At 42.1% G+C, this 144179-nt stretch overlaps 2 protein-coding genes across 5 annotated transcripts; one reads left to right on the plus strand and one right to left on the minus strand.

The window, feature by feature from the left end:
* Positions 1-27063: 27063 nt before the first annotated feature.
* Positions 27064-77332, minus strand: PDHX (pyruvate dehydrogenase complex component X). The gene is made up of 11 exons (XM_080930854.1): positions 77145-77332; positions 63499-63579; positions 51025-51125; positions 45884-46086; positions 44778-44876; positions 38922-39096; positions 37270-37417; positions 34614-34672; positions 32480-32638; positions 28455-28519; positions 27064-27724 (listed from the first exon to the last, which is right to left on the minus strand). Exons 1-11 carry the CDS (start codon positions 77302-77304, stop codon positions 27466-27468), a joined length of 1509 nt encoding a protein of 502 aa, XP_080786980.1. The 5' UTR covers positions 77305-77332; the 3' UTR covers positions 27064-27465.
* A 200-nt stretch (positions 77333-77532) lies between these two features.
* APIP (APAF1 interacting protein) lies at positions 77533-94133 on the plus strand. Of its 4 annotated transcripts, none has more exons than XM_080931372.1 (7): positions 77533-77670; positions 84506-84606; positions 88757-88805; positions 90210-90327; positions 91047-91182; positions 93413-93580; positions 93963-94133. In XM_080931372.1, exons 1-7 carry the CDS (start codon positions 77617-77619, stop codon positions 94060-94062), a joined length of 726 nt encoding a protein of 241 aa, XP_080787498.1. In that variant the 5' UTR covers positions 77533-77616; the 3' UTR covers positions 94063-94133. The 4 variants fall into 4 exon arrangements, with proteins under 4 accessions (XP_080787498.1, XP_080787499.1, XP_080787501.1 ...); XM_080931373.1 differs by having other exon boundaries at positions 93413-93541; XM_080931375.1 differs by lacking the exon at positions 77533-77670 and adding an exon at positions 83074-83194 and having other exon boundaries at positions 90207-90327.
* Positions 94134-144179: the final 50046 nt, after the last annotated feature.

Genomic DNA, 144179 nt, shown 5'->3' on the forward strand with positions numbered 1-144179 from the left:
AACTGCCACTGTAACTAGGTCCCAGGGCCACTTTCTTAGAGGCTGCTAAGCTGTTGTGATAACTCATAGCAATGTTAGACTCTATGTCAGTCTCTTCTATATTTCCATAGCAGAGATAACAACTTGACTACATACTGAAGGTCCACAGAACACAGGATTTCAGCTGTCCTTGGTAATCATTTGGATAGATCTAAACAACCAAGACAGTTATAAAGAAAAACCCAGTGAGTCACAGCTCACGGGAGATAGCTCAGGAACTCAACTTATCACTCACTCCTAGCCTGACATCTGCTGAGATTCATCTTGGGAGTTGAAATCTATCTAACCTTTTACAAGAACTACAGGAGTCTGCTATAGAAGGAAACCACTGAGCCCATCGGCCCTGAGCTCACATAAAGACATCTCTGTCTGGCATAAGAAGTCTAAGCAGAAAGATAACATTTTCACTAGAAACAAAAAAGTCTTCTCTTTACCACAAACACTTTCTCTGTAATTTTCCTCAGGATGAGACCCTTGTTAATTAGGTCCTTTACATGCTTTTCCAACAGAAAACTAAAGGTTTGTTCTAGAGAGTCCTGGGTCTGGTGAGTTCAGGAAGAGTGTGTGGGCTTGTGAATCTCAGCTCCAAGTCTGCCCAACTTTTAATTAGTAAGATGCAAATCCCAGTAAAAGATCCTGTCTTTAAAAGACACAAGGAGGAGGGAGAAAAAGGAGGAAAAGGAGAAGAAGGAAGAAGAGGAGGAGAAGGGGGGAGACTGCTCCTTAGCTTGACTTTGACATGCACAGATAATTTTAAGTATCTTTTTTAAAACAAGGATTAAAAATAATAACTCATATGAAGACCTTCCTTGGCATTAGAGCTCAAGCAGAACCTTCTCCCCAAGAAGACAGTACTAGGTTTTCTACCAGACACAGAAAACACCCTTCTAAGTGCTAACACAGTTGGAACTGTTGGAACTCAGCAGATGTCTTATCTCAGGCAAACCACTAAAACCCCCGAAGGACTATGTGTTTTTCTCTTGATAGGTGCTTACTTTGCAAGACTCTGCTTGTGCTACTTATAGAGGAAAACCCAGGAATCACACCCCAAGAAATGGAGCCAATTTGACTTTTCCTTAGAGAGCCAGGACAAAACAAGATTTTGAGCAGTTAGAAAGGTCAAGGTCCCAAGGTGTACAAAGCTACCTTTGAATTCATAAACATATCTCAAAGCTAAGTCCCTTCCTTTTCGTTTGTTGCGTTGTTGAAGCAGGGTCTCATTATATAGCTTTGGCTGACCTGGAAAACACACTGTAGACCAAGCTAACCTTTCAACAGAGAGCCCATCTGCCTCCTAAGTGCTGGTACTAACATGCACCACCGTTTTCTGGCCTTGATTCATTCTTTAAAACAAGTTTCTATCCAGAGTTCATTGATGGAGGAGAGTCATGGAGGAGGTGATACTGTTTTTAGGAAAAGTCTGTTACAGCATTTAAATTGTGACTATTAGTTTAATGATGCTTTCCATGAATTTGTTTGCTAAGTAAAAATAGATAAGATTGCTTAGCTGGACAGTGGTGATGCTTTAATCCCAGAACTTGAGAGGCAGAGGCAGGTCAATCTTTGAATTCAAGGCTAGCCTGGTCTACAGAGTGAGTTCCAGGACAGCCAGGGCAATACAGAGAAATTCTGCTTCAGAACAAAAAACCAAAATAGGTAAACAAGCAAACAAACAAAACCCCCTTTTTATTTAGATTACCCTTTCTGGTCCTGCAAACAGCAAAGGAGAAAGTGCTTGTGGCCACAGTCAGAGGTCCAGGATGCTTGTTTCTCCACGTGGTACATGATCTGATATGGAAAAGTGATAATAGAGCATACCTTATCCCAACATCTGCAGGGGCATTTGGATAAAACTTCTAGTTTTACCTGGTGAATTGATGTTCTGTGCTGAAATGTGAAACAATTCAAGGGGCTTATATTTTTCATCATCTTAATTTGGCAAAATTTTAAAAGACTAATAAGTATTAGCCAAAATAAACTCGTTTTTTTTCCACCCAAGTTGTTTTTGGTCACAACATAGGAAATAACTAACGTGGGCATGGTGGAACATAAGTAAGAGAAGACGGTGAATACTGTGGGCAGAGAGGCTTACACAGGGAATGAGGGAGGATTCGAGCCATGGAAGGAGAGATCAGAGTAACCAGGACAAAGGCTGACTAAGAAGTCTACTGGCTTCAAGAGGGTTAGATGGCATTGTTCCTAGAAGCAGTGGGTTAACCACAGTTGCTAGTCTCAGAAGATGCCTTCACAGGAGGGGGAGGGGTCTTCCCACGTTGCAGGCTCTTATCAGTCTTCTTGGTTGGCCCCTGGAGTAGAACCTATAGTACGCCTTGGTTATAAGACATAGAAAAAGCAGGTTTAAGATGAGATCCCCACTGACTAGCGTTTAAACCACAGTAGGTCACTGAGTGGCTGGCTGGAGAAGAAAAAACATTATCTTAGGCATTGTTGGTCTTCTCCAGTTATGAACCCAAGAAACCAACATGCCAGGCAAGATATGCCACCCACCTTTGTGACTTGTGCTTTGTGACTTTGTGACCTTTATGCTTGGTGTTACCAATATCCTCTGATTGAATCTGAGCCTGCTCTATATACTTGGAGGGAAGACTACCAGGTACTGTAAGTCTGGTCAATGACTCCAGGTCTGGGGAGGTTTAGCACAGGTGAGAACTTATTGTTGTTGCTTAATTAAGCTGGCATAGTCCCACACTGCCTTCTAATATCTATGCTTACACCCATAGACTAAAGCTGCCCCCTGCCTTAATCAGAGATGCCCCTCCTTATAGTGGTGAATGCAGAGACTCGTGGGTGCCCTAGGTGCTAAGAGTAAATGAGAGCTGTGAGTGCAGACCTCAACAAGACATGTCTACCATCCCCGATAAGGTTCGGAGAACATGGCTAAAGAATCTACATACCTGCACATATGCACATGAGTGGATATGTGCATATATGCATACATGCATATGTGCAAATATACATGCATGCATACATAATCTATACATCTATGTGCATACACACACATAATATATAATACATATATAGACAGATTAAACACATGTAAAAAAGTGGAAAATGAAGTACAACGTGAAAAGTTACCTTTAAGAGAACTTAAAAATTGTGAATGCCCCATTCTCATTTACTTAGTTATGTACTTTTCTAAAAAGTGGGATTCCATGAGTATGAATGGTGTTAGACTCTTAAGAATGAATAGTGTGTTAACTGCTCTTTCCGCTGACACTTGTCCTGGAGATTCAAGTGTGGTAGTAGCTGCTTTAACTTGGTACAAGGGGAGTAATGCCTCATTAAAAGTTTGTCTGAGTCTCTTCTGTTAAGACTTGTTCATAGACACAAGTTCACCACATCCAGCAGTTCCTGCTGCTTAGCCAGTGTACCTGTATCTGAAAGCTCCAGGTTCAGTAAAAGACTCTGTCTCAATAATAATGATTATGATGATGATGTTGATGATGATGTTGTGGATGATGATGTGGAGAGCAACAGAGGAAAAAGACACCCAACATCAATTCTGGCTTCTTCACTCGAGTGCAGACATGCACACACACACATACACTGCATGCTAAACAATAGCAGCAAACAGCTAGGTCAACGTGGGTGGTATCTGAACGGCTTTGGGTCTGTGAAGTGCAGTGACGGTGTGTAGTTTATGGACACATATTTTGCTGGAGAAATAAGCATAAATTATAAAATGATTTTTTTCTTCTTGAGTGTATTAGTGGCTAATTCATTAAGCAGAAAGAGTCCCACTGGGGAGAACGCTGGGGGCAAATACACACAGCAGGACACAGAGAGCCACTGACTAAGTTATTTCTCGTGTTCCCCTCTCCTCTGAAGTTAATTAGACAGCACCCCTTTCTCCTCCTTATCTCTCTGTTGAGGTCATATCAACTATTATCTGCCCTCTAGTTTATTTAAAAACCACCTGGATAATTCATTACATGAAGAAGCTTATCTTTCCTCTATGTCCCATTACTCAAGAATAATTAGCCATGAAATATTTCAAATCCACAGAATGATAGGGAAGTAAACAAAAGCACCCAGCTCTAACAAAGGTTAGCGCTCTTCCAGAGTTGCTTAATATATTTTTAATAAAGCTCTCAGCCACCTCAGGCACATTTACCAGAATACTTGGTCTTCTGTGCATATTCTTGTGTGTGTGTGTTAGGTATTTCCCTGAAGTTGGTACTTTATCAGTCACTAATGGTCTTTACTGTTCCAGTATGCTTCTCTCCACAGGGCAGGGCATGAAGCCAAGGGCTTTACAGTTGCAACATGGCTTTGAGCAACACAGACCCAAGCTCCAGTTCCTGCTTTCAAGCTGATAAAATACAGACAAGGGTTCGTGTCTATTTTCTCATTTGTAAGAATATGAAGGGATTTATAAGGATATGCAAAGCCTTAGACAGTGTAGAGGGCATGGGGAGTGGTCATTAGCAGCATGTGTGCTTGTTGTGTAAGCTGAACATTCCTCAGAAAGATTAATAATAATAATAATAATAATAATAATAATAATAATAATAATAATAATTTAAACTTGCAGGTGACTTTTCTCCATGCTTTTGATTTCCAAATGGATGGGATTTTATACTCTTTTATTGTTATTGGTGGCTGTTGTTGTGGTAGTGATGGTAGTTGTTTTTGGAGGATGTTTTTCTTGTTGTTGGTGGGGGTGGTGGTATGGTTATTGTTGGTAGTTGTTGGTCGTTGTTGTTGTTATTGTTGATAATGATTGTGGTGGTAGGTGATTGGTTTTGGTGGTGGTGGTTGGTGGTGATTGGTGGTGTGTGTGGTGGTGGTGTGGTGGTCATTGTTGGTTATTTGTATATCTGGGGGTGGGGTATGTGATGTGTGTGTGTGTGGTGTGTGTTCATATGTTTAGTTACTGTGTACTCACCAGTAGAGACTAGAGGCCAATTTGGACTGTTGTTACTGAGGGGTTGTGTTTTTGAGACTGTGTCTCTTATTGGCCTGGATCTCACTCATTATGCTAGACTGGGCTCTGCATGCCTCTGCCTCCCTAATCCCAATATTGCAAGTACATTCCACCATGTTCAGCTTATTTATGTTGGCTCTAGGGATCAAGTTTTAATGTTTACAAAGAAAACACTTATCAAGTGAGGTATCTCTTGGCCCCAAAGCACTCAGGTTTATGATGACTCTAGTGAAGTCATCAGGTAAGGAAAGGGCTGGCCATAAGCACAGAGAGAAGCCTCCAGGAACACAGGCATTGGCATTATTTGGCTGTCTTTATTTCTGTATCTTCTCTCCTTCCTAACTTTAGGCTCATCTTTTATTCAACATTAAAGCATATTTCTTTTGAATCAGCATACTTTTTAGGTTCAGTAGCTCTCAACAATAGTTATACTTCAAATATCATATGTGGTATTTACAAATGTGTGCACATGCACATAGAGAATACGCACATATGCACACACACACACACACACACACACACACACACACACATACATACGCCCAGCACACACACATACAGAGGGAGAGACAGACAGGCAGAGGGAGAGAGAGAGGGAAGGAGGGAGGGAGGGAGAGAGAGGGGGGAGGGAGAGGGAAAGGGAGGGAGCCCACTGCCTCATTCATCCAAGGCAATCCAGATCTCTGGGACTGATGGGGTAGGAGGTGAATGGTGGGAAGGGATATCTAATGTTTTACTAAGGCAGGTTTATAAACCTCTGGTTGAGAACCACATTGGATGAACTACTTGTGGGATATTAAGATTTATATTTGGGAATTAAGTGGGACATTTTCTGTTTAAATGGAGTAACATTGTAGGTGGCATGATGCTAGTCTAAGTCTTCTGCTGAAAATTACATCTTCCATAGGAATGAAGCGGACCATGGTCCAGCCAAATGCTGTTTAAATCAAAACACATGTCCACAGCTGGGACGAGAGCTTTAGGACCACCTAGCTGGATTCCATTGCAATGAGTCTGTATGACACCATGCCAACATGATTGTAAACAATTTCCCTAAAGCAGTTAGATCAAGGGGAGTAAAAACCCCAACCAACCAAACAACAACATAAATTTTCATGTGCACACACCACAAAGCCTTATGAATAAACACCACTAGATATTAGAAACTGAAACCAGAAGACACTGACATGAAGCCCCCAATTTCCTTGACCAATGATGCCTAAGTTTTCTTTCCCTTCCCTCGTTTTTAATTCCAGGGAGTGATATTTTATCTCTGGTACCAAAGCAGGCACATGTTTACTGACTGATCTCATGAGCCACATGCATCTGCAGACAGAGACATTTTTAAATCACACTTCTCTTTTGTTTATTGTGGTTTCCATGGCAAGAGGAAAATAAAGGGAAACTGTGTTTAACAGCAAAGACAATAAAAGAAGTCACAGATCTCAAGCAGGCAACAGTGGAGTGTAAGCCAGCTTTCCTCATGTGGATAATGCTGTAGCTTACACCAGCCAGATGGTTAATGCTGTCTTTGGGGAAGCATAAATGTAACTCATGATCAGAAGTCACCCTTAGAACAGACTGGGGAGAAGCTTGGACTTTGTTTTAGGATTCTGTTGCTAAGACTTTCATTCAATGGACCTCAAGAAACCATAGGAGCCAACAGGGATTTTAGGAACACTAATTTAAAACCATTGGGTTCTAGCCCAGGTCATAAGCCTGGGTGATTTCTTTCATCAGACCAGTTTAAGTGACCAAAAGATTACACCCAAGTTCCTTGGGCTGGAGTCACAGGTCATACCCTACAATAACCTGGATAGTGAGGTTGTTTCATGTCTATCTATAGCAGACAATTTCAAAGCTGGGTCTTTCCCACTCTGAGAAATCTGGGACACCATCTTTCATTACTGAGATAGCAGTGTAGTTCCCCAGTCTTTATTTTGTCACCTTGCATTCAAGTGTCTTGACCCATGTCAGTCACAGCCTTTTGATGTCTCTCTTTATAAAGGCACTGAGTACCAAGTGATACACCATCTGACACAGGGTGGTGGTCTCCTGGATCCACCTCCTAGTTCACCCTCCTCACAAGGCCCTAGAGACCAGGGAGTGGAAGAAACAGCAAGAGCAGTGGTTTCTAGTAATTATTTTTTAAGGGAGGGAATTCCCTCAGCGGACTTACCTAACACTAAAATGGTCTCTGCATTAGACTTGCTCCACGTTCTTCACGTTGGTACTTTTCACACGACTTTTTATAGCAGTGACTTCCTCTCTGTCTAACGCATCAAGGGAAAACCCCGGATTCTTTAACTCACCCACATCTCTGGATGCTTTCTTAGGTGACTAATGCTTAAAGCCACATCCTAATTCGAAGGAAAGGGGCAGACAGAACAACTGGAAGAGAACACCATTTAATTCCCAGACTCTCTAGGCTCAGTGATATTAAAAAAAAAACCTTTAAAATCTTATAACTTCTAATCCCTGAGAACCAAGAAGCAGAAGACATTGTCAAGGGAAAGAGGAGACTCCTTTTAAAAAGAAATTGTGTGCATATGTATGTGTTCTTGTGTCTGTGCCTGTGTGTGTGTGTGTGTGTGTGTGTGTGTGTGTCAGAGATACCACGTAGGCACTGCTTTTCTCTTTTCACTATGTGGGTTCAGAGATCACAAGCACCACTATCCACTGAGCCACCTGGACAGCCCAGAAGAGACCCCTGATGGAGCACACTAAAAGAGAAAAGATACCTTTTGGGGACAGGGAGTGTCCCTGGCCTGGGAGATGTTTCACCAGTAAGGTCAACCAGCTCTCCTCTGCCCAAACTTGGCCCTGTGGATGGGTTTTATCCTAAGGGTGGTTTTGAATTCTGTCTTTCCTGTCCTGACGCTTCATACAGCAACACTTCGCACCCCCACCAGACTTTTTGTAGAGATCGAGTTAATTTGAGGAGGTCAAAGGGAGTTCAGAAGGAGGGGAGGGAAGAGGGGAGGAATAGGAGGAAGCAAATAGAGACCATGAGGCTTAACTTTGTCTAGCAGGGTGGATGGTGGGGACTGTGTGCAGATGACATGGAGACATGGCTGAAAATTTCTGCCTGACTGGTAAAACTAGTGTCACTGTCGTACTGACCTACTGAATCTGCAACCTGTGGTGGAACTTTTTCTTTTCTTGTCTTTTCTTTTCTTCCCTCCCTCCCTCCCTTCTTCCTTCCTTCCTTTGTTCCTTTCTCCTTCCTTCATTCCTTTGTCCTTCTTTCCTTCCTTCCTTTTTCTTCCTTCCTTCTTCCTCCTTCCTTTCTCCTTCCTTCCTTTATCTTTCCTTCATTCCTCCTTCCTTCTTCCTTCTTAATGTTTACAAGATCCCATCTTAGTTCTTAATTTTTTAATCTATATATGTGTGAGCATATGTGTGTGGCTTTGTGTGTATGTGTATACACGTGAGTATGAGGGTGTCTCTGCAGCCAGGCGAGCAGAAGATCACGTTAAATTCCTTGGAGCTAGTGTTTATGTGTGGTTGTGAACCACCAAGAGAGTGTAAACTGGGCTCTTCTGATACTCTTAACTCTTAACTAAACCGTCTCTCCAATCCGCCAAAATAATGTCTTCTTCTTTTTCTTTTTTTATGGCAGGGTATCTAGTTCAGCCAGGCTGGCCTTGAACTTGCAAGAATGACCTTGAACACTGATTCTTCTAAGGGAACCTCCCAGTGTTGGGATTACAAATATGCATCACCATGCCCAAATTTTGCTAAGGATGTAACAAACCTCTACAAACCGACCAGCATCCTCAGTTTCAGATCTTTCACTGTTTTGTTCCCAGATCTGCTCCTTCTAAGAAGCCTCTTTGGGGTCACTATCCAGGTACCGGCCGTTTATTATCTAAAATTTTACCTCCTGAACTTCTTATTTACTTCAGTATTCCTGAGCTTACAATTTGGCAATACAATGTTGCTGTTGTTTTTGAGACACTTTCCCTCTTTGGATTGGGTTGGATTTGAACTCATGATCTTTGTGCTTCAGCCTTCTGAATGCTTGCAGGATGAGCCTCTATGAATGATTAAAGACTTTCAATGTATACTCATTGATAAAGCATAAACAAGCTCAAGTAACTTAGGAAGTAGAGAACCTTGTATATAAAAACATTCCCTTTGGGGCCCATCAATCACACCTCTGAAACATGGCCTCAGATGGTAAGTTGCCTATATGAGATAGTTTCCCTTCATTCTTACCAGCCAGAAGGCTTGGTGGGAAGACCTCTTTTCCATGTACTTTTGCTGTCTGTAAAAACGAGCTGCTGGCCAGCTGACCCATCATGTCTCTTCTAGCTGTATCTCCAGGCTCTGCACCTAACTGTAGGCTTGACAGTCTGAGAACACGGCTGCCAAAGGGCTTAAAGAACGAGACTATTTACCACTTAAGTATTTAACGCACTGACCCATTCAATGTCCTCAACAACTCAATGAAGTAGATACTTCTATTACTTTAGATGAGGAAAAAGGCAGACTCAGTAATGACCTGTCATATGTTGTTGGGGCTGGCCGATGTGAATCTATCCACCAAGAACACAGATAATTAGTAAATCCCAGGATTAAGCTCTTGACATTCACATGCTTAGAAGGGAGGACAGCGGTGTGAGAATCAGTTTATAAACCAGAGAATATTACCTGCAGAGAACCAAGACCAGGGCTACGGTTTCCCTCTCTCCTCTTAGCAGATCCCCTCCCATTATCCGGGGCACAACAGAACCATAGAGAAATGCTAATGCTGGGCAGAAATACTACAGACTGCACCGGCTTGGGTTCAAAGATAACAGGATCAGCTTGGGATGTTTTGTCACCTCCTGGCCTGTTTGTGTTTTGAGGTGCTCTGAGGTGGGAATATACTAGGCTAGGAGGAGCAGGTGACCCATTAGAAACTGGGAGAAAAGACTGGTCTCCGGGGGGATTCTCAAAACAGCTGTGTTCTGACCTTCAACTTGAGTATCCTAGAAGCAAGGACCTTTCAACTGAGTCTGAATCGCAGCAGAGCAGGATCTTGGTAGAGGAAGAACAACATCCCTGCTCATTGTAAAACCAGGTCCATTAAGAATCTGCAAGCCAGGGGGCCTAGAGAAGTATCTCAGCTATCAGGAGCACCAGTCCTGAGGTCGTTTTCCAGCAACCACGTGGTGGCTCACAACTGTGTATCATCAGTTCTGACGCCCTCTTCCGGCATGGAGATAGCGCACTCAGACACATAAAACAAACAAATAAATCTTAAAAAACGAATCTGCAGAGCAAACATGACTCTATTTGGAAAGTAACATGCCAGGCATTTGGAAAGGGCAGTGATGGGAACTTACAATGCTGTCTGACTCTGAGTTTATTGTGCTGGGGACCACATCCTGGATGGGACTTCTTGCCCACTCTTCCATTGCCATTGAGGAGTTTTATAAAAATAACAATACCCAGGATCATTTAGCTTTGTGCCCTCTGGCATTTCCATCATTAATCCTTTGGTATCAGGGTGGAGCTGCTAGGCACAACACCACATAACTCTAGTTGTGGTTGCTCTTGCACAACCTAGCAGACCGAAATGTCTACACCACCTTTGGGGGAAAACCAGAAAGGCAGTATTGCTTAATCCAGCTCAGTCTGCTGGTGGCCATTGGCATGTACTGTTGCTAACTCAGAAGGAATTCCAGATATGAACATTTTCCTTGGTTTTATCAGTGTAAATACTATTATATTTACAGAATTACTGTGCTTCCTGAGCTAAAAATCCCTGCACAAGAAACTGTGTATTCTTCGATACTCTGCCACTGATTTCTTATTTTTTACCGAATGTTACAAGGCGTCCCTCCTAACATCTAAGATGACAAATTCTAGATTCTTTTCTCAGATAATTTCTTCTTCACCTTATTTGTGCCTGAACCTGATGCATTCCCAAGGCATGGTCTCTTAGAAGGTAGGGCTCCCTCCGTGTGAGTTTGACAACAGTGTCACCTCCGAGCACTGCCTGTCTTGCCCTTTGTCACAGCTTTGGCCACAGCTGGGTCACTCCTGGTCAGATACCCAGAACTCAGCCTTTTCTTGTCTATCTTCTCTGTCATGGACCAGTGGGTACTCTTAACGCTCTGCTTTCCTTTGGAGTGAAGTTTAAAGACAATGCTCATCCCAGTTCTTGGCCATTAATTTTAATCCTGAGTAATGTCAGAGATTTCACTTAAATCCCAGTTGAGTAGCTACCACATTCTAGACCTTTCACAGGGCGCCAGAGCTGCTGAATGAAGAACCATGATACACTCTCAGGAAGCTCACAACGTGGCACACAAGAGAGCTGGTGAGGGTGGGAAAATGGCTCAGTTGGTAAAGTGCTTGCCATGCAAGCATGAGGACCTGGCTCTGGATCCCAGAACCCATATAAAAGCCAGACATGGCAACACATATCTGCAATCATGATGCTATGGGAGCTACAGACAGGTGGGTCTCTGACTTATGAGCCAGTCAACCTATCAGTGAGATCCTGTCAAAATAAAATTTTAAACAGGTGGCCTAAAAAATGACAAGCAATTAAGAAAGGCATTGGATATTAACTTCTGACTCCACATCTACATATGTGCACCTGTATACATATGTGTACACATGAACATGTACACTCACATATGTACCACACACAAACACACATACACACACACAGGTTATGCTTAAATATAGCAGAAGTGCACTAAAAAAGATAAATATGGAGTTAGTTATATAGGCAGAGGAGTGTTTGGTCCCACTAGAAAATACAACCCAAAGCCAAAAGGGGTTATAATTGGCCAGAAACTAAAGGTAGAAGTCCCAGGGCTCGGACACAGATGCAAATAGTGGATGGGTTGATGTGAGTGCAGAACAGGAACATAATTAATGGAAGAGTCAAAGCCAGGTCATGAAGGATTTTACTCTTTGGTCATAGAAACTTGAAGTTTGTCTTAACGCAGAAAGGAGCTAGCCAAAGGAAGAAACACCATAGTGTTCCAGCATAGTGTGTTGGTTAATATTTTCAACTTGACACAAACTACAGCCATATAGGAAGAGGGAAACTCCATCACTGTCTTATGGACATACGTATAGGGCATTGATTAATGACTGATGTGATATGTGGGAGGACCCAGCTACTGGGCAGGTGGTACCATTTCTAAACAGATGGGGTCCTGGATGAGAGAAAAAAAACAGGCTGAACAGGACATGAGGAATAGGCCAGTGGGCAGTTCTCCTCCCTGGTTTCAGCTTTAGCTCCTGCCTTGAGTTCCTGTCCTGACTTTTCTTCATGATGGACTGTAAATGTAGAGGTGAAATAAGATTGTTTTTTCCTCCCACAAGTTGCTTTTGGTCATGGTGTTTAGCACAACAGAAAGAGAACAAACAAAAACTAGAATGCTTGGTCTTGTGACTGGAAAGGACAAAACACCCTGTCAAGTTGACTAAAGGATGATTGGGAGTCCCTGTTAGCACCATCTTACATTACTTCTTGACTTCAATGACAGCCGCCCAGCATAGGGAGAGTCTGAGCACATTGGTCGAAACTTGATGACAATTCATAGTTACCTGACATCCACAGGAGACAGAGCACCGACCTCCAGGTTCTCAAAGAGCTATGCTTACTTGGTATGGTGGTGCATACCTGTTGTATTAATCAGTGTTCTCTAGAGTGGCAGAACTTATAGATAGTCTCTGTATAGTGAGGGGATTTGTTATGATGACTTACAGTCTCCAATCCAACTCCCTAACAATGGTCAGCTGTGAATGGGAAGTCTAAGGATCTCATAGTTGCTCAGTCCCTCAAGGCTAGTAGATTCCAACAGATGTGCTGGCAAGTAAATGCAAGCAGGTGAAGAAGAGTGATCTTCCTTCTTCCAAGGTCCTCAGGTAGGTCTCCAGTAGAAGGTGTGGCCCAGATTAAAGGTGTGTACCACCACACCTAGATTTGGGACTTGTTTTGTCTCAGGCTGACCTTGAACTCAGAGATGTCCTTGCCTTAGTCTCCTGGGATTCATAGCCACTAGGCCTCAAATTCTCCACGCCAAGATCCAGGTCAGAAACTTGCAGCTCCCAGACTCAAGATCTGGATCACAGGTGAGCCTTCCAATTCTAGATTTACAGTTCATTCCAGTTAAAGTCAAGATGCCAGCCAGGAATAGCCATTACACCTGTAACCCAGTACCTGGGAGGAGGAGGCAGAAGACTCAGAAGATCCAGATAATCTTGTCTACACCATGAGTCTGAAGCCAGACTGGGCTCTATGAGTCCCTGTCATAAGGAAAAACAAGAGCTGTGCTAGTTCTGTCCTGTCATCCACAGGAAGTCAAAGCACAGTATCCACCCAGGACAAGGCCATCTGTACAAGGACATGGAATGAGGGACCCAGATAATGGAGAACACTGTCACTGATACTTGTAGATGTTACATACAATATATGGACAGATCACATACAGGACACTAGGGAAGATAAGGGAGACATGGTACAAAAGATCACCATAGCCAAGGGCTCTCTGCTCCATGACAACATCCAGCATGTTGCACAGATCTTTTGTTACATCACTTCTAAATTGAAGACGGTGAAGTAAAAAGATTCAACTGTGAAGTTCAGACCTAAGTGCCAACGTTATAAAGCAATCGCTAGCTTTTCCTTCTCACATCTCTCTGTCCAAGAGTTTCCAGCCATAGCAAGTCTGACATTTCCCCCCTCAGATCCTGTAGTCACCACCCATAACTCCAAGCCATGCTCTGAGCACACCCTATTGTGATTTGTAGCTAGGCCAGCTCTCAGAGGCACCTGAGTACTTCATTCTTCTCACCGGCCATGTGGCAATCACCCAGACAGGCAGCTGGACTCCCAGTGGTCCCCAAATACTTGTTTTATATGTTTCTCTAACAGTCTCCTTATTTTTTATGAGAAATGCTAATTAATAGTTAACATTCATATAAATAATAAATGTCAAATTAATTTACAATAATAGGATTTAGAGGTGTGTGGTCCTTTCATCAGATTTCACAGCAAGATGACCTCCCTGCTTCTCAGTAACCAAGAGTCTTCCACCTTACATATGTCCTTCACAGTGGACTTTTCAGGGATTTAAAAGAAATTTAAGGCTTTCATTTATGCTAAGTGACTTCAAGATCATTAATGACTTCACTAGCCAGGATGTGTCACGGGGACTACAAAAGCAATTTCAAAACTACTTGTTCACACTGCCCAGGTCACCCTCAGGGTGAGACTTTGTTTCTGTCTTGTTACTGTTTGGCAGTTACTTTTCTCCCCTTTTGTGTGTGTGTGTGTGTGTGTGTGTGTCAGGGGAGTAGGTGCACTTGTGGGCAGAGGTCAACATTGGCTGGTTTCCTGTATGGCTCCCCACCTTACTTTTTGAGATAGTGTTTCACTGAACTTGAAGCTCAATTCAGTTCCTCTGAGTGGCCAGGGAGCCCTCAGAACCCGCCTAGTTCCATTCCCCAGTTCTGGATCTCAGGTGTGTGTAAGATACGCCCAGCTTTTTTACCTGTGTATTGGAGAGAGAAACTCAAGTCTGCATTCTATAGACTGAGTAATTTCCATGGCTCATGCTCTCATATAGCCCGGTTCCTTACATGGAGCCAATTTCTACTTTCTAATTAGGAGGCAGGCTCAGGATTCTGTGTTATGAATACATGTTTAATGTAGTACATGCATTGCTGAAAACATCCAAGACTATTTAATTTTTGGACAGGGTCTATGTAACTATATAACCCTAGCTGTCACTGAACTTTCTACACAGACCAGACTTGTCTTAAACTAACAGAGATCCACCTGCCTCTGCCTCGAAAATGCTAGGATCGAAGGTATGTGCTATCAAGCCAGCCTATGCAAGAGAATGTTGTAAGCAACACTGAAAACTATCTAAAGGGTTGCCTCTAAGTAACTTTCTCCAAATATTTTCATAATGAAAATACTCTCTTGAGAGAAACAAAAGCAGACATTCTTATTTCCTATCTCCTGACTCTCGACAGCTGTGTACTCATTTTAAACAACTATGGAAGCCGTCATTCTCTTTTTGTTTCTTGAATGAGATCCACACCAACGCAAGCACCAGTCTTGCTTTGCTCTTGAGCATTATTAATCAGTGACATAAAAATGTGGGCTGCTAAAATAACAGACTTTCCCCATGAGTCACTAACCATCCGAAGGCCTCAGGGGTTCTAGCTAAGCACCCCGTAGCCCTTTCTCACTTACTTCTGCTTCCGTGGTGGCTTCTGACCTAACTTCTCATTAGGAACTGAAATTGGATTGATCTTTACTTCCCTGGGATAATAGCGATGCTAGCAAACACACCCTGTGCCAACTGTAACAGAACATGCAGCCGAGTCACAGGGCCTGCTACACAGATCCCTTCCCAGGGCAATCTCTCCACTCTCTAACCCATGATATCCCAAAGGATCCAATATGTGCAAACAACAAGACCAGAAGAAGAGTCTGTTATTAACAGGGCTCCTCCCTCAACTCCTCTAAGTGCACTATGGTGAGTAGGCCTGGCTGGAAGAACTCCGTTCCTAAGTATGGTTGCCCAGCACGACTCTGCAGAATTTGGCTTTTATTTTAAAAGGTACTTCTATGTGTCTCCTGAGCCTTACCCAGGAGGTGAGGCCCCAATCCCTTATGTTAAAGAGACCAGCATAGAAGCAAACATCTTGCAGTTTCTTCCCTAGCCCTATTAGGAGCCACTGAGAGATGGGTAAAGGTTAGCACCACGGGGAAGCTGGTTGTTAAATGACATTTTTAGTAAAAGTTGAATGATATGAATTTAGAACTCAGCAAATCATACAAAAATAAACACTCAAAGCTCACATTTTAATCATTTACCATTGCCTCTGTCCTCCAGCAGTTTTACAACTACTGGATCTTTACTTGTGTGCTAATACTAATTTATTTCCCTGTTTCTACATTCAGTGATGTTGGGAGCTTAAAGGCAAACATCTGTACTGTGGAAATGAGCCAATGGAGGGAGCGTATCATGGGTTGACATGTTGCCTTTACACTTGAGAAATGGTGGGCAACTGAAAGCTGTAGTTTACCCTGGAAGATGGCAGCCACCGCCACTCTGCCGTAAACAGCCCGGCATTTGTGAAAACTGTCTTCACCATTGAACTCAGAAGGGTGTGCCCTTCATCAATCAGGAGAATTCTATCATTATTCCTTGCTCCATGAGGAGAACACCAACAGATGTTCCTTCCGAGAGTCACAGTCACTCAGCAGAGGCAACCCTGGTTGGGCTGAGTTCTGAACATGAGTTGTGTAAAGTCAGGGAAACGTTCTGTGAGGCTGACCTATGTAAAATGTATGATAAAAAGAGCTGCTTGCTCTGCTATTTGTAAACTGCATTGTCAGCATCTTTCTTCCCTAGAATACTGCTTGCTACACACTTGTCACCACTAAGCCAAGAAGAGAAACAAGTCTCTGGCTGCCTGGGCTGCTTCTATCCTTTAGACCTTCACCTCAACTCCCCATTGAGAAAACCACAAAACAATGGCATCAAAAGGAAATGTTTTCCTTAGGACTTAAACAGACAATATAACCTGCTAATCTAGTCCTTCCTTGCTAAGGCTGTCTGTCAAGCAAGTATGACTTTGGCTTGATTTGACCACACTCTCCATATATATATATATATACAAAAACCAAACCAAACCAAACAAAACAAATGGATTGTTAATCCTCAGGGCTGGTAGCCCTGGTGTCTCAATGAATATCTTCCCCTGCATGAGTCAGCATTTGTGAGGGGAACCAATCCCTGGCCTGGGGTCCTGGGCTCACACAGAGAAGAAAGCTAGCTGGGCATCTACCATTGCTTCTTGACCAAAGATGCAAAGTGAACAAACAGGTCATACCCCTGCTGCTATGACTTCCCCACCACCACCCCTAAAGCCATGAACAGAACTAACCCTTCCAGTCCTAGGATGCCTTTGCTGTCAGAAAACTGATGCTGGCTGCAGGAGGCCTGTGGAGTGGAGGAATCCACAAAGGAGTCTGAATATCCCAGTCAAATCTTCTACTTGTTTATGGTTCAGGAAACTGGACTCTGTATCTTTTGATATTTTTAATTTGTATGGATATGTTCATATGTCTGTGGAAGCATGTTAACATGAGTGTGGGTGACCTTTGAGGCCAGGACAGAGAGCATCAGATTCACTGGGGCTGGAGACATGGGTGGTTGTGAGCTGCCCAGTGTGGGTGGTTGGAAGTGAACTCAGGTCTTCCGAAAGAGCAGAGTGCACTCTTAATTACTGAGCCATCTCTCCAGTCCCTATGATTATTTTAAAATCCTTATTGCTTGTGATTTGAAATTATTTTAAAGGGTAAAATAAAATACAATCACTAAAGAAGAATGGAGACTTCAAAATCCTGTTAATTAATGGTCTTGTTCGATAACTTCACATGAATGCCAATAACCAACAATAACTAGAGAGTTTCCTGCAGGGGAGGAAGAAGGCAAGCAAGCGCTCACTTTATAATAGCTTAGTGCTGCCGCTAATCAGCTACGGAGTGTCCGCATCACTCTGTGTCCTCGTCCACACGCCTACTCAACTGCTTCTAGTATAGTCAGTGACGGAAAAATTGTTCGCTCAATAATTTTGATGAGCATTATCCATTTTATTCATCTTTTTCTTACTTTCTCCTTTGTGATCTGGTCCCTCCTGCTCCTCCTCCTTTTCCTGCTCTCCCTCCTCCTCTTCCTTCTCCTCTGGCAGGAGCTGAAGAGAAATCTCAGTGGGTAATCGCTTACTGTGCAAGCAGAGGACCTGCCTTCAGATCACACACTCAGGTAAAGTCCGGGTGCAGTGTGCAGGCAGGGCTCTTACTCCAGCACTGGTTGGGGTCTTGTGGGGAGTTACAGTCCCCCTTAGCATTCACTGGCCACACAGTGCAGCTAAAACAGCTAGAGTTCCAGGGTCAGCGAGTGACCCTGTCTCTAAAGTACTGTGGAGAACAAGGGAATCCTTTGAGGTCTGCCTCTGGCCTTTGCATGTGCATGTCTGAGGGCCCCACCCCCACATCTGCAAGAGAGCTTGCTAATGTCTGAGCATTAAGGTAGAAACCCCTGATTAAAAAGTCATTCTCTGGCTAAAGAAAGTAAAAGCAAACATTTTCATTTATTAAAATAGAAAAAAAAAAGCTGCTAGAGATAAAAAAGGAGTCTGCTGTCGGATTTTTAAAATAATAGTTACAAAAAAGACCTTTCTGTCCTCCTGGGAAGACATTAATTGATATTACCACTTTAAATATCCATAAATCAAATCACTAGTAAAGAGAAACCAGTCTCAGAGATTCTAAAATACACAGTATGAATCCACCTTAGCAAATAGTGTTTTAATGTGTGTGTGTGTGTGTGTGTGTGTGTGTGTGTGTGTGTGTGTGTGTGTGTGTATTTTAACTCTGGGCAGAACTGCCCAAACAGAAGTTCCCCATTCCTTAGAAAAGGAATGACTATTGAAGGTCACCTGATAAACTGAGGTCCTGGGGTGGGGTTGTCACAAACTGCCAGGAGTGAGCCTTGTGTTTATATTTGTACGTTTGCAAAACAATTTGAGGAAATGGAGATATATTTCTATCTCTGAAGGTCTGATATTTGTATAGAAAGTATGTATACCTTCAACAGTGGCATTTACTGCATATTGTTATTTATTTTCTAACAGTTCTATGCTTTAAAGAGGAAACTGTTATGAGGGTCTAGGACCAGGCTTTGAGCTCGAGCCCTGCTGTTGTAATCTGTGTCACGCTGAACAAGTTACTTCCCTTCTGTGGTGTGTTGGTGATGGGTGACACCTATGTTATAGGCTGCGGTGAGGACTTAGGAGTCAATAGTGTATGCACAGTGTTTGCAGCAATGCTATGAGCTCAGCACGTTAGAACTAAACTGCTGTATTTTAAAACTAGCACTTGGGGCTGGGGAGATGGCTCAGAGGTTAAGAGCACTGGCTGATCTTCCAGAGCTCCTGAGTTCAATCCTCAGCAATGACATGGTGGCTCACGACCATCTATAATGAGATCTGGTGCCCTCTTCTGGGCTGCAGGCATATATGCAGGTAGAACACTGTAAACATAATAAATAAATGAATGTTTTAAAAAAAAAAGCACAGGCACAGGACAGAGGGAAGAGATCTGATTCTACTTAAGGAAACTAAGCAAATAGAAAGCTGAAAGAATTATATAGGACTACATGCTTGGAAGATAAAAACTCCTGCAATTCCCCCAAATGGTACTTTAAAACGTAAACACCACTGGGTTTTCTACATTTAAGACACCCTCCCCCTAAATACTGAGTTTCTGCTTTTCCCAGCTCATAGGCTCGTGAATCACCAGCCCACAGTAACAATGACTTATTCTATCTCTGGAAAAAGGAGGTGGGGTGCTAAATGTACAATGTTTAAAAAGATTGCAGCTTGCTTTCAGCAGCATATCCATAAAATTTAAAACCTGTTCTCAGACTTCTGAAGTTGTAGCAAACCATAAAAGCCTGGAATGCATCATGATATTTAGATTATTATTTAATAAAACAAAGTACATTCTTATTACTTTAGTCATGTCACAAGGAAACACCCATGAATAATATGCTAACTTCATGATGAAAGTGCAGTCATCTTGTAACATGTAACTATATTAACCTGAGAACGTGCATAAGCTTGGCCTCCACGGGGTAAAAGTTCACTGTGACACAACCCCAGTGTGACATTTGAGGAATGTAACATGTAGCATTAAGGAGAGTGAAGTCTAAAACTAAAACTTGAAAGCCTATGGCTCAGTGGCAGAGCCAATCAGCACTAAGCCTAAAGATGGTGTTTCATCCCCAGGACCCACATGGTGGTAGGAGAGGACTGACTCCTCAGGGGTGTCCTCTGACCTCCATACAAGTGTCATGGCTTGCATGTGCCCCATCTCCTGAATGAATAGATAAATGCTTTAAAAAAAAAACCTTAATTTTTACTTGTCTAGACAGATTTATTTAGAGACGAAAATTCAGTAATTACGACTGCTTGAAAAGAAATGTAGGCTGGAGTGTTACTGTAACCCCAGAACTAGGGAGAAGGAAGACAGGCTGGGCTACTTAGTGAGTCAGTCTCAAAAACAAACACCCCTAAAACAAGCAAAACAAAACCCCCAAACCAAATAGACAGAAACATAAAAGCAAAAAAAAAAAAAAAAAAATTACAAAAGGAAATATCTATCTATCTATCTATCTACCTACCTACCTACCTACCTACCTACCTACCTACCTACCTACCTACCTATCTATCTATCTATCTATCTATCTATCTATCTATCTATCTATCAGTCTATCTATCATCTACCTACCTACCTACCTAACCTACCAACCTACCTACCTACCTACCTACCTACCTACCTACCTACCTACCTACCTACCTACCTACCTACCTATCTATCTATCTATCTATCTATCTATCTATCTATCTATCTATCTATCTATCTATCTATATCCCTAAACAATTTAGGGGTTGAAGAAGAGGCAGGAACATGAAGAAAGTAAAAGCACATTTCAACTAGACCAAGAAGGAGGAATGCTTTAGGTTTCTGACCTGGCCAAGAACATTTTAACACTTTTATTGTATTTGATATGGCATAAAATTTTTTCCCCTTGGAATTTAAGTTATTGAACAGGTACTAATATAAGGTCTTGGAAAGCAAACTGGTATATTTGGTTACTAAAATTAGAGAAACAAGAAAAGTAGGGAAGGGCTGAGGATTTCTGTAACCAGTAATTAAATAACCTGCCTCAAATGTCACCTTCCCTATAAAACCTCCTTCTCAGTTGCACAGTGCTCTGATTACAGACCTGCCAAAGTGTCTCCATAAATGACGCTTACTGTTTAGGCTGACTGCAGGCAAGGCTTTAGCCAGGCACACAGATATTTACAGATGCAAATGAAGAACGTCTTTTAACATTCACATTTTACTCATCATTTGACAAATGTCAGGTCAGACCATACTGAAACAAATGGCATTTATTTATGTCCCCAATAGTAGGCTGCCTGTTGCTATAAAATACTCTGACCAAAGTGATTAAAGGAAGGAAAGTGTTACTTGGCCCACGATCTCAGGTTATATCCAGCATGGCAGGGATGACACATCAGAAGGGGCTCGGAAAGTCTGCTCAGATGATGTTTTAGTCAGAGTTCTATTGCTAAAAAGAGACACCATGACCAAGGCAAGTCTTATGAGAGAAAGCATTTAACTGGGGGCTTGCTTACTGTTTTAGAAATTTAGTCGATTGTCATCAATGGTGGGACACTGGAGTCATGGAGCAATAGCTGAATGCTACATCCTGATCTATAGGTGAAGAGAATATGATGTTGAACCTGGTGTGGATTTTACGGAACCTTAAAACCCATCCCCAGTGGCACACTTGTTCCAACAAGGCTACATTTCCTAATCCTAATTCTGTCAAAGAGTTCCACTCCCTGGGGCCATTCATCTTCAAACCACCACAGGCAAGAGCACAGTTCGAGGAACTAATGCATGATGGTGGTCAGTTTGCTCCTTTTCACTCGGTTTAGGACCTAGCTCACGAAAGGTTGGGTTTAGAGTGGGGTCTTCCCACAGTGAACCACCTACAAAAACCCCTCAAAGGCATACCCAAATCTGGACAACTCCTCCCTGAGACTCCCCAGATAATTCTAGATGGTTTCAAGTTTGCAAAACTAACAATGACATCTATGTGCTAGGTCCCCAACCATTTTACCACTATGTCTAACTCCAAATCAATGACGTTTCACTTCTCCGCATCAACAACCATCACTCAGCCTTAAATGTACCCTGAATTCTGCCTGCTTTACAGTTCTCAGGTGTGTTATCTGTTGTTTCTTCTTTACAATAAACATGAGGCTAAGCTTCAGTGGAACACAGAAGGATCCGTGACTCATTGGTGGAGACAGTGATGCTGGTTCTGCAAAGCCCTGAAAGGCAGCCCTTGCTTGGCCTGATGATCACCCACTCATGCTCTGCCCATTAAACACACGTGCTCCAGGCCTCCAGCCCTCACTTCTGTCCGGGAGGATTGCTTATTTGGTGGCCATCCATACATCTGGTCTGGTTAAACCAATGAACTTGTCATCTGCTATCAGTCCTAAGATTAGAGGGCAACATAGTTATTCATGTAGAAGACAGGAGAGATTGAAACTGAGGTAACTGGATATGGACCAAATTCAAAACTAAAATGTTCTTTATTATATTTATGTTTTAATTACTTTTCCTGATGGAGACAAACCAGGATGGTACATACTGTAGAACCCAGATTGGTTCAAGTCTTGCCACCTCTTCCCAAGTGCTGAGTGCTATTATGCCTGGATTAGTTTTTTTTTTTTTTTTTTTTTTTTTTTTGTTACTCTCATCTTATTGCCCAGGTTGGTCTCTAATACGTGCATGCCGGTGATCTTCCTGCATCTGGACCCTCTGTAGCTGGGACCATCGGCTCATCTATATTGAATTTTTATCCCTACAAGCACTAAGCCCCATGGTTCTCAAACTGTGGGTCACAAATCCTTTGGGGATCACATTTCAGATGTCCCCCATATCAGGTATTTACAACAGTAGCAAGACTATAGTTAGTAAATAGCAATGAAGTAACTTTGTGGCAGGGGTCACCACAATGTAAGGACGTGTATTAAAGGGTCACAGCAACAGGAAAGTCGAGAACCACAACCTTAAATGTTTTAAGCTTCAGCTTTTCTAAGGTTTTCATTGGGAGTTATATATAAGTCATGGTACTTAATTATAGTACCTCACAGATGTATTTTGAATGGAAACAAAACAAAAACCCCTCAGTACCTCCTGTGCATCCAGGATGCAGAAAGAACCACAGAGAGAGTATGAGCTACGAGTGGTAATACAGGCAGTGCATAAAGGGACATTGTTGAAGAACTTCAGTAGGACCAGCTCAGCCAAAGTCGAACCCAGAATGCCATGTGTAACGTTTGAGCTTTGTACCACGTGGGCAGAGGCTCAATCCCAGATGAACTTAGATCAGTTCATGTGATCTGAGTCTGCTGTTATCTAAGACTGAGGAGGACTGCTTACAGAGCAGAATACACCTGCCACACAGAACTGAAGGGTGACGTAAGATCAGCAGTTGCCGCACAGAGGAGCGTTCCCATCCTCCATAGATATGGATTATTAAAGCACAGGATAAGCTTAGTGCCAAAAACCTAATCATTTTAAGCTAGGCTGGCCCTTGGCATAAAATACTCCTCCCCCGATGAACAAGCATGCAGACTTAAATGCATTCTTAGAAAAGGACGTTCCCACAGAGCAGAAGCTATGGCACTGGGCTGGGTGATCATCTACCAAGCTCCATCACAATGATTCCTGGTAAGTAGCATTTTCTGCCAAGTGGATTGAAGAGCCATGGATAGAAAGTTTAAGTGGGGCCATGTGGTGGTGGTGAACACCTTTAATCCCAACACTAGGGAGGCAGAGGCAAGAAGAACGGGAGTTGGATAGCCAGGGCTACATATAGTGAGGCTCTATAAAAAGTTTAATTATAACATAACATACAAATAAAAACTTAACCTTATGTTCATAGTTTACGCTTTATAAAGGCTTTACTAATATGTAGCATTTGGGCCACAACAGCCGAATCTTTAAAGATCTATTTGTCTGTGACAGGAGTGACTGAATCTCATAAAGAAAAATTTAAATACACTTAGACGTGAAAATCCGGACTGTCCTAATGAAACCCACATTCCCCTTAAATATGTGCCCCCTGTGGTGTAGTTTAAATCAAGGAGCACTGACAACACTCGCTTTCTCAGGAAGAAAAAGGTGGCTCAGACTTCTCGGAAAGCCGGGGAAGTGACTTTAAAAATGTGAAAATAAACTATATGATCAAAGAAACAAACTAACCGCAACTTCCCAAGGTTCGTCTGCACAGGACTTTAGGGAATTTCAATTAAGGGTGCCCAAGAAATGGCTCAGTGGTTGGCGATGGCCCAGTGGTTGGCGATGGCTCAGTGGTTAGCTGCTCCGGCAAAGGCCCCGAGTTCAGTTCTCACTCACATGGCAGCTCGCATGCCCACAACTCCAGTTCCAGGTGATCCGAGGGCCTCTGCTGGTCTCTGGGCACCAAACACGTATATCGAAAGTACTTTTAACTAAAGAGACTCCTCATTGTTCTATAACTTAGTATATAAACCACTTTGTTCCAACTGCCTCTTCCAAAACCAATGCAGGTACCAGAAAAGCAACCGATGCAGAACTATTCAAATGACTTTATTAGATGATTGCTCTATTTCATTTACAAGTTTAAACGTGTCCTGAAACCAGACTACTTGCTGTATTACGTATAAGCACCCCACTCCTTTTCATGTGGCAATGGTGAGCCTCCAGAAACTGTCCTGGAAGGGGAATTACACGTATCTTGTGGTGCTGTCAGAAAAGCGCACGCCTACTTTGCATTCACAATACAGCAGACTCTGTGCACACACTTCCCTGACCTTCTTCATTAAAAACCGGAGGTAATATCGATCCAGACTCAGTCATGCTTCGGATAGCACAAACCTTGCCTCTGGTTCCTCCTGCCCGGCATCCTCTGTTGTAACCAACCCACCTTGCATCAGGGCCAGATTCATTTTAAAGTCATTCTGTATTCTTACTCCCCTAAAAATCCAGCATTTCCCATTCACAGCATTGTTTAAAGTGTAATTTTAAATCTGCACCAAACAGTTCATTCATTTCTTCACTTTGCAAAGGGAGCCCAGGCCCCTCATGATGCAAGCTGTCATGAGAAGAGAATTTCTGTGAGAGCTGAGCTCGAAAGCCGGACAATTTATCTGTATGACGATAGATGAGCTCACACACCACCTTTCAGAGAAAGTAGAGAAACGAGGCTTATTTTCCAGAGCTTACGTTTTGCTTAAACAATTATTGATAAAGGTAGGCTCAAAGTGAGGAAAAAAAGGTAAAAACAAGAAAAAAGCCCTGAAGTTCCACTTGATTTTATGTGAACATTCTTAACAGTATTTATAAGTTACTAGGCAATGTTTCACTCTAGTCTGGCCAGTAGCAGCCGGTCGATTTTAATGCAACACAAGACAGTGGACAATGGACAGCTACTGAGTAGAAACTGCAGTTAAGGAGAACAGCTTGTTTTGACTAGCAGAGGTAAATGCTCATTAATACTATGATGACTAATGGCTAAACATTAACTAAAATGAATGTTGCTTTTCCCTCATAATTCACGGTTATGGGGAAAAAAAAGTGGTAAGATGGAAACCTTTTTTAATCCTCTCTGTATATCTGCCTGTTATAAACAGCTGTGAGGTGAAGGAAAGGCTGGCTGGTGCACACATAGCTCAGACCGTGTACCCACAACCCCTTCAAATCCAGGTCAGTCTTTGATCTCATGCTGTAATGGGACTATTTCCATATACGGCAATTTGCTTACATGAATCTAATTGCCAGAGATAATAGAGAAATTATTTTTGATCAAACAGAAATTGCCCATGAACTGAAATGGCTTCAGAAGAGACAGTGCTTCAGTCCAAGCTGGAGACGGATCAACCTCCTTCGTATCTACAGGCAATGGAGGCACTGCTGCGTGCAAGGGAAGTTATTTATGGCTGCCTCCTGTTCAAGTCCCCAGGTGAGAGGGTTCAGTGGGCAAAAACACTTGTCATGCAAACTTACAACCTGAGTCTGGATCCCCAGAATCCACGTGCAAGACAGACACCATAACCCTACCTGTTCTTACAGGGAGATGGGAGACAGAGACAAGAGAGCTAGCCTGGTGTACACAAACAAGGTGGAAAGCAAGAATCCATACAACCCAAAGCTGTTTTTCTGCATTACACACGTGGGAACATGTACACACACACACACACACACACACACACACTCACACAATATTAAAAACATTTTATCCAAACTGACCTTGAAAATAGTGCAATTATAAAAGCTATTTTGAAAATGGTACTTGGTAATAATTTTAAGTTAATCTGACAAAAGTTTGAAGAGTCCATTTAAAAATGGCTTGTTAAAACTGAATAACTGAATTAAATATTTTCTTAACAAGAGATACACTGGGGCACTAATTATTTTTGAAGGCTCCTTTGTTAGGGTTATAGTTCATCATGTCACACTCAATACAACTTGTACTACGGAGTCCTCCTCCTGGTGATTTATATCAACTGACACTAAGGAGAAACTTCCTGCGACTGGTGAATTAACTAACATTCATTATCATCCATTTAAATATCGTTATCAGCCAGAGCTGCCAACAGAGAGAAACAGTTCTAAAATTACTGATAATGAGGGATGATTTGGTTCAACCGATGGACTACGCGAAGACTATTTCCCATCTGTTCTCCTTCCTAGGTTTACCCTCTTATGAAACAGAGTCCCTTGAACTCATGGGAATCCTCCTGTCTTAGTCTCCCAAGTACTAAGATTACAGGTGTGAGCCACCGTGGTGAGCTTCTTTGCCACTCTTCAATTTTGCACGTCATATCAAAGGAGACTACAACTCTTTTATTTCCTCATATTTGATTGTACAAGACAAACATGATTACAATGTTTTTAGCAAACAACACTGTATTTAAAACAATACAAACTTACAATGTTTGGTAAGAGAAAACAATTTATTTCAATATATTCCAACTCAGCATGAGAGTGAAGTGCTCGGTGCCGAGGCTGAGATCAACTGCAGTGTTTTAAGTAAAACGCTCTGCCGGCCTCCTCGGTGAGACAGGGCCTCACTGTGCAGCCCAGCTAGCCTGGAAGCGGGCTTCCTTTCTCGGTCTCTCAAGTGCCGAGGTTACAGGTACAAACCCAGCTGCTCCCCCAACTTTATAAGGTCAGATCTCTGAACAAACAACTCTTTTGTTTTTCTTCCTCTGTCTTCATTTCTATTGTATTCTTTAGAGCGTCACAGTGTCATAAAAGTGAAAATTAAGACTGGAAATGTATATATAGCTAAGATACCTGGCTTTATATACACAAAAGATTAATAATGTTGTCACAACCCCTAAGAAAATGTACTTATGTACTAATCCAGAATAAGCTAACTGTACATATTAAATTGTTCAAGTATATCAAGAGCATTGCTTATATATATATATAAAAAGGAGAGGCGCCAATATAGACAGACATCTCTTTGAAGCCCAGTTAAAACTTCAATACGATTAAGGGACAGTTCTATATATTTTTTTTAATTTTACAATATCATACATTCACAATTATTCCAAAAGTTCAAATGAATCGAACATAGAATGTGATTTATATCAGTTTAATGCCTTCTGTACAGCACCAGAGGTTAAAAGTGGATCTGACTAACCAAATGTTCTTTATTAGTCACAGTTTGTCATCACGCATTCTACAGTAAACATACAGGGGAGAGGAAGACATCTCAGGCCAAAAGCTTTCACCTTAAATAAATATGCACTTCACCTACTCCACACTGCACTCCCAGCCGAGCCCTGGTCTCTCAAGGCTAGGCAAGTCGCATGGGATTCTCTAGGTTTGCTTTGAAAGTTTCAAGAAACCTGGTAGCTAGTTCATCATCAACTACTCGGCTGTCACTTGACATTGTGACAGTTATAAGCTGGTGTTGCTGCAGTTGGGGGCTTCCCTCTTCATCCTCAGTGAGCTTCAGCACTGGACGGAATCTCCCAACTGCCAAGATACAGGCCTGAGGCGGGTTAATCACTGCCGTGAACTCATCGATGCCAAACATCCCCAAGTTGGAAATACTAGAGGGGAGAAAACACTGCTGAAGGTGGCATGGTCCAAATTAGGTATGTGCACTTATTGCTGAGCTTTATGCCATGCTACTCAAAGGCCAAAGAACTTGTCTCTCACCACACATATAAATATTATCACTATTATCCAACAGTGCATATTCAACCGGAGGTCCTTATCAGTGACAGAGAAGGAAATGGAAGGTGTGACTAGTGAAGACAGGGAATGCAGCTGTTAGGGTTTACACAGAAACTCGTGAGGAAAGCTCAAGTTCTACACAAAAACTAACTGAATTTATGTTGCCAAGTAAAGGTCAAGATCAACCACACACCAAAAATAGGCCCCAGAAGACTATGGCAAGCATGTGCACGGTGCATTGTAATATTGTAACTGTAACACCTACGGGGAGTAGCAGACATGGCTATGTTAACGGAGAGATTACTTAGCATAATAATATAATACTACTAATAATCACAAGAAAGGAAATGGCTGAGGTTAATAAACCTACCTTGTTTTAAAGTAAGTAAATAAAAGCTTAAGAATGAGGATGCCATTTTAGGATCGCTCATTTCAAATCCAATAGGCTACTGTAGCTGTGAGAGAAAGGCCTAGCTACTAAGGACAATACTTTCTCGTGTCCTGCTATCGGAAAAGGCCCATGATACTGAGACTACATTTTAAAAATGTCTTCAACAAATACACGAGAATGATGCTACTGATAATTAAGAATTTAAATCGTACCTGAAAGATCCCCCTTGGTACTCCTCAGGTAACAATTTTCCATCTCTTGCTTTCTTTGACAGAACCTGAGGAAAAGACAGAGCAGAGTAGAGCAACGCAACACATCCTGTCAGTTAACTGTGTCGCTGGAAATACTGTACAGGGCAGACCGTCCTCTGGAGCTCAGGGCAAGTGCTAGATATTGAAACGTTCATCTAACTAGCAACAGGAGCTCGAGAAGTTATAGCACCACAAGGTTCCCTGAAGAGCGTTGGGGCTCTTGGTTTGCTGTGCAGGGCTCCACGCTTTCTACACAACACTGTGTGCACTCCTACAGGGCTCAAAGGAGGCACTCTTGTCAGTCCAGTAGGTCTTGAAAAATTAGACATATTGCATATGTCTCATTAATTATAAGGATAAGCCTGCCTCTGCCTTTTAATAAAAAAATAAGAATAGCTCAAGACCTAGGGTTTGCTATTATATATAAATATAATTACATATATGGCAAAATTAATTACATATAATATATAATTTATATAGTAACTCTCTATAAAACACATATAAATGATGTAATACAATATTCCACAGATTTGATTTTTGGCTATAATTTGCCTTTAACCCAACACTGATGTCTTTGGGCTCGCTGAGGGTCAAGTAGTGACTTAGCCAGGGGTCCACAGATGTTACCAGGAGGTTCTACTAAAAATACAAATTCTCTGAGCAGTTAGTGAATTCCAAGCATTCCTAGAACTGGTCCATGTCGATGAACACGGTAGTTAACATCAGATAGAACACAGAACACAGAAATGAACTACTTATTACTCTGAGAGGGAGGCAGCAAGGGATATCCTGAGAACAGAGGGCAGAGGTCACGAAGATAACGAAGGCCTGTGAAGTGGTGCTGGAACTGAGCACGGCTCCAGGAGAAGCTGTGCACTGCCAGCATGAATCCTGGGCCAACCTGGCAAAGATCCAGGCCCCACTCCAAAAATATGTTTCCCCTCTGGCCAGCCAGAGCACTGTCTCCTTACAGCTTGCTCACGATGCCTGAAGCCTTGATCTCACATTCCTTCAAGGCCTTTACAGCATCTTCGGTGGATGACTGGTAACTCAGAGCTCTGTTCTTAACTTTGTCTCAGTCACCTTAATCGACAGATCTTAACCTACAGATCTGTCTCCCAGCAGAGCAGCATAGCTCCTAGAGCTCCCGTTTTTCTTCCCTGCTAAGCAAGTCACTGCCACATGTTACTTCCTCAGCTATCCTCTACCCACTCAGTCCTGAAATAGGGAATATGGGGTTTTGTTTGTTTTAGAGAACATCACGGATTTGGAGGAGTAACAGCCTCACTACCAAACAACTCAGTGGAAAGTGTAATGCTAGGCTGTTGGGGGCACAGGCTCTACTCTGGAACCCAGCTGACAGGATTGAACAGGAGATCCACCACTTAACAGCACAGAAGCTTACACAAATTACTGAAGTGTTTTCCTTACCAGCTTATCAATTACATGAAATTATTATTTTGTTCCTGATAGGCTATCTTTAAAGAGTACTGAAGAGACCTAACATTTATGATCGGCTTACAGGAAAAGTTGACACACAGGGCTAGCACGGTGGTGGTGAACATACTATTAGTCCCAACACTTGGGAGGCAGCAGTAGGTAGATCTCGGTGAGCTTGAGGTCAGCCTGGTGTACAAATCAAGTTCTAAGACAGCCAGGACGACACAGACAGATCTCCTTCCAACAAACAGACAGACAGACAGACAGACAGCTATTGCATAGGTTGCCTGCTGGTGGTCATTGCAGCCACTGTTGTTACCGTTAGCCATATAGACGCCTTTCAAATTCTTTAACTAGCTCACAAAACATTCATTTAAGAGATAGACATATTAGTCTATATAATCACAAAATGATTTTACTTCCAGACTTAAAATCACTCTAATCCTTTTCTGTTCAAACACTGTCCAAAGCATTATACTTTTGAATAAGACACAGTATAAAATCTCCATGTATATAAACAATAACAAAATGGCAACTGTATAGGAACCTTCCTCTCACATGGGGACATGACGTGCTTCCCTTTCCTAGGGTAGGAAGCCAAGTTCAACAAGAAAACATAGAGGAGGACACTTACTACCAAAAGAGAGCAGCTGAAGCACAGTCACCAGTGAGATTAAACAAAGCACCCAGTTCATGCCCCGCACCCCAAAGACTCAGCGGCATGCTGGTCTGGGCTAGGGCAGCAGAACCCTTAGCTAGTGCTCAACAAACCGGAAAGGTGCTGGGAGGCTGAGGGGACCTGCTTCCTCATTTCTTAAACCAAGGTTCTTTCAAATGCAAGGACCAGAGAATGCTAACTTCGCTATTTAATGACGTGGTATTACAGTAGTAGAAATTGCTCAGAGTCATTGAAACCGGTAATATTAAAATCTAATGCACACCAAGACTGGAAAATCCCTGCTCAGATCAGTAACTTCCACCTAACATTTAAAAAATGTTTAACACAGTCTCCTTTTACCTTCACAACACTGGAGTACATGTTTCTCAATGGTGCTAAAAATCCTTGGCACACAAAATTCATGAACCTATAGTGCCACTTTGTGGTATTTTAGCTACCCTGTGGTGAACCCTAGGCTGGCAATATTAAGTGGAAAATTCTACACATGAATAGTAAGTTTCAAAGTACATGCTCTTCTGAGGAGCATGACGAAAGCATGCACTGCCTTCTGCCACGCACACTACCAACCTGGAAGACACGGACCAGCCCCTCCACCGACCAGCTCTCCTGGCATCACCACAGAGCTCATGCTCATCCCAGTCATACTGCACTTGAATGTTTCCAATGGCGAGGAAAATGATGCTGGCTGCTCTACTTCATTGTTATGTTAAACTTATAATGTGCCTCATTCATAAAGTGAGTTCTGCACAGGTCCATATGTACATAGAAAAACACATACAGAGTGTTTTCCAATATCTATGAGGGTTCTTTGGAATGTATCCCTTGTGGGCCAAAAGAAATGACTTATGTTATATCCCAGAAAACCAGACTACTGACTTTGACTTTTTAACTGACCTAATTAGTACAACCTTTCAATTAAGAAAACCTGTTGTATTTTAATCATTAAAGATATTAAAGTTTCAACACAAACACTTTAGTGTGAAACTGCTGCCAAAATAATGGCCTTGGGAATTACAGTGGCTGTCAATGTTGATTGGCATGCACCCCCACTTTGTAACATGGCTATGTGCTGGTGACCAAAAAAAAAAAAAAAAAAAAAAAGCCTTCATATCAGAACTTCAAAAATTGCTTTTAAGAGATTCAGGGATCCCTTGGGAATGCCAATTACTTTCAATGGTCTTAATTTACAACTTTAAAAATCTACCTGAAATAAAATCACGCTGACTAATCTTATGTCAGCTTGACACACACTAGAGTTATAAGAAAGGAAGGACCCTGAATTGAGAAAAATGCCTCCATAAGTCCAGCTGTAAGGCATTTTCCTAATCAGTTAATGATGTAGGAAGGCCCAGCTCATTGTGGGTGGTGCCACCCCTGGGCTGGTGTCATAAGTTCTATTAGAAAGCAGGCTGAACAAGTCATGGGAAGCAAGCTGTAAGCAGCACCCCTCCATGGCCTTTTCCATCATCTTCTGCCTCACAGATCCTTCCCTGTTTGAACTGAACAGTGCTGCATAGAAGTGTAACCCACATAAGTCCTTTCCTCCCCAGCTTGCTTTGTGGTCATGGTGACTGATCACAAAAAATAGAAACCCTAACTAAGACTAAATTTTGGACTTTGAAAATTGAGCTTTTGCCCAGAACATAAATGAAGCTGACCTCTAATTTACATACATGTTAATTTTAGAATTTTAAATATTAAATATTCTTATAGGTGCCTCGATAAAAACTGAAAACCTTAAGTACCTGGGATCTGGGATCACCCCTCTTCCGCACAGAAATTACACACACACACATATGCACACAGTCTCTCTGCAGGTGCAAAGATGAACAGTCAACAGTTTGAAAGCAGTCTTCTGGGCACATACCTTTACAGAGTCAGCGATCTCCTGTATGCCCTTAGCAGCAGCATCTTTTATGATTGGTGTAATTAAACCTTTATCTGTTGCCACAGCCACTGAAATGTCAACAGAGGGCAGCTGCTTTGGGCCTTCTCCATCCCAGGTGGCATTAACCCCAGGCATTTGCTGTAAGTAGAAAAGTACATTCTATGAAGGAAGCAGCTTGAGACTGTAGTCAGAGAGATGTGGCCTACATCACTCTTCCTGTGAGTATAGCTGGACATAAGGAAATACAGAAAGCTTTGGATTGGGAAAAGTGAACATTGATTATTGTCCATGTTTGGGAAGAACAAACACTTTAGCAGTATGCACACCTAAGAAAACCCTGATGATATACACGTTCTGAACTACATGACCAATATGAACTTGAAGGGGACAGTGCAGCAGAAAACAGTGGTGACATTTAACTACTTTCCTTTGGGATGAAAACTCAACTTTTTAGCACAACTCTAAAATACATATTAGCAAGCCCTCAGTAAATGAGCCTTCTATTTAAAACCAATTTACCAAGCATCACAAACAGGAGACAGACATTACACACACAGGTACCAATTTAACATGGGGAGAGAACTACCCTGAAGAAGGAAAAGAACATACAAAATGGCTAAATGCCTGGACGGTGTGTATTGCTGTTGCCAAGTATCACAGGACAAAGCTGGGGCTGAACACAGAAACCAAAGCTAGTTTCTCTTCTCAGAAGTTCTGTGCTTACCAATAGCCTGACTCTGCTCTGCCTGTCTCATGTCCCTTCTGCACTCTGAAGGTGAAGTTTTCACTCGATCTAGATTCTTGTTTTATTCCTTTACCTCATAATCAGCCAATTATTCTTACAATTTCTCTGTAATTGTTCATTCACAACAATACTACAATGTGAAAACAGTAAAAACAAGGTTCCGATCCCTCAAAAGACCCTAAGTTCTTCAGATCGTACAAAACAGAAAGAACAAGGGGCTGGGGGGGGGGGGCAGGCTGAGCACACTGCTCCTCTAGAGGACCAATGCTTGATTCCCGGCATCTGGATCAGGTGTCTCGAAGCTGCCTATAACTCCAGCTCTAAGGGATCTGAAGCCCTCCTCTGGAGTCCATGAACACATACACGTATACAAGCCCATATATGAAACACAGACACAAACACACCAAAAATGAAATCTTAACTAAAAAACAAGAACAGGTAAGTCACCCAACAGGTAAGACTATTTTGGAATGACATTTAAGTAATGAATACATAAGGAAGGCCCATCGGAAAGTTAGATTCAAAACAATACTCAAACTCGAACCCTTTTAAAGAATTATTAAAATGAATTCTACACTCAAGTTTTCTAGCCAAACAGACCTAAGAAAAGGAGAAACATGTACGTAACTGGGGAAAACAAACTGGCAATGACACAAGCAAGGAGGTGCTCAGAGCATCTCAGGCAACATCAACAAGGACAACCACAGCAGCCAGAGGCTCCTGGGTACATGGAAACTGCATGACTCGAGCAACTTTCTGGGAAATACACGCTTTAATAATGAAGAGCAGACTGCAGTCAGGAACAGCAATATCTACAAAGGGAAAGGAGAAAGCACTAAGATCTCATCAAAATCAACTAGCTTTGGTTATTTTCAATAGGAATTGTTAAAGTAGAGAACCAGAATTCATTTTGACCAGGCCTCAGGTAACTGAAGTAGCAGCAAAGGTGATGCAGGCTTCTGTTGACCATCCCCCATCCCCAGTGCTGTGGACCATCCCCCATCCCCAGTGCTGTGGACCATCCCCCATCCCCAGTGCTGTGGACCATCCCCCATCCCCAGTGCTGTGGACCATCCCCCATCCCCAGTGCTGTGGACCATCCCCCATCCCCAGTGCTGTGGACCATCCCCCATCCCCAGTGCTGTGGACCATCCCCCATGCTGGCTCTTCTGAGTACAAGGGATCAATCAGTATGAACTGGATCAATGCTTGTTATTCTGCTACAATTACTTTGGGAACTCTTGATTCTCAGTTTCCTTACCTATAAAGCAACTAAGCAAAATAACAGGATATTTTAGTAATAAAATCATACACATCTTAAGCCAAGAGACATTTAAAAGCCACAATTACTTTGGTTTGGCCACTTACTTTAAGAGTAACAGCCGCTGCTCTGATGATAAAGTCATTTACTGAGACTTTAATGTCATCTGAAAGAAGAATGAGTATATTAAAACCAGTATTTATAATACTTTAACACTGACCCTTGTGATATCAAACTTGCAGATTATGAACAAGTCTGGCACACAGTGATGAAAAACACCAGTCTGTTTGCTTTGTAAAGCAGGTTTCCTTTCGGAGCAGAACGTGAACTGCATGAAAGCCTACACTCAGGGATAGGGAGAGGACGCAGCTTACTGCAGGGTGGAGAACAGCCTCTGGGTAACCCAGGCTTACCTTGCTCAGGCCTTGCATTCAACTTTCAGGATTCTTGCCATCACTAAGTTCACTTCTAAGCCCTGATTAGCATTGTGTGAAGGCGCTCAGCAATCACACACATGAACTGAAGAGCACAGTACAACTACAACTAAATAGAAGTCCCAACTACCACAGCTCTGCAGGGCGAACAATCTCTGCATTTGTGTACCGGTCAGTCTTCTTCATTTTCAAATGTCTTTGTTCTGTGCACATTTTATAATACACTGATAATGTCAGAAGAGTAGAGCATGTAAGTATACTAAACAGATGATTGTATTTGTAAAGGATGCTTAAACTTCCCCTTTATCTAACAGAGTGTATGACAAAAAGAATTTAAGACAAACATAATGACCTTTAAGTGTTAAACAGGGTCACCAAGTGGGAGCTGCCTGAGTCCATCACCCTCACCTAGAATTCTGTCTTCTTCCGACTGCAGCTCTTGGAGGCCCCCTGCACTTCATCGCTTTCTTCCCCTTCAACACTGACACTCGCTGGCTTTCCTGGTTGCCCAGACTCACCCAGACTCACCCAGTTTCCTTCTCTTCTCTGTCTACTCATTTATTCTTGGCCCCTCCTCTCCATATTCCTGTGCCCCAGATGGGAACTTTGATTGGTGGTTCTGATGTAATTTAGAAGATGGTTACCATACTCCTAAAATTTCTAATCTTACACATTCAGAGCTTCAGGACTGTACACCCAGTTTCACCTAAGATGTTCCTACCTCCAAAGCAAGACCTCTCAAATCCAATGTATGCAAAGGTGACTTCATCTCAAGTACTTTTGAAAAATTCCTTACTATGAGAAATTTCAAGTCCTGATAATAGTAATTAACACATAATTAAGAAAGTGAATACGGTAATGTACACCTATAATCCTAGCACTGGAGAGCAGGGATAGGATGATCATGAATCTCTGTGGGCTATACAGAGAGAACTTACCGGAACATCCAACCAACCAACCAACCAACCAAAGAACCAACCAAACCCCAAGTATCAATTAAAATCCCAGACACAGTTTCCCTCTTAAACTCTATCAACATTAAAAAGAACCCTATTCTGAAGACTGGAAACATGAAGAAACCCAAGAAAAGAGTGCAAGGGCAGGGGGTATTTCTTATGCACTTACATATAATTACACATAACCCAGACCTGCCTGGGATGCAATCCTCTGTCCCAGCCTCCTGAGTCCACTAACTCAGCAAATGTAAAGAATCTTAACGAAATGTTAATAAATTCAAACAATACATGAAAGAGCTTTGTATGAAGAATATCAGGCTGATTCAACAACTGACATCCAGGCAATAAAATTTGTCATCTTAACCAAAAGAGAAAGAGTATCTCAAAGGATGAAAAAAAAAAAAAAAAAAAAAAAAAAAACCAAAACAAAAAAAAAAAAAAACTCCAAAACAACTTTTTAACAAAAATTCAGCAACTGCTCATGTTTAAAATTCTCAGAATCAGAGAATGGGATTTCCTCAACCTGAAAGAGATCTATAGAAAACTGACTATAAATTCTACAAACCAAATGCTTCTCCCCACTCAAAATCCAGAACACATATCTACACCTCTGGCATTTATAGTCAGTGCAATATGGCAAGAAACAACAACAACAACAAAAAGCACACACACACAAAAAGAGGTTAAAATAAAAACTTAATGCTAACAAATCCATACCTCTCTGAAACTTTATTTTGAAATGTATTTGGAGAGTCAATTTAATTAAATAATCTGAAAGTGTGTTTTGAATACACAATTTAAAAGTGTGTAAAGAAGAGTGCTGTCTAAGACATACTTATAATCCACGTACTCTTTAATCAGTTAAGAGTTTTGTTAAGAACTTTGCTTGTCCTGCTAGTACTATCAAAAGGTATTGAAGATAAGCATTTAGCTTGAGCAAGTCATTCATCTGTTCTTAACAAAACCAACCGACCAACCAACCAACCAACCAACTAACCAACCAACCAACCAACCAACCAACCAGAAAACCCAAGCTAAGGGAGACAAAAAATATAAAGCTTACTTTTACGTAGGACAACAACCCCCAGGCAGTATGTGACCCCATAAGACTATGGGTAGGCCCCATGTGTAGCAGAGAGGGGTGAACGTGGACTGTGATGAGGGCGAGAAGGTGTGTGAGGTGGTTAACTCAATGTTATGTACACAACTGATTTCATGTAGAAAAACCCACTCTCTCCCTGTGCTAGAACAAGCCAGAGTAGAGCAAGGTCAGGTTAGAGAATCAGATTAAAGGCTATACAGCATTTTACAAAGAAGTTCATGATCATCGGACTAGCAAGCTTTCTGCAGTAAGTGAATTCAACTTTACTGACCTTTGACCAGATCCCGTCTAACCTTTAAAACTGCTCCAAGGTCACAGTCAGCAGTAGCATAGGCATGAGGCACAGTACTTTTCGATTCAGTTAACCTCTTAGCAATGACTTTTCGAATATTGCTGGCAGGAATTTCAGTGAATGTGCCCTGCAGGAAAAAAAGGCAATTTGTCTGTTAAAACATAAAACAAATGAAAAAATAAATAAATAAAAACCATTACCCATCTGAAATCCAGTCTAAGAGACCTAGTCATTATATAAAAGATTAATTTTAAAAAAATCACTATTAAAATTCTTTATGCAAAAGAAGAATATAAGAAATCAAAAAATCGAAGTACTTGGCTTGAGTTTATACAGCTAAAGAAAAAATAGCAAAATTTAAACTTCAGTTCTGAATGAGACATTTCGTATTAGCATGTTTAGGTAACTAAAAGGAAACTAGCCTGCCATCACTGTATACAGACATACTGTGTGTACCCACAGATATCACAGGCATGTTGAGTGGGAGGAACACATTATTATGTACATATGTACAATGCACATATGCTCATGTACAGGTGTGTTGATTATGAAAACACAGAAATAATTACCTATCTATCCAGTCACATAGCCTGTACGCAGTTTTTGTTGCAAATGCTGACCACAGGCAAGTCTTATAAAGACCTCCTAGTGTAGAAAAAGGCAAAATACTACACAAGGGACAATCAATGACCATGCATTTCTGTGATTTAAAAATAATCATGAGTATCTTATTTCCTAGGAATTCAAAGTAAACTATAAATGAGGTAAGAAAAATCTCCATGTAATTGTAATATAAATTTCTGTGAAGACACAGGCATCCGATTACGGTTAACCCTGCTCTCGTCTTCTATTCCTGGATGGAACTGCACTCACCTGAGGAGAATAAAAATGTATAATTCATTTCCTTTACAAATGATGTTTGAAGGACTCTGTTAGCAAAATGCTCTGATTGTATGGAACACATCTCTCTATACTCTGTGAGCACCTAAAAGGTTTATCTGCCTCCTACTTTGATCAATCCTCTACAGCCTACTTTAAGGAAGACTAGACACACCAACTTTTTATGTAGACAATATACTATCAATGTTCCTAAGAAAGGATGCCTGTGAAGCTCTTAGTCCTCAGTCCTTTCCAAGCATGATAATGAGCAATCTTCTCTGCTAATGGAAGCAGTGTGTCTTTATTTTCCTTATTTTAGAGACGCACAGGGAAGAAAAATGGGTTAAACAGAAGAACAACAAAATAGCTGTAACATGCTGTCTCTGAAGAAGAAACTGTACCGTGTATGGTAAATTCTAAATAACTCTTAATTCTCTTTAACAAAAATCAAATACACCCATAAAAAGGAGTTACGGTTTATTCTTATATCCAAGGGAAAGTGCCATGACTACAGCATTTATACATGTGGTAAAACGAAGCCAAATCACCATCATACTTGGAAGAGAGTGCCATACAGTTTTATTTGTGCTATGAAATCTACAAGAAAACCAATTGGGGTACTCTCTGTATTTACAGCTTTAAGCTCTTGTTAAAATGGATTTAATGAAAAGTACTTATAAAGCACACAGTACTTGTTTTTATTTCCTCTCTCACATATCTAGACCACAACAGTCTTACTGAGGAAACCTTACCGCTGCGTTAGGTTGCCCAGGGATGGACACTGGTGGAATCATTGGCCGAGGGTAAGACGGCCCCGCTGTGGCCTGAGGAGGCGCAGCTGCTGACAGAGTGGGTGGCGGAGCTGGGGCTGGTCTGAATTCAGTAATCTTGCCCATCTGTTTCAGCTCGACTAACTTGAGTGCATCTCTGGAAATGAAAGGAAACGGGATAACCATGAAGCAACAAGGAATACAAAGAGCCTTAGAAAATGATGCTGAGGTGCAAGGAAGGGAAACTCTACAGCAAATACTGCAAAACCTAAGCAAGTCTTTCCCTACACGGTCTTCTGATTCTTACTAGGTATCCGATGGCTACTCGTAGATTTTCAAAACCCAATTAATAATTTAAATTTCTTTTTTTCTTTTTTTTTTTACATTTTTACAACTTTATTTTAAAAAAAGAGATACATATACAGATTATTAAAAGCATTTCAGCATAAATATATATGAATATTTCTCACAGTACTTGATTTTTTTAAAGGTTTGATAATATGCATTGAAATCTTACTATTTACAATGATCATGAAGCAAATGTAAAACAAAACGTAACATGGAAATAGTCAAAGTTTTTGGTATGTAAAGATTAAACATAATGATTTTTAACCACCAAAAATTGCCACAAGGCTATCTTCTTAGCTCTTGAGTTATTAATGGTTTAAGGTCTAGGTATACCCCACTCCGAGAGGGTGCTATACACTTATTATTATTTTTTTGTTCTAAGATGGACTGAGGCTTCCACTTTTTGCCCCCCCCCCCCCCCGAGCTTCATATAGTCTGTGAGTTGTTTTCTTGGGTATTCAGAGCTTTCTGAGGCTAGTTTCCAATTATCAGTGACTGTGTCTGTTCTTTTGTGACTGGGTTACCTCACTCAGGATGAGATTGTCTAGATACATCCATTTTCCTAGGAATTTAATGAAGTCATTGTTTCTAATAGCTGAGTAGTACTCCATTATGTAAATAATAATTTGAATTTCTAATAATTAGAACCTATTGGGCATATTTGAGGTGACAATTTTCTCTAGGGGGTAAAAAACTTCTTAGTATCTTATGGCAACATGAGAAACAGAATTCTATGGTATGTCTAATCTATTTGATTCATATAACATCTCAGTATTGAGTAAAGACAGCAATTTTTATTAAAAAGTAAACTTGTCTTTTATTGAGAGACGAGTGTCACTAGCTACATAAACGATGTAGTAATTGAAACATTTTACTGTGTGCTCATGAAGGAATTCTCACATGGCATTCAGAGAGCGCCAAGTTCATAATCTCCATGGCTTTCATTGGAATATTTCCCAAATTATTATCACTTAGAATGAAAAGTAAGCTTACATACCTGTCTTTTGTTCTACTTTGTAAAACAAAGGTGCATTTGTTTATAAAGGGATATAACTAAGACTGTAAGAATGCCAAGTTCTCACTTCAGTTTGGTAGGTTACAGTTAGCTATCGACTTTACCAAGCCTAGGAAGGGAGTCTGGGAAGGGAGGCTGGATTAAAGTACTGTAGGGATGGATGGGCATGTTTATAGGCGATTGTCTTGACTGCTAACTGACATAGGAGGGCCAGGCCACTGTGGTGGCACCTTCCCTGTGCAGGTGTTTCTGAACATGTGCTCTTGGAATATTTTAGAGAGCAAACCGAAGGAACAATAGAAATGCTGTAACATTCCAGATTCCCAGTACTGAAGAGCGGGGAAGGAGGAGCCTACCAAGTGTCATGTGTGCGAATACCTTGTATCATCCAGGTGGAAGAGGTGTTACTATTGCTAATTTAGACACACATGGACTCAAAAAAGTTAAGCTCAGTATCTAAGTCAGTCTGTCTCAAGCACCATTCCACTCCAGGTGCTAAGGAAAACATTATACACAACCCTTCCCACCGAGCTTTATTCTACCGGAGTCACCCTCCACTCACACAAACTAGAGCAATGGGATTGCAGCTCTAAAATGGAATAAAGCAAAGTAATGAGCTAGAAAGCAATGCGTGAGAGACAGAAGAGCTGGGGGAGGCCTGGGCAGGCGGACATTACACAGAGTGGTGTGGAGGGGCAGGCAGCTGAGTACACTGGGACACACTGCGTTCAGAGTTACCGACAAAGTCTGTTTCCTACCTTTCTAATAGCCATGGACATGCTACGCAAATCAAGTAAAGTGCAAGCAATGTTTCCTAAGAATTAATCCACGATGAGCAGAGAGCTGGGACTGGACCAGGAATTGGGACGTGACTCATCTACAGCTACTGGCAGGACCTGCTGACAGGGCCCTTCACTCACCACACAAAACTCACTGGACAATAGCTGGAGGCAGGATTGTTTCTCAAAGGGTGGGCCACAGCCTGGAGATAGTGACAGAGTGGCTGAGGGAGTAAAGGGGACACATGTCCCAGGGAGTGATCTGTGGACTTTTAACCAGCTTACTTCTACTTGAAAATCCATCTTTACCCATAATATTTATAACCCAAACCTAAATTATGACTTTTTATCTATGTGTCAAGGTCAATGGCAGCTGACACATTGCTGGAGACTTATGTTATGAGCCAAAAGGCCAGCTAGAAAATGTTAGCACCGATATAAAGTAAGACCTGCTGACTCTGAATGGCGCCTCCACAAAAGGCAAGTAAGTTACAGCCCAACATTATATAGTCCCTTCCCTTTTTATATGAAGTGATTAGAAACTTATTTAGCAAAGTTTATTATCAGCAAATATCAAATACATTCCTTACAGAGATTCTCGCTTACTCAATCAGATCAAAACACACAGAGATAATAAAAAGCTGATGGCTGGCATCTATCTGTACTCATTGATCTACAAGCGAGGGCGCTGACAGTAAACAGTCTCAGCCACACCTCCCTGTCTGCATGACTGCTTTGTCAAACAAGATGCGATTTGGTTTTATGCCTGAAATAAATAAAATTACTGGGCAAACCAGAGCTTGGTGAGGAAAAAAAGTGAAGAGGAGCCATTATTCATAAAAAACCAAGAAGAAAATAATTCTAACCATTGATTTGGAATAAACTTTTATTATTGATTTTATAATTATATAGCCCACGAAGTGCAAATGTTATTAAGTGTTGCTTAATAACAGCCAACAATTTAGCTATAATGCAGAAATAAATTTAATGATTCCTGCCCACCAAATAATTAGATTAAACTGGAAGCACTGCTGGGCATTAAGAACTCTAAAACATGGAGAAAAACAAACGAACCATGTACTGGTACGAAAGCAGAGGGTGCTTGGGAAATTAGCTCAAACAGAACCTGCCCATGCCTCAGAAGGTAGCTCACTCTAGTGCTCACCAACAAATTCTAAAGATTAGACAACTACCTAACACACCAAATTCTGATGCTGTGGTCAACAAAAACATTAAGTGCAACTCTGATTTAATAATTAGACAGTGAAGACATTAAGGCTGACAGGAAAGACTCCTACTGTGCTAATGTGACCGTGGCCTGGCACCAGTCACTCAGGCAGGCTAGCCCGTGCCTGTGCTTCCTCTGGAGCACTCACTACCTTTGTTTTAACATGGAATCTGAGCACCAGCTCTGAGCCTGTGGTCTTCTCCAGAGAGGCAATGGCTCGGGATGCTGATCTTTGATCAGAACGGCTGTCACAGCACCCACCTGCATTCTGAGTTGACAAAAGCAGAAAGAAGATGGCACTCATCATTTCCAAAGCATGTTGCTAAGGCATTCTGGGAGAAGCTTAAGCCAAAGACTCGGGCTCTACAACTCTTTTATAAGAGGGCACTTCTGTAGAAGCCACTGGGGCAATTCTTCTTTCCAAACTTCACTTTAATGTTAAACTTAGCATACAAAAGCAAAGCTTCTTAATACTACATGTATTAAGGACCACTTTTTCTCATGAAGTCTTCTGGAACAGTTGATACTTAAAAGAACAAAGTTGACTTCCTTATGGTAGAGAAGACAATAAAGGCCAGGAAGAGAACTGGGAAATGGTGGGAGAAAGAAGGTGAGAACATCATGAATGTAACGTGTAATACTGTTTCCTTAAGGTATCAAGAGGATAACTATATTATTGTAATTTTAAACAAGTTCTTAAAATATTTGTGCATGCATTAAAATAGTGGCACATGCATTTAGCAGGCAGGAGAAACGCTGCAACACATTCAAAGCCAGGGTAGTCTATGCAGTGACACCCTAACGGGGGGGGGGGGGGGGGGTTGCGGGGTGGTGGTGGAAGCATCCATCGGTGACAGCCCGTGTCAGTCTTTGCTGTCCTACCATTACTACCACTGAGATGCTTTCCAAAAGGGCACCTTGTAACTACATTCAGAACCTTCCTTAGACCCTACATTCCTTGACCTGTGACCCAACATCCTAACATAGAATTCAAGTCTTCTAAATGATGCACTCCTGCTGATGTCAATGACAGTAATTGCTACATGACCTACACAAACTGCCTCCTTCATCTTCATCCCAGACAGCTTTGCAGTGTGGCAGAAAGCTTCAGACATCAGTCATTCTGCTATGGCAAACGCTTCCTCAAACTCCTTATTTGACTTTTTTCTGGAGCCAACATTTTCTTTACCCAGACACACACTCTAGATGCCTCTTGCATGATTTTCAACCACGTTAAGGGCAGCGTGCATTTCCTCCTACCTGCATTCCTTTATGAGCCTTTCCTCAACTGACCCCCATACCTCAGTGGCCTTTATCTATTGCGACTGATACTGAATGAACCTGCCAAGCTGATCCTTCTCAGTTATAGCTAAAATTATTTTGCATTTCTTCAAATATTCAGTGGTTAATGAATCGAACATTCTGTTATCCTAACCCTCACATAACAGACAAGGCAAATCCATCTTATTATGAAGATAGTTGTTTTGTTCCATTTTTGCAGAGTTCTACTAAGGCACAGACTGGTCGGTGATTAAAAAGATATAAACCAGAGGAAAAAAGACCAACTTCCCAGGCCAGAACCAACACTTTATATCTATTCATGCTACCTAAATTCCTAAATGTACCAGACACCGCCGTCATTCTAACCAGTGCTGGAGTCACGCATGTGGTCACAGGCCCATTTGATTGGTCTTTGTTGTACCTTATTTAGGCTAAGTTCCACTAGAGAAAGGCCTATCTGTTTTAACACTATTGAGTGACAATTTTAAACAACTGCAAAGATGCATCAATTTCTTGACTAGAAAGACTTGCCTACATAAAGACGTCAGATCAGTTCTTACTGCGCTAACTCCATACATCTCATAAATGAGCATGTTCTTTGCCACATGCAGACCATAGAACTGAGTAGTGTTTAAAAAAAGCATATTCCAATACAGCTACTTTGTTGAAACAATAAACAAGGGAAATCTGCAATGCCTATCCGATTTTAAAGCGTATTGTAAAAACATTTATAATTAAAATGGTATCAACTCACAGGCAGATCAAAGAAAGAGAAAAGGAAATCCCTAAGAGAATTAACTGCAAATGGAGACTCCTCTGGATGAAGTAAGCAAAGTCTGAAGAGCTAAGAATTAATTATTCTTAGTGCATCTCCATACCTGGGAAACTGACGCTACTGGTGATGGCTTTATACACGTTCAAGTCTGTTTCTCTGCCTGGTGCTCTGCTTTTCTGCATTATCACCATTTCTAAGGATATGGCGTAGTCACTAAATTAAACTTAATTCTTAATAATGGTGCAATTATTCAGAAAACCCTTGCATAGAATATACCTGACACTAACAAAAGCAATTAAAACCACAAAAGAACAGTGTGCCTTGTTTTAAATCTCTACACAGAATAAGCTGTTTAAAAATCCTTTCAAGAAAAGGTAAGTGAGGGGACTGAAGCTTACACAGGCACACGTACTCTTTAGTGAAGATCCCTCGAGGGCCTGTGGCTGTGCCCTGGCTGGCGTCCAGTGAATGTTTTTCTAGAATGTTTCGGGCAGCTGGACTTAAGCGGAACCTAAGAATAAAAACATGAAAACGAATGAAACTAATTAACACACTGATTCAAATAGATCTACATGCCAACAGTTTTGCTGATAATCAGAAAAATGAATTCTTAGCACTGAAGTTAAAATGAGTCTCAAGGATAGTCACGGTCACAGACACTAATCTGTGTCAATTTATTTTATCCTCAAAACACGTTTACAAAGCAGTAACTAGTTACCCATTGTAAACAACCTTTAATAAGAGCAAATGTTCAGAACACAGGTAAGATGGCTTCTGACTGTCAGCGTAAGTCAGAGAAAATACAGGGAGTCCCTCACGGAAATGAGAAACGCTCTGCCCTTCAGGGACTAAAAGATCACTATGACCACCCAGATTACACTGTGGACTCTGGACAAATGATCACAGCATGCTTTGTGAGCGGTAGTATCAGGGCTGGGCATGAGCACTGCGCCTGATCTCCAGTACCTACATAGAAGGCAGGCACAGAGGGACCTATCTGCAGCACTGGCACTGGTGAGCTGGGGACAATGTTCACAAGTGCCTGGACTATCCCAAGGCAGCTAGAAGAAATTTACCCATGCCAGAATGTCAAATACTGAACTGTTTGAATAGCAACATATGCTAAAATAAAATTTCCATTTTGTATCAATTATACTCTGGACAGCTGAATGTATTTTAGTAATCTGAATTCTGTGAATGGAAACACAAAAATTAAAGCTTGGTCTCATGAACATCATTCTGCAATTTTAGAACCTCATTGCAGTTCAACATAGATACAGATGATTTTATCTTATACTGGGCAAACAAGGCTTTTAGAAGGCCAAACAAAACAGGCATTCACTAACTTCATCAAATGAAGAAGGATGTAAAATAACCATCTTATGTTTCAGTGTCCTAAGAGAAAAGTGCAAGATGCTTTGAACATGACACTTGTTTCAAACTCCTAAAATAATCATAACCTTTTCTACACAATAATCAAGTTAGATTGGACACACATGTTTACATAAACACACTCACCGTGGTGTCCCTCCTGTGTGTTCCTTCTTGGCAGGACAAGGAATCTGTGGCTGTGGAGAGGGCTGAGGAGGCGCTGGTGGCTTTGAAACTGGAGGTGGAGGACTGGCATCTTTGGGGATCTCCACCTGTTTCCAATCTTCCCCTTCCTCAACCATCAAACCAATGAGTGAGCCCAGTTTTATATTTTTAGCACCTTCTTCAACCTGTAATTTAAAAAGACAAAGGCCGGGATAGAAAAGCCCAGGATCACATCAAGTTGCACAGACGACCTCGCTAAGGTACACTGAAGACAGAGGGTCCCACCTTCTGCCCTGTCATTCCTCTAGCTCTCTCAAGTACTAATGTTGCCTCTGGAAATGAGCAAGACCCAGAGTTTTCTGGAAGCTTTCAAAACCAGAGTTTCCCTTACTTCTTCTCTGATGTCAATTACTTCCTATCCATGTAGGCATATGCCAACTACCCGTCCTCACTGGTTTCTACATGGTTTCAGAATTCTAACAGCTCCTGAGGGATTAATTCACCCAAATTAACTCATCCTATCTACTAATAACTTTTAAGTAAATAATGCTAATTAATTTTAAGTAAAATTTTCTTAGTAAATTTAGTCTATGGGGGGAAAAAATGTCCCATAATGCAGATAGAACTGGTAAATGGTTCTGGCTAAGTTTAAGGATAGTTTATGTCGTTCCCTATTAAGTTTTCCTGGAATATCTGCCTAAAAACCCCAGGAACTATCTCTGGAGCTTTTTATAAGTACATCAGAGATACAGTGGTTTCCAAGCTAAAGAGATACTGTTTTCAGATGGTATCTATCAACTACAAATCTAAACAAGATAAAGATTTTTTTTTTTTAAAACCACTCTAGAAATCAGTGTGGAGGTTCCTCAGAAAATTTGACATTGTACTACCCGAGGACCCAGCTATACCACTCCTGAGCATATACTCAAAAGATGTTCCAACATATAACAAGGACACATGCTCCACTATGTTCATAGCAGCCTTATTTATAATAGCCAGAAGCTGGAAAGAACCCAGATGTCCTTCAACAGAGAAGTGGATACAGAAAGTGTGGTGCATTTACACAAGGAATACTGCTCAGCTATTAAAAACACAGTGACTTCATAAAATTTTTAGGCAAATAAATGGAACTAGAAAATACCATTCTGAGTGAGGTAACCCAATCACAAAAAACATATGGTATGCACTCACTGATAAGTAGGTATTAGCCCTAAAGCTTGGAATACCCAAGATACAATTCACAGACCACATGAAGCTCAAGAAGAAGGAAGACCAAAGTGCAGATGCTTCAGTCCTTCTTAGAAGGGGGAACAAAAATATTCACAGGAGGAAATACAGAGACAAAGTTTGAATCAGAGACAGAAGCAAAGGCCATCCAGAGACTGCCCCACCTGGAGATCCAGTCCACATACGGCCACCAAACCCAAGCACTATTGTATGCCAATAAGTGCATGCTGACAGGTGCCAGATATGGATGCCTCCTCAGAGGGTTTGACAAAGTCACACAGATACAGCTGAGGATGCTTGCAGTTAACCATTGGACTGAACATGAGGACCCCAATGAATGAGCTAGAGAAAGTACTGAAGGAGCTAAAAGGGTTTGCAACCTCATGGGAAGAACAACATTATCAAGCAACCAGACCCTCCACAACTCCAGGGATAAAACATCAACCACTGAACACACATGCTGAGGCCCATGGCTCCAGTTGCATATGCAGCAGAGGGTATCATTGTCTGGCATCAATGAGAGGAGAGGCCTTTGGTCCAGAGTGAAGGCACATTTTCCCAGGGTAGGAGAATGTCAAGGTGCTGAGGTGGAGAGGATGATTGGGAGAGGGAGCACCTTCATGGAAACAAGTGGAGGGAGAAGGGGGATGGGAACAGGGATGGGGAATAACGTTTGAAATGTAAATACAGAGAATATCCAATAAAATGATTTTTAAAAGGGTCTTCTGAAAACAGTAAGTTTTGAGCAAATCTTTAGATGACAATATATAGTTTTGGTAGTGGGAGACAATGCTGTTTCTTTATGATTCTCTCTTCCTCTCAACTACTAACGTTCATTACAGATTGGTTTAATGAATAATATGACAGGCTGCAAAATGTTCACTAATGCAGCAATTACCATGAAAAGCTTTTTGTGGAATGGTATGACAGTTTAAAGTAACTCTAATTTTGCTGTTTATTAGTATGTACACTATCCTGAAATTTAAAATAAATGTAAAAATCTATGGGTTAGGAAGCTTTGCAAGCTTAGTTATTACCAATGGAAACTAGACCCAAAGACTAGAATGGCAAAGGACAGATGATACACCAGGCTACAACCTGACTTACAACACAAGTTAAAGAAGGCAATGGTCATTACAATTCTACTTAAAGTCATTAAAATCTTCAAGTGAATTATGTCTTTTCTAGGCATGCTAGTTTGGTGCAGACATTTACTTCTATGTAATTAGCAAATAGTCAAAGCTGGTGCAAACGCATTAACAGAGGCATAAATAATCTGCAAAATCACACTTAGGAACCTATCAGACCTTTTCTACATCCCCTCTCCCAGCTGTCGCTCTACCGAGACCAGGAGTCAGAAACCGTAAGCATCCAAGATGTTCCCACACAATCAAACCCTCTGTGGCTCTTATGCTAATGTGTTAAACTAGGAGTGAAGCCTTCTGTACTCTGTGCTCTACTCAGTGTGGTTCAGGTGAACTGTTTTCTCTCCCACATGTGTAGCTCCCGAGTTTCAACACTCTGTTACTACAGTAACACCTGGCTATGTGAGCACAGTACTGATGAGTTTGCACATCTGTTTCTTTGCCTGCCAAGAGAAAACAGCAACAGTCGCTGGCAAAGATTTGTTAGGAGGGATAAAGAAGTTCCCGGTATAAGGGATTTTGAACAGTACCTGTCCCTTAACATATACAGTAAAAATAGAATTTCTGTGTTTGCCTTCAAGTTACTAAATGAAAACAAATATACTCAACAGGGATCAATATTAGACTACAGTACATTTGGTTAGGATTGGAAATTCATGACAGGATCAGCACATCCTCAGGAATATAATGGGACAAACGGCCTCAAAAGTCATCATTACTGTGCTCGCGAAGCCAGCTGGACCAGCGACAGTCACAGAGATATGCCATGACACTAGAATATCAGTATCCAGATGATCAAGTGCTTTCTTAATTGCTTTACTATCCACAGGAGTTTGTTTTATGCCAGGGTTTCATACAGCCCTCCTAGTCTGGCATCGACCATGCTACTATGTAGGCAACATTGCTTACAAAGAGTAAACACAGGAACTTCCCAGTGACCACAGAATTACATCACCAAGAGTGAACAAGGTACATATAATTTGTGAATTATAAATGTGAATTCCAACTACACATTAATGCCTTAGTCATGATAGATACAGAATGCAGTTTTATAGAATCCGCTTCTTTAATAAGCACAACTAACTGCCTGACTCTGAAAATAACTCGGTCATCCATCTTCCTAGCAGATCATTATATTATATTTAGAAATATAAGGATTACCCCACAATGAGAAGCAAAGGCATAGCTACTGCTCAGACAGAGAGAGATGGAAGGGGAGGAGACTAGAAATACCACTAGGAGCCACCTTCCTGGCTTCTGCCCCATTCTGCCTGGTAGAACTGCACGCCTACCAGCCAGAACACACTGCTTATTATTCCAATTACTCACAAAATATTAGGATACTACTAAGAAGTAATTCTCACAAAGGCCTACTTTACATAGTCTTTCCTCTGGTGGGGAAATAACCGTCGCTAAAGCAACCATCAACGATGTCCATTTCCCACCTCCTCAGAATTTGGGAACAGAAGGATAGACACTACTGACCCACTAGAATGGCTAGCAATTTGAAATGCATTTCTGAGCAGTTAAGTGGAAAATGCTATTATCATGGAAGACACGCACAGCCAAGCAATCCAGAGCTGCAGTCAAGGACAGGCTGCCAAAAGCACACACAGAAAAATGTCGTTGAGATTGTGGCATATGGTAATTCAAGCAACCTTTTTCTTTTGCAAAATCCCGTACAAATTATTAAGCAAACTACTTTTGGAATAGATTTTTCCAGCTATAAAGACCCTTCAATTCACATTTTGCTCAAGTACATTAACTATATGTTCACTGGTGTGTTTTAAGGGGGCTGCTGATAAAATACATTGCAAGAAGTGGATGTTGGAAATATTAGAGTGTTGAAAATAAAACACCAGGGGCTAAGAAAACAAAACATCCAACAAGATCATTTCATAGTAGGAAACAAAGGACAGAAAGAAGGTCTACATGGAACTAGAGTATAAAATCCTAAAGTTCCACCATGTGTGTCCACATCTAGCCAGAGTATAATGTCCTAAAGAGCTGCATATGACAACAGAATAGACAAAGGGCTGAGGGCAGTTATACTGAGCTTCACCTAGAGACTCAAACACCCATCCACAAAGGATGGCCATCAGAGGGACAGCTTGCTGGTGCAACTCAAGTGGTAAAGGGCAAAATGGATACGCACTGCCCAGTCACAATCAGACAACCATGACGAATGGTGGGGCTAATGTCACCAAGGGCTGAATGACCAGCAGCACGGATGGGCACAGTAGCACTACAGAGTCCTAGAGTGACATTTGTGCATTTCCTTACTTAGTCTTCCCCACTACGACGTGACTTAAATCATCTCCAAATCGAAGGGAAAGACACCAACAGAATGAGTTTGCTACTTGTTCCACGCCATGTCGAGCTGGCGGCACTTCCCATCCACTTACTACCCACCTGGCAGGGATGCAGGGCCCACAGTCTCGGCAGCCACACCAACACCATACTGTCTGCTCCAGGGACAGACTGCTGGTGGGCTCCACAGTGAACCATGGCCCGCCAACAGCTTTAAACTGGTCATATTATTTGCTCTGTATAAATGGTCTAGAATTTTATCCTAAAACCGTCAAACACAAGACCAATGGGGGAAAATCTATGGGAAAAAGGCAATTACTAATTTTTGGCATGAAAATATTGTTACGATGTGAACTGAAATGTAATATACTGTAGATAACAAGACACACAGGAGAGACTTTACTCGAGGGGTTTACATAAAGAAAGACACCCACGTCTTACCACTATCTTGGCTAAGATGCCGTCGTCATTTGCATCTAAGGTGACCACGGCCTTGTCCGTCTCAATTTCACACAACGAGTCTCCAGCGCTCACAGCTTCACCTATAAAACAGTGAGGTTGGTTGATTGGTCTGTTTTAAAATTGCATTTTATTTCTATTTACTTAGTGGTGTGTGCGTGCGTGCGTGCGTGCGTGTGTGTGTGTGTGTGTGTGTGTGTGTGCAATCAATACATGGCTCATGTGTGGAAGTCAGAAGACAATTCATGAGAGTTGGTTTTCTTGTTCAACCATTTGGGTCCCACGAATCAAATTCAAGCCATGGAGCTTGGAGGCAAGTAATAAGCTTTCTTACTAGCCCTGTTTTATTCTTTTAAGTATGAAAATTAGTATGAACATATGTATAGCATGAATAAATAAGAAAGCATTCTATGTTGTGAAAATACAATTAGTACTCAATGTGTGTTTGCACATGTATGTGGACAGTTTTCCAAAAGCTATACAATGGGTATATTTACTATAATAAAAATTATTACACAGAGATAGACAACATTTTAACAATGAATTCACACTCATAAAGATAATAACAACAAAGGTTTTTATTTTCTGGGATAAAGGTTCCTTGTCTATTTTTATTTTTGAAATGAAATTTCATATAGTTCATGCTAGGATTGGGTAGACAAGCCTAATCCTTCCTAATCCTTCTGTCTCTCAGCCCCAACCCCACCCCCACCTTTAAAGGACAATTTGACTATTCCATTAAATGAGAAACCATATCACTTACAATACTTTTCTGTTGACTGTTTAGAAGAAATCCAGAAACCCTGCTAGCACTATACAGCACAGAATGAACATAGTATAAACAGGAAATAAAACACATCTCTGAAGCCAACTAAGACCATTTCTATGCCAACAACAACAACAACAACAACAACAACAAAAAAAAAAAATACAAAACTCAAAATGTGTCCAGGAGCAGCACCGCAAATGTGCAAGTTTCTTGGCCTAGAGGCCAAGGGGAAGATGTGGAGCTGACAGAATGACCAGTCCAGGCTTCAGGACCTAAGGATAAGACAGGAGAGGACTAAAACATCTCAGGAACATGAGCTGTGGCAAATGACCCTTGAGGACAAAAGATGGCCATAGCCCAGGGTGCGGGGGATGGGCAGGAGGGAAGACATGGAAACAACATCCACACCACTGTCCACTCAAAGGAAACCACCAAACAAGGTTCTCAAACACAAAGAAAGCCAACATTGTGACAACAAAATACGATCAGTAATTAGAACAGAAACTAAATTTTGGAAAAACTACTATGGCAAATCTTTTCAACTCAGTATTTTGAGGTAAAATAGCTATTACAAATTCAAGACATTTCTTTTTTAAATTACAGAAATGAAAAAATAAAGTATTAGGAAGAAAAGAAAACAATAGAAAGTTGTGGGGAGAAAAACTCAAGGTCCCAAAATAAAGTATCAATGAAACACAGCAAGAGTTAATGGATGAGGCACTAGTAGCACTGGGAGGGCAAACAGGAAAGTCAAAGAAAGAAAAAGCAGGCAATTGAGAGCCTGAGGCGCCTCTCCTCAGGCAGTTCAGAAGTGGTGGCTGGAGGGACCAGCAGAGTCAGTGGTGCAGACCACTGGTGAGAAGTTCCCAGGACTAGAGTCAGGGTGAAGAATTCTGAATGGTTGTACGGACTAAAATGGGTACATAAGGGAGTCTTGTGGCTTTGAGGGAGGCTCTGACTTTTATCTAGATGCAGGTAACAAGGGGATGTGTATGCATGAACATTATTAATTAACTTTTCTTTGATGAAAACTGAGCAGGGAACAGGAGTATTAGACAGTATAAACATGAATCCACATTTGATGACCAGAGAGACTGTACACTATCAACAATAGAAAATGCCCTTTAGAAAGTTATAAGGAAAAAGCAGATTACCTCAGTAGTAGAATGACAGAGTCAGAGCACACCAAGAGCTGCAGGAGTCAGAGGACAGTGAAGTAACATAATACGGAAGAAAAACATTGTCTGGAACATTAAACACAGCCAAACAACAATTAAGAATGAAATGTCAAGTATTTAAAGTACAAAACTGCACTGGGGAAAATTTCCTAAACAGAACACCAATGGCTTATGCTCTAAGATTAAGAATCAACAAATGGGACCTCATAAAATTACAAAGCTTCTGTAAGGCAAGGGACACTGTCATTAGGACAAAATGGCAACCAACAGATTGGAAAAAGATCTTTACCAATCCTACATTGGATAGAGGGCTAATATCCAATATATACAAAGAACTCAAAAAGTTAGACTCCAGAGAATCAAATAACCCTATGAAAAATGGGGTACAGAGCTAAACAAAGAATTCTCAACTGAGGAATACTGAATGGCTGAGAAGCACCTAAGGAAATGCTCGACATCCCTAGTCATCAGGCAAATGCAAATCAAAACAACCCTGAGATTTGATTAAAATCAAAACAACCCTGAGATTCCATCTCACACCAGTAGAATGGTTAAGATCAAAAGCTTAGGTGACAGCAGATGCTGGTGAGGATGTGGAGAAAGAGGAACACTCCTCCACTGTTGGTGGGATTGCAAGCTGGTACAACTATTGGGATTCTGTAAACCTATGCTCTGCCCCAGTTACCTGACACTATAAAGGGGTCTGCTTGTCCCCTCCTCTCTCTCTTGGCCCCTGGCCCTCCTGCTCTCAAGGTCTCTTACCCTTGCTCTCCCCCTTGCCCCTCCTTTCCCCATTCCCTCCCCCTCTCTCCACATGCTCATGGCTGAACTCTACTCCACTTCTCTTCTCTTCTCCTCCCCTCCCTTCCCCTCCCCTCCTCTCCCCTCCTCCCCCCCCCCCTCTCTCTGCCCCTACCACCCTCTTAACTCCTTTCCCCATGACCTGAATAAACTCTATTCTGTACTATACCACTGTGTGGCTGGTCCCTCATGGGGAAGGGATTCCCAACATAGGTCCCCCAAAGGCATCCCCTTGCCCCCAAACCTAGCCACACCTCCATGGAGCATATTCCCCCACTTTCTTCATCTTTTTCCTAACATTAGTACCAAAACCTGGGACATCTCTTTTCTTTCAACAACTCTGGAAATCAGTCTGAAAGTTCCTCAGAAAACTGAACATTATACTACCTGATGACGAAGCTATAGCACTCCTGAGGATATACTCAAAAGATGTTCTCACATCTAACAAGGACACATGCTCCACTATGTTCATAGCAGCCTTATTTATAATAGCCAGGAGCTGGAAAGAACACAGATGTTCTTCAACAGAGGAATGGATACAAACAATGTGGTACATTTACACAATGGAGTATTCAATAATACTTAGCTATTAAAAAAATGACTTCATGAAAATTTTAGGCAAATGATGGAACTAGAAAATACCATTCTGAGTGAGGTAACCCAATCACAAAAAACATATGGTATGCACTCACTGATAAGTGGATATTAGCCCCAAAGCTTGGATTACCCTAGATACAATTCACAGACCACATGAAGCTCAAGAAGAAGGAAGAATAAAGTGTGGATGTTTCAGTCCTTCTTAGAAAGGGAACAAAAACATTCACAGGAGGAAATATGGAGACAAAGTTTGAATCAGAGACTGAAGCAAAGGTCATTTCTGGATGCCTTTGGTGGCCTTCAAGGTGGTGGACCACACCACCTTGAAGATCGAGCCCATACACAGCCACCAAACCCAAACAATATTGCTGATGTCAAAGAGTGCATGCTCTCAGGAACCTGATATATCTGTCTCCTGAGAGGCTCTGCCGGAGAATGACAAATACAGAGGCAGATGCTCACAGCCAACCACTGAACTGAGAACAGGGTCTCTAATGGAGAAGTTAGGGAAAGGATTGAGGAGCTGAAGGGGTTGCAACCTCATAAAAACAACATTGCCAACCAACCAGAGCTCCCAAGGACTAAACCACTATCCCAAAGAGTACAAATGGACCAACCCATGGCTCCAGCTGCATATATATCAGAAGATGGCCTTGTTGGGCATCAGTGGGTAGAGAAACTCTTGTTCCTTCTAAGACTCAATGCCCCAGTTTAGGTGAATGTCAGGGTGGGGAGGTGGGAGGGATTGGATGGGTAAGGGTGAGCCCTCATAGAAGCAGGGGGAGGGAAGATGGGACAGCAGGGGTTATGGAGGGGAAACCAGGAAAGGGGATAACATCTGAAATGTAAATAAAATATATTCAATAAAAAAAATTAAAGTACAAAAATCTGTAGGGAAATTTACTAATAGTGATTATTTTAAAGAGCTCTTACAAAATGCAGTTTAAGACAAACAAGACACAAATAGAAGGGATGGACACACGGACAAGTCAGCACTGAAGGTACTAACACATACCACCCATTTACAATGTAACACCTAAGAATTAAAAAGTGAAATGAACTCTGAAAAAATAACAGAATAAATAACAAGAAGGTTTAGTGAGGGCTAACTGTACTTACAACTTTCGTACAGTAAGAAGAAAAACAGAATTAATACTAAACCCAAATGACAAAATCTAGAGCTTTCTTTCTTTCCTTCCTTTCCTTCCTTCCTTCCTTCCTTCCTTCCTTTCTTTCTTTCTTTCTTTCATGTATATGAGTACACTGTGGCTGTCTTTAGACACCAAAAGAAGGCATCAGATCTTATTACAGATGGTTGTGAGTCACCATGTGGTTGCTGGGATTTGAACTCAGGACCTTGGGAAAAGCAATTGGTGCTCTTAACCACTGAGCAATCTCTGCAACCCCAAATTTAGGGATTTAAAAATACAAATAAAATCTATAAAATTCAAAACTCAGAAAAAAACAGAAAACAACAAAACAATTGTCTAAAAGAAAGTGAGAATATAAGAAATAAGAAGAATAAAAGCAGAAATGTCTAAAAAATTATAGAAATCAGCTTAGGGTATGAGCAATCACAGTACAGATGACTAGATTAAAACCATCTATTACCAAATTACCAAAATGAACATAAAACTAAAGTCTTTGCAAATGTACCTTATAAGAGAGAGACCAAAAACAAAGCTGAATAAAAAATGCAAAAGTAGAAAAATATGAGATATATAAACATACCTACTCATATACTGTTCCCAGCTGTATGCAGCAGAGCTATTAACTGGCCGATACAGTAAGAGACTACCAAAGAAAAACCTCACATTAACAAATATGCCATGAAAGTTCAATGCATGGAAAGCTCTCTGTATACCTGAATGAACAACCAGGTGATTTTACCTCAGTTAGAGCTCAGGACTACCAATATTAATATTTCAATGGAGTAAATTTAGCTGTTAGACAGTATTTACCAAACACCTAAAAGGTACCTACCTCCTTTTGGCCTACAGATATTTACTGACAACTGTGCTGTGCCCCAAGGATGCAGGAGTGGGAAACAAGAGCAGGCTTGTTTGAATTTCTGATTCAAGAAACTCCCTTGAGTAGAAGGTCAGCAAGGTAAAAAGTCAGCATGCTCTGGGAATATTCAGGAGGTCCTCTAACTGGTCTCAGAAGGGAAGAGAAGCTTCCTAGGACAAGAGGACAGCTCCCCCAGCCACATGAGTGGGACAATGCGCCAGGCAAGAAGGAGCTCAGCCAAAGCCCTGGGACCACTGCTTTAGGGAAGTGGCAAACAGAACAAGGGAGCCAGCTCTGCAGGACGAAGAGACCACTGTGTCTGCAGGAGAGCTGTGGCTCCAGCCTGCCTCTCTTGTGTATCTTTCAGCACAGCTGCTTCAGGAGAGGCAGCACTATTTCCTGCAGAACCCCTCCCCAACGTTTCTGTTGAGGACTGACAAGCACGTTCACTGTAAATGGGAAACACTGATGTCCCCACATAGGAACTCTCAGTAAGGATGGAATTACAGCTCAGCTCAGCTTTCAAGAGACTGGACATGTGGATACAGCCTAGAGTTTTCAAAGCACCTTCCCTAATTTTATGGTGTTTTTATTCAATTCTTAGACTAAAATAAAATATAATACCGAACAAAGCTGCTATTCTGCCTCATTCAAGAGCTAGAGCTAGCGTATGTGCTATGAGCTTCCTCTTCCCTCACCAGGACTGAATGGAGAACTCTAACTAGAAGACATAGCTTCCCTCTGTCAGCTCACTTCCAGGGTGGAGCCCAGGGGACAGACGTGGTGAATCTTACAGCAGGATTCCCTGCACTCTGACCATCTTAGCTTCTAACACACAGCACACATGCACTCACAGCATTGTCTGACATGGCTGTAATTACAAAGCCTCGGGCTTTCAGGAACCCTTAAAGCTAATGAAGATTGCACTGTCACAGGAAATCAAATCATTACCTAGTCTTTCCTTGCAATTTCTACCTTCTTACATGTTTTAAGTTCTAAAATAATTGTTTAAAATCAGTGACTATATATCAATAAAGACTTTACTATCAAAACAGTGTATTAAAAGTTACGTGTCAGAATATAAATTTGTTTTCAGCACAAAATCAATTAACCAAGGCTCACCGTGTTAGATCATAGTGACAACAATCTCTGAAGGGTTCGTGAGTTACCAAGAAACTAGAATTAAAAGTGGTCTCAATTACTTCTAATATATTACTAAATACCACCTCCTGCACCCAAAGCTGGGTTAATACAGAATTTAAAGGCAAACTGAAGGGAAATAAGCTCCAGAAGATTAAAATGTATCGTCTGCTGTTCATGAACCAAGTGCGCTGCTGGAAAGCAGAGCAGGTGGCTGAACCGCTTGCTTCCTGACTCCGGGCCACTGTCCAGTGCCCCTGAGCACCTCCCCACACTGCTGATGAGCTGCAGCGCTCACAGCTACCAGCCTGGACTTCGCAAAGTGTGATGGAACTTAATCTTTTCAAGTCATTATTTAGGGTGTCAATATCCTGCTATAATGGATAGGGAACCGGCCAAGGCTCTAAGTCATGAGGAGAAAAAGCTGGAATAGACTCCCAGGGATCCTTACGTGGAACTATGTCAGCCACTGATAATAATTGTAAAAGATGTCAGAAGCCATGCAGAGCCAGTCCTCAAAGTGCTTCAGTAAAACACTGGCTCTGGTTTCTATGACTCCCAGAGTTCTAGAAAGCTCTGTAGCTGTGTCTGTGACTATGTCGTCTTGTGTCTTCTCCTCTGGTCCTACTGGATATGTCCATTTTATTCTCCTCAGTCCCAACTTCTCTTTCTAACCTCCCACCGCTTTACGCAGCAGGAAAAGTCGTGTTCTGCAGTTCACAAATCTGTGCTGTGTGTTTGGGGGGGGGGGAGACTAGCTGTGGTTCTGCATCCTCTGCTTCCTTCCTCTCAGGGTGTCTGGAGGCTGCTGCACACCAGGGGGCTGAAAGGAAGAAGGGGGATGTGTGTGTGTGTGTGTGTAGGTGTGGATAGGGCTACAGTTCTTCTACACAAAGATCTTCTCCCACCATCTTCAATAAAGCAGCTTTGAGATGGTCTTCTCTTGTGCACATACCTTCACTCAGGGTGGGCTTGTACGCATACACTTTATTCCGGTGAACCAGAGGCATATAGACTTTGGAGAGTAGGAAAGAGTTTTCTGGCTGGAGTTTAAAGTTCATGAATGCCTCATTTGTATGAAGAGATATTCCAGGAATCTCAGGTACTTGCCTCGAGGATCCTTATCAGGAAAAGAGGAAGTTTGCAGTCTGCCAAGGACTACTCAGCCTTCCCCAGATAGAGGGTGTGGAGAGTCAGGATCAGACAAGGTCAGAGAAGGAAAGGCCCTGCTGGTAAAGGGAGTCCTCCATTTTGAGCTGAGCGCAGATGAACTATCCTGTCCATGGTAGACTTTAACCTTTATAAGCAGAGTTTCCCTCCACAAATTCATTCATGTCTTCTCCTCACCCAAACTTCAACGTTATTTTTAATTTTATGGGCAACACTTTTCATGACTAGAACTTCCATTTGACCCTTTTCTCTGTCTGGTGTTTTTACAATATGTCTATGTTAACATTTTTAATTCCTTCTCTTATATGTTTAATAAGCTCAAATTCACCTATTTTTGAGTTTAGTAATTCTAACCAATGGTAGATCCTGGAGGTCTACTTGCTGCTAGCTATGCTTACTGAATTTCACTTCCAGACAACTGCTTCTGAACATATCATTAAGTCTGGGACTGAGTGCTCAGCAAACCGGACTTGATCTTGTTTGGAATCCTGCATGGGTTATAGGTTGTGCCCCAACAGGATGGCATCAAAGGTATTAAGAGTGGAGTACCCTTTGCCTCAGCCAGGGACTTCTCAGTCACAAAGTCCCAAGTACTGTAAACCTGAAGCCCATGAGACAAGTTTCAAGGGAATGAGCAAGCTTACCCCACAGAGATCTCCAGACCAACAATAATTCTGTTGTCACACAGTACCGAGCTCTACTCATACTGATAGCTCACACCCTATCAACAGCCCACACCTGTGCCCAGACTCCACTTCCTGTAACAGGCTGAGCATCCGGCCTTCAATTCCTAATGCTTCTCAAAATGGACCAGACCCAAACCTGAAGCTAACCATGGTTTCCTTTTCCCACCTCTCGACCAGCTCACATCTCTGCCTTTCTCTGCAGTCCCAGGCCCAGGAGGGCACATGCCTTCACTCTCAGCTCACAGCTTGGGCTGTGGAATTAATCTCATGGGTTAAGTCCATTTATTCTACAGGGTCTTTCCAGGGTCTCTGTCCCATTCCACACTTATGGATCTACCCAAGTGCTCACTAATTAACTACTTACAGAGGCTGCCCAAACTTCTTATAACCAGGGAAGAAAACACACTAACACATACCCCACAAAGCAAAAGAGCTAAGCAATGTTTCCAGTCAAATGAAACGTTCAAGACCCATCAGCCATAACACCAGCCCAATCCATATGACCCAACTTCTGTGAGGCTTCTTCTTGCATTTCCTAATACTCAGATTCCTTCAAAGAAAGGCCGCCCTGTCCTAAACCACCACCAAGCTCATTTACCCAGGGTTCTCAACTAAATGCCTGCCAGCTCTCTTCCTGCTCTCCACACTTGTCACCATTAGTGGAAGTGACACTACAAATAGCTCGACCCCCTGGAGCCAGAATATAACTCCATGAGACTTAGAACCCTTGCCCACGCCCTAAACACTGCATATACTATTTGGTGAACACCCGATCGCACCATGTAATAGCAGTGTTTACTTTAAAGACACCTGTGCTCAGTGCATCAATCACATGGGGGCACCCTCCAAGTCCTGGCCAGAGCTAGTCCTGGGATCTACCCCCTGTCCTTTTTAAACACTTGCTTGACCAGCCAAGACAAACACCAGGGAGCATGCACTTGCTGGCCTACAATTTCTCCGTGTATCTAATGATTCTGAATATAGAATCTGTCCTCTTTCCTTCCAAGTTAAACACTCTGGAGCATGAATAAAGAGGATGAAAGTATGATTAGAGTGTGTAATAAGGAATGGGCCAGTGGACAGTATCTGGAGGGGTTACTCTTACAGTGACCAAAAGATGAAAAAAAAAAAAAAACATAAAGCAGATCCCAAAGACAGAGAGCCTTTCCACCTTCCTTTACACCAATGTTACTGCTTTTCCTTCTCTGACACGGAACCACAACACATTTACCTCTTTGGCCTGGATATTCAATAATGTTTTTCCTGAACACCATACTAGACACTTGGGTGAAATGGCTGCTATATGCAGTAGACAGGCACAACTTTACAGACAGATGTATATCAAGTATTCCTAGTAACTTAGTAACACCGACAATCAAATTCATCTAGTGGCTTGAAAAAACTAAAGAATGGTTTCTCACTTTAGAGTTTACTGCAAAGGTACCGAGTACAACTTCTAAAGTATATATATCATTACATTACCAATTTACACACATACAGAGGTGGCAAGGAAGGCCCAGCATCAAGACTCACAGCCAGTCTCATTGCATCCATACCTATCCTTAACCTCAGAGCTCCCACCAGTGTCATTTCAAACACAATCACAGCTCCTGGAGAGAACTACAGCATCACCAAACTTCTATTTAAAAAAAAAAAAAAAACTCCCTTCAGAGCATTAACATTCTAGCCACTTTTAAAACTTCTGTTTGCTTGGATCATGGTCAATATAAAGTCTACACCCAAGCTTTAGTCTCTCAAGTCTGTTATGGTCTGTGTGCCACTCTCAAAACCATGTGTTCATGAAGTTGGCCTGCAGCGTTCCCTAGTGTGTGGCTTGTTGATGACTCCTCATGGCTTCACGAAACAGGTTCCACTTCTTGCTAATATCTGGGAACATGGCAGGTACACTGGCTGGTTTTGTGTCAACTTGACGCAAGCTGGAATTATCACAGAGAAAGACTCCAGTGTGGATGCTTTACAGTGGACTGGTCTTTGTTCTACACATTTCCAGGACAGACCCTGACAGTTATTGTCATGGGGTCTTTAGCCATTCATCTGTTTTGTCTGATGCACACCAAAGTCCAGGTTACCCAGATCCATCCACCTCAACTACTCCTTTGATGTATTCTGTAAAATACTTGTATGAGCCTGACATTCACACCACCAACATAACCTCAGAATGGGATCACTCACCCTAACAGTTCAGGACTGGGTTGGAGCTCCTTCAGCTATGATCTATTAGGCATTATAGGCAAATTTATTGACATTTAAAATAGCCTTACCAGCAATCAGACACATGTTCACCTGTTTCAATTTGACTCAACATTAGGGCACTTTCACATTTTAGTTTTATTTTAAGATCATGCAAAACATGTAGTTTTCCTATATCAAAGAGAAAAATAAATTTATATCCAGAGACATCTACCTTTTGGGCCTGTCTCCCCATCCTATTCTCTGCATTACAACCACTAACTGACGTTTTTAAGCTTGTCTCCTATCCCTTTCTGGGTGCTGAGTCCATGTCCTCTGCCACTGTTTCCACCTTCAGTCCCTGGCTGCCGAAGCCTGGGCACGGCCTTTCTTGTGTATGATGACACACTACCCTTGACGTTACCCTGCTATTTTTCAGTGAACATCTCTCCACATTAACAGGAGATACTGCTCACTTCTTTATACTTATAGATGTTTTACAAGTTAACCAATAGCGCTCCACTCACTGTGACCTGCATCTGGGCTGCCCCCATTGTCTACTAAACAGGCAATAAATAGCCTTATATGTTGATGTGCTTTGTCTTATTTTTACCAGTGTAACAGAGACAAGTCCTTGGGAATAGAGCTACTGAGCTGAACAGTAAATATATATGTAATGTTTCAGACATTAGAGATTCCTGGCATTTGACTACTTTGCACTCTTGAGTAATTTAGAGTGCTCACTCCACAATGGTCAGCTGGCCACGTCCACATTTCTGTACATGATATTGAAACATGATATTTAAGTAGCACCTGTTTGCTAATTTATTTATCAGTATGTAGATCAAGTGTCTTTTCCCTCTATGTTTAAGTGCCATTCTGAATCTTTTTTCTGTAACCCACCTGTTCATATATTGACTTTTTTTTAGGAGTAATCCTTTGTGGTACAAGCTGCTTTTTTCCAGTTTGTCACTAGATTCTTTTTATTTGGTTTACCATGTTTTCTTTATACAAATTTACTACTATCATTATTACTGTGTTTTGTGTGTATGTGTATCACATGTACATATGCACATGTACTGCTTGTGTGTCTGGTGCCCCTGGTGGCCAGAAGAAAGTGCTGGATTCCAGAAAAGGAGTTACTGACAGTTGTGAGCTACCATTTGGGTTCTTGGACTCAAACCTGGATCTTCCGGAAGAACGACCAGTGCTCTTACCTGCTGGGCATTTGCTCAAGCCCTACAAAGACTGTTTTCATCAAATGTAACACTTACTGCCTTCTGGATTATAGACTCTGAGAGGAGGGAAATTCAGCACACACCACACTGTCAGCTGTACAGGAATCTATAGTATTTGTGGCAGATGTTTCTATCTGTACATGGTATCTGACTTATTGATAACTTAGTCTTGGTACAACACAAACGATGAATCTAATACTGTGCGTTTTCACACCGAGAGCATCCATGCGTGTTTACTGCTCCATTTGTCTAAGCTCCACCAGTCTGTGTTTTAAAGCACTGACCACAGCTTTAACTAGCAAACCACAGTCCTCCACAGTTGCTGTTGTTTCTCTTTCAAGAGTTTCCCTTATATTCTATCTTATTTATTTGTCCTTTCTATTGAAAACACTTCGCTATGTCCAGGAAGACATGCAGACACATACGAGCACAATAAGGCTACAGGCTGGAGGGAAGCCTTGAGGAGTTCTCCATTATGTGACAGTGGAAAGACATGGTTTATCCCAGAAAACTCTGACGAACCAATACATAAAGTGTTCATTTACACAAATCTACACCAACTAGCAAAGAAACACATCTGCTTCCTTTCTATCACAAATTATGTAAAATACATGATGCACCAGAACAAAAGGATCAAATCACCAAGCAGGGAAGACATCAGGAACACAGCTGCTCACCTTCCTTTTTCAGCCATTTCACAATGTTCCCTTGTTCCATCGTAGGGGACAGCGATGGCATTAGGATCTTAATAGGATCCGCTGAAATTAAAAACAGAAAAGATTAACCAAACATGCATACAAAAACACTACAAACCGACACTCGCATACCAACACAAATATCACACACACAAGTGTTACACACAGCGACTCTATACATACATTCATACTACATACACTCATGTTCTAACACACACATACAATGTCCCTCACAGTCTATTGAGACAGCAACACCAAAGTGTATTGCAGATTGGAAATGAAGTGACTATGGAAAATAAAGCATTAAGCTAATACTTGGATATTTAGATACTTTCAGACCCCCTTTCTTGGCTAAAAAACACAAAACAAAATCAGGACAGGGTTCTATTGTCCTACAGCAAAATAATCAGGATCAGATACAAAACCTTAACGTCTAATCCTGTGGAACAAGCAGGAACCTTGGCCTTGTCAAGGGTGACTGGGCAGGAAACCCTAGGAGCTAAGCAGAACCCCAAAAGGTGCTGCAAAAACATCCCCGTGACCTATGAGGCCTCTCAGCAAAGCACAAGAAGAAATCACTTTCTCCTTAGGTATCTAAAGGAGACACTACATAGTCGATTCTCCAGCATCCTTCCCAAGAGTCTTTACTGTTAGGACCTCATTGCAAGTGCACGAGTCTTATATAAAAGTTATTCTGGCAGAATACCAGAACAACCATTTCCAGAAGTGTTCCATAGAAGGTCTTTTGTCCTAATGAACACTCAAAGGACTGCGGCACAGGCTGCATACATCCCAAACATGAAGAGGGTAGATTACACTTTCCTTTTCTTTGTTCATGTTACAGGGTTAAAAGAAAGAGGATTTAGTATGAATGTTTAAGGAAGTTGGATACTTCCTTTTGGAAACCAATTGATCTTACTGTAGATTCAACTGGAAAATGTCCACAGCTTCATGGTAAAGGCATTTTCAGTTCTTTCACATATACAATAGTCAGAGGAAAACGTCTGCCTGCTCTTCACTTCTCTCTGAAAGACCAGAAATAGCACTATGCCATGTCCTCAATTTTTTAAAAATAATTTTTTTGTTAATGGAAAGTGTGTGTCTTCTCAGGTCTTCTATGATCTGGGTGCTAATCAATTTCCTTCCAAAGGCAGGTCCACAGGTCCATTTCTTTCCGTTCCAATCACTGAGGCTCTGTGGGCTTGAGGCAGCAATTCACACACAACCTCCCACCCCAAACCAAAAGGCCCAAAGTCTAATAAATCAGGGCTGGACTGGGAAGCCCAGCCCCAGATAGCCGTGGATACTAAGGCATCCCTATTCCAACCAAGATATCAGTGTTTAGATTCTACCTACTTATTCGATCTCTATTCACATGACTTTAGTTGGTATCAGTCTTAAAAAGCTAGAAAAGTAGAGTGACCACTCGTAATGGCCCAACCATGAAAGTCTAAACTACGTGTCCTATTAGCATTCACATTTTTATCAAAAGACTGAGTTCATACCTCCTGCCTAACTCAAGGCTAACCTCTACTAAGCTATGGTACTTTATGTCTCCAACTCTTAATGCCCACTGAATGTAACTCACCATTTAACCACTGGTTATTGATAGCCTAGGGATCAACCACAGCAAACCAGACATATCAGCTCCACATGAGCATTACTGATCAGTCTACCAAAATACCTAATACACCTTTACCTTGGACAGAACTGCAGCATTAAGAAAGCACTTTTACAAATGATGCGTGTTTCAAATGTCCTAGAGAACAGCTAACCTCAAGCCATCTCAAGAGAACAGATGTACACATGTGCTGGAGAGCTAGCTTAGTTTTTGAGAGCACTTGCTGTTCTTCTAGAAGACCTGGGTTCGAGTGCCAGAACCCACAGGATATCTTATAACAATATGTAACTCTAGCTCCAGGATATTTGCCTCTTCTGGCCTCTGTGGTCCAAGCATAAATGTGGCACACAGACATACACGCAGTTAGAACTTCCATCCATACAAAATAAACAATTTTAATTTCAAAAATGGGGGGGGGGATACATTCAGTGGGCCTCCTGACTAGGTTATTAGCACAGAGACTGGAGAACACAGGCGTCCAGCTCTTGTCTACCGTGGTACGCACTATCGCCAACAACTCCACCTAATTCCAAACTGAACTCCACAACTATAGAGCAGCCCTAAAAGTCCTTTTCTTAGTCAAACATATCTTTGTGCACTAAAATTAGGATTCTAGATATGTAGAAACTATGCAACCACCTCAATACACAGAGACAAATGTGCTCAAGTCTGGCATTATGGGAAAAAATGTGTCCTGATCATACATAAATTAATCTGCCAAATAGGATTCCACTTGAGAGAGGTAAAATAAAAGGAAACTGTGCTCCCACAATCAGATCTCGATTTGTGACAAATATGAAATCAGTTCTCTCCAAAGAGACTGTCCTGTGTTTTTACATTTGGTTCAGATGCCATCGTCCAGCTCATATTTTTAATCTCCTACGATAATCTCTCCCCCAAGAGACCTTCACATTTCCATTACTCCTGACACTAAGGACTATATTGTGAAATGTCTGCATTTATTAGACATTATTTTCCAAAGTACAACATTGAGAACTCCAAAATTTTTATTTTAAATGTAAAACAAATCATAACCGCTCTTCACAGTCACCCTGTACGGGTGAATTAGGATTGCTTCCCTGAATGATGACAATAAAATGTAAAAGCTCTGCAGTAGATCGCTATCTTTACTCTCCATGAAGGTGACAAAACCCAAAGGAAGACATGTTGCCACTATTCAGTACTGTCTCTTGACTGACTGTGCTGCCCTATTATAGTAAGATGTGCCCTGTGTCCTGATCACTCCACGGGCTTCCTGCTAGAAATGCCATTTCAAACCATGAGCATCAACTTATTAACGAGACATGCTTTGTCCTGATAGATCCTGAGGATGGGAACATTATACACTTCTTTCCCAAAATCTTTTTTCCCTGAAAGTATACTCTCATAAACTAGGCTTTAGGTATCAGGCCTACACACAGCTACTGTCTTTTGTGGCTGAAAACAGGATGCGCTTCTTCAGCTCCCTGGAATGGGATTAGGCTGCACCTCTGCTGCTCCCCTGCTTTAGACAGTCTTTACAGACAGCCCCCTCCACGCCAGGAGCAGTACATTCCACACTCCTGTCCCAGCCAGAAGGCTGACATGGGCACTAATAACTTCCTAAGTGTGAGTGAGAGCAGAGAAATGCTCATCTGGTTATACAAGCTGACATAAAATAATACTTCTACAAACATATTTCGCTAGAATTTAGCCTTTTGCAGTGGTTTACTGCTTGTTTGCTTTCATAAAGCAGATTTATTTCAAACTGATTGGCAAGTGGACCAATACATAGCAATTACAAAACGTTAAAAATATTAAGATGACTACAGTGCTGTGTTTTAGTTTATTTTGAAACATTAACTTCTAAGAGTAAATATCTCACAAATCATTACAACTATTTTACTGTCTGTCTCATAAGATCAATGCAATAAATGACTTTGGAATGCCGCTGCTTGGTATACAGTATGAGCTGTATGATCAACTTATCACCAAATTCACGGAATTTCTAAAGTTCTGTCATTTTTCCTACAGCAAAATTTTGATTTTCATTTAAAGTGTGGCACAATAATCGGATTCCAATGTATTTTCTCTAATGTATATTTTTATCCTGGCAACAAAACTCTTATTTCAGCAAAATCAATTGCATTGCAGATTTAAGTTCATAGCATATACAGGCATTCTAAAAGGTCACTGGATTAAAAGAAAAATTAATACAAACAAACTCTTACAATACAAATGCAGAACAAATTGCTTCATGGCATTAGTGTGACTTAGATCTAAGCTCATTAATTAAGGGACATACAGAACAGCCAAGTGGCACAATCTAGCCCACTTGCTGGACTGTAACCTAAGCACAGAAAAACCATGGAATGAATAGGCAAGGACGAAAGCAAATTCAGCTCCGAAGCAGGAACTCACTGGTAAGACACATCTTTGAAATCGCTATCCAAATAAAGCAATCCTGCCACCTGCAGGCTGAATGGAATACAGCAGAACAAAGGGCAGGTGACTCCAACCAAGCACCAGGCCACCGTGCACAAAAGCCATCAATCTCAGTGTCTCTTTATAAGGAGCCTGCTTGCTGGCTCTCTTTGCTCCGTGCGGTTTTGCTGTGGTGCTAGAATTACTGAGTGATCCCGCAGGCTAACAAACATTCCAAAGACAACACAGGATGCCCAGTTGCTACTTACTGTTCTCACATAAGCAAAGAGCAAAACAACACACCTAAATTGACAACTATTCAATTCTAGTAAGTTTTAGAATAAATTTATGGAATTTCACTTCCTGTCTCCAAACTTATCTAACACTGAGGGGAAAACGTCCTCGATTTTTCATTTTTAAAACAATGGCACACAACTTTGGTGGTAGAAAAGTAACAGTTGCCAAAAAAAAAAAAAAAAAAAAAAAAAAGACTAAAAAGACCCTACAAAACTGTATTTGTAAGTCAGGGAAGAGTGGTGTGCACAGAGGGGAGATGGGTGTCTAGGTGTCTCAGCCCAGTGCTAGGTAACAACCAACCCCACCCCACTCAACAGAATACCAGACTATTCTCTAGAGGAAACTCAGAATTTAGGTTCAACCTACTTGTCTTGGGACACACAAAAATGAAAACTGAAGTGAACTGACACATTCGTCATGTGACTGATACCACATCTGTGGAGTAAAGACACTGAGCAGGACAGCAATTCCTGCAGGAAATGATAAACAAGGGTAACAAGCTTTAAAATGCGGGATGGGTCATAATCCTCTGAGGCACACAGTATAGAATAAGCAGTGTCTATGAAATAACAAGTATACAAAATAAATACACCAAGTCCTGAGAGACAAGAAATCTAGTGACCAGAAATTGTCCCAGACAATGTCTAAACACAGAGGAGTGGCTAATGCCAGTAGGAAGCTGAAAGTTAACTCTTGGCTTTTAAGGAAGATGACTGGGGAAGTGTAAGACATGGGAGAGATCTACTAAAGGGTTATAAACCTCTGTGGCTATTTGGCCATATACTGTGTGTGCATATTACTGTACTAAATAAAATATTTCCTTATTTAAAAAAGACACATTAGTGAAATATTTAACTTTTAAAAGCATCAGGACTGGAGAGTAGCGCTACACTACCTGGTCAAACCTCAACTCCGTAAGTCGCTTTATTATTAGCCTGTATTGTAGCTTCCTCTTCTGTACAACCATGATGCACATTTTTATAAGGAAACAAGGTAATGCATACAAAGTCATTAGGATGGGCTCTGGAGAGGATTGACAGGCAGCATGTCTTGATAGGCACTTAGAAGATGAATTCCAGGGTATCCACACAGTTGCCTAAGTGTACCAAAATACTCTGTAGTATCTAGAACATCACGGTTCCTTCCTGGAGGACTGAGAGATGGAGTCACAGGTGCCTTTCACCTTTCCAGCCTAAACTTTCCCCCTCTGTAGCCAGTTATTACACTCAGCTAAGCGACATTAACTCCTGTATCTGCTCTATTTCATCTCTAAGCTGTGCCTCTCAGTAAAATCACTGACAAATGTTTTACCGTCAATCATACCAGAGCTAAAAGCCAATTTTGGAGTTTGACAAATGCCTGTGAAGTGCTCTGTTTCACCAGCTTATGCCTAGGCAAAACCAGAGTTGCGACCTCAAAGGGATTATGTATATTTTAGATGGAAATTTTTCCAGAATATTCCAAGAGAATACTTTAAAAATCTGTACTCCAGTAAGCTGGAAATCCTTAAAGAAATAAATAAATTTCTGGACTCAGTCAAACCACCAAAAAGCCAAATGAGGAGATTGGAATAATAATAATTATTATTATTAATTAACAATAATAATAATTATAATAAAGTAAGGTAGGGCCAGATGAATTCACAGAAGAATTCTACCAACCACCCAAAGATCTGTAGGCAGTTCTTCTTAACTCTAAACTCCTGTAAAGTCAGGTCGTCCTAATATCAAGCCTGGTAAAGACACAGCAACAAAAAGAAAACTCTATATCTTTATCCCCGATAGAAAGAGATTCAAAAATGTTTGATAAAATAATTACAAACAGAGAGCGGACATGCATTACTAAAGACGATTTGTATAAGCACGCTGGCTTTATCCCTGAAATGCTGGGATGTTTCAATATATTCAAGTCAATGAATGTAATAAATCACATAAATGGACTTAATAGACACAGACAACTCCTTTGACAAAACCTAACGCGCCTCATAATAAAATTAAGAGAATTTAAGACTAGAGGAAATATACCTCAATGTAATAAAAGCTATATAAGAGAAACCCATAGCCAACATCATCATAAACAGAAAAAAGTTTGAAGCAATTCTACTTAAGTCAGGAGTGAGACGGAGATGTCACTCACCCACTTCTTTTAAATAATATACTTGAAGTGGTGGCTGGAGCAATAAGGCAAAGGAAGGAAATGGAAAGAACAGAAATAGGGAAGAAGGTATCAAACCATCCCTATCTGCACAGGACGTGAAAGTACCCACTAGAGATCCCCAAACTTCTACCAGGAAACTTCTAGAAATGATAAATCCAGCAATGTGGCAGGATACTGAATCAGCTCGCACATACAGAAAAAGACCATTGACATATTCCCATTCACAATGGCCTCAAGGAAAATAAAAACAAACCTAGCAAAGTAAAGAAAGAGAGATAAAGATACTTGAAAATAGAAAGACAACCCACTCATGGAATTGGCAGAATTAATACTGTGAAAATGACCATTTTACCACAAGCTATTTACAGATTCAATACAATACCAATCAAATCTCCATCTCATTTCTCACAGAAATAGAAAAACTATTCTAAAATTCATATTGCACCACAAAAGGCCCCAGATAGACAAAAATAATCCTGAACAAAAAGAACAATGCTAGAGGGATTACCATTTCCAGATCTTAATATATATTTCAGAGTCACAGTAATAAAAATGATATACCAGCATAAAAAAAAAATACATAGCCCAATGTTGAAGACCCACACATGAAGACATGTAGCTCTAGACACTTAATATCTGTCAAAGGTGCCAAAAAACATTAGCTAGAAAAAAGCATCTTCAACAAATGGTGCTAGGAAAACCAGATATCCATATGAAATTAAACTCATATCTAACATTTCGGACAAAAACTAACCCCAAATGGATCAAGGCACTAACTGTAAAACCTGAAACACTCAAACTGTGAAAGCAGACATAGGCAGTGCCCTGCGTGATACAGGTGTAGGAAGGGGCTTCCCGATAGGAGTCCACTCGCCCAGGATTTAAGGCCAACAATTGCAAAAAACTAAAAGGGCGAAGAAACAGTCACCAAGTGAAGAGGAGACCCAAAGGACAGAAAAGAATCTTTGCTATTTCTATGACAGAGGATTAGTGTTTTCAAAGAAGTCAGATGTGCTTATTTTAACATAAACATCAAATTTTGACCAACTATCGGACAGGCATCTTCAGTTCAAGGTTGGCCTGGGCTGCAGAGCAAAACCTCGTCTACCTTACTGTTCTACAGATACAATCATCATGAGCTGAGCTACATGTGACTTCCCAAGTGTAGAGTATAGACATTGTACTTTACTCTTTAGCATGGAAACTTTTAGACATGTGCCACACAGTGGTTACTAGTTAAAATATTGAGATGGAAGAAACAAAGTGTAACAGCTGAGGGGAAGAGGTCAGTGATGTGGGGCTGTCTCCATGTCTTCTCCACACTATACTGAGTGGGTTCTATCAACTGGCTTCCCTGCACATGGCCTTCAGTTGAGCTCAACCTATGGGTAGTACAGTCAGGACACTGAAGGGGAGAAGGGTGAAGCCAGGGGTAGTTTGTCCTCAGCTCCCTTTTTCAGGTGTCACTAGGGGGTGGCTACATCCTTTACTGTAAGACACCGGCATCTCAGAGATCTTCCCAGCTGGCTCCCTTTAGGGCAATGCTGTGACTCTTTAATAGAGTTCCTTATGTTGTGGCAACCCCCAACCATAAAATATTGTAATTGTTACTTCATAATTTTAATTTTGCTAGTTATGAATCATAATGTAAAATCCGTGTTTTCTGGTGGTCTCTGGCGACCCCTGTGAAAGGTTCAAACCGTGAAGGGGTTTCAACCCACAGGTTGACACCATTGCTCTAGGTAGTGGGGATGGCACCATTTTCTAAAATGGCACCCTAAATTCACAAAAATGTCACTTACTAAGTTCTCCTCCAATTACCTGTTAGAATCTACTGTTCCCATTTGTGTTCTCTCAACTATATGAAAAGACTTGGGAAAAAGGTATTTAAATGATCAGGAAAGTTCTTCCGCTTAAGGAAAGTCTAAGCAAAAGAAAGCAGAGGCAAAATGTTTATGTTTAGGGACAGGCGGTCTCATGATCCTAAATGCATGAGTGACCTTAACCCACACCTGATCCGAGTCCAGACTTCCAATTACTGACTATACTGTGGTCACTTATGTATAGATCACTTAGCCATTTATTAATAATTGAAATTTCTATATTAAAATACATCTTTCTTGTTCTCAGATTTATTTGGTAGGTTTGCAAAGCAGTACAAATGCTCTACAGAAAACAGTCTAGGTGATCCTGAAAACAGGGTGGACGGTATTTATCGGTAGACTGTGGATGGGATCCAAGTCCCGTTGAAATACAAAACTTTTCATTTTCTTTTTCTGAAAAAGATCTTGTATGTGTGTGGGGGGGGTAGCTTTGTGTTATGCAGTTACAGAAAATTGGGGAGCATATACTGTAAACATTGCCTACCCCAAGGTCATTAACACAGCTCATGTCCTTTAGACAATCTGTTGAGACCCCAGCACCATCTCTGGGTAGGAGGAACTGAACCCAGGGCCCTGTGTTGAGAGAGAATTTCACTTCAGGCTGGCCTCAAACTCCCTGTCCTTCATCCTCCTGCCTCCACCTCCAGTGTATTTACTGTTTCATATATTTTGGTAAAGTAGCCCATGCACATTTTAAAGAAGGCTGCTAGGAAGGGTTACACAGTTTCCAATAGTAGAATCTACGTCCTCACACTGAATACTCTGAAGGCTTTATGAGAGCTTCCACTGGCTGGGATGGGCTGGTTAGCATTAAATCACGAAAAGTAAAATTTTAAATGGATCCCAATTTATGCTGCTATCTTGCAACAGGGGCAAAAAAGAAATCACCATTTTAATTCCAGGTGTGTGATATGGGGCTGTCTGAAGCAGCAGCAGCTGACTACAATTTGCCTCGTGTTCTAGCAGAAGTGTGATTTTGACAGCTGCAGATAGTTTCTGCAATTTCGAGACATTTGGAATTCTGGAGACTTTTCAGAGGATTTTGCTCAGAGATCTCTTTCCTTTCCTCTCTCCTCTTTTTTTTTTTTCTCTTATTTAGTGTTAGGAGTTGAAAGTGTGGAAAGGGATGGAGAAGGGTGGAAGGAAAAAGAACCCATCAAGTAAAAACCAGTAATGATAGCAAGACATAAACATTGCCAAACTAGGCTCAGCAATTCTGCTACTGCTCCTGTAGTCCAAAGTTGCATTTTTCCAAACACATGTTAAATCATGTTACCTCAGGACTGTTACCAAAGTACTATTACACAATGTAGTTTTTATGTCTCACTCCCAATACAAGGAAAAGGCCCAAGTGTTCAGGTAGGATAAACACAGTGACCAAAATATCAGTGTGCTAGCTGCTGAATATGACAGGCAGCTTTGGTGTCAGGCACACAGGTTGAAGCCGATTATCGCTGGAGCATATACCATGGACAGAGAGGAGGTAGTTCATGTTAATTATTGGGAAGACATCAGTGGAAGGGAAGCTCTCAATGGATATTATTACTTCTGAACCCACTTCCCAACTGTTTTTGCTATCCAAGGCTCATTTTAAAAATGTATTTTGTATTAAATTTTTGACAGTTTTATATACGCACAAAACATTTTCAATATATTCACCTCCTACTCTTCCCTCTTAACTCCTCTGTAATCCACCCTTCAATCTCCACTCCTAACTTCAGGTACTTTTCACCCATGGAGTCCAATTTGTGCTGCCTATATACAACTAGGTATGGGACTATCCACTGGATTAAGGTCAACCTACCATGAATTAAAGCCTAAAGGATTCTTCTCACCTAACAGCCATCAACTGACAATAGTAACTGAGTGACCCCCCACTCCCACACCAGAATACTGATGGCCTGACCTTGTATAGATTCTAAATAGACAACTTTGGGGCTATGGCTTCAGGAGTGCAGTGGTCCCCTTGGGCCCAGAGAACATGGTTTTAACCCAATCCTTTCTATTCATAATCATTTGCATACATTCCCACCAAGGCTCATTTGTATGTTTTAATGAACAAGAAAAAAATCTCAAAAGTTAGTGACTTTTTAATCAAAGTAAATTCAATTATTACTGAGTCAGTAACTGGTTCATGAATCAGTTCTGCCCAATACAACACAAAGGGTACAGTAGTAACCAAGTATTCTAGCTTGGGTTTGGGTTTGACTTCCTCTTTTAAAGAAGACATTGGTGCTACACCTCATTGGGGCACTACACTTCTGGTTTCATCTAATTCTAACCTTCCCAGAGACTACCCCAAATACCAATATCAAGTAGATTTGGTGTTCAATTTCCAACATGTAAGTTTTTGGCAACATACTCAAATTCTAGCAGTGCACATGAAAAGACTGAGTAGAGGTGAGTGACAAACACAAGCAACGTTTCACCTTGGTGCCTGGGGTAATGAGTAATACCTTAGTAAAGCCCAAGTCTCTGGCTGATGAGAGGCTCAGCAGGTAAAGGAGCTTTCAGCCAAGAATGCTGGCCTGAGTTCAGACGCTGGAACCCAATGAGGAGAGAACAGAATCCTACAAGCTGTCCTCTGACCTCCAACACATGCTGTGGCATTCCTACCCCTACCCAAATAAAAGGATAAATATATTTAAAATGTAATCCAAATCCTATCTTTTCTAAAAGCATAACAACAGAGAAACTCCAATGCTGTGTCATTCTGTAACTTCTGGAGTCCCGGCTGTGCCTTCATCCTGAAGGACTGACTTCTTTCTCTACATACTCCCTGCTGCAATCATGAACTTACTTTCTAGGGCTCACTGCATATACCACTGAAACCCCATCTTCATTGTTTATCTCTTAATTCAGGATTCAATGTACAGAACTAAATGTGACTGTATGACTTAGTGGGCCATGTGACAGAATTCTGAGAATGTGTTCTGTCAGGAGCTCACACTGTAAGTTGGCTATCACATGCCCACTACCTGATAGACATTTGTTCCTTTACGAAATCAGGCAAGAGACAAGTAACACTGCTTTCTCAATAAACAGTTCAGTTGAAAGACTGAAAGAAGAGACTTGTTAAACCTAAGTACACAGAGCATTGAGCAGTTCACTTACAATACAACTGAAAGGCTTTCATTTTTCTGAATTTTTGTAGTTTTACACAAATAAACAGCAGTAATACTTAAGTTTTAAATCATTAGAAGTCAACAAAAAGTTCTAAGAAGTGCAAAGCACAAAGCCCATGCCATAGCTGATGAAGACAGCCAACAAATTCCCTTTAGGGAAAACAAAACAAGAGTACTTCCAAATTCACAGATTTTAAAATTCTACATAAGTATGAGAAGGAGAAATGAGTTCACTAAATGCGCCAAATTCATTCAGTCTCTGATTATCCAAAAAGCAACTTAGTTTTATTATATTAAAGTATAATTTCTACCCATCCCATGACGAAACTCCTTATTATACATAAAGATGAAAAAAAAAAATCCTGTAAGGTCATGTTTTCTAAAATAGTTAACGTGTATTCAAGTAGTAGCTTAACAAAAGCCTATTGGTAAAAGTTGGTAGAAAACTTTGGGCTCCACATGTAGCCTAATGTCTCTACTGGAGGTCTCTGTCATAATGTCCAAACCCTACAAATATGTTATAGAACAAGAAAGAGTTAAGATGAGTGTGGATTAAGGTTATTATCAACATCTTTTTTTTTTTTTTTTTTTTTTTTGAAATGGGGAGAGAAGTTGTGGGGGTTGAAGGGAGAGCAAGAGCGGGAAAGCAAAGTGCAAGAACACAAGAGAGAAAAGACATTATGGATATCTTCAGATGGGGAAAAAATCCATTGTAGGAGGAAGTGGTGAGAGTTACAAAAGTGGCCAACATTAGATTCGCTGTTAAGGAGCTGCAGGGTAGATAGGAACTAAGAGCCCACGGATTTGGGGTGGGGGGAGCAAAAACAAACAAAACAAGGAAACAGATTGCCTACTAGAACCTCCAAAGAAGACAAGCCAGGCTAGACACCTTCACTTTAGCCTAGTAAGACTCATTTCATACTTCTGACCCCAAAAGCTATAAGACAATGAGTTTGTACTTTAAGTGGACAGTGGGTAGTGATGATAAAACTACTCAGCTTGCCTTAGGATTCAGTACCATCTTCCTTACAGATGATGTTTAGAGACGAGGTGTTCACGGTATATATCTGGAGGCAGACGAGAACTACCCATGCGGATTTTTAAAAGGCAGAAGCACCTGACTCTAAGAAAAATCTTGGAAACTACCCATTTTTTAATGTCTAAGCACATAAGCTCTTTTCTTTCTGTACAGAGTTTAGCACATTCAGACCCTCAAAAAGATCTCACAAGAAAGGATAGGACCCCTCACAGGTATTTTCCCCAATCCTAAGCTTTCACATTCCATGATGTTTTATAGCAGGGAGTCTCAAAAGTGTGGTCCATCAAGCTCACAAGAGTGTAAGGTACAGATTCCTGAGTCAGAGTCTCTGCTAAGTTTAGGAAAGTTCAGTCTTAGCAAATGAGGATGCAGATGAGGCAGAAAAAAATATTATACACTATATTGTTAAAGACAATATCCAGGGAGTATTTATTAAACACTACTCCAAAAACGACCTAGGTAAATTGTCTCTATTAGCTACTCTTTAGAAATCTCAGCACACCCATTTTTCTGTTTTTGTTTTGTGTTTTTGGCCTCAGACAGCTCACAAAGTGTGTGCTAGGCCTATTGTACCAGATGGGGGTAAAAATGATCACTTAAATGTCTAATGGTTTATAAAACTGTCTTCTCTGTTCCCATTCTCACCTCCAGCCCATTTTCATACATGAAAGAAAGAATAATGCCAGGCCTGGTTTCCCAATAAGGACAGGTTTTTTGAATAAATATGGGTTAATAGCGGCTTTGAGATGAATGGTAAAATTAAAGGAATTTGACATGTGATTGATAAAGGTCTAAAATAGGGGGATTTAAAACAGACCCTCTCTAGGTGACATCGAAATTACTCAAATTCTAAAGCAAGGTCACAGAGAAGCCATGCAGCCCTGGAGGCAGGCCAAGGACGGAGGCAAGCTCTTCCAAGTCTGAAGACTGTCCTTAGCCGCAAGCCATAGGCTAAGTCAGCAGGCCCGTTTCTGGGGAAGGTTGAAAGGAACGGGGAAATTCCGCACCTACCCTCACAAACGCGGGTCTCCAATCAAGAAAGCTCCAGACCCAGGCCCATTGCTCCGCTAAAGGGAGAAGTTGAGCAACCGTAAACCACTCACCCTGCAATAGCTGAGTACCGTGAAACCACCTCCAACTCGCTCCATGGCAGACAGGCCACGCAGCAGCACCCTTAGCCAGTCCCAGGCTTCGACCGCTGCCAAAGCCCAGAAGGTAACGGAGCAGCGGCAGGTTACAGCGAAGCCTCCAGGAGGCCGCCATCTTCCCGGCCTTCTCCGGGAAAGCTTGAAACTCCACTTGATCAGCGGCCTCAAGACCCGCCCAGGCCCCGCCTTACATGGTGCACGCTCCTCACCTGACTGGAAGACTAGGCCTTCTAGCACCGCCTCCAACCCTCATGGGCACGCCCACGAGCCGGTCTGCGCCGCCGCAGGTTCTCCCAATGGCCGCTCAGACCCCGCCTCTCACTCTTGCTCCGCCCCCAGGCTGCCCGCTCTGACGCCTAATAGTATTTTTGAGGGCCGCTCAGACGTGAAACGTGCGCCGGGTAGATAACCGAGCAGAGTTAGAACCATGTCTGGCTGTCAAACTCAAGGAGACTGTTGCTCGCGGCCGTGTGGTGCGCAGGTAAGGACAGCGGTCTATGGCACGTGGGTTGGGGTCATGGGTCGAGGGGTGGGCTTCGGCCAGGAGCTCTAGGCGGTTGATCCCTAACCCATCTGCCCCAGTCAGAGGTCCCTCTCCACCCTAATAGGGCTGCTCAGCCGGAACTGTCAGGCACCGCAAAGACAGTTTTGGGCAGTTGTCATTGTCTGCCTTACTTGACATTAAGAGGAGGGAGATCATGGAAGTGATTCTTCTTTAAGGAAAATGGGCCCTCGGGGTACATGGGTTTTTCTTGCAGTTAAACATGCCTAATGGAATACTTTCTAGTTCTAAAAAACTGATGAACTAGAGAATTAGAAGAATAAACAGTTTCAATACTAACTGATAAGCCCTGAGGAAGTCCACAAAGTTAGCCCCCTTTACTAGCCTTTCTTTGAGCTGAAGGTCTCAATTAAGAATAAAACACTGAAAATTTTTAGTGCAGAGCATCTGTGAACCATTATTGTCTTTGAATAAGTGACTTTTCCCACATTCATAAAGAAAACCTTGAAATTAGGCAAGACTAAGAGGGAAATCTTTCATATGGGACACAGGACCCCGGTGGCCATCCCTATATATGGAGAAGGAAGAAAGAAAAAGCAATGCATCAGAATCAAAAGGCATTGACAGCAGAAATGTTTGTCACCCCTTATTAGTAAATCTCGGTGAAGGTCATCATAGAAATACAGATTTTTTTTTCATACTAAGTATTGTGTCAGATCAGCAAAATAACCCGTGACCCAACAGCTGTGATTGAATTTACCGAGACAGAAAATGGCCACACACAGAAAACAAACAGCTGAAGGTGTCTTTAAATTCAGTAGGTAGTTTCATCCAAAGCTTTTGAATACCTAGCCACCATGTACCCATTACCATTAACACCCTGCACCCCACCAAAAGCCTAACTATAATAGACCCGGCTGATCATGGACTGGAACCTATGAAACTGTGAGCCAACATAAACTTTGTCTTGTGTTGGTCATCTCAGGTATTTTGTTATAGTGTCTGGGAAATGACCACTGCGACATGCAATAGGAAATTGTTTTCACTGGACAATATTTCCGTCTGTTTCCTTATCTAGGACTTGCTGCCGTAGCAACATTACTGAAAGAGTCTTTAGAATTTTATATCTCCAAATTTCACTTTCTTCTAAATGAAGCAAGTGAAACCCACTTTGCTCTAGCTTCCAAATACAATTCTTTGCTACTTAGAGGGGCAGCAAGACAGCTCAGTAGGGAAAAGTGCTTACCCGCCAAGCCTGGTAACCTGTGTTCTGTCCCCAAAGACAAAACCAACCTCTACAAGCTGTCCTCTGACCGACCACACAAGTGTCATGCCCACATACATACAAACACACACTCACACACAAACACATAACTGAATAATAGTGTTTAACATGCTACTTAAAGTAATTAAGGCTCACTTAATTTACAGACACCCTTGGCTTGATATGACCCTCGGCCAGAACTCTGCTGTCTCCTTTCTGTGCGTCTGTCTGCTAAAGAGCTGAATGCTATTCAGGACTTTTCTACCACTGTGCTCCTCAACCTATTTCATTCTGCTCAGTTCACCCTCAGAGGGGACAGAGAGTTCCAAAGTCAAAAATACAGCCTGCTTCTCTGCCTTCACCCACAGAACCTAATCTTTCAGCAGTCCTGCTTTCTGACTTTTCCTTTCCACCTGCACAGCACATTGTCACTACCCTTCATGAGTTCAAGCACCCTTCCCAGTCCACAGCTTCTACTTCTGTGACGCCCCAGCCATTTTACAACTGTGGAGTTCTTTACTAGCTCAAGCTTCTCAGAGTGGATCGGATCGTACTGCTATTTCTTTCTTCAGGGTCTAACAAAACTGACAGTCTGTTGAGTGAATAAGTGGAGTATGTGATAAATTCCAGGAGGCGGCTGCAAAGAGCTAATGCTGTCACATAGAATTGGAGGGGGCGTGGTCACAACTTGGTGGAATAAAAGCTGACCAGCAGAATTTGAGAGAATTACAGTAGCTGGAGATCCAGCAACAACAGTGTAAACAAAACTGTCTTCTTGCCTGGAAGAAAGACATAACTTAGTTACCTAGTGGTGTACAGCAAACCATCCTAAATCTGACTGTGCCCCATAGATGCTCAGAGTCAGGTATCTAGGAGCAGCTGAGCTGAGTTCCGGCTCAGGGTCTCATGAGGTATCACTCAGGCTGCTGCCAGAGCAATAGTCACCTCAAGGACAGACTGCACAAAGAGTCTCCTCACCCACGTGACTTCTCAGGCCATGACGGCCTTCTGCATGGGCTGGCTCAGAAAAGAACAAGCGATCCCAGAGAGAAATTTCCGAGATCCAACACTGAAACTGCACACCTTGTGGCCTCATCTGAGAAGTGCCACAGGCGCCACTTCTGCTGGAGACTGCTGGCACACGGTCACCCCCAGCACCATCAGGATGCAGGAGCCCCGAGAACCTGCTTGTCGTTGATTTGATAGAGTTTGACTAGATTTATATAAGCCAGTAGTGGGTGGGAAAAAACGCTTGAAAAGTTAAGTTAGGACACAAAGGAGATGAAGGAAGTAGTATTTGGACATTTGTTTGTTTGAGGATCCGAGCTCAGTGATCAAAGTACTGTGTTAGTTTAGGGCTCGTGGTAGAATAGAGGATGAACTGGAAAAAAAAAATACAAGTAAGAACATCAAGCAGGAAAGCAAAATGTCTACCTCAAGATGTCAGTCCTGGGAACACGTAAAGGAATTACAAAAAGAGAAGAATGAAAACGTAAATGCCCCCCATTAATTGCATGGAAGTCGAGAGATCACTGTTTATATGAATTATTTTCATTACCATTTTTTATGTTTAAAATCCATTCTTCAATGAAGACAGATGGAATTAGTGTCATTACTTGGCAACCACAGGTCATTCCCTGAAATTAATAAAACTACCCGTGGGCCTGTGAGCTGAGTCGGTGGGCAGAGCCATTGTTGCATAATCCTGTTGACCTGAGTTCATCCTCTGGAGCCCACTAGAAGTGGAATGAGAAAACCAACTCCACAAAGTGGTCCTTTGACCTCCGCATCTGTGCCCTTGCCCCTGGTAATAAAAGAAAGAAAACTGGTGTTGAAATTCAGAAGTCTAGGAGTCACTGATCCAGATAAGAACACCAACCCCCAGAAAGTATCCCTGACCTGCCAGCGGGGACAAAGCTGAGGACAGGCTCTGCTCTGACCTCCTGTCAGTGTTTGAATGATGGGAAGAAGCCACCAGGGTGGTGAAAACCCTGTCATGAAGCTGCGCATGCCGGACCTTCTCCCTTCCTGGATCCAGTGTCAGGGAACGTTGTGAAAGACTGGAGCAAACACCTTGAGGGACCATCTTAGGGTCGTCCGTAGGCCGGTCCACGGCTATGCAAATCGTGGGATAGTCACAGCACCGGAGAGTTGGGACTGCTACAGAGTCTACTTAGCATGACCCTTTGGATGTTGTCCAATTCGGCTTTATTTGAAAATCCACAGTTCCTAATTATTCATGCCCAAGTGTGTTGGATTCTGTTTTGAAAAAAATCTAACACACCTTTACTGCTCCTCGAATTAACAGCTAAATTAAATGCCTACAATACTTTCTCCTTTGGGGCCAGTATTGAGGATCAAATGTGGACTCTTGCTTATGCTAATAAACACACGCTTTGCCGCTGAATGTCATCCGTTGCATGAGAGTTTGTTTTAGGTTCTTGTCAGAGTCCTCCCAGAGGAAGGCCCGGGTCCTGGTACATGCTGGTGTCTTAAGGTGAAAGGAGAGAGAGCAATGGGAATGAGAGCCACTGTCAGGCATTTCTGTGACAAAAAGGGGAAATGTCTTCAAAGTAGAATGAGAGCTGTTTGCACTTTGACAGGTGTAATGTATCGTGGATGTCGTCACTGATTCTGTTTCTGCCTCACCATAGCTTCTTTCCTGTTCACTGTGGCGAGCCTTTAGCTTCCTGTCATATGGTGGCATGCTCACTGAGAGCCAACTCTAACAGCTGAAAGGAGCCATCGGCATCCAGGGCTGCCGTGGGCAATAAGCCTTCCCTTCTCGCCAGCCCTGATGGTAACATTTCCATGTTCACACTCTTGGGCTGCACAGGCTAAATGACTGCCCCCGAAAATCAGCCGAGTGTCCCCCCAGGGCTCCATTACTTCCCTGGAATGGTATCATGCTGATCTGAATGACTTGGGGACCATAGCTGCCCTGCCCTGTTATTGTTACACTGTAGCAGGAAGCTGGCTAATTGCTCTAATATCTCGATCCTGGGGAAAGACAAAAGGAAAGGGGGATCTATAATAATAGACCATTTTCTGTAATGTTTGCAATTTGTTGCGCAAATTTGGTCTTAAGGACTGGAACACTGCAGGAGCCTTCCCATTAGCTGTATTTAATATGTAATTAAAATATCATTTATGTTTCCCCTGAAAGGAAATAGCAAATTATATGGGGCATAGAATTTTTTTGGCTAGATTCCTTGAGAAAAGTTAAGAAATCCATTTTATTATTAACTTTAAGTAATTTGTGTTCAAGAACTTTAACTCTTTAACGTGGAAGGAGGTTAGTATTATGCCACATGGTGTTCTGTGGAGTTCTTTTACTGTAGAAACTTTGAAATTTTATTTCTAAATGTCTGTATATGTGTGCAGCATTGTGTGATATGTGCACATGAGTGTAGGTGACCAAGGGCTCCCCAGCAGAGATGTTGGGTCCTCTGGAGCTGAAGTAACGTTGATCGTCAACTGTCAGACTCAGGGGCTAGGAGCTGAACTCTAGCCTTCTGCAAGACAGAACAGACCTTAAGTTCTGAACCATCCCTTCAGCTCAACTTTTATTTTATAGTGTGTGTGTCTGTGTTTCTGTGCATATATGTGCATGTGTGTGTTTTTGTGTGTGTTTGTGTGTGTGTATGTGTGTGAGCCTGTGAGTGTGTGTTGGTAGTTAGATGTGCACACGCAGGTGCCTAAGAAGACCAGAGGCTTCAGTACACTGAGGAGCTAGAGCTACAGATAGAAGTGAACCACTTGCTGTGAGCGCTGGGGGCTGAACTCTGGTTCTCCCAAGAACAGTACATGCTGAGCCATCCCTTCAGCTTTGTGCTGTGTGTTTTATCTTCATTTCATCTCATTTTGTTCCTCAAAGTGTTCTCGTTGAATGGTTCTTAGTTTCTGCTGCTGTGATAAGGCACTGAGCGGAAGCACCACGGGGAGGAAAGGGTTAATTTCAGCTCACAACCTGTAGTCCCTTGTCCAGAGAAGTCAGGGCAGGAGTACAAGGCAAGAACCCAGAGGCAGGATCTGGAGTAGAGACTGTGGAGGTGAGCTGCTTACTGCTTTGCTCCTGCCAGCCCAGGTCAGCACCTCCCAAAGTGAGCTGGGCCCACATCAATCATCAGTCAAGAAAATGCACCGCAGGCCTGTCCGTGGGCCACAGATGGGGACAGTTTCTCGATTGAGATACCCTCTTCCAGGATGACTCTCCCCTGTGGCAAGTTGATATAAAAAGTAAGCAGCATACTCAGCAGCATGTAAACTGAATTAGATATGATGTAATTTGGACTTCTTTGCTAACTCCCAAACCTGTGTTGATCTTTACAAAATGTCTGACTTTCTCTCGTGCTCTGAATTTTATATTTTGAAGGCTACTTCATCAAACTATTATTCATACCACTAAATCCACATGCATACACACACAGACACACACATATTCAAACACTGTGAGGGAAGGAGAGAGAGAGAGGATGGAGGGAAGGAGGGAGGATCCAGATAAGGGTTTTTCTCTGGACTCTTCATATCTCCCTCTAGCCAGGCCATGGCCAATAGTCAGTCATTTGCTGTGCTTTTCTCCATAGCAAGTGTTTCTTGTTTGCTTTTCCTTGAGACTGCAGCCCTCGGAGTCCTTCAGGGATTTTGTGTGGTGCAGGTCTGGAGGTTATTCCAGAGTTCTCATGCTTGTCCAGCTATCAGCACAAAGCTCGGAGACCCCGGAATTTTTTGCAGGTGCTTGAAGTGCGCCCTGCTCCCACGACGCCCCACTCGTCTTTCCCTGAGGATGCCTGTGAAGTTGTACTTTCCACTTCAGCAATCTCTTTTGGAATATTTGTACACACGACCTACTAGGCAGCTATTGTTTGCTTTCTAGCCGAGGCTCCGTACGTACTGCCAACGAGGAGCTCGTTGCTTTTCTCTCCTTGTTTTCTTTAGTTTAAACTATTAAGAGAAAAGCAGGGGAGAACAAGCAACATCGTTTACCCAAAGAGGTGGTTATTGGAGTTAGACATATAAATAAGTTTGATGTTCCTCCTGGCCGTTATTCACATGCTCCCTTAAAATGCCTACATAGAAAAGGATCGTGGCTGCTTTTCAATGGGATTTGTTTATTGATTGTTATTTGCTTGATCTTAATGGCCTTAGTAATTATCATAATTGACTATGAAGATATTTAAGTCACTGTGGAGGACAGAACATTTTTAAGATAAAATTGAGACTGCCCCAACACAGACTATTGGACATATCAATAGCGAAGTCTCATATACGGTGTTATAGCAGGGTGTCTTGTGTGAGGCACTTAGCTGTGGAGCCGGAAGTGTGTTCTTTTCACTGCTGGGTTCCATTGCCTTTCTTTTGCACTGTCCTAGAGCCCTGACATTTCCCCGCCTTGTTCTTACAGCCCGCCGCATAGAGGTAGACCCCTATACTGACCTATCCCAGGTGGCCAAATAATTAAGTAAACCCATTTTCTAATATTAGGGAAATACCAGCTGGAAGACACAACTTAAAAAGAGTCTATTTAAAAGTCTTTGTTTTCTGTTTAAGGACAAGGAACATCCCAGATTCCTGATCCCTGAGCTTTGCAAACAGTTTTACCATCTGGGCTGGGTCACTGGCACTGGAGGAGGGATCAGCTTGAAGCACGGGTAAGTGTCCAGACCCAGCGGACAGCCAGTTTAATTGGCACTGATGCTGTACACTTTCTAAATGACCCATGGATATTTGCGTAACCCAGGGGATCCAAGGACCAGAAGCAATAAACACAATAAATTCTCAGCTGTTAGCTGGGATAATTTGGTCCTCTCTCTTTGGAACACCACAGGTAAGTAACAGTCCACCACAGTAGTTAAAGATTTATTTCAAATTTTCAGAGAAATATTTAAAAGTCACCTAAATAGAAATCTTTGATCATTAGGTTCTAATTAATTTTTTTTTTAAATCCTTGTTTACTGAAGTTCAGAAACAGACCATAGCTGTTTCTGAGCAGAGATGTTATGGATAATGGGCTCCTCACATGTGTTACCTATTCCCTTGAGGCGCTGGGTTTAAAACAGAAAGAAGGAGTGGATTTCTGTCGCTCAGTGAATTCAGTGTCTTGTCAAGCAGATGAGACTCAGCACTGGCAGTGACTCGGGGTCCTGTGGCTTTCTGAAATGGGATTGATGTTTTCCTCCTCAAATGTAGGCGTTACAGGAGGCTGGGTTTTATTTATATTCTAATTCACCGTTTTTTTTCTTTAGCAGAATTGAATCATTGTATATGTACATGATATGTATGTGTATACATGTGCATATATGTATGTGTGTGCATCCCTCAAGGGGTCTGCATTTTATAGTAGGAAATGGGTTGTAAAATAAAATCAAACCATCTTAAACAAAAGGAATGTTATTTCTTCGAACAAAATAATGGCTTTGTGATTTCATCTGCTTCAAATACAGTGTCGTTCATGAAATATTAATTCAACAGTGGGAAATAGCAAAGGTGACTTAGTCAACAGCGTGTACATTTGTGGGCATGAGAATTCTCTCAGTACAGATAAATCGTGTTCCCTGATGGCCTGCACATCCATGTGCGCCCCCGTGCCCCCGTGCCCCCGTGCCCCATACACCCAGCTGCTAAGGTGTCACTTCAGCTTTATGTGACAGTTCAGATTGTTTTGCCTAGACCTTCAAGTTTTCTTATTCACAGTATACCTGAAACTATCAATAATTTGTTCCTATTTAGGAAGCCAAGGGCCTGTAATTTAATTTCCCTGCCGTATGATTTATTTTGAAATACTGCCTTTAGTTAACTACTGTTTATTTGCATGTGTAGAAAACCAGCTTTGTACATAATAGATCTCCTACCAAACTGAGCTAAAATACTAATCTCTGGCTTTTCAATATCTATATATCTATATCTATAGATATAGATACAGATATAAATATATACAGCAAAATTAAAATGAGTAGAATGCAAACTCGAGAGGTTTTTTTTTTTTTTTAAGCAAAAAAATTGTACAGGACTTCTTTCTAGAAGAACTTTACTGTTATACAAACTGATTATGTGTGGCCAACATAAACCATTTATTGGCACATCTCTTAATATGTAATGGCTTTTATAGCACTGCAATCAATTTATAGGGAAGTTGCATCACTTGCAGGGCTTTTTGTTATTTTTAGTAGGCAAGGAGCTCCCCCTAGGGGCCACAAGTGGGAAGAGCCAGAATGTTAAGGCTTTGTTTGGCTTGAAGTTTGTGCTCTACAGACTGAACTGGCTATTTTATTAAGGCCTTGAATATTATACCTAATATTTAAATGACTTTATTCACCCCTACTACTCAGCCTCATGCTTCTGGTGATGGTTTTGTCTTCTGTGTCCAACTCTTGGTGCAAATAAAGTCGAAAAGGCAGGTAAATATAGTAGTTATGTACTAGAATCATACACACAATAAAGTCTTTGGGAATATAGAAATACTGACAGGTTTCAAGACTTGGCTGATAATACCACTCCAGCTTACAAGAATAGCACACGGGTGTACGGGTGAGTGTGCACATGCGTGTGTGTGACAGGGTTGAAACTGAGCACAGGCGTCATCAGAGTGAGTCCAGGACACTCGGCAGCCATTGTCTTTTGACTTGGTCTCTAACATTTAGATTTAGCATTTCCTGCTTTCATCAATATGTGGCAGTCACACTAAGCATGTTGCGTGTTGTTAGAATCACATTTGATTAACACACATTATAGATAAGCTACCTAGACGCAATATTTCAGTGATCTTTAGTGATATTTAGTTTGTAAATAAAAACAGACACACCCGAACACAGATGTAATGTGAACTCTTGTTTTTGGTTGGTTGGTTGGCTTGAGTTTGTTGGTTTTTGTTGTTGTTGTTGTTGTTTTTTCCCCTTGTTTAGAATGAAAGAGCAGGGAGAATATAGAGAAGTAAACTCCAGAATTCCTTCTCTGGAACTTTAAATTTTGTTTTATTTGTGGCTTATAAAACCAAGTATATGTTACCCGTTACCTCCTAAAGTAAATGCTGTCATTTTTATTTTTTTCTGTATTTCTCTCAACGGTGTTGGTATTGACATGTCAAAAATGTAGTTTCTCCTAGAGTTACTCAGAGTTGATCAAAGTCTAAATGAATTCTCATTCACAAAGACAACAATACAGACTTAGCACAGCTAGAATGTCTCTCTGTCCACAGAGCTGGTGAGCTAATCTCTAGGGCTGTGAGTGTGGTCCCTGCCCTTGCTCAAGGCTCAGGAGGGAGGGAGGGAGGGAGTGGGGGAGGGAGGGAGGGAGGGAGGGAGGGAGGGAGGAGGGAAGGGGGAGGGAGGGAGTGGGGGAGGAAGGGAGGGAGGAGGGAGGGGGAGGGGGAGGGAGGGAGGGAGGGGGGAGGGAGGGGGGAAGGAGGGGGGAAGGGGGGGAGGGCTGCTGCACTGCAGCCTCCAGCAGCAGAGATTGAGCTTCAGGAATGTATTGTGCGCATGAGCTCCCGGACTCTGCTCACCTGTCAGGCCTTCATTGTTTAGACGGTAACTTACTGAGAAACTCTCACTTCACCACTTGCCTGTCAGCCCCAAGTCTGTATTGTGCAGCAGTCACTATCGCAGCTTCGTATAGATCATCCTCGCCTTCACTCGGGAGGCTGGGACTCCTGCCCGTTGTGCACCTCTGCCTCCGTGGCAGAAGCTAGAGCCCCTGTGCCCAGGCTCCATGGTTTTCATTTTGGGGCAGCTCACGTATATACTCTGACTGCTGGGACTGATGAGTGAGCCAGAGGACCAGTCTGTGAATGGAGAGAATATGGGAGATTTGGAAATGATGTTGCAAGTCAGATGTGGAAGCACCATAGAGGACTTTGTGGGAAATGGTTCAGGGATCCAACACCCACAACAAAAGGCATTTCTCCCCTCACCATCCATTTCTCTCTCTCCCCCTCCCTCTCTCCCTCATTCTTCCTTCCCTCCCTCTCCCTTCTCCTCTCCCTCCCTCTCTTTCTCTCAGTATAGACTGTTGGGTTGTCTGTGCATCTGTGTGTGTACATGTGCTTTTCTTTGTTTTGGACATTCGTTCACTGCATAGCCCAGGGTAGTCTTGAACTCATGATCTTCTTTGTTCAGCCTCCTAAGTGCTGTGATTATCGGCATATGCAAATTCATTCAATACCCTTTCTGCATTTCTCACCGACAAATAATCTCCAAGATTTACATGCTTGTCACAGAGGAAACTCCTCTACAAAGTTACCCAGTGTCAATGCTGTAATTTAGCAAACTGTCCAGCAGATGGCTCTGCACTTCATGACTTCAAGCAATAAATTTAAACCTCGGTCTTCACAATGTAGAAATGTTTTTAATCAGACATATATTTTGCCTGGTTGAATTTTAGAGTTACTATATTTTGCATAGGATACTGACATTCTGTTCATCCACGCCAAAAAGTGCTAAATACTACATATTCAGACTTATCTATCTTTCCTCTAGATAGTCTCCTTACCGTTGTTGGGGGGAGGGGGAGGATGCGCGGGCATGCATGTATGTGCATGTATGTGCATGTGCTCGAATACACGCCATGAAAAGAAACACATGTGTGAAAGCAGGAAAGACAGTAGTAAATAGCCCGAGTTTGCTTTGTGCACCAGTGTTTCCTGGTATCTTAGAACTTGTTCTGTGCAATGTAGCTTCTTGACCCAGCCAAGCAGCCGCTTGTGACTTGGTGCATAAAGAACGTTAGACGGCAAGGCTACACTTTATTTGTGCCAAACCAGAAGTCTAGCTAAACAAAAACCAATTTCTATATTTTTGTTACCAGCAATGAAATCTACATTGCTCCTTCGGGCGTGCAAAAGGAGCGAATTCAGGTATGCTAAAGGCTCTTTCCTATCCCCTCTCCCTCTCCTCAACTGCTGTTCCGTGAAGCAGAATTGCTTCTAAAAGGTTACGTTAGTTTTAAATGGTGGTTCTGTTGTGATCATTTAAATAACTGATCAACAAACATTTGCTAAATAACTACTAAATATTCGTTAAGTAACTGTGATTTTTATTTTTCTAAAGTGGCCAGTACGCTCCACATAGCCAGCGTGTATTTTAAAATCTCCTTCGGGCTGGAGAAGTTGCTTAATGGTTATGAGCACTCGCTCATAACCTCTGCTCTTGCAGAAGACCTGGGTTTGACTCTCAGTACCCACACAGTGGCTCACAGCTGCCTATAACTCTAGTTTCAGGAGATCAAAAGCCACTCTTCTGACCTCTCCGGGGGCTCAGGAGTGCACAGGGTATGCAAATTTACATGCAGGTGAACATAAAAATGAATATTCAAAATCTCGTCTAGAAAACTGTAGCAGGAGGTAGTTAGAAGTATGGTGTCGCCCCACCTTTACTGGCTGGAGCTGGGCCCACTGATGGCTTCTGTTTGCAGCGGCAAAGCTATTGTGATTTAAAGAGGAGAAGTTTTGTTTCATTTTTAAGAAGTGGCATTCTACATCAATGCTAGAATAATAAATACCCTCCAAATCAAACCAAATACATAAAACATTGATTTAAGGCAAGAAAAACGGAAGAGTGTCTCTCTTAGTGAAAGTTTATATTGTAGTCTGTGATGAGCCCTGGCATTTGGAAGTAGCAAATTAGAAATATGGGGACATCACTTTAAACAGCTGGATTGACACATTCCTGAGTACTTGAAGAATAATGTCATTTCTAAGTTTCTCGGGGGATAAGAAAATTCTGACACCCACCTGCGAATGTTGATTTTTTTTTTTTTTAATGCTCTTTCTGAAAAATAGCTGTGAAACCGCAGGCCTCAATCCATGAACTAGCAGCAGCAGCATTAATCATCTAACGGCCTCTACATCAGTTTATCCTTCAAATTCTAAAATAAGTGATTTTTAACTCTCAAAAGGTTTTGATGGTATAAAACTTTATAAATTTTATTGGTTTGCGTGGATCAGTGTTTTGTCTGCATGTATATCTGTGCATCCTGTGTGTATGCAGTTCCCATGTAGACCAGAAAAGAGCATGTGGTCTGCTGGCACTGGAGATACGTGGTTGAAATTCCAGTATGGGTACTGAGCACATCTGGCCACAGCATAAATCTTTAAAAAAAAAAATAAAAATTCCAGTACGAAAGTTGTGGGGAACAAACCTGAACATTTAATCTGAATGTTAAGCATATTTGCACATGTATATACAAATGCACACAGAGGCATTTTAAGCACTGTTTAAAAAATAAAAAATTCTTTTTCTTTTTCTTTCTCTGTAAGTAGCCAGAAGACATGTTTGTCTGTGATATCAATGAACAGGACATAAGTGGACCTCCAGCATCTAAGAAGCTTAAGAAAAGCCAGTGTACTCCTCTTTTCATGAATGCTTATACCATGAGAGGTATGCAGAAAGGAAGCGGTATACAGAGCGCCTGCAGAGTCGGCCTCCCTACGTCAAAGTAATTATGACTTCAGTTAGCAGCTCTCAAGTATCTGATGTGTGCAGGAACGCGAAATGTTCCAACCCATCTATCTCTCTCCGCCTGTGAAGAAGATCGAGTGTTATTCCACTTCCCGGCTAGTTAGTTCTTGTCAACTTGACACAAGCTAGAATCATCTGGAAAGTGGAACTTCAGCTGAGAAATTACCACCATCAGACTGACCTGTAGGCAGGTCTGTGGGGACATTTTCTTGACCAGTGACCAGTGTGGAAGAGCTCAGCCCACTATGGGCGGTGCCACTCGTGGGCAGGTGGTCCTGGGTTGTACACAGAAGCAGGCTAAGCCAGCCTGAGGCCAGACAGTCAGCAGCATTCCTCTGTGGCCTTTGCTTCAATTCTGACCTGCAGGTTCCTGCCTTGAGTCCCTGCCCCAACTTCCCTCAATGGCCCCGGACATATAAGCCAAGTAAACCCTTTTTTCTCCTATGTTGGCTTTGGTCAGCATCTTACCATGGCCAGAGAAATTATCTGGGAGGCTGTCTTACCCACCACCATTTTCTGTGGCGGAAAAAGTTAAGTTCGTGGCCAAACACATGTACATAGAGTTGCATGGGAATGCGTTGATTTTCCTCTTAAGACATAAATTCTCCCCACTGAGCATCTGCCCCTTCATCCTGCAGGAGCAGGCGCAGTGATTCATACCCACTCTAAAGCTGCTGTGATGGCGACCCTTCTGTTTCCAGGACAGGAGTTTAAAATTACACATCAAGAGATGATCAAAGGAATAAGGAAATGTACCTCAGGAGGGTATTACAGGTATAGTTTTTTATTAAATTATTTGGCATGCGTTTTTCCTTCTCTTTGATAAGTCAGACCCTAATCCTTTTATGTTTTTAATGAGATGCAGTGGGACCTGTGTTCAGTAAAACCCTGCTGAGCATCGTATGTCCACATGCATTCTCGGTGACAGACTCCTCCTCCCTTCCCCAGCCTTGGAGAATTATTAGCAACATGAATTATGGAGTGTTTGCTCTATTAACATGAACAAAAGTCTGGTCTGGAATGTCTGTTAAATGGGTAGGGCAGCCCGTTTTCAGCACCAGAAAAAGAAAGCAAGATCTCCTCACCTCCACTGTATCTTCAGGAAGCTTGAACTGGGACCACCATTAGAGTTCATATTGACTTAATGGATCTCTAGAATATGCTCCTGATTATTAAAAGAAAGGAAAAGGAAGAAAGAAAAAGAAAACAACTTTCTATTCATTCTAATTAGATAGATGACTGTGTTTCAAAAGTTGTGATGTAACTGACATAAAATTGTAGAACAGTGACTTTCTAACTTTAAATAAGTCCACCAGTCTACAGACGTGAGCAATCGTATGCAACCCTAAACATCAGTGGCATGAAGGAGCAGGTTCCCAGAACCCAGGTACAGGCTGAGCCATGCTTTTGGTTTGTAGCATTCTTCCGAACTTTCACCCTTCCTAATTTCCTCCAGACCCTGGTCCCCCCTCCCCTTCAGAGGAGAGTCCTCCCTGTTGCTATAGTAACACATGGTGATGTGTCTTACTGTGACTACAGGGAACAGGTTGGACTTGTTTAGACCAGTGTGCTGGGCAATTCATTTGATTTGATCTCCTTGACTATTTATTGTGTGCTCAAAGCCATCCTCGACACTTTGAAGATTGTGCAGAAAAAGTTAAAGTTAAAGCGGTGGGGTATGGGCTGAGTACTTGCCAGGCCCTGGGTTCAGTCCTCAGCAGCAGAGCCAAGCAAACCAAACCAGGTCAGCATTAAGCATGCCCTCTTACCTGGTGGGGCCAGCATGTGTTAATGTAGGGCTGTCCATTTTGGAAACACCATGCCTCTGCTAGAGTACAGGGGGTACAGAGAGTCAGTCAGAGGACTTGTGTGGCTCTGTTTCAGATGTATTTAACTTGTGAGGATCACAAGTTTAACTTGGTGAAGTGAGGGGTGGGCTGGAATGTGTTTTCCAGTCTCACAGTGCTTAGAAATTATTTTGTGCCTAGAAAAATTTCTGACTGTGTGGCATATGCTATGGGAAAATACAAGTCTGCCACTCTTCTGGGTAGTTTCAGGAAGGATGTGAGACCAGCAATTCACTCATTCCATACTATGAATATTGTACAATTACTTCTGTCTGAACTACAGTGGAATCATAGGCAAGTCTATATTACTATGATAATTGTTGCCCAAATTATTAATCACACGACAGCTTCCTAGTCTATGCCTGCCTGAAATGATCATCTCTGATAATACTTTGAACGTGCTTAAGTTTGCCCACGGTTTTGATAACAAGGCAGCATGAGAGAAATCCATGATTAGGTGAACACTTGTCTGAGTTGTCATTGGTTACAAGGGAACTCAAGAATAGATTTAGTTTTATTTATAGGAAAGTTGCTTGCTTGACCCTTGTTATATTCTGACTTTATCTCACGTATTTACTGAGGAAAAGAGCAGAGAGTTCTAATCCAGCAGGTGTGAGATTGTGCTGAAAGGATTATCATAACCTTGGTAATTGTTGCTAGAAGGATCTTTCTAATATGGTGCCACAAAGCACACCTCTATTGATTGCTTTGCTGTCAAGACATTTTAGTATTCTGCCAAGATGAAATATAATGATTTCTTTTTATATTATTGGGAAATATTCCTCCTGTTTAATATATAGGTCAATGCCTCTTATCTTCCTACACTTCTGTGTGTGAGGTGTATCATTTCCTATCTCATGTTTAAAATGTTATGATTATCTTTGCTTCAAGGAAATACTTGTATGATCTTGATTTCTTTGTTAGGTTCTACTATACTGTACAAGTTTCTGCCATTTAAACTTAGGGCTGCCTGCCAAATTCCAAAGGTATCTTTTGGTATAGATATTTATACAAGATATACAGAATACTTGCAACATCTTGTTTTGAAGTTGGAATGCTATGTAGAGATAAGGAATATCTGAATGGTTACTAACGGGAAAAATCAGAAATAGAATATTGATACTTTAATAGGGGACATGTCTTGTTCTGTCTTGCAGATATGATGATGTGTTAGTGGTACCCATCATTGAGAACACACCTGAAGAGAAGGACCTCAAAGAACGGATGGCTCGTGCCATGAATGAGTACCCAGACTCCTGTGCGGTTCTTGTCAGGCGTCATGGGGTGTACGTGTGGGGAGAAACGTGGGAGAAAGCAAAAACTATGTAAGACTGAATCTGAAACTGTTTGGTACAAATCACACTCAAAATGTGGAAATGACCTCAACACGTTTAGAATTTAGAATAAAATATGAGTCTTTTATGTTTTGTTGGTCAGCTGGTTGCAGCTTTATGAATATGTCATTGTTATTTGTGGAGAGCTGATTTTCACTCTGTTGAATCATCGAGGAGTATTGATTAGGTCAGCTCTGAGTTAGGAAGCCTCTGTGAAGTTTGCTACAAAAGAAAAGGAAACAGATCCTAGATTATAAATATTTTATGTACAGGAAACCTTTGGTATGAGATAAATAGAAAAGTGTAGGATGAGCAGAGTTGGGTGATGTGGGGATCAGAGACACACTCACGCCCTTTGCCTTTGCTCCTACAGGTGTGAGTGTTATGACTACTTGTTTGACATTGCTGTCTCCATGAAGAAGATGGGGCTGGATCCAACACAGCTCCCAGTTGGAGAAAATGGAATCGTGTAAGCCAAGTGGATGCCTAAGTGTCTCCAACAATAAAACAAACTCAGTTATGCCTTGAATAAAATGCAGCTGCTTTTAAATGAGTTGGGAATTTTCTTATGTCACGAATTTCTCACAGAATACTACAATGGTTACATCTACTGAACCACAGATAATCTCCTCTGACATTAAATATTTGTTTATATTCTTACAGGTTTAGGGGCCAGGGACGTGGAATAAAAAGGTTTTTTTTTTTTTTTTTTTTGTATTTTCTCATTTTAAAGATTATCAGAGAAAAATATTTGCCTTCAAGTTAATTCCTTTTTTATGCATTCTCAGAGAATTCTTTTTTATTTTTAAAACACTGGTAATCATAGAATATACTTGAAATTTTCCACTTATTTATGGGGTAACCATTTTATTTTAATTTGATACATAAAATATACATGGACTATTTAAGATTAGTGTATCTTTCTTATTTGATGTAAAAATAATTGCATATATTCCCCTTATATGCTCTAGTACTGCTCTATATAAGCTAAGGGAGTACCCATCATCCAAAATCCGGAGTTCAAAACTTTGAGTGCAGTCAGACTCACAGATGAAATCTACACCTTGCCTCATGAGGCAGGTGGTTAGTTGCATGTTAGGAGCATTGTATGAAATTCCCTGCAGTCTAAGTTTTCTGGGTAACAAATAAAGTATGTGTTCATTCTTGGTTCCCATCCCCAAGATACATCATTGAGTATTTGCAAATATCCCTAAATCTCAACACTCAGCCTATAGCGTCATATAGGGCACTTACTTTATATTGCTATCAGTTATAAGATTCAAATTAAATGATACCCAGTGCAGGGTTTCCAGTGGGGTAGGCAAGTATTCTACTGTTGAGCTATACCCCAGCCCTGCTTCCAATGAGAGAAGATGGTCACACCATCACCCTACCTGTCAGGTCAGCTGCTTCCAGATCATTCCCTTCATTCATCCACTTCCAGACTCTGTCTCTACCCATTCTTCCTTTAAATCCTTGCTTCATTAAAAAAAAAAAAAAAAATAGGAAGAATGTGTGGACCAGTATCCCTAAGATGCTTCACAGGGAGCATCTTAACTCCTGACTTCAGTCACATTCACCTGGGAAAGACCTTCGCCTTGGTTAAGCTTCTTCCTTGGCATCTACACCCAAGTAAGAAGGCCTGATGGAGACAAATTAACTATGCTGAGTGATGTCATCTCAGACCTATGACCACATAGCTCTGGTGAGCACTGGATACTGACAAACAGGCCACTCAAGAATCTAGTAAATTCAGTGTCCCAACCTCATTCATTCGTCAGATTTCCAGCATTGCCAACTCTCCCCTCCTGGAGAGAGCAAGTAGACATCCCAGAGAAAACGATCTAGTGGCCCCACTCTAGGCCAGCCAGCCTCTTCACTTTCTTCATCTGGGTGTTCTCTCGTCTTCCCACTGCACCTTGGACTTCTTGTCCTCTGATTGTCCCAAGGCCTTTGCCTCTGACAGGATTCGTAAAACACATTCACATACAGGCAAAAAGAATGCCTTCAGCCTCCTCCCAGTTCTAACACCTATCCACTGGTCAGCTTGCTTTCTGTTCTCCCACTTGGATCAGTCAGCCTGAACCACACCATTGGAACAGCTCCACCCAATAACAGCCGCTCTCTCCCTGTGTGCTCACCCTCCCGATGCTGTTCTCCCTTCCGTGCCTCAAATAAATCCGGTCTCTCTCTGAAGACTTTCCCTTGAAGCTGAAGTGACGCTTCTTTCTGCTTCCTCTCATCACTGGGCCTGGATGTGAGATGAATGAATTCCTTGAACATCGAAACACCTACTTTTCCTAATAGTTCCAGCCATCCTCTGTGTGTGTGCATCTTAGCAAGGTCAGCCTCAGATGCTGCTGGGGAATTTTATTATCCCCATTCATTTCAACACACCACACCCAACTTCAAACATTTCCCCACATACTCCGTGCTAATGACCTTGACTGCTATTTCAGTTAAAAGACTAGACACCATCAAAGGAGCACTCCCATGAGCCTCTGCGTGTTGCTGGCCCTGCTTCCCCCTGAGACTGTGTCTCCTACTGATATGTTCAAGGTCATCACTGAGCAATGTCCTGTTTCCTGCATCATCGGTTTGGTCTTCCTACTAATTCTTCACCTTCAGGACTTGAGATGGCCACTGGAACTGGTGGATGTCAGAGCCCCTAAGCTTTTGATACTGTCCTTTCCTCTGTTCTTCACTTTAGACTTAAAGAAAAAATAAAGTTCGCTCTCATAGCCTAGTCCGTTTTCTCTCCCAGACTTGAAAGTTTAGCCAGCTTGTCTTTGTCTTTATCACACTCAACTGGAAGTCTATTTATAACTCTCATGGTGGTTACACAGCTAAACTCAGAGGTAGGTTCCTGCCAGCTTCATCCATAAGCATTGGCCTTCTCAGCTCTTCAGGTTGCTAGGATCCTCAGTGCTGGTCCTTCTTCAGCTCCCAACTCTGCATCATCCCTTGGACAACTTTCCTTGAAATTCATCCACTAATCTCATCTGTTTCCTGGATTTAAATACCAGTTGCATCCAGTAGATCACACGTTTATATTTTGACCCATGTATTTTTCCTGATCTCAACTCTTACCTGACTTCTGATGATGCCAAGGAATGTCTGCCTACATCTTGAGACAGTCAAAACAGGCCCCAAGTCCCTGACATTTCCTGCAGTTTCTTCTAGTTGTTCACACGACATCCTTGGAGAAATGGTCAGTCTTACACAATGTCTAGTCAGTCAGCCCATCTCACCAGCTTCTCATGCAAGAAATAGTTGTGGTCCAAACCTTTCACTGCTTCGATGTTAGTACTGGCTCAGCACCCACGGTTCTTGTTTGTTTGATCATTTGCTTGTTTGTTTGCTTACTTTATGTACTGCAGGCGTGCTTTAACAGATCCCCCTGCTTCAGCCACTGCTCCCTCCCCTCACGGCAAATGCCAATCAATAGTCAACACTAGCTCTCATCATCCTATTATGGAGATCAGCTAGGTCTCAGCTCCAAAGCTTGTCTTTGGACAACAATCCCACATACTTTGCCCATTCCCCTAGAGCCGTAGTTGTCAACTTCCCTAATGCTGTGACCTTTTAATACAGGTCCTGATGTTATAATGATCCCCAATGATAACTTTGTTGCTAATTTATAAATGTAGCTTTGCTACTATTACGAATCTTGATGTAAATATCTGATATGTAACCCCTGTGGAAGGGTAGTTCAATCCCCCACCCTATGGAGTCATGACCTACAGGTTGAGAATCACTGTCTGACCGGCCCATTAGGTGAGCCTTCTCACTACTCCAATTGCTGGGAACCTTGAGCCTTTACATTTTCAAGGTTCTTGTATTTTTTTCTTTTTGTGCTTTGCTTCCACACATGCACCTGACCCCTTTCTCACTCTGTGTGGGAATATGCTCACTGAAGGCTCATCCGTGCCTTTAAAGGCCACCTGGTCTCCGTATTTGGAGCCATATCATATCCCTCCTTACATAGAGCTCTACTTCCTACTTTATTGTTGTTTTTGTTTGTTTTGTGTTTAATATTTTCAGACACCATCTCATTCTGTAGTCTGTGTTGATCTCAGATGTACTAGCCCAGGCTAGCCTCAAATTCACAGTCTTCCTGCCTCAATCTCCCTGGTGCTGGGATTATAAATGTGGGCTGCCACCTGGCTATCCTTCCCTGCTCTGATTTTTCTACGAAGTACTTATTACCAGCTAATGTGATGTTCCTGACTTCTTTGGTGTTTTTCCTTACTCTACAATATAAATTCCACAGAGGTAGGAATCTTCACATTTGTTCATCAGTGTATCCCTACTTCCTCAAGCAATATTTGGTAAGTAGTTGATAATAAATATTTGTTGAATGCAGTCATCTTGCAACCAAAACTTGAAGTCAGTGCTCTGAATTTTACTTCTCAACAGAGTTACTAGTGGTGGCTTCTTCCTGGAGGTGTTTCTTTAGCCTTCCATAACACGAGATGCCTGTGATGCCCTACTTACCTCTTGGGTCAGTTCTGCAGACTTCTTCCCTGTTAGACTTCAGATTGTAAGCATACCACCTTCTGTGCTTTTCTCCTAGACAATGTCCTTTAGTGACTAGCTCTAAATTTTGCCTCTGCTGAAGATTTACTGTTTCCTCACTACCCTCACCCCATTTTTTCCACTCCAGACAGTTATCCTCTTGCCCCCAACTCAGCATCCTTCTTTGGTTAGCTGATGCTACCATCTTGACTCTACCTACCACGGCCCCACAGTGCCATTGACTTTTCTTCTCTGTACTCTATTACTTTGTTTCATCTCTAGACATTTTTTTCTAGAAACTTACTTCAAAACTCCTTTTGAGATAGAATCCATTTTATTCACTGTATACAAAACAAAGCTGGCCATATCATAAGTACTCAATGGATATTTTCTGAGTTTTTGATGGAGATCTGTCCACTGGGGAATCATAGTTTGGGTCACTTCTGCTTACTCTCACTTATTTCTAGAGCGAGACTAAGGATGAGATAAAGAAGATAGTGTTTACTTTACGGTAGCTGTTAAATTAATATTAGTTACCTTCCTTTCTGTAAGCCCCACGTAATACAAGAATGGTTTATTCTTTTAGCCTAGTTAATTAAGTGTTTGAGATCAATATAATCTTTCAAGATAGGTATTTATTCTGTTTTAAGGTAAAATTTAAGCTCAGGAAATAAATACACAGAATATAAACAAAGGACTATGTGTGAACATCTCAGCACAATACCTATCAAGTATATGGTGTGCTCTTCAAATATTAGCTTCTTCCCCAGGAACCCCTAATCTAGCTCTCCTCAAGGTCATTGACATCCAGATAAATCACAGGAAACCACATTGCAACAGCACACCTCCAGTATATCTGGTTTGGGGTTTGGAGAACTGGTGAGTGTTCACCAATTTGCCTTTATTTTTAAAATAATAGGACCCAATCTTGAACTGAATAAAATTACAGTCCAGGAACACTGACTCCCAGTGTTGGCATGGCAGTGTTCAGTGCTTTAAGGTGGTAACGGGTATTCTTCCTCATCGTCCTGGGCTCTTCTCCCTACTACTTCTTCAAATAAGATGACAAAGGTTGCTTATAAGTAAAAGACTAAGCTGATGAGAGACCTAAATCCTACCAAGTTTTAGTAAATTAGCTGTAGTACACATATTAAATTAACTGTAGTATACAATTAACTGTAGTATGCCTTCCAATTGAATAAGACAATGTCTTACTAAAGAGATTGCTATGTGTTTCTCAATTTATTTTAGAGCCCTTTAATCCTTTTGAACTATTTTGAATCTTGAAAAATGATTTGCTTTATGTTCAATTTAATCAAACATTTCCCTTTCAAGAAAGAAAACTGACAGGTCTGGTCATAGAGGGCTAGTAGGATGGATATTGGTAACACTTCAAGACATGATTATGTTACTTCTCAAAGTTCTTTAAAATGAAACAATAATAGAACATAATTTGATTTCTTCTTTGTTATGGTTAAATAGTGAGAGTCCCCTCTTGTATTAAGAGCTCCATTCCTGATGCAGCTAGTGTTCAGATATACTCCACATTAGGGAAGTGATTGTATCGTAGGACCCAGCCTTTATCAATGGGTTGATAAGTAGGTAGACTCAGATTTGATGAACTATTGCTATATGGTGAGACCGTAAGTCGTTATTGGAGGCCTGCATAATGTTCATCCTCATGATCAGGCCCACAATGATGAAAACAGCCAAACACGGGGAAACTGTAGAAACCTTGAGCCAAAGTAAACTTTCTGCCTCTCTGCTAGCTGGGAACTCAGCTCACATTCTCTGCGGTCACCCCTGGTCCCAGCAGTGGCTACCCTTAGTGTTGAGTCGCCAAATAAAGGAAAACACCACACAATACAATCTGATCCAATTGGTATGATATAATTTGCCCACCTAGACAAGTCAGATCATCCTGTACAAGTCCATCCCTTATAGAATATTCATAACAACCTATATCTATACAGAGATGCTCAGAGAGGATCGTCTACATCTCCCTCCATGTTGCCTCTCCTCACTTCCTTGTTTTCTCCTCTCTTCCTCTTTCTAAAACTTTGTCCCTGCCTACCCTTCCTTCTCATTCACTGACAGGCCTAGCCTCTTATAATTCCAACCACATATGTGAGCAGAGTGCCCAGGGGTCAGCCTTAAATGTTGTCTCCTAGGACCAGCTATCCTGACTTTTTTGAGACAAGGTGACTCATTGGCCTGGAGTTCACTGAATTGGCCAGCAAAACCTCCCTGTCTCTCTTCCCCCAGTGCTGTGTTTATAAGCATGTATCACCTCATTGTCTTACCTGGGTCCTGGGGATCAAATTCAAGCCCTCATGTTCATGTGACAAGTAGCACAATGGCTGAGCCATCTCCTGTCCTCATCTGTCTGCCTGCCTGTCTACCTGCCTGTCTACCTGCCTGCCTGCCTGCCTGTCTACCTGCCTGTCTACCTGCCTGTCTACCTGCCTGCCTGTCTACCTGCCTGTCTACCTGCCTGTTTGTCTACCTGCCTGTCTACCTGCCTGTCTACCTGCCTGTCTACCTGCCTGTCTGTCTACCTGCCTGTCTACCTGCCTATCTGTCTACCTGCCTGTCTGTCCACTTGCCTGTCTACCTGCCTGTCCGCCTGCTTGCCTGACTGGCTGACTGCTTCCTTCTTTCCTTTCCCTTCCTTCCTTCATTCCTTCCTTCCTTCCTTCCTTCCTTCCTTCCTTCCTTGCTTGCTTTCTTCCTTCCTTCCTTCCTGTTTGTCTTTCTTTCTAAGTGTTTATCCCCGTATAGTCTCATAAGTCATATTTCTCCTGCTTCTCTTCACAAGTATCATGGTTCTGTGCATGAGCACATCAGCATGAGCATACTTGAAATCAGATGCTAATATTGAATGGATGGCTCTTGGACCTCTTGCAGTATTAAAAGAGGAAGAATCAAATAAAATCAACCTTGCTTGCTCCCAATTTTACTCTGTGAGAACTGAGCTTAGAAAATAATGCATGTCATATTAACTTTTATATAGACAAAATGACATATTGTCACTACGTATGATGACATAATTAGACATTGTGGTTAATGGAATAATCTGGAAAAGTCTTTAATCTTTAGTTGGAACAGAATTAGGAGGAGTATTATAAATAAATCAGTAAAATAGCACAAGTCAAAGGGAGAAATCTGGAGAAACAGAGTTATCTGATATCTTTGTCAGATGACTAACTTTTATGAGTCTTCCCAATAGCAACCATAAGTCACACAATGCATTAATAACCATAATAATAATTGCACAAAATCGTACAGGTTAGCAAGCATTTTAACCACTATCACTACCATCACACGTCTGTGGTTCAAGACTGGGTCCCTGTCTTTTTCCACAACCCTGAGTTCACTCCACAAATTTCTGATATTTTGTTTTTAATAGCCCTCATGTTACAAAAGATTAGAAGAGTTAATTTGTTTGAAACTCAGAAGCCACAGAACTGGGAATTTGTTTTAAGCTTCAAAATTCCCTGGCATTTACTCAGCCCAAGGAAACAAATCTCTCTCAGCAAATGATGCATATGTTTTGTTAGTGACTTTTAAATTATTCAAGACAGCATACATGTAGAGACATATTCATGTTGACCTACCTGTTCTCATTCCTTGTGTAAAGTTCAGGCATATTCTCTCTGACTTTTCAGTAAAAGTGCATACATATTTTAATGAAATTCATACAGATGGTTAATATCAGTGTTAGAATTCTGGGATGCTATCAAATAAGCAACTATTCCCCTATTTTCTTCTGTTTTTGTTTGTTTGCTTCTTGAGAAAGAATCTCACTATGTCAATTAGACTGGCCTCAAACTCATAGAGATCTGCCTGCCTCTGCCTCCCAGATGCTTGGATTAGATGTGTGTCCATAACACCTGGATTTCCCTCTATTGTTCTTGTATATCTGCACACACATGTGTCACCACACACACACACAAACACACCACAAAGCATCTATTTTCCCTGTTGGCCCTTGGTTATGTACTTCTCTCTGTGTGTCTATTCAGCTCTCTTTGGCCACAATCAGATGTTCTAGTCCTGGAAGGGCAGAGGAAGCCAGTCAGAAACTTGAAGCCAGCCAAAAAGGAGAGGGTCAAGTGGATCTGCCAACGATCATTGTAAAAATATTTAAAATGATAATATCTACTGAGAAACAAGGTGTCAAGAAATAAAAATTCATACAGACAACAAAGGATTTTAAAAGGAGGTATGTGTCTAAAGAATTAAGAAGGTGAATTGGTTATAAATATAATTTCCCTTATTAAGCATATGTGGGAGAAAGATATTGGGAACCAGGAAAAGTAGTAGGAACTTGAGTCCTTCAATGACAGCATTAAGAAAGTTGTGAGGGGTGAGATGTATTATGAGTTTGTTTTAAGGTAAAATCATCTTACTTCATAACAGAACTACAGGCAGTGAACCGCTCCTTAAGTAGGAAGAACACTTGAAGGACATGCTAGTGGCATAGAATCTTTAAAGGTTAACGGCAGCAGCGGAAGCGTTTATTTCAAATCGTACTCAGTGCCTGATGAGCCCAAGCCACACTTATGCTGAAATGCAGTTACCATCAAACTACCTGAGCATAACGCTATGCCTCCGAATGCTACAGTGCAGCAAGGCAGGCCGAGCCTGATGGGGAAGGGCGATGGGAAACTCAAAGTTTAATTCGGAAACTCAGAGTTTAATTCGGATTTGGGGGGGAGGGGCAAAGTAGAAAAGCAAAATAAGCTGTGGAATTTAGGAAGAGGGAAAGCGTCTCTCTGGAGCATGTCTAGAAGACATATTGAATGCTGGTGTATGGCATAGATTAATGCTTGCTGAAAGGAGCTTATCCTATAGTGGGGTAAGGTGACTAGTGTGTGCTGCCATGTAATAAACTGCAGTTGTTGCTAGAAAAGAGGATGGTTAAAGGACATACTGTTACAGGTGCGTGTGTGTGTGTGTGTGTGTGTGTGTGTGTGTGCATGTGTGTGTGTTTGTGTGTGTGTATGTGTGTGTTTGTGTTTGTGTGTGTGCATGTGTGTGTGTTTGTGTGTGTGTGCATGTCTGTGTGTTTGTGTTTGTGTGTGTGTGCATGTGTGTGTGTTTGTGTGTGTGTGCATGTGTGTGTTTGTGTTTGTGTGTGTGTGCATGTGTGTGTGTTTGTGTTTGTGTGTGTGTGTGCATGTGTGTGTGTTTGTGTTTGTGTTTGTGTGTGTGTGTGCATGTGTGTGTGTTTGTGTTTGTGTTTGTGTGTGTGTGTGCATGTGTGTGTGTTTGTGTTTGTGTTTGTGTGTGTGTGCATGTGTGTGTGTTTATGTTTGTGTGTGTGTGCATGTATGTGTTTGTGTTTGTGTGTGTGTGTGTGTGTGTGTGAGAGAGAGAGAGAGAGAGAGAGAGAGAGAGAGAGAGAGAGAGAGATCTGGGGACCTCTACTCTCCAGCCCTAGGATTTCATATATGATACAAGGCTTGGAAATAGTTTTAACGACGTCATTCAGTACTTGAATTCAGAGGCCTTTAGATTTCCTTCACTGTCTTTAAGGCAGCTGCAGCGTTCAAGCTCCCTTCTTCCTAGCCTTGTTTTGAAATGGCTTCTTTCATAAGATAACCTCACTTTTCATGGTTATGAATATTTTCAAAGTGACTGTGGCAATATGCATTAATACCTAATGAACTATTATATAACATTAACTAATGCAGGGCATAGTCGTGTGGTAAACCAAATACTGTGCACTTGTATGAAGTGGAACCCATTCTTGCCTTTCTGTTGTAAAAAATGGTCTTCTCTATGCATTATGTACAGTGTGGGTACCCAGAAGAATGATGTTGACAAATTGATGTGACATAGAACTTAAGTGTGTTCCTATGTAATTTTGTTAGACACATTGCTTTGGAGAAAACAGGATATGATTTCTTGAAGTTAACAAGAAAGAATCAAAAATAAAATCTGTATGAATTTATACAGATTCTTTATAGCAAATAAGAAGGGCGATTTCTCAGCTCCAGAATCCTGTTTACAACCCTGGGTACATAGAAGACACCTGGCCCAGAACAAAGACACTGAGAAGGCCACAGATGTGGCCGAATTTTAAAATCTGATGAAAGCAGAGTCTATAAGAGGCAAAAGCCCTCCTTCGCCTACATCTTAAAGGAGGAAGTGCTTTCTCTACTCACATTCTTACTGGCGGTATTATTTACTCTAGGGTTTCCGCTACACGGTTTATAAACTTCAGTGTCTTCACTACCCTTATCTATCCCATTTGCATTACAATTTTAGATGCATTTTATTCTATGCGGGTATTTCAGGAATATATACAACACTGGATTATTTAATCACATTAATGTGTTTATGATGTACATGCATTAATCCCCAAAAGAATTGAGAGCCATTTTAAAAATTTACCGAACAACGTGAGAAAATAGAAATGCTGACATTAAAGTTGAAGGGCAAGATTAAAAAAAAAAAAAAAAAAAAAAAAAAAAACCATAAGATGAGTGAAGGGGAGGTCTGTGTTGGTAAATGTACCTGTCTGGACCTTATGTAAAATAAGGTGGCAGACCCTATTTCAAATGGCTTACTAATATTCTTATTCAATTCATATAGCCTAGACTGAAAAATAAGGCAATGAATTCAACAGAATTAAATAATAAACTGGTTTGCAATGAATTCTATGTAAGGTGACTAGATGCTGCCTCTGTGTGACCTGCTGAAGAAGTATCCAAAAGTATGACAGGACAGCAGCCAGCCCAGAAACCCAGAAGAGCAATAAGCCAAAAGAAGAAAGATGGTCACAATACAGCTCCAGCTACTTGGCTTCCCTAGTCAGGAAGAAAAGCAGACAGGTCATTCAAATATAAGGTGGAAGGCCCTGGTAGAGGCTGGCATCCAACCCACAAGCTCACTGCTCCCACAAGCTTCAAACTCAGAGAATTCTCCAGTGAATGGGTCAACAGTGGGGAGGAGGTCCTTCCTGTCAGGGGCCATGACTCCCTCTGTGCAAGGAACTGACAGAAGTCTGTCAGCCTCAAACAGCCTGGGGTGAGAGACAACCCTGGGAGTCAGTACTGGAAGAATGGGAGGGATAGATACTAGCAAGACAAAGAATAGGAGGCTTGGGGCAGTATACAAGATGTGGAGAAAGGTACTACCCCTGGTACCCAGGAGTGGATGTCCTCGGATGACACTCTGGAGTTTGGTAAGCCTGAGCATGAGGTTAGCAGGTGACCTCGAACTCACTGGCTGGAGCCACCTGTCTGCACAGGGTTCATTGCTGTAGAGTCTGGGGACACTGGTGGTCCCGTGGACTACTCGAGATTCACACCCATCTCCATTAGGTGACTAATGCTTGGCTGGTATGAACTGGAAAAGCGTCAGAGAGTGGGAGAACCTGCCCAGCTCACATTGTGCCTAGCAGAGCCCGGATGGTAATGGAGAAGGAGTTTTAGTGGACCACACCACTGCAGAAGGAGAGAGCTTGTGATGGAAGAAGGTATGATGTGCACTTTATGACAAGTCCCAGTGGCAGTCATCATGTAGGTTTCTAGACTTTTGATCAAAGCCACACTATGTACAGGAAAGAATTTCTTGTCTTTCAAAAACTCTAGTTTGCTGTTGGACCCTGGCAGAAAGAGTCTGCCTAAGAGACACCAAGAGACCTGTGGTGGTTAGGTGTTTGGCCAAGCATTAGTCTAGATGCTACTCTAAAAGTATAAGTCTGATGGATATTTAAATTAATATTAACTGATGAAAAGAATCAAATTCTCCTCCATGAGACAGGACAATGAGACTTAAAGAAAGAGACCAGCATCCTGACCCTGGAGGAAGACGGACCTCTGCCTCCACCCTCCCTTGGACCACAGATTGCAGCACCAGCTTTCCTAGTCTCCAGCCTGTTCTGATGCCTGCATACTGGGTGTGCCAAATGCTGCAGTGGTGTGGACCAATTCACTAAAACTCTTTCTCTGCCTCTCTCCTTCCACCGCTCTCTTCCTCTACCTCAGTTTCTCTTCTCCCTCCCTTTCCTCTCTTTCTTCGTGTGTACAAGTGTACTCAAATGTTCCTTAACTTGTGATGAGATTGTGCCTGATAAAACCACCATAATATTTTAATTTGAAAACACAACTTGCTGAACATCATAGATTCATCAAGCAAATGAGCTGGAAATTGGGATCAAATCAGCCAGCTATAGCAGTATGGACAGATACATCCATGGACACAAAATGTTGAATATCTTGGAAGCATGGTAATACCCATCCCAGGACACACTACAGAATAGATATGAAGCAATTGGGTACTCAGGATGAATCAGCCAAGAGATACCATCAGTCTCCAAATCCCCCCACCCCGAAAAGCCTTCTTTTTATTAATCATTGCAAACCACACAAGTCTTCAATGGACCATACACCTAGCATCTAAGGACAGCCTCTAACTTTGGCATTTACATCGAGGTTTTATGGGCATATAAAGAATTTGCAGGAGCAGCAAGAGGAGGCAACCAAGAGGCAGATCTGGAAGCCCTGATAGGATCAAGACTCCGTGGCTGTGAGCTCATTGCTCTCCCATGTCTAAACTTGACCTAGAATTATATTTCTTCTGTGCAATCAATGCAAGGACAAATTTGCCCAAACGAATGCGATAATACTGTCACCACAAACGAGCAACCAGTTGTTTCGGACGTACCTATTAGCCTCCTTTCAGGGCTAATTAGCAAGAATGTCACACAGCTTGCTTCTTTGGGACCTCCCTCCCCAGTAAAAGATCTCAGATCTATATCATTGGAAGAATCAAGCTAGACATCCAGTAAGGAAGTCCATTCCCTGCCTTGGCAGTCCAACACACAAGGGCTCAACTAATGCTGACGCCCAGAAAACTACGGAGAACTTCAATATTCTATTAAACTCTTCATATCGCTTCCCAGTAGTGGTAGGATTGCCAAATTGGAAATATCTAACAGCTTCTAGAAATACGGGTCTGGACTTTGGGGACTTTTCAGCATGCCAGTAATTCACTTGTCTACTTATATGCCTGCTCACTAGATAATAGTTATTGAATGTTGCGGTAAATATTAAAAAAGATGGCGCCCGGTTCCTTCTCTGAGCGCCCGGCCAGCTCGCTCTGACCCAGGCAGGTACCACTGCGCCGCCCGCTTTTCCGGAGCCTAACTGCTCCACCAGCCTCTGCCCTTGGCTTTCTGACCGGAGCATCTGGGGTCCGCTCCAGCATGGCACCTCGCCATGCTGCTCCCTGGCGTTAGTTCCAAATAGAACTTACATTAATTCATCTCTCACCCAGCAGAGGGCCAGCCTCGAACTCTACCCACACTCCAACCAGCTAGACACATTGAAAACTCTAGAAACCTGTACTTTTACAATGGCTTTCTTTCAGATCTTCTCAGTATATTTTTCTTCTTATCAGAGGGTGCAAGGGCAGTGAAAGGGGAGCTTTTGTAATAAAAATGTAGGGCCTCATTTGTGTGTGTGTGTGTGTGTGTGTGTGTGTGCTCACACGAGCACGTGTTTGCATGTCTGAGCAGTGTGGTCAACCACACATTTATACAGAGTATACATCTCAGCTCTCACAACTCTGAACTTGACAGAGGCTAGACTCTCCCAGTAAGATAGGAAGAACAGTGCTTTGCCTCCAGCTTTCAAAGGCTCTTAACTACTTTATTCTGCCTTCATTGGACTTTGGCAACGAAGGCAGAAGCATCAAACCATTTGGGAAACACCAGGGACAATTGTCAAAAGCACTAGCAGCCTCAGATCCAGCGGGGAGAGGACCTGATGTCAGAAGGCTAATAAGACACTGCGTTGAAGGACATGCTTAGGCCACGCCCTGAAGAAGTGTGTCATAAAGACAGAGCCAATTTCTGGCTATGCCACCACCAGCTCAAGCTTAGCTTAGACCATCTATCTCTGCTTTGTTCGGTTTGATGAGTTGGTTTGCCAAGCAAGCAGTCCACCTCAGCTATTCCTCAGGGCCTGGCTTTTTCATACCATAACCAAACGTCCTAACCTCTGCTTCAGTGTCAGTGGGGCAGACACACCCCAGCTGCAGATAGTGACCTGTGTGTAGGCAGTAGACAGCAGTTACAGGATCAGGTTTTGTCCTGACCCCAGGTGTAGAAGAATCACTCCATACATTAGCTTATACAAATACAGAATTCACTAGAGGTCACAGTGTCTGGGAAGACATGAGGAATGAGGTCAGGACCTGGGAGGCAGGTGGGGAGGCCCCTTGGCTAATCTGTGTAAAGCTGGCCTTTGGGTGAACTTTAGGGTCAACTCATTTCTTCTCCATTGGAAACAGTTCAATGACAACAGATACAGTCTCTAGTTTGGCTCAGCAATCTTGATGTGCCCAGCTGGTCCCAGGTCTCAAACAAACTATACATAGCCCCATGAATGAAGTGCCTCGTAGAAGTCTGCTTCTAGCTCCTGTACCCATTGCCTAAAAACTGAGCCCCCAATCAGTAAGTGTCCACATCACTACATCCAGCATGGGCTTTCCCTTGCTGTGTGTGCTGGCCAGAGAGCTTAGAGGCTATCAAAGTGTTTTCGAGAGCAGTCAGAAGGCTCAGTGTTTGCATGTTTCCAATGCTGTGTTGCTCATGGACATTAAAGTCCTGCCCACACAAAGCTTGATACACGTATTAAGTTCGTCTAATCACTGGCTTTGCAACTAGTCAAAGAAATGTCAACTCTTGGCACCCCTGTGACCAGACTTTTGGCTACTTTATTGGGGTCACCCCCCTTTTTATCATCCTGCTCCACCCAATCCCTTCCAACCCCCGACACTACAAGTAGGAGAGAAAGAAGAGTGGAAGGGAAAGGGGCCATCACTCTCATTGGACATCTTCCTAAGAATAGGGCACTGAGTTCCTTGGGGCAAGTTTGGTCTTCACTATCAGGATACCTTTTACCAGCAGTCAACTACCAGCAACAGCAGCAGCAGCAGGAGGAGGGAAAGCAGCAGCAGCAGCAGCAGCAGCAGGAGGAGGAGGGAAAACAGCAGCAGCAGCAGGAGGAGGAGGGAAAACAGCAGCAGCAGCAGGAGGAGGAGGGAAAACAGCAGCAGCAGCAGGAGGAGGAGGGAAAACAGCAGCAGCAGCAGGAGGAGGAGGGAAAACAGCAGCAGCAGCAGCAGGAGGAGGAGGAAAAACAGCAGCAGCAGCAGGAGGAGGAGGAGCAGCAGCAGGAGCAGCAGCAGCAGCAGCAGGAGCAGCAGGAGCAGCAGCAGGAGGAGGAGAAGGAGCAGCAGCTGCAGCAGGAGGAGGAGGAGGAGCAGCAGCAGCAGCAGCAGCAGGAGGAGCAGCAGCAGCAGCCGTCTCCACCCCTCCTGGGGCTCTAGCACTTTTATATTTCTCAAGAGTTCCCAGAATTCCAAACATCAGGCACTTGTAGAAATTATGTGTAGCTGGCAAAATCATGCCCCTTCCAGTGCATGAAGCAAATCATAGTCTGCTGCTGTGGACAATCTACAGCCATACCCCACATCTTAAATTAAAACAAAACCCTATTTCTATAACATTTCTGTGTTTAAAGAAAGCAAAATTCTCACTACAATTACTATCTAGTATCGGCTACTGGCTGGCTCCCATAAAAGCAGTAAAATTGGTTTCTTCTACCTATTTCTACTTGAATTCAAATGTCAATAAAATATGCTGACACCAGCTTAACTGGGTGAGGTTCCCAGGAATCTATAAGCATATTGCATCTTGTTCTGAGTCTGGTGCTCATCCATTGGTTTAACATGTTTATTGAGTGTCTATCATGTGGAAGGCTAGGAGCTGAAGGCGAAGTATGAGCAAGAAAAGGTGCGTGGTACCTAAGGACAACATCCAAATACACAAACTTGTTCCCCATCACACACACACTCAGGCACACAGATTTACACAACCTCACAAACATGGGAACACTCACACTGCGCATAAACACACACACACACACACACATACACACACACACACACACACACACACACACACACACACACAAATATAAGGTAGAACCCCAAGAAAGTGATGATAATTCAGACTTTGGCTACAAGAAAGTAATAATTGAACGTGGCTCAGGTTGTCTGTATAGCTTTCTGATAAAGAAACTAAAGTTCTCATATTTCAAAATAGATTACCTCAAGCTATAAGATACAGAACAGGAAGAGGTTATTATTATTATTGTCTTTATCATGGTTATTATTTGCTTGCTTGAATGAATGCCTTGTTAACTTCACCCATACTTCATTTTCCAATCTATAAAATAGACATGAGCTAACATCTTGTGCAATGACATCTGTAAAAGGATGAAAATCACAGCTTAGTTGTGGAGTACTCACCCAGTGTAGCTAAGACCTTGACCCTGGTTCCCGGCATTCGACAATAACTGCACTTGTAAGTATGTAGAATAGTACATGTCTCTGGTTTGGTGAATATGAATTGTTAGGATTGTCAAATCTAGCTTTAGGTATCTATTCTACAGTGCACACAGCACTTCAGAGATACAGGCCTTCAGTAGGAAACCAAAGCATCAGAGAAGTGCTGGACAACAGCGTCCAGCTAAAACAAGTGCAAATAAATTATTGAATATTTTCAATTCCCCCGTTTCTTAACAACATTGTACTTTTACCAGATGCTTAGCACCTGGGAGCTGACTCAAGAGGATTGAAAGGAAAGCCTGTCTTAGGTCCAGCTTGGATGGAGACACACACTCGCTTCACCGTGCTGACTGACATCATGAGCAGGGAGCCAAACCGTTGCAGCTCCCAGCAGAAGGGCAAGCAGTAACCACAGCGGCTGAGGCCCACGAAGGGATTGCCTGGGAGTGAGGTCATGATTCAGGGGTTCAACAATCAACAGTGCTGACAGAGGCGCACTGTTTCCCTGACCGTACAGAATCAAATTACTGTACACACAAGTGCCTCACACCTGAGAGAGATGAAATTACACAGCTTAATCCCAGAACCAGCTCAGCAAGAAGTCACTCTGACATTTCAGATAGGAGTTGTCTTCTGGCAGGGAAAACACAGCATGGCTGCAACCGGACAGTTCTCAGCGACGAGAAGGGCCGGGTCTTCTTGTCGGTTGAAATGGTCTTGGCGGCTGGTTTTCTTTATTAGCTCTGCCTGAGAGGTCCAAGCACAGTGCACGCTACAGGGGCTCTTGCATGTTCTGTTTTCATCCTCACGGTCTTCACTGAGGCTGCACATGCATCTTAGACTAAAACAGATCGATACTTGCCGACAAATCATCCCTGTCGGCAAGTCGGAACTTCACACCGATGAAGGTCAATGAAAATATTACTTCTGTGCTGAGAACATACACAGGGATGTCCCCCAAAGCAAGGCCAGCCAGAAGTTTCATGGTCTCCATCTTGGAGTCTAAATGCTAAGACAGTGTTTGAAAGGGTGTATAAAAAAATGTCTTCCCAGGAGCTCTGCTGAGCACCTTGCCTGAGACACACTGTGTCTGTCACTGCCTGTGCTATAGGAAGGCTAGGGACACAGCAAGCCACCAGGCATTAGACCTTCTTCCTGTAACACTTGCAGACTGCACTCGGGCTCTTTGCCCTCTCCCTCTCCTGGGAAGCTACCTTCGCTGAGAGTTTCATGGGAACTAAGTCTATGAGACATAGATTAATTGACTTGCCTACCAAATGGAGAACAATGTGATAAGGGTGAGCCAACATTTCAGTCCGGATGATGTATGACAAAAGAGAAAAACAGAACTAAAGATAGATAATATGAGCCAAAAGAAACTAAACTAAAAACCCTTCAAGACACACACTAAGTAGGTGTTTCCTTTCCCTCTCTGTTCAGTGACAAGATTTCTGCTGTTAGAGGCCACTGGATTTGGGTTTTTGTTTAATGAGTGTGTGTGTGTGTGTGTGTGTCTGTCTGTCTGTCTGTCTGTCTGTCTCTCTGTCTGTCTGTCTGTGTGTGTTTACTACAATGTGGGTAAGCACACTGACACTGGGCTACTTCATAGCCTTTTTTTTTTTTTTTGAAAGTAGATTCTTCTCTTACATGATGTAACCTGATTACCTCCCTCTTCTTCCAGTTCCTCCCCATCTTTCCTCCCACCACATCCACTTCTTTATTGTCTCTTGTTAGAGAAGAACAGGCTCCTATGAGATAAGAACAAATTATTACAAAATAAAATATAATAAGATAAAACAAAAACTATCACAACAGAGTTAGACAGGATGAACAGAAGGAAAAGACAAAGGCCAAGAGAAAGCACAAGAATCTGAGGCCCACTTCTTTGAACACGCAGGAATCCCATAAAACCACTAAACTGGAAGCCATAATGCATGATACAGGCAGAGGACCTAGTGCAGACCGATGCAGGCCCCGAGCTTGCTGTCTTAGTCTCTGCGAGTTCACAAGAGCTTTGGTCATGTTGCTTTTGAAGACTTTTTTGTTTTGTTTTTGGTGTCCTCCATCCCTTTTGGCTCTTACACTCTTTTTATCTCCTTTCTCATAGGGACACTAGCCTATTTAATATGTTCTCTATCCCAGCGGTTCTCAACCTTCCTAATACAGCTCCTCATATTGTGGTGACTCTCAACCATAAGTTATTTTATTACTACTTCGTAACTGTAATTTTGCTACTATTATGAATCACAATGAAAATATCTGATATTCAGGCTATCTGATATAGAATTCCCAAAGGGGTCATGATCCCTTGATTGAGGTTGAAAAGAGCTTTAGCCCATGTGTATATGCTTCCTTAAATCACATGCACACACACACACACAAACACACACACAGTGACATCTCAGGCCGTTGTTCTTTTTCATCATCTGTTGGAAAGTCTGCTAATCTGAAGTACATAGTGTAGACTTGCTTATTATAAGACAGCAGAGAATTTCAGGTTATAGACACACCACAGAATACTTGCAACTGGTTCCCCAATAGGGGCTTTTAGGGGGCTAGAGAGGCAGCTCAGTGGCTGAGTGGACAACTCCTCTTCTAGAGGGTTCAAGGTCAGTTCTTAGCACTCATGTCAGGCAGTTCACAATTGCCTGGAACTCCAGTTTGTGTCGCTCCAACAATCCAGGACTTGATGGGTATCTTCACTCGAGCGTAGATACCCACATGCAGACACATGTGCATAATTAAGGACAGAATAAATATAATGCTTTAAAAACAGGCTCTTTTAGATTCCTGGTCAACATTTTGGTAAAATGCTGTGGTGAAGATCTTTACATGCACAAAGACTCATCCATGTTTGAATATGTCTGGGGGCAGGACAACCATATTAGATAGAAACAAGCATGATTTTGATAGCAAATGCTTTCAGAAGAGCTGTGCTAACTCACTCTCAATAGAGCAAGGTTGGAGTGGGGCTGGTTTCCCAAACACTGGCCAGACTAGTGTGTTCTGAGTTCTTTGAGTTTTGCCAAACATAGGTTAACAATGATCTCCTGCTGTTTTTGTCTGAATTTCTTCCATAAGAAACATAATGTTCCTTGTAAATTGAGGCTTTGACTAATTTTCCTTTTTCTTTTTCTTTTATTTTTGTTTTATTATTTATTTGTTTATTCAGAGAGCTGCATTTATCAAGATATTCCTTCATAAATTCTCAAGGGGTAGAAATACGAGAGAGAGAGAGAGAGAGAGAGAGAGAGAGAGAGAGAGAGAGAGAGGAAGAGAGAGAGAGAGAGAGAGGGAGGGAGGGAGGGAGGGAGGGAGGGAGGGAGGGAGGGGGAGGGAGGGAGGGAGGGAGGGAGGGAGGGAGGGGGAGGGAGGGAGGGAGGGGAGAGGGAGGGAGACAGACAGGTACAGAGAGAGAAAATCAACAGTCAGCCTGCCAAAGTCAAAACTGATCAAAAGCCAAACAGCTCATCATGACCAACAGCATTCTATTTTCCTTGGTCCCCTTTCAATCGCTGTCTCTATTAATCATCTCTAAGCAAACCAGATTCCAATCATATAAGCGTTTTGTATCTCCTACAACAAATCACAGAGCCTGCTTTACCTAATGGACTGACATGAGTGCTTCATTCTGCCTGAAATTCCTTTCCAGTCTCAAGCCTGAAATGTGTCTGTGAGCAAGTTTGTATTTCATGCAAAGCAACTGACACAGCCCTTCTTTGTGAGATTTCTCTGCCTGTCACTCTCCGCGGCCCGGATCAGTTCTGCAGCATCTCTTACTCATCTCCATAGTCAGTAGTGAGGGCTCTGAAGTCAGGCCAAATCTTGCTTTTGTTATGTTACATGTTTTCTCTTTGACCGTGAACCTCAGTATCCTCAGCCATAAAATGAGGTTAACAGGAACATCCAGGGGTACTTCTTTGAGAATTAAATAAGCTACTGCTTGCAAAAGTATTAAACAGTGTCAGTGCTAAAATAGTGTCCGACACACAAAATGTGCTTACAACTAAATGTAACCAAGTTGAGCTCAGTGCCAGCCTCAGCAACAGCACTGCCCTCTGGAAGGCAGTTGGATCTGGTTTAGCTGTTCCTCTAGCCCTTGGATGTTTTAGAACACAGGGCCGAACACAGCACCTAATACGCGGCAGTTCTGTTCAATTAGTAAATAAATAACTTTTTTTTAGAAAGGAATTCCTAAGACCTTCATTTTAGTTAAAAGACCACATAAATATGTGAAATAGAGTTAATAAAAGTCTCCAAAACAACAACCAAAGAGGAATGCATGTTCTCTAACAAAAGCAAATTCGAAGTTCTCTGTTGACTTGTTAAGAAAACACAGAGGACAATAAGTAGAGTCTAAGTAGGGGTGCACAGGAGGGTTTTTATACGGTAGAGGAAAAATACAGATGGCAGAAATCACCAAGAGAATATTCTAGAAAGGGAAAATAACTCCTAGAGAGGCTCCTTGAAGATTCCTGGGTCTTAGGAACCTTCACTCACAGTCTCAACAAACACTGAAATGTACCCACATCCAACGTAACTCTGGTGCAAAATATTTTCTAGCTTGGCCTTTGAAATGATTCTAATGTTAGTAACTCCTTTGATTCATAATTGGTTACAATTTTTATGTAATTATATTTCTAAATAATGAAAGTATTTTAATTATTTTATAATTAGCTAATGATTTCTTTCAGCAATCACTAGGCACCCATGAGAAAATTTAAGTTAAAAAAATGCATCCACAAATTGTCTTTAATTATAATGAGATGTTTGTGAATATTAAATTTCATAACTAATGAAGTTGAAGTTATAACATGTAGCTATGTCCCTACATATCTTAAGTTCACCTATCACAGTGTCCAATGAAAGCTAAGCATTTCTTTGTTTCCTTTACTTTCCTCTTTGGGTCTTAAATACTCCTAGGCTTTCACCTAGGCACTAGGCCTGCAGAGCCATGATCACAGGTAAGGCAGCCCAGCCTGCTCAAAGGCCTGGAGGCAAGTGTGATCAAGTTTTATGCTGAATGTGGCAAACTCATTGTCTTTGCTGAAGCCAAGAACCCATGTGGAAGGTTGGTTGGGTACATACTTGTTAAGGGAACCTTCTGACGGTATTAGTAGAGGCCTGGTACAAGAACAAACAAACCTATTTAGGCTGCGGTGTGTCGGGACATTACTACCTGTTCTCATCACTTGCCAGCAGCACCATGCCCTCATTTCAGCTCAACTCCAGACACCAAGACTGGGATCTAAAATACTGTCTTCTAGCTGGGTGAAATTCACCATAGCGAATACCTGTCATCACAGCAACGGAGAGACTGGGAAGGAAGGTTCTGAATTCAAGGCCTACCTGGGCTCCATAGCAAGATTCTGTTTCAAATAACAACAACAAATATAAACATACTAAATACAATATATTATGAAAATTAGATATTAAGTATAATATATAATGTTATGTTTAATTATATATGATATAATCATGTTAACTTATATGATATATAGTATATGATATGTAATATATAACATATATATGGCCAGAAAGCTGGTTCTCGAATCAGCTACAAGATAAATGTTCTAGCATTTTGAAGTCACTTAGGAACTTTCCTCTTTCACCCCTCTGTTATCACTGGGTGAGACATTGCTTGTCATTATCCTCAGCACCGAGGCTGCAGAAGTCACTTCTCAGGTTCTAGGAAAAGAGTGTCCACATGGAATATCAGACTTGGACATATCACTTTGGTAGAGACATGTGCATATGTTGCTGTGGTGAGGGAATCTGGTATTTTGCCCACCCTTAGAGGAAGACGTTGAGCATCCATTTGTATGATGTTCCCTGGAGTTCTGTGCGTCTGGGAGCCTGAAGCATGCTTGTACTCTCATTTCCAGAGAAATGAACAAAACCGGTAAACAGAAAGCATTTATATGTTTTACCAAGTCACAGGTAAGCCACAAACAGTTTAAAGCCTGCAGTTGACTTCATGCCCAATTCTTGCTACACCTAAGATTTGCATAACCCAGTTCTAGGGAGATTTGGGGGGAAAACCGGAATTCCAGCCCTGAAACCAAGCCAAACTTCCAATGACTAGGAAAGCTACCTTTCCCCCATGCAATCCAGTTTCTGTTTCTCAATGGCATGTTAAGGACAGACGTGTTCTGTTCTGCAGCCCTGGAACCTACTCTTAGTGATTAAGCCATTATCTGTGAGGACCATGTAAGGGCTAACTGAAGTTTAGCTCACAGTCAGTGTCTTGTGATTTGTGTAATGACTCGCAGCTCCTTCTTTAATTATTTACCTCACCTATTGTGAGCACCCTCCAGTCAGTGGCTTTACTTAAGTGCACATTTGTAAGACTGACATTGCTGTGAAACCCTTTCAAAGCCCTCAGAATGAAGACTTCTTGCCCACACCTAATCAGCAACTCACTAGAAACAATGAATGGTGTTTCATAATCAGAGTGAGTGTACTTCACCTAACCAATGTGTAAATAAAGGAGTGGCTGGGTGAGACCAGAGCGGCCTCTCCAGAAAGTAACCCCCCCCTCCCATGTCCTGGGACACTGTGTGGAACACTACAAGGTACTTGACTTGGATCAAGAGAATGACAAAGGATTTGTTTTGTTTTGTTTTTCTGGTGGTCAGCATGTCCAGAGAGATGTCCAGAGAGATGGGATAGATGGTACTTCATTTCTAATTCTGAATCCAGCCCTTCTCCCACAGCCCCCAAACAAAACCAAATCAAAACTAAATTACACACACACACACACACACACACACACACACACACACATACACACACAGCCTCAGAAATTAAGAGATGATAAATGTTGCACTTGGATCTTGCCTTCTGGCTTACCTTGGTTTGGAAGTTCACAGTATATCACCATGGATTCAGGGAGCAAACCACACAGACTCAATGAGGCAAAGGCACCTGCCTAGGGGAGGAAACAGAATGATTATAAACACTGTAATATTAACAATTCAAATGTCAGCAGCTATCAAAGGGCTTATTTTAACAAAAGTGATCCACCCTAGTGAATTCTGCCTACCCTGCAAGGCTTCTGTGAGTGCTCAGATGGTGTCCCAGAGGATTTGCAAACAGCCCTGGCCTCTCTGTTGCTGTCTCATTCTCTCTGCCTTCCCAGACAATTCCAGAATCTGGGCCAAGGCCGTGTCTCTCTTTACTGGAAGATTTGCTAATTCAAAAGGAGCCTAATTAACACTGTCTTTCTAATTGAGCATCATGTCCTTGAGCAAGTGACTTGGCTTCTTCATGCAGTGCTAACCAAATGGAGATAATAATGGGACTTTGCTCACAGGGTGTTTCGAATTTCCTGACATCATATGCTTATTTCTCCCCTGTATAAAATGCTTCACCAAGGACATTGTATATACTCTTCTAGATGCAAATGCAAAAAAGATACAAAACTCTGACTAGGCAGACTAAAATTCCAGTGGGGAAACAGACAATAACCAACAAAAGAATAATGTTGGGTGGTGACAACTTCTAAAATGTACAAAGCCCGATTAGGGCTCAGAGGATAACAAACAGGCAGCTTTAGTTGCAATAGGATAATTATAAAAGTCATTTTCGAGGAGAAGGCATATGAACAAAGATTTGACAGCTTAACTGGACCATCTATATTACTTTCCAGGCTCTCAACTTGAAGATGCTAATGGGTCATGAGCTCAGAAATATAGGAGCTGCTTTATTTTACTCTTCAAATGTCTCTCTAAGCAACATTCTGCTTTATTTTATAAGGTTTAGTTGACACTTATTTAGTATTTAATTCATCTATTATGGGTATGGGGGAAGGTCGTGGGCTTAGACAAGGGCTGTGTCAGAGGGTGGCTTACAGACTTACGGAAGCCAGCTCTTTGGTTCTTTCCTTGCACCACCTGGTTGCTGGGGATCAAACTCCACTTGTCAGGCTTTTCTGCAACAACTCTTGCCTGCTGCTGAGGCATCTTGCCAGCCATGGCTAACCAGCATTTTAGAACATCATCTCAGATCGCAAACATAACTCCTTTTAGTTTTAATTATTGTATCTCGTTAACACAATTCTTAACGCCATCTTACTTCTCAGAGAAAGGCCCAAAGATGGATCTTCTGATTGTTGATCTATTAAGCCCACAAATATCCTGTTAGTGCCTCAGAGTGGTGACAGTATACTCTTTACAGTGAAGCCACTGTCTTTTCTAAAGTAATCCAGGAAGGAAGTAATGAAGGGAAGGGCTGTGTATTTAGTAGATACCACCTCATATCACTCAGCAGTGTACTTCTCTGCTGGTGGCAAGGCAAGCATGAAGGCATCCCCAAATTATCTCAAACTACTCATGAGCCATTGAGCCCTCCCAAGGAGCAGTTTACTCTAAGGCTAGTTTTTCTAAAGCGTTTGTTTTACACATTAATTACGTGCTCAAAATCTTTGGGAAAAAAAATTGTGAACTTCATTTCTTTGCCAGAGATTTTGCAGCCTTAAGGAATCCATTCAATGAAAAGGCCTGAGAAATTCTGCAACCCAGAAATCTAATGAAGGTTAGTCACTCCAAATTGCTTTGACTAGAGATCCCCTTCTCTTCTTTGACCCTTGTTAGCCTGAACGTTTCAAAATGCTACAAGAAAGGAAGTCAGAAAAACAGAACCAATTCACTACATTTAAAAACTCTAGAATCTTCAAACACAGCATTGGGAGTGGGCTCTCAGGAAACAGAAATGAGTGGCTATCTGTAGCTCTCATCAGTTCTGACGATAGCTTACACTCAAACATCCTCGAAAAGTGTTTCCATGTCAAGTATCACGGAGACACTTGACATTATACAAAGGTTTCAGAATTCCTTTCCAAGGAACTTACTTTCAGAGTTTCAAGCATTAGGAGCAGAAACCACTCTGCTAGAGGTTTAAACTTCAGGTGCTGAACCATGTCAAGATATGCCCATTGTGAGGCTTGTGTATCCAGTGTGGGGGGGAACACCAAGGGGCTGAGGTAGGAGGGGGTGGGTGGGAGAGGGAGCACCTTCATGGAGGAAATGGGAGGGTGAGGAGGGATGAGATTAGGGAAGGGGATAGATAGCATCTGAAATGCAAATGCAGAGAATATCCAATTTTTAAAAGGTTGAAAAAAAAAAAGATATGCCCATTGGGCAGTTTGCTCAAAGTACCTCTTTGAAAGCACATTCAACTAAGGCAGAATGGGGACAAGGTTTTAACAAGTCGGAACAGCATCCCTGAGTCCTCTATCACATTGTCCCACCTGCATGCTTGGCACTTCCAGTATCTTTTCTTGACCGAGAAGGGAGAGGTGGGGTCATTACCTGCCTGCTGGGAATTGTACGTAACATGCAGCCTCTCTTATGGGTGCCAAAGTGCACACCCTTGGGAGTGTGTCCTCTGTGTAAATCTTATCTGTCATGTCTGTTATCTGATTGGATGAGGTTAAAAAGTGCTGAACCAACACAAACTCCATGTTTTACACTTGAGAACACAGAGGCCCAAAGACGTAGCAGAACGTGTCCGGATCTCTCAAATGGAAGAGACTCGCAGCTAAGATCTAGGTGTTCTGTTCCCCAGCTCAGAACAGCCTGACCTCTTCTGTGTTGGATCAGTTTCCCTAGAAGTAGAGCCTAGGAAGAAAACGATAACTTGGATTTATGGAGTGACTATTAAACTCCTCTTCATCTGGGCTTCTTCTATTTCAGTCCGTAAAGAGACTGATGCACTTTCTGCTTCTTAAACCCAGAGACATCTACCAAGCACTGTGTTGCTCTCTATCTTTTATTATTTGACTATCTCAGTTCTGTATGCATAGTATCTGGATCATTTCCACCCGTTTCTCCATCCCACTCTTCTAACACTCACCCCTCAGCACGTCTCCTTCCACCCTCCTGTCTTTTTTTAAATTTTTTTTTTTAATGTAACCTATTGAGTTCAATAAATGACATTCGGGAGAATGCTAGCAGATCCTATTGGCTTATGTCAGGCATGTTACAATAGTTGTGGTGGACTCATGAGTGTCATTACTGTGTCAGCTCTGAAAGACATCACTTCACATCACCCATCCCACCCTCCAGCTCATACATCCTTTGCACTTCCTCTTCTACACGGAACCCTGAGCCTTTGCAAGGGAGTTGATACAGATGTGCTACTGGCACTCTAATGATCCATTATGTTTCTTTCTTAGTTGCATAAGGTACAAGTACAGAGGCTTCTTAAAACAATTCCACATGTCCCAGTTGACTGGTCTGAGAACGTCATCATGTGGTGGGCATTATCATCCATACCCTGAAAACACATGTAGTTTGCCAAGACATCCAAAAACTAGACCACTTCCTCATATGTCCCATTTCCATGCCATGGATCAGCGCAATGCTCTCCTACCATCTCTGTGTGGTTTAGATATTTAGGGATTACACAGAAAGGGGGAAATGAAAGCATCCCTCAGACAAAACTATAGATGTCTAAGTTGTAGGTCATCACATCTGCATGGCAACAATCCAGCTCCTTCTGAGGTTTGTATATTTGCTTTGTTTCACTTTTTGTTTTGTTTGTCATTTAGTTAGTTTTGTAATTTTTGGTTTTTGTGTGTTTTATGGTACTGAGGACGAATCCATGCTAGGCAAGTGTAATGGCTATTCAGCTAAGTTCTCTATATACAGGGATCTATTTATTTTCTCTAGTGAAAACCAGCTATACCTGGAGGTACCTGGTTAAGTTTACAGTAAGTACACTGGTTGCTTAAACATTTAGCTTTCTGTGAGCTGCACTGATAAACTCCACAGGAATGTCGTGAGTACGTCATTTCCTACATACTATTTGATGTCTACGGCAGTCTGCCATTGCCTGGGGACACAGAGTCTTCTGCTATTCTGTGTTGAACAATGGTTGCAAGATTTTCCTCAACCCTTTTAACTGTAATCGCGTGCACCCATGGATTCAGAACAGTTCTGAGACATTCTCAGAACTCCACATCCTATCTGGTGACACTCCCACAGGTTAGGATAGTCTCAGATCTTGGATCAAATAGTACTTGGAAAAATAGAGATTCCTATTTCCTTGGTACATAGTTATTTTTTGCAAATACCTATGATTTACGTTGGTAAAGAACTAGCAAGATATTCGCTGTGATGTTTCAGCACATAAAATGTAATAAGGCAACTGTTCTGAACCTAAAGATCTAGAAACAGCAAGAGACCCTAATTTTCTATTGTAGTGATTTTCTTGCTTTCTGTCCCTCCATTCCCTATCTATTTAATCTTATACAGTGGGCAAATGTTCTCTGTTTATATGTATGTGTGTTCAAACATGTGTGATATGCAGGTGTGCACATCGTGTGGTGTTTGTGTGTAGTATGAAGACCAGAAGTTCATTTTAAGTTTTGTCTTAGGGTTTCTGTTGCTACAACAAAACACCTTGACTAAAATGCACTTGGGTAAGAAACAATTTATTAGGCTTACATTTTCACATTGCTGTTTACCATCAAAGGAAATCAGGGAAGGAATTCAAACAGGGCAAAAACCTGGGAGGCAGGAGCTGATACAGAGACCATAAGGGGTGCTTACTTCACGTGGCCTCCTCGGCTTGCGATCTTATAGAGCTGGTACTACTAGCCCAGGGATGGCATCATCCATAGTAGGCTGGGTCTTCCTCCATCGATCAATAATTAATTACAGCTGCATCTTAAGAAGGCACTTTGTTGGTTGATATTTCTTCCACTCTGATGATTAGATTAGATTGTGACAAGTATCTCCCTCAATTGCTCTCATAGATAGATAGATAGATAGATAGATAGATAGATAGATAGATAGATAGATAGATAGATAGAGACAGACAGAGAGACAGAAACAGACAGAGACAGAGAGGGAATGTCTCAGTGGATTAAGAGTTCACCAATTTTTCTAGATTAGTCAGACAACAAAACCCTTAGAGATCCTTATGTTTCCTAGATTGAGGATTGGTCTTTTACTGTGTATTGTGATGCTGAATTCTGTGTCCCAAGGTCTAGTCGACTCATGATGAGTGAATTCTCATGTATACCACCTTTTGTTATGCAAACCTTGCTCCTTCGTTTAAAACTATTGGTTGAATAAAGATGCCCACAGCCTGAAACTGGGCAGAAGAGGGATAGATGGGTTTTGATTCCTGGACTTGAGGTCTAAGGAGGAGAATGTGAATGAGGAGGAGAGAGGAGGAAGAAGGAAGATGTTGCTTTGGGGCAGGTGGACCATGATCACATGGCCATGAAGGCCAGCCTGTTGGAGAAGGGGTGGCCCAAGTAGAACATGGCAAGTGATATCTTGAAATTATTTGCAGTAAAGTAGACAGACTATCACAGAGAATTGATTTCTGCCCAGCTGTAGTGCTTTAAGGCTTATTATAAATATAAAGGTTTGGGGTCACTTATCTGGGAGCTAAATGATCAAAGGTATAAACCCCCAAATAATACTTATCATAGCACGTCTACTTCCCAACATAGGAATTACAGGCATGGTCTGCTATACAAAAATTTTTTCATGGGTGCTAGGAATCAAAACTCAGGTCTTCATGCTTGTATGCCAAGCATTTTACTGGCTGAGCCATCTCCCTGTCCCTAAGCAAATAGTTTTATTGGCCGCAGGCTTTCTTGTCCTTAGAAACAACCTTTCTCATTAGATATTTTAACTGATTTGTTAGGGCAGATTTGTCTGGGTGCTAATGATGCTGATAGTAATCATGTCCATGTGGCTTCTTATGCTTGAGATAACTCCTGGCCTCTCCTGTCTAGTACACTATTAGTCTCACTGATACTGGGAACCAGTTTCCAAAACCACATCTTCTATTGTCAGCCCCAGCCTAAAGACAACAGCGTCTGTGAAGCTTCTCAGGAGTTCTAGTACCCACCCTTAACCCCTCCTGGAACATTCCTTTTCACCTTAATAAATGGAGGAACAGTCATCTGATGAGTTTTCTAGCCTTATGCAACTGACACAGTCTAACACATTCATTTTTTTTCTGACTCTTAATCTCTTCCTCTGCAATGGCTCTACAAGCTCCCAAGCAGATTAGATTAGTGTTTCTATTATATTTAATACAACTGATCACTCCCCCAGTAATAGACTCCCCATTTTAATGTTAATTCCATTTTAACAAATGATCCTTTACCAAACCCTACCCACTACCATTATTCCTGCCACCCTTGGCTGAGCTTCCTTATGTCCCACTATCTTCATTTTGCTGGACGGATGCTCTGAGCAGTTATTGTACCTCTTTTGTCTTCCTTATCTTTCCATATGCCTGGTGCTCCTCAGTAAGCTGATATTTGGCCCTAGGTATAAGGGTGGTGGCTAAGAAAGAATATGGTTGGCTGACCTAAAACCAGCCAGCATTATATCAAGTTTTTTCTCTCTCTATTGTTTTGGATAAATGGGAGGAGGGTTATCTTCCAACAAATAAAGGATCATTTGGGTGTTCAAGGAAATCTGATATCTGAGATTGGCAGTTCTTAAGGGCATCCCAAGGCTTAAACTTAGGGTTATCTGCTTTGGAGTTCTACATTGTTAACAACTAGGTTCTATGTACTTTTGCCTCTATCTGCTCCCTGGCTGCAGGAGATGCAAGTTCTAAGTGACATCAAAGAGGTTATTCTCTGTTTTAAATTGCTGATTAATTTGAACCTTGCATTTTCTCCATTCCACAAATCAATGATACTTAACACTAGTCTCCCTTTATTATCCTCTTAATGTGACTGTTCCACCTCTCAAGTGTCAGAGACATGGCATTTGTCAATGCATCACCTTGTCTGATCTATCACAAGTGAAACTCATATCTCTACAGCAAGCTAAACACAGTGAACACATCAACCATGCTAGGAGGAGTCCTCAGTCTCATTCACCAATGAGGGAACTCCCTCCAGGGTTCCATATTTACAGTTCACATCCTCTGGCTACCACTGATACCTTCTTAGATGCTCTTCCCCTGGAGCAGAGGCAGATCTGTTATCTTCTGAAAGAAGTTTACTTTAACTTTATTCTCAGGAAGACTTGAATTAAGAGAAGAAACATGAGGGAAGCAGAATAGAACAAGGAGTAGATAGACCTAAGTAAGGTTAAGTCTTGGTTGAAGACCAGCAGATGTCTAGTCCCATAGAAAGTTCTGCAGCTCAAATTGCACCACATGGCTAAGCATCCCATGGGGGAAAGATATTAATTGCTTGAATCTTTACGTCAGCCATTGGCTACTTGATGTTTTTAGGATGTCTCGGGTGCTGACCTATGAGAAAGGACATTCTTTTTTTCTCAGAGTGAGAGCCTCGAATTTTATTTATAGCACTTAGGAACGGGAGTCAACTGGGTGAGCCAGAATCCAGAGAGAGCCCTGATGGTATATGCTGTGGATAAATTTTATGATAAATACTCTGAGTAGATAGTATCATCAGTAGGTAGCCAAAACAATATTTAGATCCAACTTGGCAAATAAGGTCAGTGAGAAATATTGACTTTTATTTTCAAAAGTAAAAATCATATTTTAAAATTGACTAAAAATTTTGCACAATCAATTTACTATTTTTCTAGGAGGCTTATAAGCTTCTTTGTATGGCATAGAGACAAGCAAACATATTTATGGATTTGTAATCTAATATATTAACTAAGTGGGATAAAGGAAGGATACAGAGTGCTAGCTTTCTGTTACTGTAACACATATATGAGGTAATCAACTTATAAGACAAGATGTCACCTTTAGCTCACAGTTTTGACAGTTCATGGCCACTTGTCTTGTGTCAGAGAAGCCCATCATGGCAGAAAGCAGAGGAAAGTCCCTTTACCTCAGGACAGGACTTGAGAGAAAAAAGTTAGAAATTTCATTAGAAAGCGCATCCATGACAGTAGCGGGGCCCCTACAATACTCTACCTCTGAAATTTCCCATCATCTTCCTGTGTCACCCAAATGAGGACCAAGTCTTTGACTCAGAAGCCTTTGAGATACAGTCCAGGTACAAACTATAGCAGAAAACATACATGTAATCCGAACCAATGCTTTAAGAGTGGACACAGTCATGAAAAAGAATTATGCTGCACTCTGAACCAACAGTTCTCAGAATGAAAATTAGAACATGTAGAAGAGTAGGTTACACAAGTACAGTCTATAGGAGTCATGATGTCACCATGTCCTGTAGCTTTTGGAAGACTTTTTTGTACAATTATGGTGAAATAAGATCTGGCAGACAATAAATTGATGTTATGAAATGATTTCTGGTCACACAGACCACCTGAAAGGCCTCAAGAACCACACATTTTGGGGTACCATAGCAAACCACTAATTACTAGTGTAAATAATTCTATATACTTCTCTTGGTTGTCTCTTATGTTGCCAATATTTCCACAATATGCATCTTTGGCTTCATGATTACAAAAATGGAAGGATCATTTAGCAAGCATGTTCATTTATAGTCAGACTATATGTGCACTTACTCAGTTGGATTACATTCTTTGAGCCATTTCTGTTTCTAAATAGGAACGGATGCTGATAGGGTGCCCTTTCTCTGTGTTGTGTGTTGGCCTGATGCTGTCGGTATTCTGATGTTAACTTGGCTTCTTCAAGAGGGGTTGCCCCTCTCCCAAGAGCAGTCCATCACATACTCAGGTGATCTCATGTGAACCTTCTCCCAATTTTAACTGGTCAATAACTGTGATTTAACTGTGATTGGGCAGGGGATGAGCAAGGTGGGACTGGAGGTTTGAGAGTGGAGCAGGTAAAGAGAAGAGAATGGGAAGCAAAGAAGGTAAGACCAAAGAAGAAGAGGAAAAAGCCTGGATGGACCAGAAGATAGGACTGAAGAAGAGGAAGAAAAAAACCTGCGTGGACCAGAATCCCATGGCCAGGAGAAACCGCAGGTAACAATGGCTCTTGTAGCTGGGGAATAAGTTAGCATAGTGTTAGATCTGCCCAGTTTATCTATCCCTGTTGCAGGCTGTTTCCTTTAAGCAACTTATTTAGTCCTCGGTCTGAGAACACTCTTCATCCACATAATTTCTTATTGGAATGTGAGTGCACAAACACAACCCATGGTCATTTTGGTCTCCTTTGTGTCTGTGCTCTCATCTGACACACCACATCAGTTCACTGCGTGTGAAATGAAGGAGATCATGAGAAAGCAGAGCCTACGAGCTAACTGGGGTGGCTACTTAATGGGTCATGCTCATGCATGAGGCCTTGATATTCATAGTGTTGGTCACAGCAGCTCTCTTTTGTTGGGACAGGGTCTAATAGAGCCCAGACCAACCTTGAGCTCACTGTGTAGCCAAGGAGACGTTGATCATCTGTGATCATATCTACTGCCCCTTCAGCTCCTTGCTAGATATGGATTATGCTGTTGTGATTCCATAATATCCCAGGCTGTGGATCTTTGTCACAAATAAAATGACTTGTGTCTCTGAGTTTTTCTAGTTAATATGATGTTTCTGGAGGGGTTGGATTCATTCTTGTTGTTGTGGTAGTGGTGGTGGTGGTGATGATGATGACAATAATGTGTCTTTATGCCATCATTGCCCATATCACTGATGACTCAATGCACTTAACAGGAGGCAGCTCTTACGGGTTATAGTGCACTCTCTAGAATCAGTTCTAGGTTCTGTTCCTGCTTTACCACATTCTAAATCTATAGCCCTGGGGAATCAGTTAGTTTCTCTGAGCCTTAGTTTCCTATGTGTAACATGAAGCTAATGTCCTCCCTCTCATAGGGTTGTTGTGGGGATTTAATGACTTAAGTCCCTGGTACAGTTCCCAGCATACAGTGTTTGTCTAGTAACTATGGCTTCTTTCTTCCTCTCAGGAGAAAGGAATTACAGTAGCAGGTTTCAGGGGTGCTAAACAAGTGGTTTGTCTTTAAAAAGAAGACAGGATAGTTTTCTCAAAAGTTACCTGAGTAAAGATCTCCCTAGTGCCCAATGATAAACTCTCAGCAGGAGTCTTCATGGTCTCTGAAGGGAGAAGTGAGGAAACTTTTCCAAAGATAAAGTGGGACAACCTCCGCCCCCCTTTCTGGAGAAGTCACATGCCAAGCCAGGTTAACAAGAAAAATTTGGGGAAAGAAAAACAAAACAAGACAATAAACAAACAAACAAAAAAAAACCACTCAAAGCTCAAAACACAGCATCCTTGTAAAATAAGAGCAGCTATACGAAACAGCTTTTCACTGAGATAACTCTGTGTGTCTGTCTGTCTATCTGTCTGTTTGTCTGCCTGCTTGCCTGCCTGATAAGCATCATCAGCATCTGAATATGCTTGTGATTGGCTTACCTAGGCCCACACCCTGAGACAGAGCCACTGTACCCCTCCAGACAGGTCAGACAATCTGAATATTGGAATCTAAAGACAGGTTGGGTTAAGCCAGTGTAATGAGGGTGGAAAGGTTGTCATGGAGGAGGATGCAGAAGAACTTGCAAGCCAGCTCAATGTCCACCAGGGTTATGAGGTTAGTTCTGCTGATAGAGTATCTGTACTCAGAACCTATTCCAGACTCCATATAGTGGATTCTGGAGACCAAGCTGCCAGCTGAAAACCAGAAAAAGAACATCCTGGTCATCCTTCTGAGTTGATGTCATGGTAACCAGTGGTGACACAGTGTGCTGGTGGACTACACCTCCCTGCCCTTCCTAACTCAACAGCAATGTTGTAGGCAACTACCAATGGTCTCTAGTCTTCCCTCTCTCCTTCCTCAGCAATGAAAATTCTTCATATTTCAGCTCAATATTTGGCTGCCCTGGATAAAGACTGCATTTTCCAACTTTCCTTTCATCTAAACTTAGTTATAGGAATATGTCATCTTGGTATATAAGATGGATATGGAGAGAGATGTGTAAATTTCATAACAGGCTAAAGGTAAAGTAATTGCTTCTTCTACGCACTGAGTTGCAAATTCACATATCCTGCCTGGGACTGGAGAAGTTATACTGATCCATGAAATGGGACCCTGATGTCATAGATAACAGAATAAAAGTCTGGGAGAATTCATGGGCTTTGAAGACTGTGGCGTTGCCATAGCAGCTGGTAACATTTAACAAGCCGCTCTGGAGCAGATTCAAAAGCCTTCATCTTCAGTTCCCTGGGAAAAAAAGTTCATGGAGCCTAATGGTGTTGAGTAACAACTTTTAAGTGTTTGCTGTGTCTCAGGCCTGTCTGGGGCATTTTACATACCTTAGTTCATTTAATCCTCACAACAATCCCAGGAAGGAAATACTGTGCCACCCTTGTTCTGTAGCTGAGGAAACAAAATGAGGCAGGCTGGCAAGCTTGCTCAAGTTCTCATGAGCAGATAGTAGAGGCTCCAAGTCCACTCCAAGCTGCACATAACTGTGTCGAAACGCACTGGCATTGGAAGAGCAGATTAGGTCTGATGGTTCCTTAAATCCTCTCATCCAGAACTGCTTTTTCTTCTACTACTTGCAAGATAAAGGAGTCTGTTACTTTCTATAGGAGCCTAGATAGACCACATGTGCTTTCATGTGTGTGAGTGCATGTGCGAGTGTGTGTCTGTGTCTGTGTGTCTGTATATGTGTGTGATTTTGTTTCAAACCACAGAATCCATGATGGAATTGAAGCCTAGGGTGAGCAAATAAAAATGGATCTCCCTTTTAAAAAACTAGGTATCATATTCTAAGCTGATCATCACAAGACTTCGTTCTATCAGGTAACAGAGGCATGCAGTCTCTGATATGTATGTGTGAGTGTGTGTGTTGCATTCAAGAGATTCACGTGTACTGCTGGAGGAGTGAATTCTAGTGGTGGGCATGGTGGGGTGCTCTGACTGGATACCCTCCTTAGAGTAGATATGCTCTCTCCAGATAACTGAACTCCTGATCAGAAACTTATCAACCTAGATCATAGCCTCCCAGCAGGTTTCCCTGAGCCTCTGACAAGCTATGAAGACTGGACTCCTTGACCCCAATGCAGGACCAATCCACAGGGCTTAGCCCAGACGAGGATGTACACATTGGCTGCTTTCCTCATTTGCCCCCAGTCTGCCTTCCCTACCATCATGCAGGTACAGCATGTGAGACCTGACCTCAATAAATCTGCCTATGACATTACACACCAGAATCAGCTTCCAGAGTACATATTGTTACCCATATCCCCAAGAAAAAAATTCAAACCAGGGCCTGGAACTATGACTCAGCTGGTAAAGTGCTTTACCATACAAACATGCAGAATTGAGTTTGACTCTCAAAACCCACATCGGAATACTATCACACCTATAATAACATCTTTTATTGGCTTTTCAAAAAGTTAAGAATTGAAGTCAAGTTTACCTTTTGCATGGCAGTATTTGACATCTGAAAGTCCCTTGCATATAGTAGAGGCTCAAATAATATTTTTGTTTATTTTTTGAGAATGGTAGAAGAATTTATCAGACAAACAGATATCTGAGCATATGTCATAGAGATAGAATGACAAACTAAGGTAAGCTCCTTGAAGGAAAGAAGAGATGTGCTGAGAATAAGACTTAATGTGGTGGATTTAAGTGGTGGAGGTAGGGATGGAATGGAAGCACATCAGAGCCCATTTACCCAGAAGACATGATGAGCTTGGGCCGGTGGATCTGGTCACCTGGAATAATTTTTAAACTCGGTAGTCCATTATTTGTTCCTGGGAGAAAGTGTAGGGCAAGGGGCAATATCTCATCACTGTAGTATCCCGAGACTCAGTCCCTGTCTTCTACCCACTAGATGTCAGTAGTTCCTTCACCTGAGCTCTCCTTGTGCCAATCTAGTTGTCAAATGTTCCCTGTGGAGCAACCTCCAGCTGAGACTCAGTTGAGCTGGGGAAAGGGGCAAGGTGTCTGAGTAGAGAGGTGAGAAGGAAGATCATAAGGAGGTTGTGTCAGCAGCGAGCATGGGTAGAAAAGCTGTGTTCCTGGAACTTAGAGATGGCCTGGGTAAAGCTAGCCTAAAGGCCAGGCCCCACAGGTTGAGAAAGAAGGAAATAAATTGCCTTCTTCCTGGAAAAGAAAACAGAACATACAGGGCAATGGTGGGAATCTCCATCCATGGTGACAGAATCACTGGGATCCAGAAAAATGAAGCAGGCATCTGAAAGTCCAGAGCCTTGAAACAATGTCAAGGGACTTGGGTGGTTCCATGTAGCCCATCCATCCAGCGTTTCCCAGGACCAATGAGGGGATGACATATGAACCTCTGTGGGCTTCATTCCATAAATCAGCAGACACTCCCCAGTATTTGCATTGTTAATGGCTGTACCTGGCCCTCCAGTGTTGCTGCAGAGACTTGTCCTACAGCTGCCTCCCCTTCTGGAACTGCCTAAGCCAGTTGGCAAAGAGAAGCTGGTTGCTGGGTGATTAGGTCTGAAGCTCATTTTAAAATCAGGAAAAAAAAAAAAAAAAGAGAAAAAGAAAGAAAGAAGAAAAGAAGGAAGAAAGCAAGCAAGCAAGAAAGAAAGTCTGTCAGCAGAGATGTAGGCTTGGTATGTTGAGTAGCACCTCCAAATGAGTGAGGGAGTAGAGGGAACAGGCCCCCAGGGCCCACAGCTTTCAACCAATTCCTTCCCTGCCATGAAATTCCCAGCTATCCCTCCACTGGGTCATTGGATAACCAAGAGCATCCTGTGATTCTCAGCTTCTACTACTCAATACACATTACTAGAGCTCGGCTTTAGTATTGGAACTAAAGTTGGGAGGCTTATATTAGAAAATCTAGTGAGCACCTTCAGTGGAAATACCCGTGTCCACACTCCTAACAACCCCACAGAGTCTCCAGTGTGTGTGCTGGTTCCAAATCCCTGGGTTTTCCATTTGCCTTAGGCTCTATTACTGTTTGGTAAGACACTGACCCTGATAGTCTTAATCTAAAATTTTGTCTATGTTTTCTTCATGGACTTTTGCATTCATTTGATTGTTTTAAACCATAATGTTTAGGCTGGGGATAAATGACCTGTGTTTTATTTTCCTGACCCACAGAAAGAAGGTATCATGTCTACATACCTGAGAGAGTTAGTTGTCATGAAGAATAAATGAATTAACAAAGGAAATTCTTATACATTATAAGCCCAATATCAGTGTGAAATTATTGTTACTGTTGACTTTACCTGAAGGTATAACTTCTTTATAAATAAATGTATTACATTGGAAGAATTTAGATTTATTAAAAGTTGCAAACATTAAACAATCTGTTCCTGTCTGCCCCTCCTAACTTCCTCTAACTCTGCCTTCTCACACAAAGACATTTGTCAATACAAAGGGAATTAACATTGGTATGTTATTGATAGCTAAGCTGTGCGTTTATTTACATTTCGTTCACTGTGCCATTAATTTTTTTTTCTTTCTCTCTTTTTTAATTCCACAACCCAAACCAGGATACCCTGCTGCATCCAAACTGAGCTGTTCCCATTGGTTTTACTTGCTATTTCTTATTTCCCTGAGTGATGGTTTTAGATGCTGGAATGTGAATGTCTCTAGGCAGAACATGTCTCTACATCTGCCAGACACTTCTACCAAACGGAGTTGTCAGGAGGCTGCTTCATAGTCCTGCATTTACCTGCCTGGAGATGTGTGGATCTGTGGACCTGTGGCTGCTGGCATCATGGGACTGAGTCTAGAACAGCCAGTCCCAGCCTCAGATCATTCCCTTCGTTCCTTGGGTTCCTCCTCCCTTTGCAGGAAATCATCCAGAACCTTAGTGAACAATGGAAGAAAAATGTCTACTTCAGCTACTTCAAACAGTTCTTCGGGAACTCTGTGTCTGTGACAGACAAAGCGCTAGCTCGGGATTTTAAAGTGGCAGTCCACCATCTAAATGACAGCAGCCATGGGATTTTTTTTTTCTTTTGCATTTGACTTTGATATAGCCCAAAGTGTATGAGTATCCAACCAACTTACTGTCTTCACATTTTCATATGTCTAGATATGCACGCTCAATGTTTTATGTTAGACATCTTTCATCAATTTAAAACATATTTAAAGACATTTTCTATTGACCAATATTATGGATGGCCAGAAAAAAATGATGAAAAGTTTGAATTTTAAAAAGTAAAGAAAAAAAAAAGATACCTCCCCATCTAAGAATACTCTCCTAATTCCTGTTAAATTCCTGTTCTCACTTGTGGGGAGCGCCTTCAAGACGCCTCCAATTTCAGCCATACAATTACCCAGCTCCTTTCTTAGCATTAGCATGCATTGGGCAATAGAATGGATCAGAAAGGCCACATCGTGAGCAGCAGCTTTCCAGTCACTGACTGGCCGTGTGAAGTTGGGCAAGTTACTCAACCTCTGTGTGCCTCCTCTTCACCTGTCAAATGGGGATAATTGTAACACCTGCCTCCCAAGGTTGTTGTGAGGTTAAAGGAAAGGCAGGTGAGGCAACACAGGCAAAAGGCTTAGGGCACCACCTCGCAAGTAATGTGTTCTCCAGACTTTGGGCTTTTGTTATTTAGAATGTTCTGGAAAGGGCAGCATAGATTTGGAGGCAAGAAAAGAGATCCACGAAGAATGTAAAAGCAAAGCTCTTGTGCATGGCTGACATCTCCTTGGCCCAAGCAGCTTTCATGCTCATTGATTCACTATCTCTCTCTCCACTTGCCAGAGAAGGGTTACGTTCAGAGGGTCTACCCTATAGAAAAAGAAGTCACAGAGTTGACTCTGAAACAGAAGCAAGTTATGGTTTCAGAATGTGGACTCCAGCATCAGTATGTCTGAGGAGGTCTCTGCATGCCACCAGAGCTAGCTGTGTGTGGAGGGGACTGTGCTCCATGCCTGCCTCACTTACATCATCTCCAACTGTATCTGGCTTGTAGTGCTTTGTTATGGCAGCTCCAAAAACCAAAGACAAGGGGGGATGACGATTATACCTCATTGGGTTATTAGACACAGAGAAACACACACACACACACACACAGAGAGAGAGAGAGAGAGAGAGAGAGAGAGACAGAGAGAGAGACAGAGAGAGAGACAGAGAGAGAGACAGAGAGAGACAGAGAGAGACAGAGACAGAGACAGAGAGACAGAGACAGAGAGAGACTTGTCTATAGCAGTATTTTTAGAAGTCTTTAAGAAAACAACAGGCAATGCCTTCCTGGAAACAGAGATCCCAATCTGTACCTCCTGCTCTCGTATAACCACAAGTCTTTCTTTATTCTGCTTTATAGGTAAGAAGGCCAATGCGTGAAATAGAAGGGTTGGGGTTGGTTTTGTTTGTGTGTTTTAGTTTATAAAATTAAAAAGGGGGAAGATTTCTTTTTAAACATTCGGTGTAGGAGTGAAGCAAAGTCAATTGGACTGGATGCTATACAGAGCATCCCCAGGAATCCGAAGGGTGAGAAGGTTACCAAAACAGTGACCTCAGTACTGGCAGATAACTGGAAAGTACCAAGCCATGTAGTCTGAAGATCTCAGAGGCCCCCACTTCAGTCTTTGCCAACAATCTGCCCCCACACCAGCTGTGCCACTAGCTCCCCTTAACTCCAGCTCATTTCCCCTGGGGGGAGTATCCTATCCCTTGACAGGATTAATTCTGTGGCTCTCTTCTTAACAGTTGGCTGTCTGCCTAGTCTCCAGGCTTTGCCGCCCATTCCAGGGTAGATCAATGTAGTTATTCAGAGGGACCTGCCTACAAAGAATATTGTCCTGAAGGAAGACAGTGGTCAGAAAATCAGCATGTGCCCAGCCAATGCTTCACACGGCTCCTTCTGCTCCTACTGCTGGTCAAGCTGTTGTATCTGCCTTGAGCAGGTACAGCCAGTGACCTGCAAAATAGCAACAAGTCAGATGGGGGCAGAATAAGACAGACAAGAAAGCTTAGGGGCAGGAGAGGCTGCCATGGAGGTGGGGAGGAGAGAGGCTCCAAAGTTTGTTATTTTTGGCCCCTTGAACATGTCTTCGCCCTGGCCCCAGTGAAGCAACCACTGTAAGTGGCTGACCTATCTATACCGGCCACATGAAATGTGTGGAACGGGTTCACCGCCTCATTCTCCTCCCAAGGATGAGGTCACCTCCTGAGTTCTTTCCTGTGTTTCTGAGGGTAGCTGGTGAGCTGTTTGATCTCCTGTCTCCTTCTGTAGGTGACCTCTGAGTGGCCTCAGATGGGAGCTGACAGGACAGGGACTCCCAGGGCAAATGCACGGCTTCTGGGAGCTGAGCCCACTTCAGCTAACTTCAGCAAGTCCCAAACTGGATTCTTCCAGTTGGTCCTCACTTTCTTGCTTCATCCCACTCTGGGAAGGTGGTTTATGAAAGCACTGACTGCTGCTGACCGATGGATTCACATAACAGAATGCACCTGCATATGTGCACAGAAAATGCAGTGGGTATTTGAAACTTTGGTTCCACAGGTGACTGCCCTGTATCTTTTGGGTCCAATGCACTTTCTTGGCTGTATCACATGTACTAAGTATCTCTGAGGGGAAGGGGACATGTTTTAGAACCCTTCAGTTGGTCTCAGTTGCTCTGTATGCCAGTGTGTATGAACATGTGTGCCCCTGTATGTGGAGGTCAGGGGACAACCTCTGTTCTCATTCCTTGGGTACCATACATTTTTTTTTTTTTTTTTTTTTTTGGAGGTTGAGTCTCTTATTCACCTGGAATTCACCAAATATCTTGGGTTGGCTGACCATTGGGATCTGTCTGGGATACACATGTCTGACCTTCTTAGAGCTGGGATTATGGGTATGAATTCCAGTGCCCATGGTTTTTATTTCTATCTATTATATTTTATTATTTATGTGTGTCAGTGTTTTGCCTACATGTATGTCTGGGCACCATTTGCATGTTTGGTACACGTGGAGACCAGAAGAGGGCATCAGATCCCCTGGAGCTGGAAACACAGCTTTGAGCCACAGTGTGAGTGCTGAGAACTGAACCTTGGTTCTCTGCAGGAGAATCCGGTGCTTTCGTCTTGGCTCAGTGCCCACCCCATTGCTTTTTAAAAAATAGAGTCTGGTGATCAAACTCACACCGTCAGTTTGCACAGTTAAGCACGTCACTGAGTTATGCCCCACCCACCGAGTCCTCCTGCTTTTTATAACTAAAAAATTCAGTGGTGTTGCATGAAGAAAAGAAAGGTTTCATACCCGCACAAATGCATAGGGATGAGCCCACACTGGAAAAGATGTAATAGTAGATTCCCAGCCTTCCAAGCTTTCCTTGTGCCTTTTACAGGTTGAACTGTATACCCCCACCCCCTGCTGCCACTGACAATTCATATGTTAAAGTTCTGGACCCTGAATGACAGAAAAAGACTTTATTTGCTGATTGCTCTATAAAAAAGTAATGAAGCCAGGCAGGGTGAGTAGGATTTGTTTGTCATCCAAGCCCTGGGACTCAGGAAGTCCAAGGCTACTGTGGGTTCTATAGCAACATCCTGACATGGAAAGATGAACTAAGTTTGTAGAAAGACATGGGAAGAAAGAAGGTCTTGCAAATGTAAACTTGGTGATCTACAGGCTAAAGAGAGGACCCTAAAACAGACCTTCCCGTAAAGTCCACAAACAAGGTCATTGAGCGTGGACCTGCAGCCTCCAGATCTGATATAATGAATGAATTGCCTCACCTCCTCCTTTGTGGTACTGTTACAACAGGCCAGGAAACTAGTATCTAATACCTTTATCATCAGTCACCTCCTTTGGCTTTAGCCTGGGAGTTATTCTTCTGTATTTTTACTTTATACTTTCGCATTGTTCCGAATAAGATCACAGACATATTGTATGTAGCCTGAATCTAGCTTCCTTCATACAGCATAGCCCTTTCAAGATTCGCCCACACTTTTTTTTTCCTGTGATTTTCATTGCTAAGAAGTATCCCATTGTATAGATATAGAGTTTGTTTATCCATTCACCAGTTGAAGGACATTTGGATCATATCCAGGTTTTGGTTATTGTAACTAATGCTTCTGTAAATGCTCATGTATGCAATTTTTGGGTGTGAGTGTGTGTTTTGATTTCTGTTGGGCAAATACCTAGGGGTGGGATCCCTAGATCATATGATAAGTATATGTGGAAATTTGTAAAAAACAATCAAGCCATTTGCAAGGTAGCCATTTTATTCCTGCATTTCCACCAGCAATGGGCGGCCCCTTCCCGGGTATAGATCTCTTGGCGCTCAGTGGTGGGTTTGTTTGCATGCCCATCACTAGGCATGCATGCCCAGTATCTCTCTGAGGGTTTAGATTTCACTTTACTGACAGCTAATAACATCCTTTCATGTGTTTATTTTTCCATCCCTATAAGTCTTTTGTGAAGTATCTAGTCAAATCTTTTCCTCACTTTTAATTAGGTCATGGGCTTTATTATTATTGAGTTTTGAGAAGGTGAAAGTTCCTTATCAAAAATATCGTCATTTTTTTTCCAACTAGTCTGCAGCTTGCCTTTTCTTTATATTGAAGAACAAGATTTAAATTTTTTAAAAATTCTTTTTAATTAGCATAAAAATAACAGGTTCATACATCTATGTTGCTGTTCTTTGTTGCAGACCGACTTCTTCCAACACAACCAATCATCACGCCCTACATTTCTTTAGGTTCATTTAAAACTCTGTTAAGTCTTAGAATGCATTCAAGTTTCATGTAGAGCAAGCTATCAGGCTCCTTTCCTTTTTTTATGAATCACTTTAAGGGATCTGGCCGAAGGTGACCAAGGTTTTTAGAGCCCCTGCTTCCCATCTTGAGTTGCCTGCTGATGCTCATCTCACACGGGTCCTCTGTTTGTCCTCTGTGACACGTGGACACTCATGTAGATCAGTCATTTCCAAACTCGTGGAGGTTCAGGATCTTTTGTTTGTTTTCCTATCTGTGTCTTGAAACATGGTCTTACTAAGTAGTCCCAGATAGCCTGGAGCTCACAGAGATATGCCTGTATCTTCCTCACAGGTAATATAGGCTTACACATGTGTATCACCACCCACAACTAACTTGCAACATTTTTGAAAGTAAAGGAACCTATTTTCCTCTGGTCCACACACAACACTGCCAGATATAAATCAGATGGTGATGTCCCTAGAACCCATGCTCCTCAGGTTCTGGGACCTGAAGATGCCTTTCACATTCACACAAATCCCTCAAGGGCCACCTGAAAAATCAAGGTCCTTATTAGTACCTAGGACATGGCTGAGGTTCTACACTTCTGGATAGTTCTAGACTATGTTTACTGATGGTATGAATACCTCACTGTGAGTGTGTGCTAAGGTTCCAGAACCATCTGTATTCCAAATATTGCTAGTATACCATAATCTACCCCACTCCTATCTTTTCCACTGCAGTCCCCACTGCCAAAAAGAATATGGGAAGGAGGGAGTTTCCTTTATGTAACTAAATGCCCGAGATTGGGTTGGTTTTAGGGGTAGTCAGAGCTAGGTGTTTGGATAAGATCTCTGTGAATACGCTTCTCTGGAATTTCTCTTTCTGTATTCCTCTATGTTCATTCCTCTCCCAAGCAAGGAAGTCACTAGTTGACCTAGTAGTACCTTTTAGTGGCTTAACCCCTCCGACAAAAAGACAGCTCCCTTTCCCAATCATTTTGTCCAAAGCCCTACACTGTAGGTTCATTAGCTTAGCTCAGAACAATGCCTGTTCACAAGATGGTGATAACCTCCCAGATTTTGGTGGCTTGATGGACTGGGCATGGAAGAGACCTTGAACTCCAGAGGGAGGTCACCTGTAGCACACTGGGAACTGTGAAAGGGAGAGCTTCCCAATCGAGGGGGAGGGATGCTCTTGGCTTGGTGGGCAAACCTCAAGAGAACCTTTATGAATCGATATGTATGAATGGCTATTTTCATTGTTGTATTTTTTTTCCTTAAAACAAATAAACAAACAGGTGGCTCCGTTGCCGTAGTCCCCGTTTAGAGTCAGCCTCCCTTGGTCTCTCGGACCTCTCTTTCATCACTTCCAGTGCAGCTCTCTCACCTCCATTGTCAGGATTGCCACGCTGCCTCTTCCAATCACATAAACCCACCCACGAGACAATGCTAGAGGCTTCTACCAGCGCTGTAGATTACCTGGATCCCACGTGACAACCACCCGGAAGGTAAGGGTAATGCTCTACATAAAAAATGGCATTTCTGGCACTGAGGATTTTTTCATTTGTCCCAAGAGAAGAGGGTCTCTGTGGACTTGGGAAATCATTCCACTGGCTTCACTGACCCCCCAGCCACAGCCAAGGTCAGAGCCATCCTGCCCCGAGCCATCCCTCCGAACGGAGGCGGCAATAGAAACAGGTGGCGCCACAACCGGGCTGATTAAAGGCATTGTCGGGACTGTCTTGGGAAGAGGTGTGCAGGTGGCAAACCTTGCTTAATTATTGATGTTAAAGGCCTGTAAACTGAGACCTCGGGAGGGGAACATTCCTGCTTTGTCTCTGGCAGGCAGAAGGGGCTGGTTGGGGCCTGAGAGCCATTAACTTCGGCAGTGCAGGCGGTTAGAGACACCCCCACTGGTAAATCTGCAGACAGGCCTGCGCGACGCCCCAGCAAGAAGAGGATGGCCCTCGGGATGAAAGAACCAGTTCTAGCCAGAGGCAGGAGCAGCAGTTGAGATTCTCTAATGTCAGGTTAGGCCGATAGGGTATTTTATTGAATGACAGGAATTCCAGCTCCAGTAACAGTACCCCAGTGTCAATAGTGAATGTAAATAGATTATCTTATAAAACAGGAAAATATGTGCACAGTATCCCCACCTCCCCACTCCCGAGCCCATGAGCTGTGAGACCACACTTGGCACCTGCAGGCTCCTCTCCCTTTCTCCCGAAGCACACACAATGGCACCCTTTATGCACTGCCTGCCAGACTCCCTGGGAAGGGCATGCTGTGTGTGCAGTAGTACTGTGCGCGGCAATCATTAACCCGAAATGGCATTTACGATGATGAGGTGGTAGTGCGTGCCGCTCTGCCTCCATCCCTCCAGCAAACACAATGTCCCGACTTGAAACAGGTAGGACCAGTTACGGCCAGGCCCTCGGAGACACAGTGTTCTCCTGTGGAGTGAGCCATGCATAATGGGCCCATTGACTAGGGCAGCAGGTGCTTGTTTTCTGGACTGCTCCAATAGTCATTTGGGCTTAGAATTGGTCCGGCGTGGGTTTCTATCCTTTTCTTTATTGCGAGATTCACTGTACAGCTCAGTCTGGTCTGGAATCCTGTATGCAGATCATGACAGCCCCCAAATTGTAAATCTTCTGCCTCAGTCTCCCTAGTGCTAGAGTCATAGGTACATACCTGTCTACTTTGGAGTTCTCCTGAGCATGATTTTTTTTTTTTTTTTTTTTTGCTCACTCTCTGGGAAAGAAATAACCCCAGCACCGTACACAGCTCTTTGGATGGAGCCAAAAGAATCAAAAGGCATCCATGAGGAGGAGACAGCTGGGCAGTACCACTGTGGCAGAACAGGAACAAAGTTCGGTCGCCTTCGCACAATTAGATCGAGGACAGAAAATCCTCAGGAACACCCAGGGATGAAGGGAGGAGAAGCAATGGACAAGTTAAGAATCACACAGTCATTCTTGCCTGAAGTGTGGCTTCCTGTTTCTCGGATACTGACATCTTTGCAAGCAGAAATGGCAAGGGCCTGTGCTTGGCGGGCCAGTGCTAAACAAGGCTTCTCCTGCTCCAGGGTCAGGCACCCTCGAATCTTGCTTGGATAGAGAAGAAACTGGGTGTAGCTAATACAGTAAAAGAAAGTGGGTGGCAGCTCAGCTCAGTGGCCTGAGATGTATTGATAGATTCTTTCCTACCTTTGAGCCTCAGCATCCTCACCTGCAGAGAGAAAGGGCTAAGGACAGTAATAGCCACAGTACTCAGGTTCAGCAGATACCCTGGTGAAAAGAGGGGGAAAGTGGCCATTGAGGTTTTGAGTCCATTTCATTTAACTCTTTAGAGTCGGATCCTGTGTTTTCAGATCTGGTGAGCTGCCTAGTGTCACTGGGAGAGTTAATAGCAGGTCTGTGTCCTGCCTGAAGTTCATTTCACTGATTTCAGGTGCACTTTGGTAACTAATTGTCCATTTGACTATACCTGTGTCAACAGTAGTAGTTTCAGCCACACGTCATTCCACAGACCATGTGCAGTGTGGGACGTCAGCACCTGAGCCCATGGACCATGTGCAGTGTGGGACGTCAGCACCTGAGCCCATGGACCATGTGCAGTGTGGGACGTCAGCACCTGAGCCCATGGACCATGTGCAGTGTGGGACGTCAGCACCTGAGCCCATGGACCACATGCAGGGTTTGATATCAGTGCCTAAACCCAGTCATTCAGTTGCCATACACATTACCTTCATCAACACATGGATTTTTAAAGTTCAGATCTCTAGTGGGTATACTCCTCTCAACTCCACACCAAAGCTGAGAGAGTTACAGTTTACAAGTTTCAAGGTTTCAAATCTGAATAGACTCCTCCACCTACTCAAGTGTACTCCTTGCTGTGGGGGGAAGATAAGGACCCAGGGCTCTGTGTCGATTGTTCTTCTTACGGCTGGGACAAAATACATGACAAAAGACAAGGTAAGGAAGACGATTTCTTTCAGCTTACAGTTTAATTGCACCGCTTGCCATGGTAGGAAAGTCAAGTCTGCTGGATCAGGAAACAGCTGGTCACACCGCATCTATAAACAATCAAAGGGAGATGGTTGGGCTGCTTGGCTTGCTTTCTCCTTATTCAGTCTAGTACCCACCATGGGTTGGAGCCACACACATTCGTGGTGGGGCTTTCCTCCTTATTTCAACTTTCTCTGGAAATACTCTCAAAGGTGCACCCAGAGGGGGTATCCAGGATAATTCTAAATTCATCCTGATTATCAGTAAAGATTAATAATCACAGGCTTTGATTTAGACTCAAGGTATGGTTTTTCTTTGCTTGTTTGCTTTGTTTTGTTAAGTGATCTGAGAATCTCAGAAAGCAGGGGGATGCTGGGGGTTGGGAGGAGGAGAGAGAGGGACAAACAGAGAAAGAGGAAGAAATAGGAGGGAGGAGAGGAAGGAGGATGAAGAGAAAGAAGGACAGAAGAAGGAGAGGGAGAGGAGGAGGAAAGTCAGCAGTGGTGACAACCAGGGACATATTTCCAGTGACTCACTTCCTTTGATCTGGCACAGCCTTCCACATTCTCCACAATCTCCCAATAGTACATGCAAGGTGGATCTAGATCAGAGCTTTTGTGAGTCAGTCACCAATCTACTCAATGGTAACAAGCCTCCTACATGTCACCCTTTGTGGACATTTCATATCCAATCCATAACAAATCTATGTGGTGACCCCTTAGTACGGTACATACATTATTGGCTTGGTTGTTGGGGTGACACTATTGGGAGGTGTTGTGGGATTTTTACGGGTAGGATTGAGTGGAAAACCCTTTAGTAATGTACTGAGCACATGTCTCCAGAGAACTCCAGCCCATTCTCCCCCTCTGCCTTCTAGCTTACGATAGGAATGGTTTCTTAATATCCACACTTGGTACCTTCAGTGAAATTCTAAAGTAGTAATTCCACCAACAATGGTCTCCAAAACCATGATTCAAACTAAACCAATTTCTTTACAAGTTAATAGCTTTGGATATGCTGTTACAGTAATTTCTCTTGGCTCACACTGTGTGGTAGCAGTTCTCCCATGGTGACTTCCTCCAGGTATAGCCGGAACCCATTGTTATAAATCAACTACATTTCTATCACCATGACTCTAGGCGAATATTAGCAACTCCAGCCTGGAACTCACAAGTTCCCTACATCTGTCCACACTGTTCCTTTTCTTCTCTAGGCCCCTTTACGTCCAAGAACTTGAGAGGCCTTTTTAACATGTGTGTCACAGAATGCCATTTCTCTGCTTTACAGCCTTTGTAGTTTTTGGAATATAACCACAGCCATTGCTTTCCAAGGCCAGCAAGTTTGTGTCATGTGATACCCCTCCCCCCAGTTTCTCCATGCCCCCGCTTTCACTAGCTGCGCTCCACCCATGCTGACTTTATTTTTGTTGCTGTTTAAACATTGCAGATTTGCAGTTTCTTCTGGCTGGAACACTTTCTGGCATGTGGGACATTCTCTTTTCCAACACTGCCACCTCATCCATCGTCATGGGCCATCGTGGATTAAGGAGTTATCCCACAGCCCAGCCACCCTTCATCAGGTTTATCTAACATGGAAACTGCATGGAAATTGTGTTCTTGCTTCCTTTCAAACCACATAATGAGTGTGATAACAAAAATCGTGACTTTTCTCATGTGTGTTTAGCACTGAGCCATGCCCTTGTGTATTTATTACTTTGTTGGATGAATTAGTGTTACTACCCACTTTCATTCAGGTGGAAGACCCATGACTGATTTGCTCCTGAAAGCAGCACTAAAACGAAACACATATAAAGCATCCTAGAGTTTGCGTGGGCGCCATAGCACAGCAAATGAAGACACTTGTAGTCTAGCCTGGTGTCCCTGAGTCCCCTCTCCAGAACCTCCATGATGGAAGAAGAGAATTCACTCCTGAAAATACCCACTGAACTCCACACGCATACCATAGTGTGTTCACCAGTGCATGAGTGCACATGTGCATATGCATGTGCATGTACAGATGCATGTAATTTTAAAATTTCAGAGCATGCTCTTATAAAGGAGGACAATTGACTACGCCAGGCAATCCCCTAATTGGCCAACATTAGAGTCGCTAGAAATGTCCTAGAAACCAGTATCTCTACTGGATCAAACACCCAAGGATGGGCCATGAAGCTTCTGTCTATAGGCTGAATATAGACCTGTGGAAAACCACTGGCAGCCAAGGTTCCCAGCCAAATGCATGTCTTTACCTTTGCCTTCATATCCGTACTGCAGGAATTGATCCTTACCATAGTAAAATGCTTTGTATATAATGACATTTATCTCTTGTTTATGAATGTGAAATTTTAAAAATAACCTAACTGTCCAAATGTAGGAGAAATGATTAAGAAAACCATAATATGTTCACTTGCCGAAAATTGGAACTAAGGCTGCTATCAGTGAGGTTCTACGTGGAAAAGTATTCATGTTTTCATTCTAGAGTATACAGTTGTTTGACTAGTGTGCTCAAATGCACAGTGTATAAGTAAGGCTCACCTTGGCCACATTTGTCATCTTGGCCAAGTCACTACCTCTCTTTGGGCTTTGATTTTATTACCGTTATAAGAAGCTAGCTATATCTGGATTATGAAGCTACTGTAGGGATTATGTGAATTCACATAGCTCAATGTTAGACATCATGTGCTGCTACTTAACGGGGATGCTACAGGGTTGATGTAGGAATACCAAGTTCTAAGCTTGAAGAGCTGTTTTCTCCATTCTTCACAGGGTGTGATTTTCTCCATTCTTCCATTACTGCTATGACCAATTAAACAGTGAAGGCCAAGACCCCAGGACTGGGATGGAGTATATGCAGAAAGAAGCTAAATACTGCAAGGAACATTCACAAACACAACATTTTATACTAAATAGAAGATATGAAGTTGGTATGAAGTATGTCTCTATTGGCACAGCTCCTATTTGTCCACGCATATGCAGCCACTACGGGGGACAAGCTACAATTATCACCTGATATGATATGACAATGATATCATATTAGAATAGTCTGACTCTAGAACACATTCTTCTTTCTAGAAACCACATTGCTTTTCCAAAATGTTCTTCTGTTCCCTCTTCTTTCACATCATAATTAAGCCCAGTGTGATGACTTTCAGTACCTGTGTACTTACTGAATAAATATTGAAGGTCCGTTTGAAGAAGGACAGCTC

This window comes from Micromys minutus (genome assembly GCF_963924665.1).
Source record: "Micromys minutus genome assembly, chromosome: 17".
NCBI classification, from domain to species: Eukaryota; Metazoa; Chordata; class Mammalia; order Rodentia; family Muridae; genus Micromys; species Micromys minutus.

Excerpts from the sequence above, each read along its gene's own strand:
- PDHX (XM_080930854.1), bottom strand. The coding sequence starts at position 77,304 with ATGGCGGCCTCCTGGAGGCTTCGCTGTAACCTGCCGCTGCTCCGTTAC. Across the intron at positions 37,418-38,921 it reads CTGGGCAACCTAACGCAGCG|GGCACATTCACTGAAATTCC; the intron begins GTAAGGTTTCCT and ends TTTTTCCTGCAG. Across the intron at positions 32,639-34,613 it reads CAGCGGCTGTTACTCTTAAA|CAAATGCCTGGGGTTAATGC; the intron begins GTAAGTGGCCAA and ends TTCTACTTACAG.
- APIP (XM_080931372.1), top strand. The coding sequence starts at position 77,617 with ATGTCTGGCTGTCAAACTCAAGGAGACTGTTGCTCGCGGCCGTGTGGT. Across the intron at positions 88,806-90,209 it reads TGCAAAAGGAGCGAATTCAG|CCAGAAGACATGTTTGTCTG; the intron begins GTATGCTAAAGG and ends CTCTGTAAGTAG. Across the intron at positions 93,581-93,962 it reads TGGGAGAAAGCAAAAACTAT|GTGTGAGTGTTATGACTACT; the intron begins GTAAGACTGAAT and ends TTGCTCCTACAG.